At 37.9% G+C, this 121,896-nt stretch overlaps 2 protein-coding genes across 2 annotated transcripts; one reads left to right on the top strand and one right to left on the bottom strand.

Annotated features, from left to right (window-relative positions):
• Window positions 1–3,965: 3,965 nt before the first annotated feature.
• On the bottom strand, window positions 3,966–23,744 carry CISD1 (CDGSH iron sulfur domain 1). The gene is made up of 3 exons (XM_045568783.1): window positions 23,500–23,744; window positions 14,546–14,751; window positions 3,966–4,375 (listed from the first exon to the last, which is right to left on the bottom strand). The coding sequence occupies exons 1-3, from the start codon at window positions 23,528–23,530 to the stop codon at window positions 4,286–4,288; spliced, it is 327 nt and encodes a 108-aa protein (XP_045424739.1). The 5' UTR covers window positions 23,531–23,744; the 3' UTR covers window positions 3,966–4,285.
• Window positions 23,745–24,856: 1,112 nt separating this feature from the next.
• On the top strand, window positions 24,857–66,903 carry IPMK (inositol polyphosphate multikinase). Its single transcript, XM_045568782.1, has 6 exons — window positions 24,857–25,361; window positions 38,919–39,004; window positions 42,417–42,513; window positions 52,863–53,035; window positions 60,079–60,160; window positions 61,697–66,903. Exons 1-6 carry the CDS (start codon window positions 25,172–25,174, stop codon window positions 62,311–62,313), a joined length of 1,245 nt encoding a protein of 414 aa, XP_045424738.1. The 5' UTR covers window positions 24,857–25,171; the 3' UTR covers window positions 62,314–66,903.
• The last annotated feature ends 54,993 nt before the right edge of the window (window positions 66,904–121,896 follow it).

The following is a 121,896-nucleotide window of genomic DNA, read 5'->3' as shown; positions in this document are numbered from 1 at the left end:
ACTGTATACTTCCAAATGAAAACAATCTCACATTTAAAGCATGAAGTCTTGACAGAAATTGGCTTCTGGTTATCTCTAAGGGATAGGCTGGAAGAACTAGAAAGAAATAGACTATACTTAGAGATAAAAGGTAAGTGAAGAACATCTAGTTTACCACACACCTAGCTGACAATATTCCAAGCTTGGCATTCTTGTGTTCCATGCCTGAGGTTGAACTGCCTTTTTTGTTGTTCAGAGACATAACACCATACCAACACCTCCAATTTATAATCTTAATTGTATCTTTTCACTAATTTACTGACTACAAAATCTCCTTTAGGATGAATCCTGGCAACTTCAGTTAATATATGTAATTCCTTTGTTTATGGAACAATTCTTCATTTATTATTTTTTTTTTTTTTTGAGACAGAGTCTCACTCTGTTGCCCAGGCTAGAGTGCCATGGCATCAGCCTAGCTCACAGCAACCTCAAACTCCTGGGCTCAAGTGATTCTCCTGCCTCAGCCTCCCGAGTAGCTGGGACTATAGGCAGGCGCCACCATGCCCGGCTAATTTTTTCTGTATATTTTTAGTTGTCCGGTTACTTTCTTTCTATGTTTTAGTAGAAACGGGGTCTCGCTCTTGCTCAGGCTGGGTCTCGAACTCCTGACTTTGAGCAATCCTCCTGCCTCGACCTCCCAGAGTGCTAGGATTACAGGAGTGAGCCACCGCACCCAGCCATCAATTCTTCATTTAAATTCATAAAAAATAGTTTTCTAAGGAAAAGCAGATACTCCCTAGCTAATCATTCTTTGCCAATCTCCATGTTATATATTTTATCATATTATTATATATTTTATTTAAAGATACAGATTGGGAAGGGATTAAGATGGATTGATATTACCCTTGGTTTGGATCCATGATGGTAAATTGAATGGAAGTAAAACCCGTTTTTTTCACAATTAACTTTCCATGAAGCCTCAACACATTGTGCTAATATTAATCATTTATGAAAAATTCTACATATATATCAAAATAAATAAAACTGTGTTAATACCGTAATAAAACAATTAAGTCTCACAACTCTAGATAGGATCTTGGCTTAGTGGTTCCCAGACTTTTATTTTTTTTAATTAATTTTTTTTCATTTATGAGGCCTGCAACAAGCAGAGGTTCCCAGACTTTTAGATTTGTGGAGCAGTTAAAAAAAAAAAGTCGGAGCATAGGGCTGCCAACTTTTTATTTTGCCAAGTAAAGTTATTTAAAGTGGCTAATACTACTATCAGCATTTCATAAAAGGATACTTCAATATGACAAAAGTTGGATAATCTTATAATAAAAAATTAAATTTGAGTTGACAATCTATTAGCATTTTTCTTTTCCTTGTGGATAGCTGAAAATTCAGTTTTGGCCTAGGATTTGGGAACAATTGCCTAAAATGCCATTTAGTACAATCACTTCAATTTAAAAGGCTTAGAGGTGAGTAGCTTCATCTGAGGTCAGCTACTATTAAAGTCAGGGAGACAAAACATAGCTTCTGACAACTAACAGGATAATGCACCCTCACAGATACCCCAACACTAAATACTGTATGTTGCTAATTAGGAGCCTTAGTCAATGTTTACCTTTAGCAAAACCAAATTTAAAAAACCTCCATAACTAATGTAAAATTAGACAATCTCACCTACTTTTTAACAGAAATACTTGGTATACATGGTTGTAGCTGTTAGAATTTGTGAAGGAAAATAACCCCAAATCATAAATTACCATATTTATGTAAGCTATGCCATAGTGTGAGCTTCTAATTCTCTAAAATGTTTCATTCTCAATGATGTGGTCTATGGATATGGATGACTAATAATGTCTGTTGCATGAACATATGAATGTCACTCTAAATCACTGCAAAACAAGATTCTTCACATTAGAAACTTTTCAACCTAGCACAAGATCTTACTTCAAAAATCAATGGAACATAAATGATATAGAGAAGAACAGATGGGATTCCCACTTGCCTGATATCTCAACCAAAGGAAAGGCAATTAGAAGCTTTAAGGTGCTTAACTAGAACAGTAGTTACACACAATGATTTCTGTGTGAAAACATCTCACATTAACCTAACCCACTTTTTTAGGTTAAATAATATGAAAATGTTTTCATATCATCAAGAATTCTAGTTCAAAAGCAAGTAATAAAATTTTTAACATGACACTGAAAATACATTTATCTAGATATTTTTGACCCTCAAAATGCTCAGAGATCTGTATTTCACGGTAAGGTGATCATCTCCAATTCTGCCACACACATACACACTCATATAATCCTATAGTTTTCAGAACTGGTACTAGGTTCCCTCCCCACACAAAAAGTATGACTAACAATATAATTTCAAAATCAAAATAAAGAATACAGTTTAATCTATTCAAAGGATGTCCCTTTATCAGAAACTTTTGGAGTTTATGAATTTTTTTTCTTTAAAATGACCTCTAAAAAGCATGCTTTCTTTTGCTGGCCCACTCATAGTTATTTAAAGAAAGGGGGATAGGCAAGGAAAAAATTCACCCTAAAAATCTGATAGAATCAGGGTTTGTAGGACTTCATTTATTTACTTTTTGAGACAGAGTCTCAATCTGCTGCCCAGACTAGAGTGCCGTGGCATCAGCCTAGCTCACAGCAACCCCTAACTCCTGGGGTCAGGCAATTCTCCTGCCTCAGCTTCCTGAGTAGCTGGGATTACAGGCGTATGCCACCACACCCGGCTAATTTTTTCTATTTTTAGTAGAGATGGGTTCTCAATCTTGCCCAGATTGGTCTCGAACTCCTGACCTCAAGCGATCCTCCCACCTTGGCCTCCCAGAATGCTAGGATTACATGTGTGAGCCACTGCACCCAGCCTGGATTTTAGATTTTATGCTGAAGATGTCTTAAAGACATGTCAAAGACAGTCACACGGGCTCCTTAAAACTAGCGTATACAATTTTGGTATCCATTTTTATCTACTGTAATATAAAAAATTCTACATTTAAAAAATATAGGAATGTTGCTGCCAGGTTTGATTCCTGTCAAGGTAACTGGATTTTAGCAAGTAGAAACTTGTGATTATTACTGAGAACCAAGCGTACTAAAAGAAATGAGAATGTTTTATCAAATTATGTTTGCCCATATTATGTACATATTTTGTCTCGTCTTTTCCTTCTAACCTATAAAATTCAAAAGTGAAATGTTTCTCTAAAAATATATTATTCCTGTCTTCTTATTGCTAATTATCTTCAGTTTTCATATTTCCTTTTTTTCTGAATCAGTAATGAATGCAATGTTTCTGGTCTGAGTCTTTGAAGAATATTACATAAACAAACACTTGTCTTTAAATTTTTGCTTTTAAGGAAAAGATCATACAATTTAAAAGCCATGCACTTCATTAGCCAGAGTGGAGAAAAAGAAATCTTCCCACGCCTTTGATCTAACCTTGTGACTACTATTTCTGTCATGGATATGTGGCTTTGTGATCAAAAGACTTGACATTATGTGCTCCAGTTCCTTCAAAGCCCTCAGTTCAAGTGCTTGCCACTCCTTGGGCTAGAATTCTGGAACAATATATTTTAAGATATTCTTCATGACTATTTTAAATCTAATATCACTTTGATCTAAATTTCCACATTGGTTCCTTTAATGAATCAATTAAATACTCAAGAAGATGAATACAAAGAAGTTATCACCCCTTTATTACTGACCTGGCTGACTTATGATTATTTATAATTAAGCAGAATAATATTCATAGTTCTTTTTGATTGAAAATTGTGAAAACAGACACCATATTTTCTCAGTGTTGTTACAAACGTCAAGAAGAAAATCAAGGTCATAACAGGGTTTTTTTCTAGATTGTATTAAGAAATTAATGTAGCTTAATCACACCCATTTACTTTCTAGGTTAATGAATATGAAAAGGTGATAATTTTTCTTTGGAACTTACAAGTACAATCTGCAAATACATGATTTTCAGAATAATTTAATACGTTGACTTCAAGATACAACTATATTCTAATGTCGGAATTTTAAGAAACGGATCCTTACAAGACCAAAATAACCCACAGGCCATGAGGTTGATTTTTACATTTTCCTTTTTTTGTTTAAACAAATGTGCACCACAATGTTTCAACAAGTAAGGCAAATGCCATGAATATGAAAGCTCTAGTTTGCAATATACCACATCTAGAACCCGGGGAGGTGAATTAGACAGAAGTGGTAGTCATTCTAATTAAACAATCAGGTAACATCATGACAAGTTGGTTTGCAGCATCAAAACTGTCCACTTAAGTTTCTTTTTTCTTGATGATCAGAGGCCCCACATTGTCTCCAGTCTCCTCGTTGTGTTTTGTGTGAGCCCCATCACAGAATGGGAACTAGGAAGAGAAAGAGAGAATGTAAAATATCTAATCCCCACATCAGTATTATGCTTAGCAGAGTGGAATGTGATGCTTAATTCATATAAAAAAGATTTTTCTTGGCTACATTATATAGGCTTTCTTAAGAGCGTACGTAAAGTATGTAGACTGAATAGGAGGAAGAAATCAACTCACGGATGATACACAGATCGTTAATTGAATTTCACTGCAATATTTGATTATGAATATTGAAAACCTTTTATATACTAGTACATTCTTTTTTTGTTAAGGCAAGCAGGGAAATGAGGCTTCTTGAGGAAAGATAGGATTATAGGGCAAGAGCAAGATAAAGGTTTACAGAGCATGATACATACGTCACAGATGACGACTGGACCCACTGCTGCAGCAAAGGGAGAACCAAAGGAAGGGCCTAATACATTCTTTTTAGTGAACTATGTCCACTGCCTATTTAGTTGTAAGAGTTTAAGTTCATTCATTTAAAATCTTTATATTATTCTGATGTTGATCATCTTTTTGTAGCAATCTTTTCCCCAAGGCTTTTCATTTTGCTTATTTTTTCATACCTTTAATTTCTCCACTTTCGTATGTCAAGTATGCCAATATTTCCCTTTTTAATATCAGTCATGGAGACATCTTTCTTCTAGAGATGTGATAAATATAAATTTCCATTCCTTTTCATGATTTCACATTTTAGATACACATGACATTTTGGTGTCCAGTGGGAGCGAAAGGGCTAAAACCAAATTTCTAACAGTTTCCCAGAGTGTGCTCCAAAGAAGCTGAACCCTGCAAGACATTCTGATTTGGTTTTATTCTGTTTCATAGGTATTTTTTTAAAAAAAGAGGACCGGGTCTTGCTTTGTTGTCTAGGCTGGAGTGCGGTGGCACAATCATAGCTCACTGTAACCTCGAACCCCTGAGCACAGGTGATTCTCCTGCCTCAGCCTCCTGAGCAGCTAGCATGATAGGTGTGTACCACCACACTCGGCTAATTTTTAAATTTTTTGCAGACACAAGGTCTCGCTATGTTGCCCAAGCTGGTCTCAAAGTCCTGGCCTCACAAGATCCTCCTGCCTCAGCCTTCCAAAGCGCTGGGATGACATGCATGAGCCACCATGCACAGAAGCCCTCAAGTCACAACACACATCATCAAGTTAGAGGTCTTGCTGTAAACACACACTATTTTAACCCAGAATTTTCTCAAGCTGATTTAACTATGAACATTTTTTGATATCCATTATCATAGTTTTCTGTAGAGCATACTATGCTGTTCTAAGATCCTGTTGCTTCAGTATTAGAGGTTGTTGCCTCCTATATTATCATACCTTTATTCATAATCTTATCTAAACAAATTATACATATAAAAAGCACCTATTTATAGGTTCTATGTTATCATATTGATCAGCCTACTACACTGGGATGGGTTTAAAATGTTTCAGTATTGGGTAGGGCTAGTTTTCCTTCATTATTCTCTTCTTTGTTAACTTTATTAAACTTTATCACTTTCTTCTTCCAGATAAGCTTGAGAATTTTTTTGGTCACGATTTATTTCTCTGGTAGTTTTCATCCTCAAATCGCATGCATATTCTGATAAGATTATTTCTGCTATATTTTTTTATGGTTATTATAATTAGGTATTTTCATATCTGAATACTCTTGCTATACAAATATCATTGGTTTCTACAAGTATATCCTTTCCTATGGTTAAATGGTTAAAAAAATAAGAATTCAATGTTTTAGATGACTCCTCCGGCTGTTAGAAAGTACATGTCTCAGTAATTTTTTTATTTCTTTCCTTCTACGTTTATACCTTTTATTCCTATTTTATGTTAAAGGACAAGAGGTAGCTAGCAAGCATCTTTGTATTAATCTTGTGTTCTGAATGTACCTGCGCTTGAGAATCTAGAGTTTCACTGTCTAGTATAAGGTACACTGTTGCATTCAAGGAGCCTATTTAGAAGAGTAAAGTAACAGGAGTCTTGGCATTAAGAGTAACAACAATTCCCTTATTACTTACAGTGAAGGCAGATTAACTTTAGATATGTAAAACTTGACAATGATGGTATATAACCTTAAACTTTGCTATCCAGAAGTCTCTATCCTAAGATTAAAATAATATTTGGTTGACATTAAAAGAAATCCAATTTTAATTTTACTATCTGTAAATAATTACAAGAGGCACTAAATTAGCTAAAAGTTATATCAGCATATATTTCCAGATATAAATTCTATCCTAGGGTAGATAGCAATATAAATGTAATATATGTAATGCTTACATTATTTCTTTTTTTAGGCTGATAACATGTACACAGTATATTCATATTAAAAACAAGTCATTGAAGCAATAACATGAACCCAAGTTTTCAGCTTTTTCTTGGCATGAATGAGGAAAGAGGGTATAAAAATCAAACTAAAATGTATCCTACAGCAAAGTACAACATTTCAAAGTGACATATGTTTAATAAACAAACACAGATGCTTTTACAGTTGAGAATAAATGTTTATACGGTAAAAGACTCCATTTTTATAAATAGCACACACAAAATATTTCACTGTATAGTTTTATCCACAGGTTTAATGTACTTCTGAAAAATGAAACACTTCTAAATAAAAAGCCTCAAGTAACTTACTGAAATGGCATATTTAACTTTTATTTCTTTTTTAATCTCATGTTGAAAATATTAGAAAACCAACATTTTCTTATTTTCCTCTATATATAGAATCAAGAACAGGAGAAAAATCCATAGAAAAAACACACAAAGAAAATATTATAAAATACTAAGAAAGTCATACACCTAAAATAAGAATGTATTTTTTCTAATACCCTAGTTCTGACTAAAAGCTGAAATTAGCCTGTTTCTTCATGCTCTCAAAAGCAAACAAAAAATAAACATTTCTTTAAAAAAGTAATGAGTAGTAGATCCTGTTGTTAATAAACTTTCATGTGTTTAGAGTGTATAAAGCTTTCATGACTTTAAACTAGGAAATAATTTTGTTCAGAGACACGTCTTTTAATGGTACTTTTTAATATGTATCATTCAACTCCAGGAATTATTCCCTTAAATCAGAATCCTCTCCCAAACTTTGTGATTATACTTATTCATTAGTGATTTCTTTAAAAAAAAAAATTTTTTTTTCCTAACATTCACTTTTCTGAGAAAATTTCTCATTTTAAGTTAATGAAAAGGCTAAAAACGTTTTTCAACCAATGCCCAAAATGAGTAATTTTGAGAGAGGATTACTAATTTCTTAAGAATACTTTGTATATATTAAATGAAATATATTTATTAATTCACAGTAATCAATAGTAACTACTTGGCATTAAAATTCAAATGATAAATTATGTAACAATATTTATGTTTTTCAGGAAGTGCCTTACTTTATTTTTGACCTTTCTATGAAGGAGGAAGAAAATATGTGGTTGATATCATATATACTTATTTAATAGTATTTGTATTAAATTATAATGTAATGAAACATTAGAATTTTATTAACTCTTTTCTTTAAAAAGAATTTTTTTACATGGGTGAACCTTGATTTTATTTAAAATTTTGAAATTTGTTAAACTGTCAAGCAAAAAGTAAAATTACAAAAAAACAAAAAGGGTACATTTAAATCAGTTGATGTAGTATCAATACTTAATTTGTTCTAAGATGTCAGTGTTTGTTTCTTAACAAATCATGGAGAAAGTTTGTAAATCGAATTGGCTGAATTTCCTATACATACACAAAGTATCTTTTTATGTTTGTTAACCCAATTTGAAAACTACAAATCCCAAATATCTTTATTTTTTTATTTTTATTTATTCTGACACAGGGTATTGCTCTATCACCTGGGTTGGAGTGTTGTGGTGTCATCATAGCTCACTGCAACCTCAAACTCCTGGGCTCAAGCAATCCTTCTGCTTCAGCCTCCTGAGTAGCTGGCACAATAGGTGTGCACCACCATGCCAGGCTAATTCTTTTTATAATTTTGTAGAGACAGGGTCTCCCTATGTTGCTCAGGCTGCCCTCAAACTACTGGAGATTACAGGCATGAGGCACTGCACCTGGCCCCAGACATCTTTAACAGTAGGGAAGAAAGGGTGGGAGAGTGGGAAGAAGAGGCTGGAATAAAGGTTTAGGAGAAAAAAACACTAGAGATTCTGGCTCTCCACCTGGGAAAGCTAGCAATGCTAGCTTTCTTCATCAAAAACACAAGGTTTGTTTCTTTTCTGGCCACACATCTCAAGTTATATCTCTGTCTCGAGGACAATTCAAGATAAAAATAAATAAATGCTCTTCCCAGGCTTATTTCTTCTAACTGAAACAAGTTTTTAAAAGACAATTACCTTCCTTCTCCAAATTTTGTACTTTTAATGAGAGTTTTGATTTTTGTCCCAAGAAAGTTGCCTGGGGCCATTGTGACTCATTACCATAAACTGTCCTTGCTTTGGTTAAGAGGAAAGTAATGAGATCTTTGAGACTTCCCTAGAGAACAACATGACATTTTATATGATTCTTATATACTTACTTTAATAAAATGTAACGTAGTAAAATATGAAAATGTATAAAGCGAAATTAAGATTTTATAAGATTGCCTTTATGTGGATTGGCCAAGGAATAGAACCAACATTCAGAATATTGTTCACATGAAGAAATGGACTCAGTATAATCCACTTCTATTTCTCCCTCAATACCCGCCCCCCTCCCAAAACCAAGAAGCCAGCCACTACCAATAACAAAACAAAAAGTTGCAACTCAAATCCTAAAACTGTATATGGAAGAAAACGATTCTACATTGTATATCAGGTTGCATTTCATTTCCATTTCAATTGAGCTCCTGATGTTAACCGGCAAGGTTTTCCTCTTTCTTATTTCTTAGTCTGCATTGTTTGGCTGTCCCTGCCTCCTAGGTGGCCACCATATGTTTCAGCAGATGATGTAACCTACCTGAGATGGGTGGGAGGGATTGGAATCCAGCAAGACTATGTCCCATACTCTTCCCTCTTACAGCAAAGTTCTTTCATCTTCTTGTTTTGAAAGTAAGACTATCTTCCTTTTTAAGGCTGTGTTTCACATCTGTGCTCCTACTCTCATTTCCTTCCACCCGTCAAGACACCCTTGTCTCAATGATAACCTTTCCCTGCAGTCACTTTAATAACAACTTCTCTACTGACTCCTCTTTCATTCTCACTTCAAATATGGATAGCCCTCTTATGAAATATAGTTGTCCTGCCTTGTATCTGTGGGTTCTGTGTCCATGGATTCAACCAACTGTGGATGGCAAATATTTGAGGGAAGAAAAAATTGTGTCTGTACTGAACATGTACACATTTTTTTCTTTTCTTTCTTTCTTTTTTTTTTTTTTGAGGCAGAGGCCCGCTCTGCCACCCTGGCTAGAGTGCCGTGGTGTCAGCCTAGCTCACAGCAACCTCAAACTCCTGGGCTGGAGCAATCCTTCTGCCTCAGCCTCCCAAGTAGCTAGGACTACAGGGATGCACACCATGCCCAGCTAATTTTTTCTGTATATTTTTAGTTGTCCAGCTAATTTCTTTCTATTTTTTTGTAGAGACAGGGTCTTGCTCTTGCTCAGGCTGGTTTCAAACTCCTGAGCTCAAATGATCCGCCAGCCTCGACCTCCCAGAGTGCTAGGATTACAGGCGTGAACCACTGTGCCCCGCCCACATTTTTCCTTGTCATTATTCTCTAAACAATACAGTATAACAACTATTTATATAGCATTTACACTGTTATTAGGTATTATACTATACCACTTTTTATCAGGGACTTGCGGATCCTCAGATTGTGGTATCTGGGGGAGGTCCTGGAATCAATCCACAGATACGGGGGAAAACTGTACTATGAAATAGGCCAATTTCTAAAACAGCAGAGGACATACCAATCCTGGGAGGAGGAGAAGAGAAATGGGGTTCATTAAAAAAAAAAAAAAAAGTAATTTCTGCATATTACTAAGAGATCTGATTCATTAGGTTTGGGAAACCTGCTCAAAGTGTTAAAGACACACAACAGGCTACTCGTGATTACACTTTATGAGGAAAAAATTATTGAATGTAAACTCAATATAGCCACTCAAAGGTATTAATTACAAGTCTGTGAATTGGCATATAAGTGTGTGACTTGGCACCTGTGTGATAACATTAGGAACCTCAAGAATGTGGGGAGTTTCCAAAGGTGTGTAAAGAATAACAACACTCCTTAACTTGAATAATACTCAAAATGAACTCTAATTGATTCATGCAGGAATAATAAATGCCCCAAATTCAGTGAAAATTCAGAATGGGCCAATCCTAGATGCAAAGATGATCACTAAATGGCATAAAACATAAGGAAAAAAAAGACATTGAAAAAATATTGATAAAATGACTGGTCTGGCATTCCTTCTCTTAAAATCTACCTACAGGAAGTGGCAGTCCCTAGTCTAACCACTTAGAAATGCTAAATTGTTAAAAGGAAGGAATAATCCTAGAATGTTTTGTTGAATTAGAAAGTCTAATAAATATTTAAACCATTAGCCTGTGTCCATTTGTGATTCTTCCTGAAATACTTGAAATCTTAGTTCATTAAAGTCCTTGTTTACTTTATTAGACTCTTTATCCTCTGGGAAGACACGATCAAAGCAAACAACCTTTACTAGATCTCAAAGCTAAACTTTAGTGGTCACTTTATTTAGCAGTTACCTTATTTCTTTCCATCCACTGTTACATTTACTGACAATCTGACATACATTCAGACTTAGGGCATTTCTTTATCAGTTAATTCACACTTCAACCCATTTGGACACCACTTCTAATTACTCTGTTGAAATGACACCAAAAGGACAATTGCATAATCTAACAGTCTTACTATAATAGTCTATTTACCTGGTTGTCTTTGCACAGGCCAGTGTTCAGTACTTAATTTTCGAAACTGCTCCCTTTTCCAGTTGGAAGCCATATTTTTAGTTTTATTCTAATCTCTCTGGACCTCTTAAATGGCTCTTGTTCCTCTTTCCAAATGCAGAACATGCTCCCAGACTTCATACTTAGCCCTTGATTTTTATCTGTATCAAGGATCAGTTGCATTCCTACACTTGACTCATCAGTTTTGCTGATCGCTATCTCCAACCCTGATGTCTCAGCTTTACTACCACATTTCAGCTCATCTGCTGAACATTTCCATTCAACTGTCACCTCAAATCCACTCTTTGAAAACTGAACTCCTTATCACTGTCCTGGAAAATTAGCTTTCACCCTGAATTCCTTATTTCTCTTAATGGCACCATCCTCTTCTAATTCTATATGCTTAGATCCTTCAATGAGCTTTACTTTTTCTCCCTCAGTCTTCTACGTAAAAGTCAATTCATTTTTGGCTGATCCTTCCCTCAAAATGTTTCATACATTTGCTCATTTGTCTCCATTTCCACAGCTAGCACCCTGGTATAAGTAGCACAACTCTTTGTCTCAACTCCTGCCAAGGAGCTCTCTCATGTCTGGAGACACAAACTCCTCACACTGGCCCTTGAGATCCTCCTCAATTTAAGACTTATTCCTAGGGGGAAGGCAGTGCAAGGACCGGACTAGATTCTTCATCCATCTCACCTTTGCTTATGAGTACTTTCTTCCAGATTTTGAGAAAGAGTCCCCAGCTCTTGCAGTTTATTCCAATGCCACCATTTTTTCTCGAAGCAAAGTCTAAGACTATGCTTTCCCCAAAAAATTCTAGCCCACAGTGTTATCCCTTCCATTTATTTAGAGCACTTTTAATACATCTATACACATCTATAACACTGGATGTTTTACAATTCAACTTTTCTCATGTATTCATATGTAACAGACAGTGAATTTAAGATCACTGACTAAAGAACTCTTACAACTCCAACTTAGAAATCCCACAATGTCTAGATGCATTACTTCCTGTGTTTCAATAACCAACAAGAGAATGGAGCCTATTACAGGCATACTTTTAAAAAAACAAACCTGGACCAGTCTATGGCACATTACTGACAGTTTATTTTCTAGCAACCCTGCTAGTACTTACTAACAATCCTATATTCCAAATGAACAGTGCTTTTTAAAGGTACAATTCGTTGTAATGGGCCTATTAATTTTTAGCTCATATTACATATATTCATCAAAGAGTTTCTGGATACAATGGCATAATATAAGCACTAAATCACTGGATTGTACATCAATCATATTAGGAGAAAGAAGTTAGTGAAATATGCTTGTATAGGTTGAGTATGTCTTGTATGAAATGCTTGGGACCAGAAGTATTTCAGATTTTTTCAGATTTTCAAATATTTGCATATACGTAATGAGATATCTGGGAATGGGACCTAAGTCTAAATACAAAATTTATATTTCATATATACCTTATACACATAGCCTGAGGTAATTTTATACAATATTTTTAATAATTTTGTGCATGAAACAAAATTTGTTTACATTGAACCATCACAAAACAAAGGTGTCACCCATTTCAGCCACCCATGTGGACAATCTACGGTTGTTTGGCATCACCATCATTCCTAACTCTGAATTTATATGCTACCAATAAATAATCATTTTCTTACACTTATTCACACATAAGTACTTATGTGTAAAATATATGACATATCATTAATCTAGTGAAAAAACGTGTTCAGAGTAACTAAGCAGCATGGTAGCATCACCAGAATACCTCTATTAGCTGTTAAATAGCAGCAGCTTAAGGGGACTGAGGGCATCTTTTCTCCCTTTGGGATGTTGAATTAACTGTGTGTTATGCACCTGTGCTTTGCCTTTGACTCACGACCTGCCACACAAGGTTAGGTATGAAATTTTCCACTTGTGGCATGTCAGGTCAGTGCTTAAAAAGTTTTGGATTTTGGGCTGGGCATGGTGCCTCACACCTGTAATCCTAGCATGTTGGGAGGCTGAGGTGGGAGGATCGCTTGAGGCCAGGAGTTTGACATCAGCCTGGGCAACATACTGAGACTCTGTCTCTACAAAAAACTAAACAACAACAACAAAAAACTAGCTAGAAGCAGTGGTGTGTATCCTAGTTACCCAGGAGCCTGAGGTGAGAGGATCCCTTGAGCCCAGGAGTTTGAGATTGCAGTGAGCTATGATCACACCACTATACATCAGCCTGGGTGACAGAGTGAGACCCTGCCTCTAAAACATAAAAATAAAAAAAAAAAGAAAAGAAAGAAAGAAAAAAGTTTCAGATTTTGACGCATTTCAGATTTTGAATTTTCAGATTAGGGATGCCCAAAGTGTAGGTAGTATTTGGTTTCTTCCATATTTGTTACACGTGATTCACGAAAATGGCCTTCCACTGTAGGAAGAGGTCCTCAATATAATGTGCTTTCAGAAATAGATACATCACTTTATTTATTTTTGGGGGCCTTTTATTATTTTTTTTGTGAAATCCATTTTGTTTGAATGCTAATAACCACAGTATATATAGTGTTTACACCATATTTCTCACAATACACCAGAAATCTTGAAGTTATTCATTGCACAGATTCTTTTGAGATAAGCTTAGGAGGGGATTTTACCGTCTTTGGGTCACTGGCTGTCATCATGTGTAAAACTTGCAGGTATCATAGATGACACTTCCAGAAGGAACTTGATAAAATGCAATTCTCATCAAAGACAATGATTTTTAAGAATTCTAAGTTGTTAAATATTTAACTATAGGGGTTGCACCTGAAAGGCAGCTTAGAGTGTTTATTTACCAGATAAAAAGTTTCAGGGTAATTTAAGAAAAGATTTCTTTTGAAATTTTTAAAACTTGTCCTAGTATCCAAATTTGAAAACTCAAATAAAAAAAAAATTACTTCTTTTGTTTCTCTTTGCAATTAGGCTACACACTCCATTTTCTGGGATAGTAGAACCTAAGAGCCACCTGGAGAGGAAATCCTAAGAGTAAATTAAAGGGACTTTTCTCCTTTCTTGGGCCAAGAATATGGTTAAATTTACCCAAACTCAAGGAGGATACAATGTAATTTTACTATAAAGTGGTTATATATTTTAGTAAATATATTCCGTAAGGGTACATGGAAAACAAAGAAGAAAAGGATCCATTAAAAAAGAAAGAAGAAAAAGGAGTATCATAATGACATCTGGTGATAAAAGTTTGACAGAATGGTTTAAAAAGAAATGTGAAAAATAGCATTGTATGAAGGAATTCTTTTCCTCACCTTTTTGGATCTCCAACAACGGCAGTACACAGCTTTGTCTCCCAAATCCTCCATGTCAAAAGCATGTACTACCTTGGGGTTGTCTTTCTGGATGTGAAGGTTTACCATTGCTTTATTGCGATGATCTTTAACATAGAATCTTTTGTAAGCTAGATAACCGATTGCAGCTGTTCCAGCAGCAATGGTAACTGCTGCGATCCATTCAACTAGAGCAGGGAAGGAAAACAGGAATAATTATCAAAACCAAAAGATATACTAATACTCTAACATGAATATTCAGAAAATCTAGTTTTTGAGCACTAAGCATTCCAACACTTCAAGGATTTTAATGTTAGTAAAATGACCGGAACACACTGGTATAATAGTCCTTTGTTAAGACTGCCCCAGCCTTTACTGAGGCAATTGTATATTTTCTATTTAGTGATGACAGATAAATTAAGATCTAAGAGGGAAACTAAAAAATTATTCCATAGCTGGAGGAAAAAAAATAAAGCTCACTAATCTTTTTAAAAGTGTTTATAGAGATTTTAAATAGCATGTGAGCCTGCAGGTACCTAGTGCTTAAAAAAAATACACACACCTGAAACATGAAAATTCAGATTATAAACAAGACAAAAAAATTGGCAGGTGATTATGTTAACAAAATGACTCATCACAGTCCTTTTACATACAAGGTCCTTTAGTAATTTTTAAGTGATTTAATTTACTAAAACTTAATTACTGCATAAAGCTACAAGAGAACTGGCATCCAAAGAAAAAAAATAAAAAAGGATACAAGGCTGGGCGCGGTGGCTCACGCCTGTAATCCTAGCTCTGGGAGGCCGAGGCGGGTGGATCGCTCGAGGTCAGGAGTTCGAGACCAGCCTGAGCAAGAGTGAGACCCCATCTCTACTAAAAATAGAAAGAAATTATCTGGCCAACTAAAAAAATATATATATATACAAAAAAATTAGCCGGGCATGGTGGCTCATGCCTGTAGTCCCAGCTACTCGGGAGGCTGAGGCAGTAGGATCGCTTAAGCCCAGGAGTCTGAGGTTGCTGTGAGCTAGGCTGATGCCACGGCACTCACTCTAGCCTGGGCAGCAAAGTGAGACTCTGTCTCAAAAAAAAAAAAAAAAAAAAAAGGATACATAAGAGAAACCACCCTTAATGTTAAACATTCAAAGGGATATATACCTAGCAGGATTCTAGGTTTCAAAGTCATTCAAAAGTCTGTTTTTTAAAATTTCAAAGTGCCTTCTCATTAAAACAAAAACCAGAATGTACTAATTTCATATTTCATAAACATGGTTAATATAATTACAGCTACATTCTCATTTAATAAATTCTAAATTTATTTGAATTCCCTACATATTTCATTTTAAATCTATTAGATCATTAAATATGAAATGTCCGATTTCAAATCAAAAGTGTAGTTTATTATCTCAAACAAGAAGCAGTACAATTAGTCAAAGTATGCGCCTGAACTATTGACACGGTTTTGGCATCTCAACAGTAGCTTATTTACGCCAGGAGTGAAGAAGCCTGGAAAGCCGGCAGTGAAATCTCAAAAGGTGTTTTCTACAGCTTGTTGAGAATTGAATACTTTTCCTTGCAAGAAGTGGTACAAAGCCTGGAAGAAGTGGTGGTCAGTTGTGCAAGGTCTGCTGAATACAGTGGATGACAGAGAGTTTCCAAGTTCAGCCTCTGTAGTTTGAGCAGCATTGTGTGTGCCACATGAGGTCGAGCATTGTCTTGCAAGAAGACTGGCCTGTTTCTATTGACCAATCTCAGCTGCATAATCGCAGGCACCATCATTTCGTCCAGTTGGTTGCAGTAGACATCTGCTGTAATCAAATGACCAGGTTTCATGAAGCTGGTAGTGGATGATACCAGCGCTGGACCACCAGACACCATTAGGTTTTTTTGATTAATATTCAGTTTTGGACTGTGTTTTGGCACTTCATCTTTATCCAAACACTGTGCTGAATGCTTGAGATTGTCAAAAAGAATCCATTTTTCATCACATGTAACAATACAGTGTAGAAATGGTTCCCCTTTATGTCATGACAACAAAGAAAGGCGAGCTTCAAAACGGATTTCTCTTCTGCCATTCATTTAATTCACATGGTACTCATCTATCCAACTTCTGTACCTTGCTGATTTGTTTCCAATGGTCCAATATTGTTGGAATAGTAACGTCAAACCTTGCTAATTCACACATAGGTTGAGATGGATTCGCTTCCACTACAGCTTTCAGCTCATCATTATCCACCTTGGTCTCAGGTGGCCCACATGGCTCATTTTCAAGATTAAGATCTCCAGAACAGAACTTCTCAAACCATCGACGTATTAACTGTGCATTCATTAGCCACATACTTCCCAAACACTTCACTGATATTTCGAGCTGTCCGCACTGTATTGGTTCCACAACAGAACTTATATTTGAAAATAACACAATTTTTTGACTTTTCCATGGTTTCACAAAAATTGCTCTTAAAAAAATGTGAAAGAGTTTCAAAACATGTTTGAAAGACTGAGGATGTACCTTCACAATAGAAATAAAACAAGAAGTGTCAAAGTGAAACGTCAGAGATATCAACTGTCAAACTTAGTAGGAAATTGGACATTATTTCATACTTAATAACCTAATAATGACATTATTCTCCTTTCTAATAATAAAAAAAATTTGACTAACAAGCCATCTATTCCTTTTGTGTAGCTTTTTAAGGAGTCCTTGGAAACCCAAGTGTTTAACTACTACCCCAGCTCCAGGCAATGTTGGAGAGAAGCAAGTTCAGCATAATCTGGTTAGCCTCAGCCTCAGAGGAGAGTTGTGTATTCCCAGCATGGAGTGGGCTGTAGGAAGAAGTTGAACAGGGGTCAGGATAAACACACTGGACTGCTTCCCAGCACTTCCTGAGTCAGATCTTCAGTGTTTGAAATAAGTTCCCAGACTATCAAATAAAGCCCTAGAGATAAGTATGGCAAAAAACCCCCAACAAAAAAACAAAAAAACCCCAAACAAACAAATCCCCCCCACATTCCAAAGCCAAATAAAAACACATAATGAATAATTTACTATATGGCTTATTTACACTACTGAGTCAAATTTCTTATTTTCACTAATGTGATCAATCACCATATCTAATAGTGCCTTACATAAAATTAGAGCTCATTTTCACAAAACTCTAATGGAAAGGAATAACAATTCTCACATTTAGATTCTTTTATCTTGGTCTACTCTTCTAGTTTAACAGTTCAGATTTTGTCAAATGTTTCTAATTAACATGTTCCTTGGATTCTATTTTCAACTACAGTAGTATTTTTCTTTACAAAGTAATTTAGATTGTTTTCCTTCTCACAGCATTTCCATTCCTCCTTGCTATAATCCCCTAAAATAAACATTAACATTTTTGTCCTTTCCAGGTGCTGCATGACTGGGAAAAAAAGTTAATAAGTCATTTGATAGCTTCAAACCTTTGACCTCAACAGAGGATGTTTTTTAAGCAGATACTCATTCTGTGTAGATTTGTCTTGAATTTTAGTGCTGCTTCATGGTACTATCCTGTGCTGATTCCAAGCAGTGCTACAACTTTGCTGTGATTTCTAGCTAGATTCATATCTTCCTTTCTGAGGCATTATTTATCATGGATCTTTCTTGAGAAAATATTCTCTACATCAGGAGCTACAGCAATCCTCTTCTTAGCTAATGGAAAGCCACTCTGAATAGCTAATATACCTATCACAAAACAGGCTAAAAACATTGCTTCTATAGTATATGCTCAATGCTCAATAATGTTTGCTGAATGTAGTCTTTAGTAAAAACTTAAAAGAGGGCAATATCCCAAAAGACTAAAATACCAACTCCCTAAATGTTGTTGATTTTAGTCACACTTTACTTTTTAGGTGAATTATGAAGTACTCTCTAACATATATGCTTGAATGGTGCCTATCTATTGCAAAAAGTTCTGAGATCCAAAGAACAACCACATTGGGTAGTATTAATTTGTTTCAAGATATAAAAAGAGAGCCCTATAGAAATTTCTATCTGAAACTCATGAAAGGTCAAAAGAAATCTCTCCTAGCCATTAAAACATTCTTCTATTCTCTTTTCTCAAATTACCAACTGCATCCATATGGTGACATTTAAAAAAAAAAAAAAAAACTTACGTCCCTTGGGATTTTCTGATGGTGGAAGAAATGACAGAATAACTGACATGGAAAAGAGGCAACACCAAAGGCATCACTGAAAGAAATGGGAACTGACCAAGGGCAGCTGCCCCATGGGGAATCAAAACATGGACTGTTTGACCCTACCCCCTGGCAAGGGTCACTTACAACCCTACATAAATGCCACGGTACCATATGTGTGCTAGAAAAATAGCTTTGTATTTGCTCCAAGGTCTTAAGAATTTCCATTTCTTTTTTTTTCCCTTTCCCAAATTCTAATTCTCTAATCTCATTAGGGACAAATGCAAGAGTTCCCAGAAATAAGAAAAATGTTGCTATTTTATCACTTCATGACTGCAGCCTGAATCAGTCTTTTCTGGCAAAAAGCTGTGAATGCCACTGGCAACTCTAGGGGAAAAAGAGGAACTATACAGAAAGAAAAATGATGACAGATTCAAAAGTCAACAATTAAGATAGACAAAGAACTGAAAACCTAAGAAACGAAACAAGTGAAAATGAAAAAACCCAAGTAACATTCAGTCCTTGATAGGGTATATGCCTATTAAGAATAGTCACAATCTCAGATGCAACAGGAGACTTTACCAAGGCCCAATTTTTAAAGATATTTCAGCTGCCACCTTTCAGATACTGATTCAGAACTGGGGCCCCCAAAAATCCCTCTTATGGTTTATCCTCACTTTCCTTTCCCAGACAGTTATTCCTGCAGTTAGGTCAAATCCCACCCTACCAGACCTTGGTTAACAATGCTTTCTATCTATACAAACACCATTATTTAAAGACCAAAAATACAGAGAAAAGGTGACATTTCTAAATAACCCCCCACTTTGTACTCTTCCCTTGGTCTTCTATTGTATAATCTTTGGTTTTCTCTCTTAAATAATTAATCAGAGATAGAGAAAACATGGACTTGTTCCCAAACCACACAGCCTTGTTCATAACCTAATCCTTGGCCTTTCTTTACCATGGGATTATCTTGCTTTCATTCAGAAACCTCACTCTACTTCTTTTCCCTTAGCACCTTTTCTGCCCCAAACTGCCCTCTCCTGCCCACTATCAACTGCCACAGAATCAGAATGTTCCTCCTCTTCCATCAGGAGAGGGGGAGGGGAGCTGTGTTTAAACCCTTCCCTGCTTTAGCTCTCCCACAGGCTGGTAGGCTGTGCCTAGTAATGTTGTTTTTCCTCAAGGCCAGGCACACAGGTGGTATTCAATGTTATTGTTCATATGTATTCCATGTTACTTGAGTAAAAGGAAATAATGGATGACTAATTTGAATTTGCAATGCCATCTATCCACCTTACCATTGTATGGCTCTTACACCAAATGACTTAAATTAACTTTGCCCTCTTCTTAACCTATTGTACCCAAGAGTGCAAAATTTACTTCCTGAGAAGCTAGAAGACACAAGAAATGGACTCTGAGTTTCCCTTCACCCTACCTCCTACCCCTGTCACACACACACACACACAAGAAAAGAAAAGAAGAAAGAAAAGAAAGAAAGAAAGAGAGGAAGGAAGGAAGGAAGGAAGGAAGGAAGGAAGGAAGGAGGGAGGGAGGGAGGAAGGAAGGAAGGAAGGAAGGAAATGGATTCTCCCCAAAAGCCTCCAGATGAAAATGAAGCATGGCCCTGCTGACACCTTGGTTTTGACCCAGTGATACTAATTTCAGACTTCTGGCCACCAGTAGTATGAGGAAATAAATTTGTTGTTTTATGCCACAAAACAAAACTTTTATTATGGAACATTTCAGGCATATTCGGGGAATACTATAATGAACCCCCATTTAACCTAACCTAGCTCCAAGAAGCATCAACTGATAGCCAATCTTGTTTCATTAGCTCCAAATCCCACACCCCTCATTATTTATTATTGTTTACAACCTATAGGAGTTATTTATTCTCAGCATGATCCACACATTCCTTCTCAGACAAAAATCCTTAGTTACTTTTAATGATTCAATGAATTTAGTGAACCAAAACAATATTTTAACATGTTGAGGTTAAGTGAGCTAGAAATTTATGAATTAGTTTCAATAAAATGCACGAGGATATAAAAGTCAATAAGAAATTTTTGAAATGTCATTTTGGTTACAGGCATTGTAATGATAAGGGTTTGGGATGGATAACAAAGCATAAGGTGGACAGACAAATCCCCATTTTGTAACAAAGTATAAAAAAAGTGATTTGAGGGAAGGCAGGTTAAGGAAGACCTTTTCAAGTATTTGGGTTAGTTGGTTTCTTAAGATGGGGTTATGAGTGACTTTAGGTTGAAGAGAAGAAAACCCTTACGAGAGGCTAAAGATTTAAGAGCATCAGGCATCAGTGAGGTAAAAGTTTAAGGAAGCAGAAGAAAAGGGTATCTGGAGTATCTGGAGGACAGGGAGAGAGAATGGTCTCAGAGTTAATAATCTCTTCCTTTCAAACAGAAGGGAAGGAGGTAAGGATGACAGTAGAGTCAATGAGTTTTGGAGGCAGCAAGGAGCAGGCTATGTTCAGAAAGGTCTACTGGGCAGGAGGAGGAATCATAAAAGACTGTGCAAGGTGGGCAGTGAAGGGCATTTAATGCTGGAAACTGTAATAAACTAATGGTCACATGGACCGTACTGGTATCAAGAGCCATCTCACCAGCCCTAATCTTTGATATGATTTCAATTCCAATCATTCATTCTCAATGTCTCTCCCTGATTCTAGTCCTGGCCTGATCCCCATTAAGTTTCATTTATTTATAATCCACCCATTACTTTTCTTCTGAATATAAATAAGAATTCTGCATGCATATACACATTCTTTTATTTTTCACCTAGTGTCTACCATTGTGACATACCATTCTAAGCCATTTACAATTAGGAATTCATTTAACTGAGAAGAGACATGATCATCTTCCCCCAAATTAAAAGATCTAAATTGATTTTCAACCCGTAACAACGAATAAGATTCGGTTTAAAAATTGAGAGTAGAATCAAATTTTTATGAGATCTAAACATTTATAGGTAGGTTCCCAAGACATTCTCTAAGACATTCCCAGGACACTCCCTACCTCACCTACCACTATGTTTGAGGGGGAAAGTGCAGGTAGAAGAGATTTACAATGGCTTTGGCCCTCTGCCTACAGTCCTCACAACCACCTTTATGTTTTTCAGTCAAATATAGTCACTCCTCATAACAAAGTTGAATACTTCAAGTTGAAGCTAATAATCTGCTTCACTATGCAATTTCCTATCCCTTAGACAATGGTAAACTAATGGGAAAGTTGCCTTTGAAGTTCCCTGTGGTTAGACTTAAAAAGCAAAAAACTTGTCCTGATTGCAAAAAAGATTCATCTGCAGCTTGTGATAAGTTCTAGGCGGTCACCGACTTCACATTTCAATAGTACGCTACCTAAATAGAATTCAGTGCTCATGTATACAAAAAACCCTCACATTTTTGACAAACACACATTTTGGCATCTTTTGGCCCACCTGAAACATGTGCAGTTTTCCTGTAAAATTAAAAACTGTCAGCGGCAAAAGTCACATGAACATCTCATTTCACACAGTTGTCTTAATCCCAACAAAATGTTTTTTTAAACAAAAACACAAAAATCACTATTAATAATTTAAATGCACCAAGAAGCCACTACTTAAAGGAGTCTCAAGATGAGTACCCTTAGAAATAATTTTTGCAAATAATCACATCTTTATCACTAGTAACTCAGAAATGTCATAGATTATCACCCTTATTCTGCCAGGTAAATTTTATTAACAGAAATGGAACTTTCCAATTTATGGAATCTACCTATTAGAAAATTAGGGTTCAAGTTATCAGGGACTTTTTACAGGCCTGGCACTATAGATGCTCAATATTTACTGAATGAATCAACGGGGCTATTTTAACTTCTAGACAATCTCTTTACCTTTACTCAACTACAGTTACAGGTAACCAAACCTTGGGGAGTGGCGTTTTATACCTGGGCAGAGAGATCACGTATATCCTGTTGCTGGTTACACAGTGTTATATTAATGATTATAACATCACCAAGAATTGCTATAAAGGTAAACTCCACGCCAAACGACTTCTATAAATTCTGTTAATTTTTATTGGACTTTCTGCGAAGTACTGTTTGCGAATACCAGGTACTAGCACAAGGGAAGCATGGCTGAGAAAGCCGAAGGCTCAAGAAACTCGGTTCTCAATCCTCTACCCTGGACTACCGCCCCCGAGCACCAGATGCCAGGGGCATAATAAAAAATTGGGAAAACTGAAGACCTCGGATTGGGTTTTTTCCCCTTAAAAAAAATCTGCAAAACTAAGATGTGATTAGTCATGCATCGCTTCAGGATTGCAGGAAACCGACGTTCTGGCTCCACGCCGATTTAAACGTGAGAAGGGAGAGAACCTGTTTTCCACTCTCCCATCCTTTCCTCCCCCTGCCGCGCCGCCCCGCCCCCGGCCTCGTGAATTAAGGATATAGAAGCATCTTAGGAGAGAACAAGAAAAGCAAGCAGCAGGGTCATTAGGTTTTAGGATTTGGCTAGTTAGGGGAAACCGTGGGCCAGAGATGGGTATATGCCTGCACGGCCCCACGCCACTTATGCCTGCTGACACCATCAATCCGTACCCTGACCTCGCTCCCTTTCCCAGTCCCGCCCAGAGCCCGCAGCTGGGCCGAGCGCTTGCCCTTCTGCATCCCAAGGTTACAGGACCGGAGGGCGCGTAGCGCCGCGCCAACAACCCAGAGGAGCTGCGGGGCGCTGCAACCCGTGCGCAGGCCGCTAGGCTCACTCGCCCTCGGGCCCCACTTCACCTCGTATGCTGGAACTGGAGGTCAGACTCATGGCGCCGTCGCTTACAAGGCGTGTGCACAGGACACTGGGCACAAACCGACTCGCGCGGACAGCGGGAGCCAAAGTGCGAGAGGCGTCCTAAAGGCACCGACACCAGGCTACTACCGCGCAGGCGCCGCGGCGGGCCGTAAGCACGTGTGTGTGAGATCGCCCCGAGTTAATTCTGAGCATGCGTGGAGCTGTGTCCTGGGCCTTAAGGAAGTCGAGTCCGGATTTTGACAGCAGCAGCGGGTGGGGGGAGGAAGATTTGGAGAGGAAGCAACTGAGTTTGCGCAACCCTGAGGCTGGGGGGGGGGGGGGGGGGGCCGGGAATGGGGAATCCAGGCCAGATTTTATGTCTCTTCCAGGTGCGTGCGTTTCTGGGGGCAGAGGGCAGGTGCTAGTAATACACTTACCTTAATCAGATATGAAATATTTTAAGCCAAATTTTCTCGCTCAGTTCTTGTTTGATTTCACCTGCAAGGCCAGGTCCAGTTTTCATATAAAATGCCAGTGACAGACAGGCAGCAATCAATGATCGAGTCCTACTCCAGAACCTCCCGTAGCTTCTGGTGTGCATCCATCCCTTTCTTCTGCCTTTCACCTTGCTAGTCGTCCACTCAGGGCCTTGGAACCTGCGCTATCTAAAGGTCGAGTGGGGAGAGAAGAAAACCTGCTCATTATTTTTTTTAAAAAAAAATTGTTCGCTTTAAAAAACAGAATTAGGATTATTCTCTTTCTCAGCCTGAAATTAGCGTGGGTTCCAAAGTTTTTTTTATAAGAGCGGCTTAGGGGCAGCAGTTTGGTAGGGGCGCTTGGATTAACTTGAAGGGTGTTCTGAAGGTTCGTCTTCTAACCAGCTGCCTGTTTTTATTTCTACGGCTTTTGTGCGGGGTGGGAGGTGACTGCAGTCAAGGGTGCACCGCTGCTGCCTGCCGAGCGTCCTAATACCTGTCTGCCGCTCACACTCAGGAGCCCCTGGAGTCTTTGATCCCCGGCGCGCGCAGGAACGCGCGTTGAATGAATGAAGGCACAGCAGCCGGGCAGCATCGTAACGCCAGCCCGGGTCGGGGTGAGGAGGCCTGCGAGTGCGCTCGCCGCGTCCACGTCGCGGTCCGCAGGCCCCAGCCGCGCCGCGCGCCCGCCCCGCCGCGGGGGTCCCGTCGGGCGGTCTCTGGGCATGCTCAGTAGCGGCGGCGGCCACGGGTCGCGCAGTCGGAAGCTAGCGGCGGCGGCGGCTGTGCTGGCGGCGCTGACGCGCGCGCGGCTGCTGAGGGGACTGGAGGACGGCGGGAGGGGGCGGGGGGCGCGGGAGGCGGGGCCGCCGTCGCCGCCGTCAGGGCCCGGGGGAGCGCGGGGCGCTGCTGCCGCCGCTGCACTGCTCTGTTCCGTCTCCTGGGCAGCGCCGGGGCCAGCGGCCGCGGCGGCAAAGGAGCGGCCCCCGAGAGCCGCGCTCCGCCGAGAGTTGGGCAGGGGGGCGCCCGCGCCTCCGCGGCGTCATGGGCCCCCTCCCCGGGCCTCAGCCGGCACCAGTCGCGGGAACCCCCGGGCCTCCTCGCGCCCAAGCCTGAGCGACCCCCGGGTTCTCCGGCGCCCCCTCCTTTGCCGTATTTTTGCCTCGTCTCGCCACCGCTACTGCTTCTGCTCTCCGTTATGGCAACAGAGCCGCCATCCCCACTCCGGCTCGAGGCGCCCGGCCCCCCAGAAATGCGGACCCCACCGGCGAGCGAGGCCACCTCTGAGGGTACCCCGCAGCCGGCGGGCAGCAGGCTCCGCTTCCTCAACGGCTGCGTGCCCCTCTCGCATCAGGTGGCCGGGCACATGTACGGGAAGGACAAAGTGGGTAAGTGCTGGTGGCACGGGGCTCGCCGCTCCCCTTCCGCCTCCGCGACCCCCTGGCCGGCTGAGGCACCCTGGCGCTCCCGGGCCGGCCTGGACGCCCCCCTGGCTCTGCGCGCCAACCCCTGACCGCTTCCGCTCTTCCCCGGAGCCTCGCCCCCCGTGTAGAAGGGGCTGGGAAAGTGGGGCGATTTCTAGGGTGTAGACTTGCAGCCGGGGTGGCGGGGAGAGGCGTGCCTGGTCTCACCCACCCTCTGGGAGGGTGGGTGTTGATTGGAGACAGCGTTGTTAGTAAAAATAAGGAACTTCATTTTTACTGGACGGGGAAGTAAATTCTACCCTGAGCACAAGGTCTGATTATTATAGGCGAGTAGCTATTGCAAAAGAAAAGGAATGAAATGCAGATGATGCTAATCTAGTACTTCTCTGCTGGGTGCAGCTGCATAGCTGGAGGGGAAGAAAAAAACAGGGCCTTTTTTTTTTTTTTTTTGGGTGGGGAGTGGGGGAGCTTGTCTTAGCTTATCCGAGATCCTTCCCTGCTCCTTGAGAAGGTTTTTCTGGTGTCTCCTTGATTTCTCTGGGAGGCATGGTTCTAGTAGTGCAGAAACTCGGATTCAGGGTAGCAAGTACACCCAGCTGTTGTACTAGAATGGTACGCAGATAAAATATTCAGTTATTCTTGTTCATTTTATAAGACTGTATCCTGACCTCTGTAGTATATTTTGTGAGTTACCAACTTTTCAAGCCTATCACAGTTTAGGAACTGTAATTCACCTAGCTTACAGTGATTCCCTGGGCCATGATTATGTGGGGAATGTTTTGGATGAGTATTGTGAGTATTGTGAATCTTTGACCTGGGAGAGCCACTAATTAAAGACACTTTGGTTTATGCTGGTAAAATGATTTGGGTTTAGGCTGATAAGGTAATACTGACATATTTAGATGAGGTAACTGAGGCTTGGCCTGGTGAAGTGACAAGTCTAAGGCCACACAGCTACTGTGTGAGAATCGTGAAACCAAGGGTTCTTCCTTGGAGTACTGTTTTTTCCACCATGTATTGTGCTTGTGGAAACAATTCAAGGCTTTTTGAAAATGGATGAGTACTAGTTGAAATGTTGAAAGTTAGGTATTAATGATGTCATCTAGGCTGTTTGTGTATCTTTCTCCCCACTAAATTGTGAATTCCCTGAGGTTAGAGACCAAATCTATTTATCCCCATAGCCTTGTACAGAGACTGGGACTCAGTTACACTCAGGAAATGTTGAAAGAGTGAAAATTGACAGTTCCTTTAGTACACTGTGGTAAAGAAACAACAGTGTTCTCAAGGTGCTTAGCATAGACATTTTCTCCTGTGTTTCACTGTCTGGTAATGAGAATTTGAGAGTGCTTATGTGGTTACCGTTAACAGAGGAATGCCTTTTGATTTATATTAATAAATTGTGATGATAATGTTCCTAATAATATTCTAGATGCCTGAAAAAGTAATTGTTTCCCTAAGGGTTCCTAGAGTTGACTTACATGCAAAGGAGAATAAAGACAATCTCAGTGATGATTATCACTTAAGAATATAACCACTGCTTATCAAAGTTTGTAATAGTGATCCTATTCAGAGAATTATCTCCAACTAATTACAAGTGTACCCTGAATGTGACTTAAAACTACATTACAAAGTGTCTGAAAGTTAATTTAGCACCCAAATTGCCTAACTAAAGGAGAAGTTTAGGTTCTGGAAGTAGTCTTTAATTTAATTATTGTATTCAATTTAAAATAAACTTTTTTTTTCAGTTTTGTAAGGTTCTTTTGACTAGGGACTGTCTTTGTAACACCTGAGTACAATGTCTAGAACATACTGTGCTAGCAACCTTATAAGTATTTGTTTAATTTAATTCTCAGGTATTTACACAATCCTGCATATATTCTTAGTAAAAGGACAACTGAATGATCATAATCTTTCTTATTCATAAAATGGATAACAAGATGGTCAGTAATTCAAAGTTCAACAATTTATTACGTCTGTCAACTATCACAAATCACATATAGTTTAAAGTTATATCATTTAGATCATACTTTGGTCTATCAATTACAGTCATTATGCTGTTTCCAAAAAAAAGTTCGCAGATAAACTTTGTAAAGGACATTGTGTGGGTACTTGTTTTTATTTTGTTTTTACGTTTTTGTTACTATCATTAGGTAACAAGGATTTTTCAATTTAAGATTAATATCTTACCTATTTCCAGAAAGGAGTTGTTGGCTTTGTTAGTTTAAAAACTAAAAATGTGGAACTCGATAGCACAAAGGTGCGTGAACAGAAAAACCTATCTTGTTATATAGCTAAGTAATGAGAATGTTAGTAGTGCTGATATCAGAGTTATATTTTATGTTCTTCATTGGGGTCATATTTCATCACAGTGTATTTCAATCTTAGTTCTAAGAACACAAAGTGTTTCGTTTTTTAAAATTGTAGAAATAGTACATGATCTTTCAGGGAAAAAATTCCATTTAAATAGTGCCCTTCCCCCGACTCAATCTCCTAGGGGCAATCACTGCTAACTATTTCCTGTCCATCATTTTAGGCCTTAGTTTCTGGAGACATAAAACACATTAACATAATTCTGATTTTTCATATAAATAATCTGTTAACTACTATCTGGCAACTTTTCTTATTCAATTTATATCATGTAGCATACCCACATTTTTGTACTTACAGTATACCTCATTCTTTTTAAAAACTATGTTGTATTCTACAGCATAGATGTATGATAATTTAACTATTTCTCCAGTGGTAGATTTTTTTCACCATTTTTTTGCTCTTATAAAATAGTGTGCATATTAAACATTCATGTACATTACAATATACCTTGCATATTATAACTATTTCTATAGGAAGATTTCGCAAAATTGTACTTGCTATCAATTTAAATTCCCAAAGTTGACCAAAATTAGCATAAAATCCTTTTTCTGTTTTATTTAAAAAATTTTTTGTTTTAAAGAGACAGGCTAGAGTGCAGTGGCGTGATCATAGCTCGTTGTAACCTCAAACTCCTGGGCTCAAGCAATCTTCCCGCCTCCTCTGCTTCCCAAAGTGCTGGGATTACAGGCGTGACTTTTTCTGTTTTCATATTTGATAAGTACCATTAATTTCTTTCAAAAGTTCTTAAGGTTTTAAACAAATGGTTGAAATCTGGTATTTGTACTTTGATCCAATTTAGGGTATAGAAATGAAGTAGTCTATAGGGAAAACAAGAATTTAAACTGATAATTGTGGGGGGGGAAGACCCACAACTATTCTGAATTACTAGTCTGTTCTTATTAGATATCCTTTGAAACTAAATGACTTAAAATAACTTCAAACTTACAGCAAAGTTATAATAACAAGAGAGAGAACTTAACATTTTGCTAAATTCGTTTTATTATCTCTTTCTCGGTACATCTTATGTTTTCTTAACTATTTCCAAATAGTTTACATGGTAATACTTCAGCTTGTATTTCCTAGGAACAAAGGTATCTTCTTCTGTGGCTACAGCACATTTATCAAATAGGAGAAATTTAATAGTGATACAATACTTTAATCTATAGTCCATATTCTGATTTTTTCATCTGTTCTAATACTGTAATGGCTTTTATCATTTGTTTTTCTCAGTCCAGGATCCAGTCCAGGATCATTCACTGTGTTTAGTTGTTATGTCTCTTAGTCTCCTTTCATTTGTAACATATCCTCAGCCTTTCTCTGTGTTTTATGACAGTTGTCATTTATAAAGAGTACAGGCCAGTTACTTTATGAAATATTCTTCAGTTTGAATTTCTGATAGGTCCTTATGGTAAGATTCAGGTGATACATTCCTGGCTGGAACATTTTGTTAATATAAGTGTGTCCTTTTTAAGATATGTCATCTGAAGGCCCACAGTGTCTGTCTGTCCCTTATTAGTGGTATTAATTTTGATAATCTGGTCCAAGCATGGTCTGGCTTCCTCAGTATATAGTTAGTGTTTTTCCTTCTGCAATTAATAAGCTATTTGTGGGGAGACATGTTGAGATCATGCAGATATCTGGATACTCATCAAACTTTACCCCTAGGTACAGGTTCTATCAATTCTTATTTGAAGCAGTCTTCCCCCCTCCTCCCCCCCAAGAAACTGGATCTGGCTCTGTACCCAAGGCTGGAATACAGTGGTGCAGTCATAGCTCACTGTATCCTTGAACTCCTGGGCTCAAGCAATCCTCCTGCCTTAGCCTCCCAAGAAGCTAGGACTATAGCTGTGTGCCACCACATCCGGCCAATTTAAAAATTTTTTATAGTGATGGGGGTCTCACTATGTTGCCTAGGCTGGTCTTGAACCTTTGCCTCCCAAAGTGCTGGGATTATAGGCCTGAGCCACTGCGCCTGGCCTGAAGTAGTCTACTTTGATAGTTGCAAAATTGTGATTTTTCCAATTCTATAACTCCCTCTACTTTAATAGCCAACATTCTGAGAAATAGCCTTCCCTTTCTTTATTCCTATGTATGTATATGCTTATTTATGATCAGTTTGCATCATGGATTCCTATTTTATAACATGTGAATAACCTTTTATAGTACTTATTTATTTTGCTGCTCAAATTGTCCCAAATTTGGCCATTGGAAGCACTTTCTTTCTTTTTCCTTTTTTGAGACAGTCTCTCATTCTGTTGCCTGGGCTGAGGGCCATGGCGTCAGCCTAGCTCACAGCAACCTCAAACTCCTGGGCTCAAGAGATCCTCCTGCCTCCCTAGCAGCTGGGACTACAGGCGTGCCACCACCATACCCAGTTAATTTTTTTTTATTTTAGTTGCACGGCTAATTTCTTTATATTTTTAGTAGAGAACAGGGTCTCACTCTTGCTCAGGTTGGTCTCCAACTCCTGACCTCAAGTGATCCTCCCACCTTGGCCTCCCAGAGTGCTAGGATTACAGGTGTGAGCCAACACACCTGGCCTGGAAGCACTTTATTTCACAACAGATTATTTTAGGCTTATACCTTTCCTTCTCTAGCCCTAGAATCAGCCATTTCTCCAAAGAGCCTTGATACCTTTTTAGTGGAAATTGTATTTAGAAACCAAGATCTGCTAGGTGTGGACATTGCTACTGGGGTGTCATTTCTTCTGGGCCTTTTCAGTAGACATAAATAAAAACTATGTATAAATATTTTAGAAATTATAACATCATACTTCTGATTTCATTCCAACCCCAGGCTTCTCCCTTTCCTTACTTGATTCAAAATTTGTATTTTCCTTCTTCTACAGTGAGAGCATTGGATCCCAGTGATATAAATATGTTTATTCTTGCTCAAACCTAGAATAAAGAATTCAAGATGAGATTTCCTTATACTGAGGGTATGTAGTTGGAAATTGTGTTCAAAAGTTAGTTGGATTTGGTTTTCTTATTATTTCTTTTCCCCCCTCTTTGCAATAATATTATATTTATTTGAAATATAGTTGGGTTCATTTTCTATTTAAATTCACTTCCCTCCCCTCCATTTTTGTTTATTTAGTTGTATATTTGAAAGTGTTTAAAATTAACATCCTTGGCTGCGAATGCTCAAAGAAAAAATAAAAAATAAATAAATAAAATTAACATCCTTTCCAGAACTTTACAGGAGGCCTCACTCCCTTATCACCCCACCCCATTTCTTAGCATCTCTTGTAGGTAATCCGTTTCATTGTTTTCTGATTTATTGTTTCTGAGTTTATTGTTGCCAAAATAAGCAAATCTATGTAAGTTTTATTTCCCCTTCTTTCTGACATAAAAGGTAGTATACTGTATATACTGTTTTGCATGCTGCTTTTTAAAAAAAATTATATTTATTATGGATATATAATAGGTTGTGCATATTTATGGGGTACATGTGATATTTTGATATAAGTATACAATATGTAATGATCAAATCAGAGTAATTGGGATATTTATCACCTCAAGCATTTATCATTTCTTTGTGTTAGGAACATTCCAGTTCCACTTTTTTAGTTATTTTGGAGATAAATTATAATATATATTATGTATTGTAATTTGTAATAAATTATAAAATATAAGTTAACTGTAGTCACCCTATTTTGGTACCAAATACTAGATGTTTTTCCTTCTATCTGACTGTGTGTTTTTCATTTTATTATGTATTTATTTATTTATTTAGAGATAGGGGTCTTGATATGTTACCCAGGCTTGTTTTGAACTCCTAGTCTCAAGCAATCCTCTTGCCTTCCAAAGTATTGAGAAGTGTGAGCTACTGTGCTTGGCCCTAGCTGTATTTTTTAATCCTCTCTCTATCTTCTCCTCCTCACTTCCTTCCCAGCCTCTTATAACCATCATTCTACTCTCTATCTCCATGAGTTCAATTTTTGCTTTTAGCTCCCACATATGAGTGAGAACATGCAGTATTTATCTTTCTGTGCCTGGCTTATTTCATTTAACGTAGTATCCTTCACTTCTGTCTGTGTTGTTGCAAATGACAGGATTTCATTCTTTTTAATGGCTGAATAATATTGTGTTGTGTATATGTACCATATTTTCTTTATTCCTTTATCCATGAATGGGCACTTGGGTTGATTCCGTATCTTGGCTATTGTGAATAGTGCTGCAGTAAACATGGGAATGTAGATATCTTTTCAATATACTGGATTAACTTCTTTCAGATACATACCTAGCAGTGGGATTGCTGGGTCATGTGATAGTTCTATTTTTAGTTTTTTGAGGAGCCTCCATACTGTTCTCCGTAGTGGTTGCACTAATTTACATTCCTTCCAATTAGTATCTCTTTCTCCACATCCTCGTGAGCATTTGTCATTGACTGTCTTTTTGATAAAATTTATTTTAAATGGGGTGAGATGATATCTCATTGTAGTTTTGATTGCATTTCTCTGCTAACTAATGGTATTGAGCATTTTTTCATATACCTGTTGGCCATTTGTATGTCTTTTTTTGAGAAATGTCTATTCAGATCATTTGCCCATTTTTAAGGTTGGATTATTTGATTTTTTTTCCTATTGAGTTGTTGGACCTTCTTATATATTCTGGTTATTAAACCCTTGTCAGAAGAGTAGCTTACAAATATTTTCTCCCATTCTGTGGGTTGTCTCTGCATTTTGTTGATTGTTTCCTTTGCTGTGCAGAAGCTTTTTAGCTTGATATGATCCCATTTTTCTAATTTTACTTTGGTTGCCTGTGCTTTGGGGGAATTACTGAAGAAGTCCTTGCCCAGACCAATGTCCCCCATGTTTTGTTTTTGTAGTTTAATAGTTTCAGGTCTTAGATTTAAGTCTTTAAAACATTTTGATTTGATTTTTGTATATGGCAAGAGATAAAGGTCTAGCTTCATTCTTCTGCATACAGATATCCAGTTTTCCTAGCACCATTTATTGAAGAGACTGTCCTTTCCCCGTTGTATGCTCTTGGCACCTTTTTCAAAAATAAGTTCACTGTAGATGGTGTGGATTTATTTCTGGGTTCTCTATTCATTTCCATTGGTCTATGTGTCTGGTTTTATGCCAGCAACATGCTGTTTTGGTTACTGTAGCTCTGTAGTATAATTTTGAGTCAGGTAATGTGATTCTTCCAGTTCTGTTCTTTTTGCTAAGGATAGCTTTGGATACTCTGGGTCTTTTGTGGTTCTATATAAATTTGGGGATTATTCTTTCTATTTTTGTGAAGAATGTCTTTGGTATTTTGATGGGGATTGAATTCAATCTATAGATTGCTTTGGGTAGTATGGACATTTTTACAATATTGATCCTTCCAATCCATGAGCATGGAGTATCTTTCCCTTTTTTTGTGTACTCTTCAATTTTTTTCATGATAAAAGCCATACATGACAGACCCACAGTGAGTATCCTACTGAATGGGGAAAGCCAGAAGGTCTTTCCTCTAAGATCTGGAACAAAACAAGGAGGCCCACTTTTACTACTGTGTTATTCAACATAGTACTGGAAGTTCTAGCTAGAGCTGTCAGACAAGAGAAAGAAAGAAAAGGCATCCAAATTGGGAAAGAAGTCAGATTATCCTTGTTTGTACACTGTGTGATCTTATATCTAGAGAAACCTAAAGACTCCACAAAAAAACTATTAGAACTGATAAATAAATTCAGTAAAGTTACAGGATACAAAATCAACATACAAAAATTAGAAGCCTTTCTATATGCCAACAGTAAACAATCTGACAAAGAAACCAAGAAAGTAATCTCATTTACAATAGCTACAAATATAATAAAATACCCAGGAATGAACTTAACCAAAGAAGTGAAAGATCTCTGTAATGAAAACTATAAAACAGTGATAAAAAAATTTGTTTGGCATTGCTTTGAATCTGTAGATTGGTCTGGTAAGAATTGATTTCTTTACAATGTTGAGACTTCCAGTACTTAACATGGTATATCTTTCCATTTATTTAGTCTGTTAATTTGTCTTAATGAGTCGTAGTTTTCAGTGCAGAGGTCTTATATACAGTGTTCACTAGATATTTCCTTAATAATTTGATGCTACTGAAAGTTTTGCTGCCTTTTAAGGGAACATTTTGTATTTTGAAAAAAATTCAAACTTAGAAAAAGTTGCCAGAATAGTATAATGAACTAAAGGATGCTGTTCATCTGGATTTAGCAGTTATTATTATTTTCCCACATTTGCTTTATTGCTCTCTCTATATGGTGATGATGATTTTGCCGAACCATTAAGAATAAATTTTAGACATCATGATCCTTTTCCTCTAAATAATTGTGTATCTCCTAAAAATAAGACCATTTTCTTACCTAACCATGGTAAAATTATAAAATTCAGAATATTTAACATTTGGCTTTTGCCACTGTTCCAATAATGTCTTATAGCTTTTTCTCTCAGCAGGAATACATACCGTGTTTAGTTGTCATGACTCTTCAGTTGCCTATCATTTGAAGCAGTTATTTTTTGTCTTTCATAACCATGAAATTTTTAAAGAGTATAAATGTGTGGCATTTTAGAATATCCTTTAAATTAGGTTTGTTTTGTCATGGTTAGATTCAGAATTATGCATTTTTGGTGAGAATGGTATTATGAGTTGTGTCCTCAAAGCATATTGTAAGGCACAGGATATCGAATGCATTGTTGGTGGTATAACTTTGATCACCTGGTTAAGTGTTGTGTGCTAGGGTTTTATACTAGAAAGTTACCATTTTTTGTATTATAATTAAGTAATTTGAGAGGAATGTTTTTAGACTGTTACATATCCTGTTTCTCATCAAACTTTACATTCACTGATGATGTTTGACAGACTCACTACTATGATAATTGCAAAATAGTAATATTCTAACTCTGTCATTCTTGTTACATTTGTGAGTTGGCATTAAGTAATAGATTTTCCTCATTCATTCATTCTTTATTAGGATGGACTAATGGATTTTTTGAACTTTAATGGGTGGATATTATCCATTATTGTTGCTGCTTTCTTTGATGCTGAAGTTGTCTCAGATTTGGGCAGTGAGCTTCTTTAAGCCGGCTTCTGTGTCTTCTTGACATTTCTCATTTTTTTTTCTTTTAAAACATTTTTTCCACTCTGGCATAAAAAGATGTTCCATAATTATTTTGTGCTTTCCGTATCCCAGCCCTGGGTTACTTGAAGAAACCCTGGTTCTTTTAGGGGTGAATGGTGTTTAGAAGCCATGCTCTTGGCACTAGGTGTGCTGATGGCTCCTTGGATGTGGTCGCTGTTTGTCCTTTCACAGACTGGACTAAGAAATATATAATTTCATATTCTTAAAATTTAGAGTTATTTCCCATGCCAATAATTTAAATCCAACACTACAAGGTTCTTTGCCTCCATCCATTCTATACTTGTGTTCCTCTTCTTTCTCATTGAGAACTCTGTCTCCTCAAAGCATCAATATATTTATTCATTTTGGAATATTTAAACCAACCTGCACTCCTGGAATAGAGTCCACATGGTCATGATAAATTATCCTGTATATATTGCTGGATTGAATTTACCAGTATTTTGTTTGAGATTTTTGTGACTATGTTCATTTGGAATCATGGTCCGTAATTTTCTTTTAAGTCTTTGTTGGAGTTTCTTTGAAATCAGGATTATACAGCTTTCATAAAATGAGTTGGAAAATGATACTTTTCTAGTTTCTGAACAAGTCTGTTAAGATTAGTATTTTTTTTTCTGTAAATGTTTGATAAAATTTATTAGTGAAGCCATTTGGGTATGCAGTTGTCTTAGGAGGGTTTTAAGTTTTGAATTCAATGTTCTTAATAGAAATACAGTAATTCAGATTTATTTCTTCTTGTGTCAGTTTTAATAATTTGTGTCTAAAGGAGTTGGTTCATTTCATTGAAGTTGTTGGGTTTACTAGTATGGAGTTTATAATTCTCTTATCCTTTTAATATTTTAGTGTTTATAGTCATAATTCTCTCTTTCATTTATTTCTAATAATGATAATCTTATGTTCTTTTTTCTCCTTGTCTCATGTAGCTAGAGGTTTAACAATTTATTGATCTTAAAGACCCACTTTTTGATTTCATGTATTTTTCTCCATTGTCCATTTCTTTGATTTTTTTCCCCTATTTTTCTACTTATTTGAGGTTAATATATTCTTTGACAAGTTAAATTGAAAACTTCTATTTTCTTTTGTAATGCAAGCATTTAAAACTACACATTTCCGTTTAAGTACTAAGTGATACTTTAGCTATTCCATAAATTTTGATATGTTGAGTTTTCATTATTATTTAATTAACAATATTTTCTAATTTTCCTTGTGAATTTTGATCCATAGATAATTAGAAATGTGTTGTTTAAAGTAAGGACCCAGTATGGTTTCCTGTCTGCCTGTAACTCCCAGAGTAGGAGGATACTATTTTTACCTTTACCCCATCCACAACAGGTCTTCACCTGTGCTTTGGAGACAACATGATTTGATGTCCTTACTTGAACAGCTTAAGACTTTTGTTCCACACAGGAAAGGGTGGTTTTCTTGCAGTAGTGGTGGTTCCTTTTCTCAAAGATTGTACCTCTGAGGATCATTTCTTCTGGTTGCTCTAATCTTTTTCTTGATGGCCTGGAAGAGAGAGGTTCCTGGAGATGATGATACAAATGTTTGCAGTTTCTAGGAGTTCTGTGCTTTCATCCTAACCTACATTTTGCCTTTAGATATTTGTTAAAAATTTTAGCTGTATTATTCTTACCTTCTTGTAAGATGGCCTCATCTTCCCATACTTCTCCAGTGTTCCCATCTACCTTTTCATAGTGGTGTGAGTCTTTCCTTAGATTTCATGTTATTTACTATATCAGCTCTCTGATATTTCAAGAGAGGTTATGATTTTGTAGTTTATCTAGCTGTTTCTTATTAGGTGGGAGCAATGTGCTTTCTAGCTTTCTATGTCTTAGGTGGAAAGTGGAAGCCTCAAATTTTTTCTCTGACCCATTCTCTTTTCTCCTGATGATAACTCCAACTACATGTTTGTTAAAATGCTTGATAGTACCCTACAAGGGTGTATTTCCTTTTTCTTTTTAGGTACTTTTTCTCTTTTTGCTTTAATTTATATATTTTCTATTAGTCTTTTGTAATGTTCATTGCTCCTTTCTTCTGTGATTGTTTATTTGTTGACTTAATTACATTAATTGAATTTTTTATTTCAGATATTGTGCCTTTTTGGTTTTAGAATTTCTTTTAATTCTTTTTGAGAGTCTATTTTTCTCTCGAAACCTCATCTCTTCAGCATTTATATCCATCTTCTTTTATAATTTCTTTAACATAATTTTTGTTTTAACATCCTTGTTTGCTAATTACAGTGATTTGTTCAGTTGTGTGTCAGCTTCTATTTACTATATTTTCTAAGTGTACTATTTTTTGTTTTGTCTCCCCACCCCCCATCCCCTTTCCTCTGTTTAGGGTAAGGGGTTGATAAGTATGTTCCTTCTAGAGTTTAGTTGAGCTGGTGCTAGTCTGCAGTCTTAGATTCAGTTCATCTGTTATTGGCTCAGGTTTCCAAGATGCTTCCTTTTTTAAATCTTGACGGCTTGATGGCATTTGAGTGGTGGATAGGGATGGGGTTAGGGGTGAGACTGGCTGCAGATTCAGATACTGTTGGTTTATTTGGTTGTGGAATTCACTCAGCTGGAGAATGCCTGGGGTTACCATCTTCTGCTTTCTCAAAAACTTGAGGGATTGTGTTGCAAGATGAGTAATATGGAAGACTTGTTGGACCAAGCAATCTGTTTTTGTGTTGGGACTATTGTAATCTCTGTTGTAGTCCATTCTACTACCCCACACTGTTGTCCATAGCCAGACAGATTTCTGCTTGCCTGATAAAATGTATTTGTCTACTACGAAGATTACCTATATCTAGACCAGGCACCTGCCTCAAAGTAGAGAAGCTGCCATGGTTCTTTCCTCATTTATGAATGCCCCATTCTGCGCCCCCCCCTCCACTGAAATTCTGTTCCTCAAGGCTTCTTTGCGTTTACCACTCATCATTAGCCCCATAGAAAATGTCATAACCATGGGAGTAAAGGCCCTTCTTGTTCTCCCTCCTAACCTTCAGGAACAGAATTCCTCTTCAGTAATTTTTAGTTATATTAGACTACTCCTTGAAGTCCCATAATCTTTTGACTGTTTGCCAATCAATCTTATCCATATAGATTAATATTTACCTCCCTTGTATATCTAGGTCTTTAAAAAATTGATTGGTATATCTTTTAAATTGAGACTTTCTGCTTCTGTTGATTGAATTCTGCACTTTTGCCATGATTAAAAATTCCTAACACTTGCCAAAAAGAAATAGAAACTCAAGTGGAATATTTCACCAAAGTTCTAAATAGATTTATTTAAGCCATATTCTGTTCTAATTAGCATGGTTTTGTGAAATCCCAATACCTAAAAATTTAAGATTTTAACTTAAAATTTTGGCAACGGAGTCTTCATGGGATAGGGATAGGGCCAGTGTTGGTACACGTATGATGAGCTTAGAAAAAGTCTCCCTCTTTGAATGGTCAGATTATAAAAATGTGCCACTTCCTGCTCCAGGCTTGGTGCCTGATTCTGATTCTGCCCTCACTTTTCCCATTGGCTAGATATCCTTGAACTATCTGTACAACTGTATACAGTACATCTGAATCAGGAAGATTTTTGGTTGCTTTCTTACAACATATAAGAGAGACTTGTGAAAAATGACCGCAGTAGGAAATTCATATATTGCCACTGTTAACATGTATTTTTTCCTTCTGTTTTTAAAAGTGGGATCGATTTGTGCTGTTGCTTTTCACTTGCTTCTTGTTTAACTATAAATTAATATCTCAGGGAAAGTCTATTACTGAGAAATTTTTGTAAAAATTTACACATATTTTAAGTCTAAGGGGGCCATGAGGAAGTAGTGGTTGGAGACAATAAAACTAAGTTATTTCGAATTTGTATTCTGATGTTTTACATATAACAAGTACTAAAACATGTTGGTTGAGTATTCTGAAATAAGTGAAAGTAAATCCTTAAATTTATGAAATTCATTTACCTGTCACTTTAGGAACAAATCTATTTTGTGAAACAAGATACATTATTATTAGAGCATTAAAAAATTCTAATTTTTTTACATAGGTATCCTGCAGCATCCAGATGGCACAGTTTTGAAACAGTTACAGCCACCTCCAAGGGGCCCAAGAGAGCTGGAATTCTATAATATGGTAAGTCAGGTAAGATTTGTTTTGTCGTATTCAAAGTATTTCTCAGTTTTCTGGTGACTCACAGTAAGAAATATATTTGACAGCATGTCCAAGTTTACTGTGTGTATATATTGGAAACAAAAGAATCATGAAAAACAGTGCTTTACTGCATGTGATGCCATCTAGTATTTTCTATTCTATTTCATTTCTTAGAGATTCTTATTCTGAGTTTGTGGTAGCTGTTTCTTCTCAGGTTAAGGACATTACCCTCTGTGTGAGTCAAGGTTTTGTCTTGAAACAAATGATACGCTGTTGGTTTAATAAAGGGACTGTTTACAAAGGTGTGGCCAGAGTTTATGGCAACCTGCAAAAGATAATATAAAGTTATACTGTCCCTGGCCCAGAAGGGGCAAGGAGGAAGAGTGGTTCCTGGATTCCAGGGAAGCTAACTTTAGGAGGAGCTATGACCTGGTAAGGAGGGAGCTAGAGAAGTAAATAACCTGACCTCTGCTCTACTCCAACCCTCCAGTCTCTTGCTGGCAATGGCGAGAGGCAAGGGACTCCACTGCTACAGTTGATTCAGGTCAGCCTCTTGGGTGGAGAAGGGTGGAGGGGGAAAGGGAAATACACAACATCTTTCCTATTTTTATTTTAAGAAACAATTTAAAACATGAATGAATATTGAATATTTTTCAGCTACCTTTTCGGTAGCTATTGAAATGATTGTGTGAGTTTCCTTCTTTAGTATGTTAATGTAGTAAAATACAATAATATACTTCTATATTGTCATCACCTTTCATTCCTGGAATAAGACTTACTTGAACATATCTTTTCCTTTGTTTTTTTAATAATACACATTGCTAGATTTTGTTTAGTAGTGTTTGATTTTTTTCCAGTTATGTGCATAAATGAGATTGAACTATTATTTTCTTCACATATTGTCCTTATCTGGCTTTGCTATCACGTGTCTTTTAGCTTCATAAAATGAGTTATCTATTTTGTTGAAGAATTTGTATCAGATAAGGCTTTTATTCCTTACAGGCTTGATAGAACTTACCTATAAATTCATCAGAGCAGGCTGTTGTCGGTCTCTCACTCTCTCTTTTTTCTCTTTTTCTTTCCTTTTTTTCATCCTTTCATTCTTTCCTTTTTTCCTGGGAAGGGACAGATTTTTAACCAGTGATTCAGTTTCTTAAAGGTCTTCAAATTTTTTTTGTTAATGTGATAGTAGAATATAGTTCCATTGTATTTTTTTTTGATACAGAATTGCCCACTTGGCAGAGTCCTTCATAGTATTGTTTAAAAATCATGCTGTATCTAGTTATGACTCTCTTTTTATTCTGAATATTGTTTATTTGCTTCTCTCTTTTTCTCAGTCAGCTTGGCTGCCAGCATTCTTGGAATGTAGTGGTTGGGAAGGGAGAGGGAAACCAGGCTTTTCACTGATCAATATTTGGAATTTTATCTACTCTCCATGTTTCAGTGTAGTAACTCTGCCCTCAGCTCTGTCTGGTGCCTGAGTTCAGAGATCCTTTGGTTCAAGTATTCAGTGCGAACTGTGAAGCCCAAACATTGCCACTTAGCTCACCACTTTTTGTTTCCTCTTAGTTTTGGATGCCTGTGAATTTTCCTTTTTTTCCTTGAGAGCTCAGATATGAATCTAAGAAACTATTTGTTATATTTTACTCTACATTTCTAGATAGAAGGTTTTTTTTTTTGGATTATCTTACCTGGCATGTTGCAGTAAACACCAGTCCCACTACTTTTTAAAAATATTTAAAGTAATAATAGAAAGTTTACCTCTCTCATTTTTACCTCAGAATTAAACTATGAAGTTTTAAATGCATATTTGTAATTTTTCCTGTGATTTTTATAGAGGTGATACACTCAGGTGTATCTTACTTAATTTCATGAACCTGCTGTACATATATATATGCAATATGCCTTTTATGTTTTTCTCTTGTAAATATATCATGGACTTGTTTAGGATAGTACATAGAGATCTATTTTATTTCTCCATCTTGTAATTAGATCATTATAAACACTCTGCCTTTGTGGTTTTTGTGCCAGGAATGGAGGGATATTAAGGTACACCTGCTTTTAATTACCTTGGCCTGGAAGTGACTAATATCACTTCTACTCACATTTCAGCAGGGGAGTCTGAGAAATATAATGTATCACATGGATATTTGGTGAGTCTGCCACACTTTTGAGTTTATTCTGTAGAATTGTTGCATACAGTTACTTGACATGAGTATGACTTAACATATAAAATTAGATTCTAATATTAAACTTTCATAAGCATTTTACACCAGTAAACTTTAATGGTCTTACATAATTAGGTAGAGTATATTTAGAGAGAGTTCGTTGGATAAAATGTCTTACAAGTAGTTTTTAAAACAAAAATATTTTGTTTTTCAGGAACAATACTAGAACCTGGTTCTGGGATATTAGAAATTTCTAGTATTTTCTAGAATTATTTAGTGGTTATAAATCAAGGAATTAAATGAGCAGCAATAATTAGACTTACAATGTGTTGAAGGAGACTTTTTTTTTTGAGACAGAATCTCACTGTATTGCTCGGGCTAGAGAGTGAGTGCCGTGGTGTCAGCCTAGCTCACAGCAACCTCAAACTCCCGGGCTTAAGCGATCCTACTGCCTCAGCCTCTCCAGTAGCTGGGACTACAGCCATGTGCCACCATGCCCGGCTTATTTTTTCTATATATATATTTTAGTTGGCCAGATAATTTCTTTCTATTTTTAGTAGAGACACGGGGTCTTGCTCTTGCTCAGGCTGGTCCTGACCTTGAGCAATCCACCCACCTTGGCCTCCCAGAGTGCTAGGATTACAGGCGTGAGCTGCCACGCCCAGCCAGAAAGAGACTTTTTTTTAAAAAAAGGTAAAATCACAATTCCTTACAGATACAAAATAAATACATGTTAAAGATTTTCTTTAATTCATTATTTAATGAGGAAACCAGGCAGATGTTAAAACTGGTTCAAAAGAGAAGTCAAAGAAGTACAAATTTATATGGAATAAAGAGAGAGTGAAATGAGTTTATATATGGATACTAAATTTCCTTCTCCCATGGAGGATATAGGAAAGTCAGTTGAACCTCCTCTGGCCAGAATTTATTTGGATGTCTATGGACAAGAATTATTTTGCATTTGTTATCAGTTATCTATAACTTAGTTGTAAAATAGTTCAAGGACAGTGAAAGGCTGAAATTAGATAACCAAGAAGAGTGTACTCTAAATAATACATAGTTATTCATTGAATACACAGTAATCTTTTTTGCTGTTCCAAACTTACTTACAGTTGAAACTTATACCAGATAAATCATGATTCAACACAATGTTTTATTGAGAAATGTGCAGGACAGTTATAAAGCATTATAAAAAACTAACAGTGTTATGTTTTTCTTTGTTTCAGGTTTATGCTGCTGATTGTGCTGATGGTGTTCTTCTAGAGCTACGAAAATATTTACCAAAATATTATGGCATCTGGTCACCTCCCACTGCACCAAATGGTAATCTTTTCTTAAAAATTGATCTTTTAGTTTTAATTCATGAGAGTGGCTTTTTAAAAGGAATTATGTAAATTAAACCTAGAATATGTATGTTAAAAACATAGAAATATGTATTTTTCTTTTTGATTTTTCCTTCACTAAATAAAACTTGTTAATACTTTTGTTTTCATAACCATTTTTTAAAATGGCATGCAAGTAAATAACTGATCTGTTATACTTGGATAGAAGTGTATACACACACACACACACACACACAAGTACTTAATACTATATTAATTTACAGAAATTCTTCCCTAATTTATTGTGCAATTTCTTTTCCCATTTTCAGTAATAAAAAAAACAAGAAAAGTATTTTCTCTGCATAACTTTTCTATTTCCTATTCCTTTATTCCTCACCTCCAGGCTTTAAATTACAGTCTTTTGATAAACACTGGATAGTTTCATAGATGATAAAATGACCTAGAAAAGGGCACAGAATTTCTCTTTCTTAATGTTAATTAATACTGGAAGCAGTATTTGCCCCTTGAAGGCCTTTGCCAGAGCAGACAGAATTTAATTAAATGAGCAGCTTGACTACCTAACCTTTGACAAAGTTGAATTAAGGGGAAAGGGTTTTAAATTTGAATGGGTTTAAGAATAACCTATGGTCTTGTTAAAATGCAAATGTGTAGGCTCAACTCCCAGACTTTTTGGTTATATAGGTTTATGTTGGGGTTTAATGATACGCTTGTTAAATAAAAGCCACAGGTTTTTCTGATGTAGATAGTTCTTTTAAATATTTATTTATTTAAGAGATAGGTTCTTGCTCTGTTGCCCAGGCTGGAGTACAGTGGCACAGTCATAGCTCACTGCAACCTGGAAGTCCTGAGCTCAAACAGTCCTCTCACATCAGCCTCCTGACTAGCTGGGCTATAGGCCTATGCCATCCTGCCTGGCTAATTTTTGAAATTTTTTTTTAGAGACAGGGTCTAGCTGTGTTGCCCAGGCCGATCTCCAACTCCTGTATTCAAGCAATCCTCCTGCCTCAGCCTCTAGAGTGATTGGGATTACAGGCAGGAGCCACCATACCTTGCTGATGTAGATAGTTCTTGAACCACATTTTAAGAACAGAAAGGGAAGAGGACTCCACTCTCAGCTTGTTCCTTTCCTTGATTCTTGTCTTCTTTTGACCCATTGACTTTGTGTGCCAAGTTTCCTTAGTAGGAAATCATGTTTTTCCCTGTGAGTATCCTCAGCTAGGTAATAGTAAATTGCTGACTCCCTTCAGTATTTAGGATTCTCATGTACTTTAATTGTATGGAAAAAAAGAAAGTGAGCCGATTCTCTGTTAACTATTTCTTTTTCTTTGTTTTTTCCCTCCCTACCTTGCACCTTTCCTTAATTCCTTCCTTCTTTTTGTGGGCTTAAAGGCCTTTTAGTCTCAAATACATACACTTTTATGATTCAGAACAGCATTTTGCTTAAATTACTTTACAAGTCATTGTGATTGCCCTTTGGCCTTTTTTTTTTTTTTTTTTTGTCGAGACAGAGTCTCCCTCTCTCTCCCAGGCTAGAGTGCAGTGGCCTCATCACAGGTCACTGTAACCTGGAACTCCTGGGCTCAAGCCATCCTCCTGCCTCAGCCTCCTGAGCAGCTGGGACTACAGGCTGAATATAGCCTGCTACCATGCCTGGCTAATTTTTGTGTGCAGAGACCAAGTCTCACTCTTGCTCAGGCAGATCTTGAAATCCTGACAGTAAGTGATCCTCCTGCCTTGGCCTCCCAGAGTGCTAGGATTGCAGGTGTGAGCCACTGTGCACGGCTCATCATTCTCTTTATAATCTCTTGCACACATGCTTGTAGAGACCCCTTTGCATTGTAGTGTTTTTCATTATTAATTTCTTCCCCCTTTTTTTTAGTTTGCTCCAAGTGGCACTTTTCAGGAATGCTATATACGAGATAAAGGAAAGGAGAAGTTAAGTATGTAGATTTCATTAAACTTTGCTACTGGTTGCTGTTTAATTTAGAACAAATCACCATTCCTCAGTAAAGTGACATTGAAAGATTAACAAATGTTGCTGAAGATGGTGTTTGATTAGAAATCTAAATAATTAAATGCTCAGTTTAAAAGATTGTTTGGAAACGGTAAAATAACTGAGCAAACACAGCGTCATTACTTGAAAAGGAGAGTGTACAGAAAGATTTTGGATAAGAGAAGAAATATTTTAGTTAAAAATAACATTTTTAGTTTAGGATTACTAGCACATGATTTAAAAATCAAGGACTTGCTAGCAATCAACCTTTTTGGTCTTCGATACTAAATAATCTTGAGATTCATCTGTACTAATGTAGAAAGGGCAGTAACTTTGAAGTCTGAAGACTTGGCTTTCTTCTACCTTGGTTATTTACAAGTTTTATGAACTTGGCTAACTCAGTAACCTTTTTGAGCTCTATGTTTTCTTCTACAAATTTAAAGAAATTTAAATAGAGTTGTGAAGATGCGTGTTATGTGAGGATGTTTTGTAAAATTTAATTCTCTTGTTTGAATATGACTGGAGATATCGGTGCTACTAAGATGAGAAGATGTGAGGAAAATGAGAGAAGAGAGGAGAAAATGTAAACAGAAGGGGAAAGAGGACAGGGAATAAACTAGACATGATATAAAGTGGTCCAGTAATATCAACAGTTGCCTCAAGGGATTTTCTATTCCTTTCCTACTTTATTAGCTCTAAAAGAAGTTGGACAAAACTGTTGGACTGTGCAGATTGTTTAGTTTTGATTTTGCTAGAGAATTCATAGAATCATCTTTGTGTGTATGTTCTTTTGATTGTAAATGAAAGAAATATAAGATGTCCTGAGTTTTAGTAAAATACTATGGTTTGCATTACTGTGCTTTATATAGCCTTAAATTAATAAAATTATTTTCTTTTTGTTTGAGCATCTTTTCTTTCTCTCTCTCTTTTTTTTTTTTTAGAGACAGGGTATTACTCTGTTGTCCACGCTGAGTGCAGTGACATATCATAGCTCACTGTAACCTCCAACTCCTTGGCTCAAGTGGTCCTCCTGCCCTAGCCTCCCAAAGTGCTGGGATTACTGGTGTGAACTTGGGCATCTTTTCTTAGGTGTATAGGGTAGAGTTTTATAAAGCTGATATGGTTTTTTATAATCCAAAGTAGTAAAATGCTAAAAGTCAACTTGCTCAAGTATAACATGCTGACCAATGAGATCTTTTCTTTTAATTTTTTATGACAGTTTTATTGAGATATAATTTTCATACCATAAAACTCATCCATTTAAAGCATGCAATTCAGTGATTTTTAGTATATTCACAGTTACACAATCATTATCATAGTTTAATTTTAGAACATGAGCAGTGGGATTTTTTTTTAATGTAACATTTGTTGGCAGTTATCTTTTCTCAAGCTAGTTATTAATGTATATATTAAATCTCATTTGTACATCTGTGCAAACACATAGATGCCTAGTACATGAACCATCAAAAACCTTTTAGATATTGATAGTTATTTGGAGAGATAGGAAAGTATAACATCAAGTAGGTTTGAGCAAATTGAGAGTTTTCAAATGTAATCTCCAGCCTGATTGATTTGCAGGTTTCAGGATCTAGCTGCTAGTCAAGTTTTAGGAAGCATAAACTGAAAAGCTAGCATATATGTCTGTTCCCTCCCTCTCCTTTTATCCCAGGTTTGGAGACTCAGGTTCTCTACTTATAAATCTATTTTCAGCTTCTATTGTTCTCAGAAATAGCTGATGACTGACATGGAAAAGCAAGGTCTTATCCATTTTTCCATGTGGCTTCATAGTTGGCCAGTGGTTTCCCATCTGTCCTTTTCTCCTTTTTGGGAGGGGGGAGTTCAGAAACAAAGATGGTAACTAATAACTAGTCATTTTCCAGAAACAGTGGGGAAAAGCTTAATAAAGCTTGGAACCCATATTTTCATAATTTATACGATCAATAATATTCACTAAGGGGATCTAAATAAGTCTTCCTTCAATTCCCAAAATCCTTCCCCTTTGTCTTTCCTTTAAAGGAACTGATTATCTCATCTTTATTATTTAATTATCTGTGGGATTTTTGATTTTTCCATAATTTAAATGTTTTCATTTTTCCTCCTTTAATACTGGGAATTTTCACCTCTCTTTCTTAAAGACTATATTCTAGCAGTAGAAAATTTGCTAAAAGAATTTTTTAGGCCAAATATATTATAAAATAATATATCTATTTAATTTATGTTTAAGACAATTATATTTAATTGTATATATCAAGGTAGAAAATTTTCCTTCATTTGTAGTAACCTTGTATAATCTTATACTATCATCAACAGCCTGAAATATTATATTTTGAGTAGTAAAGCCACTGAGAAATCTTACTTAATAGTCTACTTATAACAGCATGAAGTGTTGTATTTTGGAACATTTGGTAGTTATTTTCATGATCTTCACCTCTAAAAGATTAAGGGGCCGGGCGCGGTGGCTCATGCCTGTAATCCTAGCACGCTGGGAGGCTGAGGCGGGCGGATCATTTGAACTCAAGAGTTAGAGACCAGCCTGAGCAAGAGCCTGAAAAAATAGGAAGAAATCAGCTGGACAACTAAAAATATATAGAAAAAATTAGCCAGGCATGGTGGCGCATGCTTGTAGTCCCAGCTACTCGGGAGGCTGAGGCAGTAGGATGGCTTGAGCCTGGGAGTTTGAGGTTGCTGTGAGCAAGGCTGATGCCATGGCACTCTAGCCCAGGCAACAGAGTGAGTCTCTGTCTCCAAAAAAATAAATAAATAAATAAAAGATTAAGGAACTATAGAAATTCTGCATACTTTCTATAAATTAAACAAGTAACAGGTTATTGGCCATTGCTATATTTAACTATATTTCTAGTCACTGTGATCTCTTGAAATGATCTCCACATATTTATAAGAGTAAATGTCCTTTTTATTATACAAATACCAGGACTAAGCTTTATAGAATATTTCTCTCAGATCTCAGGTATGCAAGTGTCAGTCCTTAGACTTCTAAAGGACTAGGTTCTTAAGAATCAGTTGCCCTAAATAGTGTTTATGGAATTTATAAAAGTAAATCTAGTTAATTATGCTATGTGTCTTTATGATTTATACACACATATATGTATATATTGTAAAAATCAGGTCTATTTTTTATAATATTCAAAATTTTGTCTTATAAATTACATCATATGAAATAATCATATAATTTTACAAGATATTTTTCAAACATCAGATTAATATAGTCTAATTTATATATATGTATATATATATATTTTTTGAGACAGGATCTCACTCCATTGTTTGAGATAGAGTGCAGTGACATGATCATAGCTCACTGCAACCTCACACTCCTGGGCGTAAGCAATCCTCCTGCCTCAGCCTCCCAAGTAGCTAGGACTACAGGTGCATGCCACTGCGCCTGGCTACTTTTTCTATTTTTAGTACAAAGGGGGATTTCACTTTTGCTCAGACTGGTTTTGAACTCCTGAGCTCAAACATTCCTCCTACTTCGGCCTCCCAGAGTGTTAGGGTTACAGGCGTGAGCCACTGCACCTGGCCTAATTTATATTCTTGACCTTGGTCAGGGTGAACTTAAACTATTCTGGATAGAATATATCTGTCCTATTAATCTATCAGATTTTTTTGATGAATTTTAGAGCATATTTTCTATTTGCTATCATCATCTTTTTACCATTAATATAGCATAAAAAAATACTCAGCTCTCACATTTACTACAGTAATTGTTACCATAACTCATCTGTAAATTTTTCTTCAGAATTAAAAATAAATAGAGAAGCAAGCTGGGAGTATGAATGAGGAAGGAAGTATGAAATAGTAAACTGAGAGGATGGAAAATGACTAGATTTGGGAAATACAGTGTGATAGTTGAGCAACATTAAAGGCCTGCTTGAGGTTAGTGGTTGGATTGAGTGTGTTTTATAGTCATGACACATGCAACAGAGAGTTATTTTAACTGAGATAAAATCAATGTATAATAAGTAGATGTTCTTGTTAATATTTAACTGCAGGCGAAGGCTTGATATTAACCTAAAGAGTTGGAGAGTATCCATTTTCAAACACCTAATTGAGTTGTGACTACATCTTTTTATTTTGTGGTTACTAAATTATGCTTATCTTATCTGGAAGGGTATGTGTAAACTCCAGAGAATCATCTTATATTTCTATTTATACTGAATATTGAAGTTCTACCTGGACTCATTGGTGACCTGACATGGTTAGCAGGTATTAATATTTATTAACAGTGTGTATGTTTAATATTTATATATACTTACAGGTAAAATTAATGTTTAGTGAGTACAAGATGTATACCAGGAGTTATGCTAAATATAATGCTGTTTCTGCTCTTAAAAAGCAACTCTATAAAGGCAGGAGTTTTATCTTCTTTTGTTCACTTATATATCCTAGACCAGTGCCTTGACAATAATTATATCTTGAATATATGAAATTTTCTTTTTGAGGCAGTGAAGGAATATTGTTACTTTCATTTATGGAACTAAGACTGATACCATACTAAGCACTTTACAATATATTTATCTCATTTAGTCTTTGTGATATCCCTGTGATAGATTCTACAATTATCTCCATTTTACATATAATTGGGGTTTAGAGACGTGCTGTTGAGGTCACAAGCTAGCAAATGGTGGAGTTGAGATTTTGAGCCTGCTTTCTCTGCTTTCAGGGAAATTGCTTTAAACTCTGCCATTTCAGTTAAGATTCTTTGGATGCGAGTTACAGAAATAAACTTGAACTTGATTAAACAAAAAGGAAGAATTTATTATAAGGATACAGGGGCGTCTTGTGAAAGTCAAGGGCTATGCATCTAAGCCCAAGATGGGACTGGAATCAGAAACTGAACTCTATCAGAACTCAGAGAGATCTCTTTCTGTATATTTTCTTCGTTTTCTCAACCCTTCCTCTTCTTTCCTCTGCCTTCCTGTGCTTCTGTAGCACCAGTCACCCACAGAAGTCACCAATAGGTTATCTGAGCCCCAGTTCCAAGTTGGCAAGACTGGCCAGGCTTGTGTCAGGATGTTCACTCCTGCTTCAGTGGCTCTATGGCTGTGGGCTGGATTCCCAAAGTGTGACAGTGATTGCAAAGGGGCCACCTCTGTGGGTCTGAGGATAGCTCTTGAGCTGGGGTAGGCATCATAATGCACAGTGACGTTCTGTGGAGTCAATTGTTTTTTAAAACTAGTCTATGACATTTAATAAATACATTTTTACATCACAACTCAATGTTTTTTGAGATGAGACCAAACCACACAATACTTAGTCTTGCTGTATGTGAGACAGTCTCATATTTTCTCTTTTTCTTTCATTCAAGAACTTTTCATTCAAGAAACTTTTGGTTATAACCCATTAAGTTAAATTTACAGTCCAGTGATGGACTGTGGGTTGTGACCTACAAATGGAAAAATACTGTTTCACCGTACACCCTGAGGAGCCTAGTTGAAAAGATGTCCTTTGTTATCTAGTCTGTGGCATTGCCTTATAAGTGAGCCTCCCTTGTAGTAAAATAACTTAGATCATTTGAGTAACTGAATCTCAACATTGACCTACTACTTCTATTTTAGGGGAAGAATTTGCTAATAGCATTTTTCAGAGTGAATTAATATTCAAATTTATTTCTATTGGTGATGACCTGTAAAAAAAAAAATCAGTAAAAATCTCAGTGCTCAGATCATGTCCTATTTACCTTCTTCAAAAGCACTTGTGGTAAGCTGCTAGATACTTAACATCACATTCTTTCTTAATAACTGCATCTCCAAAGCAGGTTTTGATGTTTATTTTTATAACTTCGAGGGAAAGAGAAATGAGAATCTCAAATTCTGATTTTCACTTAAAAAAAAAAAATTGAGGCCAGAGAACTGAAAGTACCAAACTAATCCTTAGTACACCTTAACTTAAGGTTTTATTTCTGAAGGCTAATAATAAATAATTTCATGGTTATTTTGTGATTTTAATCATATAAAACATATCAAGAACTTGAAAATAAGATAAAGAAAAACACATTTGGCCAGTCTAAATCACATCAAATAAATCCCATGATACTTAGCCCTATTTACTGAAGGAATGACTCAATTTATTGTAGCGCGAGGAAGGCTGAGTCCAAAGTTCCACCAGGCAGTAGGAGTGGGAAGGGCAAACACTCATTCATTCAGCAAACATTTATTGTGTTCCTTTTATACAGGGAGTTTGCATTTGTATTTTCCTCCTAAGGAGAAGGTAGAAATAGGGATTTCATTTTCAGACCTACAAAGTCTCTACTCTGGCTTCTGGTTCTCGTTCTTTTTTTTTTTTTTTTTTTACTCTGGCTTCTGTCATCTCTACTTATCATAAAGAAACAGTTTATTGTTTATTTTTAATAACTACCAAATTGGCAAATATTAATAGAAATAATAACCCGTCACTGAGATACAGATGCTGTGATAGTTAGCAGGGTTCACTCACTATCTTTATATTTCCATATAACTTCACCACAGTGAGAGTTTTGGAGTCTCTTGATTCTAAAGTAATGGTAAATTGGTAAATGCCAAGGATCTACTGTATTAGAATCTAATTAGACTTTTCTGATGTTTGAAATGGAAGCCTTGTTACTGAAATTCTTATGCAGCTATAGAGAGAGAATGAATCTTTTTCCTTCCCTTTTGCTCCAGGTGCTTGGAGATGGGAGGAGAGAATCTGAAAGGAATGGTCCTTTGCTGCCTCCTTCCCCATGTTCTCATACCATCCTGTAGTTGTCTTTTAAACACAGAACTTCGCCTACTTCTACATAGTCATAACCCTCCTCCTATCTTCCTTTGTCTAAGGGATAAAATTTCTCTTACCCTTTGAAGTAGAAGATTTATGCCTCTTAAATCTGAGGGGCTTAAAATTTTTTCAAGCCCTTGCTGGGTCGTTCTCATTTTTGATTCAGCACAATTTTTTTTTTAATTTAAAAATTTTTATTTAAAAAAATATTTTTTGGGCTGGGTGCGGTGGGTCACGCCTGTAATCCTAACACTCTGGGAGGCCCAGGTGGTAGGATCCTTGAGGTCAGGAGTTTGAGACCAGCCTGAGCAAGAGTGAGACCCCGTCTCTACTAAAATAGAAAAAAAAAATTAGTCCAGCATGATGGCGCATGCCTGTAGTCCCAGCTACTTGGGAGGCTGAGGCAGGAGGATTGTGTGAGCCCAGGAGTTTGAGGTTGCTGTGAGCGAGGCTGACACCACAACACTGTAGCCCGGGCAATATAGCCAAGACTGTGTCTCCCAAAAAAAAATTTTTTTTTCTTTTAGCATTTAGGTCTTAAGCACAGACTTCTTTGTTGTAATTTAGTAATTGTGCTAGTCTTGGTGGGACAGGGACAAAGAAAGGACATTAGAGATTAAGGCTTCTCTTACCCTTAGTGCCCTTTTATTTAGTTCAGAATAAATGTACACCTTCTCTAACATTATTTGTCATGGTGACAGATAGCAGGATGTGATCTATTCTGTCTTTGAGGAGAAGTTTTTAAGAGAAATGCTTCTTAATATATTCATAACTTAAAAATCATGATCTCATTCAAAACTTGGAGAAGATTCTTTTACCCAGGAGAAGGGGAAAGAATTTCTTTCCTTCTTTTCTCAGTGGCCCTGGACCCTTGCTTTTCAAGCTAAAACTGCAAGAAGGTCAGCTGTATATGATAGCTGGGGCTTTTATAATATTATACTTGAATCTCTATTTAAAATTTTCTGTGGGAAGGTGTATGCAGGATGCCAAAGTGATTTATAGGCCAACTTTTGGGGTTTGCCTGTGTTCTAAAAAGCAAGCTATTTGTTTTTTTCTTTGATACTAGAAAGACTAGAATATGTGTTTGGCAGTGATCATCATTTGGATTGGTTTTCCCTTTCCTAACCTCTACTTCTGTTATATTTTGTGGGAAGAATTTAGTCCTATTTCTAATTTTAAATGAAGAATAAATTTTAAAGAATTATTAAAATACTAAAAAGATCTGCTGAGGCATAGATAGCATAAATTATATTCAAAAGAGGAATTAATTCTGGAACAGCTTTGAAATAATCTCATTGCTTTTTTGATGTCCTCAGAAACGTTATATCTACTTCATACCTTTTGCTTATGGTTGAATATTATTTAATTCATCTCCCTCAAGTGTTTCTCTGTGATATTTATACTTGGTATAAATTTGTTGGTCAGTCTTTTTTTCATGTGGAATAATAATAATTGTCGACTAGACTTATTTTAACTTTTTTCTCTGTTTTAGGATTTCCTAACATTTTGTTTTGCCTTGGCAGTTACTTGAGTAGTAATATATTTGCCTGTTACTAATTAAGGTTTTTCTTTAATAACAGATTTATACCTAAAACTGGAAGATGTGACCCATAAGTTTAATAAGCCCTGTATAATGGATGTAAAGATAGGGCGAAAAAGCTATGATCCTTTTGCCTCATCTGAGAAGATTCAGCAACAGGTCAGCAAGTACCCATTAATGGAAGAGATTGGGTTCTTGGTGCTTGGCATGAGGGTAAGAATGATTATCAGTATAATATAAAAATTTCTCTTTGCATGTTTTTCCTTGAAAATTATGGATGTCATTATAATACTAATGTATCAGAAGATAATGTATTTTCGAATTGGGTTGTCTATGACTGCCCCAATGTGTAAACTCTATGAGGGCAGGAATTTTTATCTTTTTTGTTCACTGATACATCATCAGTTTCTCAGTAGTCCTGGCACGGAAGTAGGTGATTAATAAATAAATGAACGGGTAGCTGAACCTCAAGACTGACTGTGGCAATTTTGTTTTAAAGAAGCCTTAAGTTTAGGTGCAAACTAAATGTTAAAAGCAAATGTGATATTATTTATGATTTTCCCATGAGAAATGTGCTAAGTTTATATATTTAATACTTTTTGTATATTTTTAAAATAGAAAAGAAATTAAAAATTAAGTCATTGTTTCACATTTTGTGATTTAAAATATTTATTTGCACATGGTTCAGTGGATGTGCAATTTGAGTTGGGCTAAGGTGGACGGTTCTTTAGCTGATCTCAGCTAGAGTCCCTCATGTGGCTGCAGTCACCTGCAGGCTCAGCTGGGGCTAGATGGTCTACTGTGACCTCATTTTCATGTTGGGAAGTTGGTACTAAGTGTTGACTGGGCCTTTTTCTGTGTGGTTTTAACCGTCAGGAGGGTAGCTTGGGCTTTTTCATGTCACGGTACCACAGTCCAAGAAGGTTAAGAGCAGGAGCTACAAGGGTTCTTGAACTCTAGGTCAGGAAGCTGTTTGCGGTCCCTTCTGTGTAATTCTGCAGGTCAAAGTCTAGCATGTGGCCAGCCCAGATTGGTAGGGAGGGGGAATAGACTCCACTTCTGATGGTGGGAGATGAAGTGACAACTCCAGTAGCAGTGTGCCCAAGAGTGGGAAGAATTGTGGCCGTTTTGTAAACAATATACCACAGTCAAGAAGTAATGGGGAGAGAATAAAATCCCCTAAACAAATACTGTATCTTCTAGATGTGTGGAGGTAAAATTTGTGGATATTACCAAGTTCTTGTGTACCTATATAAGCATAATGGGTAGTTTTGAAATTCATGTAAGATGATATATGGATTTTCCTTTTTGAGTTTTAAATAGGAGAGCTAATAGGAAGCAATTACAGATGAATTGTTAGTGTGATGGTAATAATAGCACAATTGAATTTGATACTCTGATTTTAAATAAAATCAGATAAATTGCTCGGGTAATTATTTCGTTTTGGAAAATTATAATTAAATGTGTGTGTATAGAAAAGGAAAAAAGGTAATGGAATAATGTTAAAACAAACAAGAAATAAACATCCCACAGGAATCTGGGCAACTGTTAATATTTAAACATCCACTGTTTTCAGTTCTCTCACCCTCCCACTTTCTGTCTCTTAGCAGATGACTTTGCCTTCTGCTTCAGAAAAAATAAAAGCCTGAGAATTTCCCTTAATTTCCTGATAACAGATATATATACCTTATCTGCAGTTGCTTTTATTCCTTCTTTATTCCTTCCTGTCACACTGAAGAATTTTCCATCCTCCTAAGGACAGCCCTTCCCTATGCCGCTGAATCACTTTTCCTCTTACCCCTTCAAGAACCTTGTATTAGTGATTCTCTCTTGTCTTTATTGTATCTTTAACTTCTCTCTCTCTTTACTGGCTCCTTTCCCTTTGTTTCAAATATGTTCAATTCACTCTCAATTTTTTAAAAAACAAAACATCAAAACCCCACCTTTGCCCTGCTGTTCCCTCTAGCTGCACATTTAACTTGTCTTCCTTTTACAAACAAACTGGTTCTTTCTGTTTCCTTATTTCCCACTCAGGAGTCAGCCCATTCCATTCTGGCTTCTGCCCCGTGTGCTTGACTCCTCACTAAGTTCCCTAAAGACACTTTCATGTCACTAATTGCAAATGGCATTGTTATTTCTGGACTCTAAATTCTATTCCTTTGATCAATATTGTCTGTCCTGTCTTGCCAGTACCACACTGTCTTGATAAGTGTAGCTTTGGGGTAAGTTTTCAATTGTGAGTCCTCCAACTTTTTCCTTCTTTTTCAAGGTTTTTGGGTTTTGTTTTGTTTTGTTTGGGGGGTTTTTTTTTGTTTGTTTGTTTGTTTGACTATTTTGGGTCCCGTATATTTCCACATGAATTTTAGGATCAGCTTATCAAGTTTCTGCAAAGAAATGCCAGGTAGGATTTTGGTGGAGATTATGTTGGATGTGTAGATGAATTTGGGTTTCCCTGTTTTTGTTCTCATAGCTTCTTAAGATAGCACTTAATGTTTATAATTAGGTATTATGTACTTAACTGAGAAATGATATGATTGAAATGTGAAATAATAAATGAGAATGATAACGTGAGTACAGGTTTAATTATACAATTCTAGAATATTAAAACTGAGAGATAAACCATGAGATTTAATTAGAGTAGTTTTAGGATTAATTTTTTAAAATAGTTTATTTCTTTGGTAGGTGGTAAATTCATTTCCTTAATCCCAAAATAGTGTAAATTGCAAGACTCACCATTGATTTAATAAAAAGATTTGCTGAGATATGTATTATAAAAGAGGTAGAAACAAAATAGAGCCTGTAAGAGCAAGGGAGTCAAAAGGGGAGACTGCTGAGTGATTTTGGAAAGGGTGGGTTTTTAAACTGGCAACAGAGGACAATAATATATGAAAAACTACAAAGCAGAGCATATCGTGAAACAGGCGTTCGTATAAGGTGGCTGGACTATACTGTATACTTTAGGGGGTGTATGTTATCTTGAAGTATCAGACTTAAGAGCAGTTAGTACTGTATCGGCAACTTGCTTTGGGATTTAGTAGTTTTTCAAAGTATCTTTGTGAATTAACTATTCTGTAAATTAAACATTTTCCCCACTTTGTATCGACTGTGAAACATATGCTATTTAATTGTAGGGCTTTATTATATTTATTTACCAAAAGTAATTGAAATATAATTTGTAGAAATTGGCCTGAAATTTTTTAAAACATGTAATTCAACATTTTAGATGATTTAATTTTATCTGTTTCAGAATATTTTTGGCAACAACTTAAATTTTTGACAAAGAAATACTCTTTTAAGAGAAGTAACATTTCTAATTACTGTTTCCTAATTACTTGGAAAAAAAATACTTCTGTGTACATGTTTTCAGGGTGGGAGTATAACTTTTGATTTACAGATATCTTTGCTGCTGGCCAAGGGTGGGCAGTGGGTAGAGATTGGAGAAACTCTCAGATCTCTTTCCATTCCAGCTTTAGTAAAGTGGGAATATCCAAACTCCTATTATGTTAATGTTTTGACCTCCTCCAATGAATCACAAATGTTTTTAATGGTATCTAGGATGGTAAATCCTTCTCAGAAGATTTTCAGTTTACTTTGTCCAGATCCATCAGAGGAATTACTATCTGTGGCAGCTATAGCCTCACAGAATGTATTTCTTAAATAATAAGACTTGAAAGTTAAAATTGCTCCTTGATCCATGAACTGTAGAATGGATATTGTGTTAACCGGCATGAAAACAATATTAATCTTTTTATACATCTCTATCAGAGCTTTTGGGTGGCCAGGTGTATTGTCAATGAACAGTAGTATTTTGAAAGGAATCTTTTTTCCCTAAGCAGTAGGTCTCAACAATAGGCTTAAAATATTCAATAAACCATGCAATAAACAGAGGTAGTATCATTTAGGCTTTGTTGTTTCATTTATAGAGCACAGTCAGAGTAGATTCAGCATAATTCTTAAAAGCCCTAGGATTTTTGAAATGGTAAATGGGTATTGGCTTCAACTTGAAGTCACCAGCTGCATTTGCCCCTAACAAGAGAATCAGCCTGTCCTTTGAAGCTAGGCATTGACTCTCTAGCAATGAGTCTTAGATGGCATTTTCTTCCAGTAGAGGGCTGTTTCGTCTACATTGAAAATCTGTTGTTTGATATAGCTTCATCAGTCATCTTAGCTAGATCTTCCGGATAACTTGTATATTCTACATCAGCACTTGCTGCTTCACCTTGCACTTTATGTGATGGAGATGGCTTCTTTCCTTAAACCTCATGAACCAACCTCTGCTAGCTTCCAACTTCTCTTCTGAAGCTTCCTTACCTCTTTTAGCCTTCATAGAATTGAAGAGAGTTAGATCCTTGCTGTGGATTAGGTTTTGGCTTAAGGGAATGTTGTGGCTGGTTTGACCTTCTATCCTGACCACTAAAGCTTTCTCCATATCAGCAATAAGGCTGTTTTGCTTTCTTATCATTTTGTGTGTTCACTGAAGTAGCACTTTTAATTCCTCTAAGAACTCTTCTTTTGCATTCACAGCTTAGCTGTTTGGTGCAAGAGGCCTAGCTTTCAGCCTGTCTCAGCTTTTGACATGCCTTCCTCACTAAGCTTAATCATTTCCAAATTTTGATTTAAAGTGAGAAATGTTGCAGCTCTTCATTTCACTTGAATGCTGAGAGACCATTATAGGGTTATTTATTGGCCTAATTTCAATAATGTTGTGTCTTGGGAAATAGGGGGGCCCAAGGAAAGGGGTGGAGGAAGTGGGGGGAGAGAGAGATGGGGGAACGGCTGGTCAATGCAGCAGTTAGAACACACAATAGTAACAACAAAGATCACTGATCACAGATCACCATAGCAGATAAAATAATAATGAAAAAGTTTGAAATATTACAAGAACTACCAAAATATGACATAAAGTCACAAAGTAAGCACATGCTGTTGGAAAAATGGTGCCAATAGACTTGCTTGACACAGATTGCCACAAACTTTCAAATTGTAAAAAATGTAATATCTGCAAAATACAATAAAACAAGATATGCCTGTACAGTGAATAGTCTGCCTCTACACAGGATACCATATTGTAGTTATTTTTTCCCCAATATATTCTTCCAGAGATGTTTGAAACACACAAATGCTACATATACATGTTCTTTTATTACAAAACCTACCTTGAACACTGTTCTGTATCTTGCTTTTTTCTCCTTTATCGTGGAGATGTCTTCATAGTGGCACAGTATTATTATACTGTAATTTAGCCAGTTCCCTTTGATGGATCCTTTGATTGTTTGCTGTCTTTTGCAGTCACAAATAATGTTACATATGGGATGAGTTTTTAAAGGGGAATTGCTGGGCTTATGTGCATTTATAATTTTGATAGATAATGGCAGTTTGCCTGATACAGAGCAGTGGTTTTCAACCACAGGCAATTTTTTCCCCCAGGGAGACATTTGGCAATGTCTAGAGATGTTATTTGGTTGTCACAATGAGGGAGGAAGGGCTGTGCTCCTGGTATGTTTGAGAGCTGTTTGGTTTCTGTGAACGCTTCAGATCCTTAGTTCATTTGTGTATAAGTATAAACATGGCTTTTGTTCGTCATACAAATTTCAAATGTTCTTCTCTGTCTTTTGCTTTCTATGTGGCAAAAACCCTGTAAACATAGAAATGATAAATACTAAATACCCTGGCTTGATCATTACACTTTCTATGCATGTAAGAAAATATCACATGCACCTCATAAATGTGTATGAATATTATATATCAAAAAAACCCATTGTGAACATTTTAAAAACATATTGGATGTGTTGGAAATTTCTGAGTTTTGGTTGGAAATGCCTACCCTGGCTATCAGTTATTCAAGGATTCTTCCATGTTTGGGGAGTTCCTTTTATTGTATACATTTTGATCTTTGACACATTTGGAATTTTTCATGGCATAAGGTATGAGGTATGAATACAACTTATTTTTTTCCAAATTGCTACTTACTCAGACTAACACAAATTTAATAAATAATGCATCTTTTCCCACTGAGTTCAAATCCCATTATCACATACTAAATTCTCACATGTATTTGATTCTAAAGTATGTTTTAATGTCTGGGAGGTTGGTAAGATCAGTCCCACCTTATTAATCTTATTTCAGTTTTTCCTGGCTCTTGTTTTTGTATGTGAACTTTAGGATTAATTTATATAGTTAAGAAAATTGTTGGTGTTTTTATTATAATCTCATTTTAGTTGTAGATTAATTTACATAGACTGGATAATTTTTATGATGTTGAATCTTCTCTGAGAACATGAGTGTGTGTCTTAGGAATGTTTTAAAAGATGTCATTTTATAGCTCTTATACTTGGTTTATGGTTTTATTATTGTTGCATTTTGTAAATGGGGTCTTTCAGTACATTTCTAACTGGTTATTTGTATATATAAAAGCTTATTTTCTATTTACTAATTTGTACTCAACCATCGTTTCAAATTTTTATTATTTGTTTTCATTTCTCAGTTGATTTTCCAGTGTACAACCATTATCTACAAAGAGCAATAATTTTATTTCCACCTTTCCAAATTATTATACCCCTAATTTCTTTCTCTTGTTTATTTACATTTGCTAGTAATTCTGGAACAAGGTTAGATAATAATTTGATAAAAAGACATTGTGGTAGAATACTTTTTTTAGAAGCTTCTTATATTTAAAAAAAATGCTTCCTTATTTCCCCTTTATCACATTAACTGCTGTGGGACTTGTATTTAACTCACACTAGTTTTGAGCACGGGGCTCGTGAAGCATATGTAACTCACATCTCTTCACCTTGGGAGCTGTGAGAACTATTTTCAAGTTGCTTGTAACTCACGCACAGAAAACAATAAAAACTAACAAATTTTTCATTAAATTAGGATCATTTTGTTTTTGAAGTTTTTATTCTGTTTTCGTAATGATTACCCCATGGCCCCAAGGAAAAACATTACTTTCTAGTGTGGCAAACAATGTGTTAAACTTGAGGCTAACTTCTGGTGGATTGAGATAGATAATTTTATCATATTGGAAATATTCATCTATCCTTATATCACAGTTTTCTTTCCATCATTAGTGGGCGTTAGATTTGTTAAATCCCTTTTCAGCATCCATTGATAGGACTATATGATTATTTTCTTCTCAAGTCTGTTAGAATGAATTATATGGGTAGATCTCATCTTTTACCCTTCAATTGCTAGGATAAACCCCACATGGTCAAGGAATATTCGTGTTTTAATATTCACTGCTTTTTTTTTGACAGGTTTATCATGTTCATACTGATAGCTATGAGACACAAAACCAGCACTATGGAAGAAGCTTAACAAAGGAAACTATAAAGGATGGTAAGGATTAAAAAACGAGTGCTTTTATTATTGGACAGTTAATTCTAAAGTTATTTCAGTTTTAATTCTCCTTTGGAATACTGATTCAATTGATAATAAACTTGTTTTTAAAATGAAACTTAGATTCTCAGAATTGGATTAATCATATTCACTGGTTCATGATGCACCAAAACCATGGGACCATGAATGGTTCTCTTTTATATTTTCACTTATTTCTTATTAATATACTTTTTAAAAAATAATGAGCATCCATGAACCAACCATCTAGCTCAATACTAGAACCAGAGTTGTCTTTAAATCATTTTTAAAATAAAATAAATGTTATAGATCATAGTATATTAAAATTGCCTGTTACATAAGAGAATTAAAAATGTGTATTGTAGCATATAATGTATTTTTACTGAAATTTCTCATGTATAGTTGTGCCATATATTACAAGCTTCTAGAGCTACATAATGAATAATCAAATGGCATTACACTAGTCTGTTAACATACATGCTTCTAAAATACTTATGGTCAAGGTATTACAAAAGCAACAATATCCTAGATTCCTAGAAATAATATTATATTAGAAGTTTATTATTGAGAACAAATAAAAATTAGAAGAGTTATGGTTTGGTATTTGGTAATGGGTTGTTGATCCCATTAAAAATGATTTTAGCTGGGTGTGGTGGCTCATGTTATAATCGCAGCTACTGGGGAGGCTGAGGCAGGAGGATTGCTTGAGCCCAGGAGTTCAAGGCTGTAGTGAGCTATGATCACACCACTGTACTCCAGCCTGGGCAGAAGTGTGAGACTCCTTCACTTAAAAAAAAAAAAAAATGGTTGTTGGCCTGGCGCAGTGGCTCATGCCTATAATCCTAGCACTTTGGGAGGCCAAGGCTAGAGGATTGTTTGAGGCCAAGAGTTCAAGATCAGCCTGAGCAAATACAGAAAATATAAAAATTAGCTGGGCTTGGTGGCATGTGCCTGTAGTCTCACTACTTGGGAGGGTGAGGGGGAGGATCTCTTGAGCCCCCACAGTTAGATGTTGGAGTGAGCTATGATGACGCCACTGCACTCTAGCCTGGGTGACAGAGTGAGACCCTGTCTCAAAAAAAAAAAAAAAAAAAAGATTATAATTTGACTCAAGGTTTTAGATTTGCCCTTAAGTGTGATTCTAACAAACAAGTAACTTTACTATGAAGTCCCTCACAATAGCAAATGGAGGATATGTTGGAATCATTTTTCTCAAGAGAATATATAGAGAGAACTAAACTACTAGTCTACCTGTAATAAATTTCCTTTTTGTCTAAATAGGATATTTCACATTACATTACTGTCATTTAAATACTTTCTAATAAGAGCATCTTCACTAAAAATTGTGGTTTAAGTTCCTAATCTGACTAGAATTCTTAAAATTCTATAATTAACTGTTCACTTAATTTTAAAGGATGATGGGGAAAAAATTCAAGAATTTGATCTACAGTGAGTCTATTTCCCAGGTGATAGCTGTTTCATAATTTGATCATAATCCTAATATTATTCTTTTTATAGGTGTCTCCAGGTTTTTTCATAATGGATTCTCCCTAAGAAAAGATGCTATTGCTGCCAGTATTCAGAAAATTAAGAAAATTCTGCAGTGGTTTGAAAGCCAGGAGCAGCTTAACTTCTACGCAAGTTCATTACTGTTTGTTTATGAAGGTTCATCTCAGCAAACCACTACAAAATTGAATGACAGAACTTTGGCAGAAAAGTTTTTGTCCAAAGGACAACTGTCAGACACAGAAGTACTGGAATACAATAATAACTTTCATTTGTTAAGTTCCACAGCAAATGGAAAAATAGAAGCTTCAGTAGGCAAAAGCTTGTCCAAGATGTATGCTCGTCACAGAAAAATGTATTCAAAAAAGCATCACAGTCAGACTTCATTGAAAGTTGAAAATATGGAGCAAGACAATGGTTGGAAAAGCATGTCACAGGAACATTTAAACGGAAATGTACTTTCCCAACTGGAAAAAGTTTTCTACCATCTTCCCACTGAAGAGATTGCAGAAGTAGAAGTGCGAATGATAGATTTTGCTCATGTGTTCCCTAGCAACACAGTAGATGAGGGATATGTGTATGGGCTAAAGCATTTAATTACTGTACTTCAAAGTATTTTAGACAATTGAATCCTTTGCAGTCTTTTTAAGGGGTGGGCCAATCATAATGAAGAGCAGCAGTCAATATCTCTGTACCTGTAATGCTATGTACAAAATTTGTATTGTGAGTCAACATTTTATTTGTCTTTATACTTTTGGAAGAAAGTTTAACTTTTTTATAATCTTACTCAGGAAAACTAATTATTTGTTCAGTAGAAGACTATGAAGAATAAAGAAACTTAAGAATGTTAAGCAGGGATGTGGTGGTACTTGGCTTACACATCTAATTTGACTCAACAAAATGCAAACCATTATTCAGTCATAAAGAGTTTAGTTAGCTTTCTGTAGCCAATTTATCATGAAATCTCTGTCCACCCAACCTTGAGAATGAGCCATATCTAAATTATTGCTAAACTATTAGAACACCAACAGAAATCTAGAAAGCACAGGTTGATGTTGTCTGTATTGCTATGTATGAAATTATTAAAACTGGAGAAAATTCTACTTCAGAAATAAGTACTGTTTAGGTTTTGCATTAAAAGTTCAGACCAGCATATCAAAAGGTGCTTCTTAGTGAAATTATTTAAAATTGTTGCATTCTAAAAGCAGGTTTTCCCTTTAATTTTCCTTTTTATATATATTTCAAAATATTATACTTCATGAAAAAGATAATTGAGATGGACAAAAACAACAGCAAAAATCTTGAAATTAAGGGCACTAATTGTTCTCACCAGGATTAGGAGAAGAAAAGTTATTTGTAAGGAACAAAATATTTTTCTTTTAAAATCTTTCATTTATGAGAAAATTGGAATATATGTTTACTACATTGTGAAAAGTGGCATAAACTGTATAATACCTTTTTCTCTAACTGCATCTTCAAAAAAGTGAATGATCGAAGCTTTGTTTATTTTTCTTTGAACTTTTGAGATTTTTTTCCTTTCAAATTAATGTATTTTTATGTCCCCTTTCAATTATGCAGTAGTATAAATGTACATTGCTATAAATAGTGTTTCTCAAAATTCTCTAAAATCAGTGAAAGACAGCATCCAATCATGTGTTATCAAAAGTACTATGTGTAAATTAGTGCATCATACAGGGTTTGGTACATATCTAAACCCACCCTTCTATTTCACTCTTGTTCAAAACAGGTTTATATCATATTCAACAGAGAAATTATAATTTATTTCATGGGGGCAAGGGAAATGTTACTTTTCCTGGAACAATTAGATTTGTAAGTTTTATCTTTGTTTCATACCCACCACCTTTTAGAAAATAACTAGTTATTTGTCATTGAAAACATTTAAAACTTTGAAAGTGAATTTTCAAATACATTTGATGTTAGTGCCGTCACTACTTGCACTTCGATTCACTCATATGTCTAAGTAGTTTAACAGTTTTGCCATATTCCTGGAAAATGTTTTAGAATTGTGAATTATCAGACTTTTTTCTCCTCGTTTTCTTCTAGAGTTACAAATTAAACTTCTAAATCCAAGCGCCTTTGTTGTGGTGTGGAGAAAAATATTGCAATTTTATGTTTATCTTACTTTCCCAACTCTTTCTGGGGGTACTTTGCAACTACCTGAGTCCAAACAGAAGTACCAGATGCTTTGTGAATTCTATGCTTAGTAAATCAGTTAAACCAGAATAACTTTAAAAATCATATGCATTTTGTTATAGCAAAATTTGATTGCTTTTAATTTTTCATTTAGAATCAGTGTAAGAATTTTTCATAAAGACTTAATATTTTTCTCCACTCTCTAAATGGGTATTGGCTATAGTTTTTTTGTGGGGGTGGCAATGAATTTCAAGTCATAAGTGACAGAAAATTTTTGGATTTACTTTTTTTCTCTTACAATTTGGACTTTTGTTGTTATTTGGGTAGTGGTTCAATAAATCTTCAGTTCAGATAATTTAACACTATTTTGAATCTTAAGACAGGAGGATTTCTTGTATGAGATGGTATCAGCCTATGTACAATGACTTTAATAAACAAGTATTATCAGATTTTTTTGCACATTTTAGCTCAATAAAGTCTGAATTAACTGTTCCAGATTTTCTTTATCTGTATTTGGAAATAATAGTTTTGTAAAATCAGTGTCTTTTTGATACAATAGATCATATTTTGTTTTGTTTAATAAAACAAGAAGCGCTTTTATCTTTTGTTTTTCAGGGAAGGGATTAACATTTAATTCTATGTTTACATTTTTTATCACTGTTATTCAATGCTCATTTTATGTTACTTTATAAGTAAGCATACATGTAACAGAATAAGTATCTGTTTATGTAATCTACATGTGACTTTTACTATATAGTCCAGTCATTTAAGATTATGTTGAAATCTACCACTGTGGGAATGAATGATCACTATTCATGAAGCAAAGTTTAACAGGTAAATGTTTAAGAAATAAGCATAATATGGGTATAGTTGGGTTAATAGAATTATCTTAGTAATGATTTTAGTGTATTTCTTAGGAAATACGCTCATCTAAAAAGGACTTTAGGAAATTGTGGATGTGAATAATATTTCTCTAATAAAAATTTAAATTGTATAATAGTTTTATAATAAAGTATTTACATTAATTGATATTTTAATATGGATGGAAGCTGCATAGATTCAAATAAATTAAAATCAGTGATAAATGCTAAATATTTTATCTAAATAGTTTTTCAAGAAACAGTTATGAAAATGTGTATATTAAATGGCTCTAACATGGAGCTTGTGGTATTTCAACTCAGTATTCTTTGTTTTATGTGTCTGGAAAGATTGTATTTACTTTGCCTCTTTACACTACAATTTGCTATTGTGGGGCTCCAGACTGTGTTCAACTGAATAAGAACTTTTCTGAATTCTGATTGAGTGTAATTTAGTATTTTATGATTTCCAAGATATTCTTCATATCATGTCTATAAAGTCTCTATCAAATTTGTAACATCATTTAAGAAAAAGGAATTAATTTCCATAAATGTTTCAGTTGCAATTTTTTTTTTTGTTTCATGCAACTGAAAACATTTGTTTCTAGGATTTGGAATATTGTAGAAGATGTAGGGTGAAAGAAAATGGTAGAACAATGAAAGAATTTTATTGGTGAAATTAGAGAAATCATGTCCACCATTATAAAGCATTGTCATCATTTTTAGTACATTTTCTCTTAGCAGTTTGGCATTTTATACTCTAAAACTTGATTTACTTTAAAAGTTGTTTACAATGCTTTGTAATTATCTTTCTTATCCAGTGCCTTTAACCTTGATTTGATACATTTGTAGCCTCAGTTATTTTATTACATCCTGTAATGTTTTCATAGCCTAGGAGATAACAATTTTTTTGAAAAATTGTATCAATCTGGTTATCTAAAGAGGTAGCAGTCTGCTTTGGGAAAACAAGTAGGGTTGCCTTTGGAGGTCAGCTTCTTAGTGAATTCAAAAATATTGGATGTATACCACGTGCCAAGCATTTTTAGCCCCCCAGTATACAGTGTGAACCAATCAGACAAGGCTCTAACCATTTGTCACATTCTGTCTAGATGGGGTGGGGTTGGGGGCTTAATTAAAAGAGAGATATAGAGAAATATGCATTTGAAGATAATAAAGATAACTAACATTTGAGTTTGTGTAAAGATAAAGTAATAAATATTGAGATGAAGCAAATAATAGGTTAGAAATAATTTCGCAGCATTGTAACCTCTATTTGACTTCTGAGTTTGAGTAATAGTTATAAATAGCATTAAAAAAGCCTTAATTTTTCACTTTTCTTTTTGGTAAAGGTACGTTTACTTAGATCGTCCATTTAGAGTAGTGTTTAACATAACATCACTGTGAAAACATTATATATTCACAAGCAAATTAACTGCACATTTTTTATTTTACAATTTAGTACAAATCTTTTAGGCCTCCATCTTATCTTCAAATCACTGGTATTTTAAATTTGACAATGAATATGAAATTACTTTTTGACTTAGAGTGATTATGTGGTTACTAAAATACTTAATATTTTAGGAAGGTTGGGCCTCTATCTTTTTTTGAGTTAATATTTAAATTCTCATTACTTAATAGCCTCTGGTAAGTGCAAATAGTACTCATGCAATTAAACAAATCACTATATGCTTTCAAGAATTTTTTAAAATTTTTAAATTTTGTCATCGTTGGGGTTAAACTTTGGCCTGGTGTTCACTTACAGTATATATTAACAGTTTATGAAGTGAAATAGTCTTAAGTATGATGTATGATGCACCTGCATATAAATAAAAATGGTGTGCACAAAGACACTTTACTATGGGAACTGTACTGGAAGATTTATGAAAGCATGTGAAATTGCACCTAAAATTGTGTTATTAGTGACTATAAGCAGCAATGCTTAATTTATTGTACTTGATGAATGAATGTACTTAGTCTAGTCAGTTATTTTGGTTTAAATGTCTAAATAATGTCTTTAGTTTTTTTTTAAATGTGTTTGTAATTTGTACTATTGGGGGGGTATTCTTGGACTGCAGGGGTTATTGTCAATGTGTGATTTGTGTTTTTATTTTATAGAATCATCTAATGTGATACTGATTTTTATAATTGATATTTAGATAATTCTAATAACTGTATATTTGACAACCTATTAAAATGTTTTACATTGGAGCTTTTTTTCATTAATTGTAACATGCTATCAAACTCATAGTGGTTTAAATATAACACATTCAATAAGTACTTGAGTACATGTTATGTACCAGAAACTATAGGAATTATCAGGGTCTCAAAGATGATTAAGACAAGGTGTTAGAAAGAAACACACACATTGGAAATGATAAAGTAGGAAAATTATTTAGAATGAATATTTTTTTTCTGTCATATGATCTAAAATCTTTGGAATTATCCTAGTAGAAGTGGACAATAGGAGAAACAAATGGACATGGCTGTGAAAATACATACTATAATTTTAAAACTTAAGAAGTAGGTAAGATTTTTTTTTTTCATGAGTGAGTTGTTACCTGATCAGTGACCAAATTATTCTTTTCATGATTAATTTTAAAAAGGGCACTGCTGAATACTTTCTCCTTTACCAGGCACTATGTTTGACTTTGGAGATTTTTAAAAGTTGAGTAAGATTCAGTACCTGTTCTTAAGATGCACTACCTGGTTAAGAGAGAAAACCATGTACATGTGAGATAAAATGTTACTGGAGTTAATAAATTGATACTCCTCAATATCCAGCAGGGTTGTGAAGTGAGGGGACTCCATTCTAAAAGCGAGAGGTGGAAGAGGGTGATTCCTAAGATCATAGTGCTCAAGAAGCTTGTGTTGAATTCCCTCTTGATGGCTGCTTCTGTGTGTGTGCTATGGGGAGGAGCAAGACTATGTGAAGTAGTTTCTTCCTGTTCTAGTTAAGACTGGCTGCCTAACTGCTGAAAGTATCAGAGAATCCCGCTGCCATAGTCCCCAAGTTATAGCTAAATTTAAAAACTAAATAAAAGCTGAAGGGAAATAAAAGTGAACATAATCACTCAAAATTTTGTTCACATGCAGATTGTGATTAAGTAGGCCTGGATGGGTCTGTGATGCTGATGGTCCCTGGACCACACTTTGGCAAGATTTGCAAAAAGGTGGTGGTGGTATGGTGTGCGGTAGAACTTGGACCACTTTGAGCACAGACCCAACCAGAGCTGTTGGAAGGCCAGGAGAACTCTGGCAACTGAGAAAGAAATGGGCTTAGAATGTGAGAGGATGCAGCTAGCAGTGGCTCAAAATACCAAGGCCATTCTCGATTGGAAGAAAAGTTCATCAGCTATGTCAGGATGTTAAAGCCTACTTCCTGCAACAAGTTTTGGAAGTCTTGTAATAATAGACTTGTCATTAATTTGTGCCACTGTCCTTTTTTTTCTGTGTGAATGGTAACTATTTTGCCAACCTAAAAAAACATTCTGCATATGCTTAATTATGTTGTATTTGCCATCTAACAACATTCAACAGATGCTTTGGGCATAAATGATATGGTACAATTGGTTCAGATGCCCTGAAATGTTGGAAATCAAATCTATATGTTTCTAAGAGAAGTTAGGAAGGCCTTTAAAATTGTTATTTAATACAAGTTAATATAATTTCCCAAAGTTCCTTGGGTTGGACACAAGGAAAATGAGTGTGGAAGCATCATGTGGACATTTGTTAGTCTATGGAGAAATAAACAATATCACCTGATACATTTTGAAGATCATAAACTTATGCAGTGGGTCACGCCTATAATCCTAGCACTCTGGGAGGCTGAGGTGGGAGGATTACTTGAGGTCAGGAGTTCGAGACCAGCCTGAGCCAGAGCGAGACCCCGTCTCTACTTAAAATAGAAAGAAGTTAGCTGGACAACTAAAAATATATAGAAAAAAATTAGCTGGGCATGGTGGCACATGCCTGTAGTCCCAGCTACTCGGGAGGCTGAGGCAGTAGGATTGCTTGAGCCCAGGAGTTTGAGGTTGCTGTGAGCTAGGCTGATGCCACGACACTCTAGTTGGAGCAACAGAGTGAGACTCTGTCTCAAAAAAAAAAAAAAAAAAAAAAGATCATAAATTTATAGTGAATAGGCTTAATCCGTAGCTTACGGGGGGCTTGGATCCAGTTCAAAAAGCATTCTCATATTTGTAAAGAAACTGTAATACCACAGCTTTTCGTTCACATCAGTCTTAACTTCCATTTTCCACTCCCTGTAGTCATTGGCCCTAACCCACTCAGGTCATGTCAGAGGCAGAGAGGACAATCTAACTAAAAGACTAGCCTGACCACTATTTCTGTGTAAAACCTCAAAATGTAAGTGGCTTAACAACCCCCTTTATTATTTGTGTGGATCTACAAGTCTGCTGGGTGGTTCTGCTGATGCCGGCGGTTGGTGACTTACTCCTGTGTCTACACTTAGCTGGCAGGTCACGGGGCAGGGGTGGGGGTGGGGGACTGGGCCTGGGATAATGTGTCTCTCCCATCCTTTCAGCAGGCTAGCCCAGGCATTTCTCTTAGGTGTAATAGGGGTCCAAGAGAAGAAGCTAAACATGCAAAGAGGTTTCAAGCTTCCATTTGAGTTAAGTTTGCTACTGTTGCCAGGTCCGGAGTCAGCATGGGCGAGCACTGCAGAAGTGCACGGACACAGGAAGCACAGTGGAATCCACCGCAGGCTCCCTCATCAGGTTAGCTCGCAGAGCACCAGTGAGTCTTGTCCTGGTTCATGGCTTCATCAGGCAGCAATGTCAGAACAAGTCAGACAATGTGGGTATTTAATTCTGCAGATCAGAACAGAGGCAGCAGCAGGACAAGCAGCATATGCAAATTTAAAAATCCCTTTTCTTGTTTTTTTTTTCCTTCTTTCTTTCATCTGGGTTTCCATCCATTATGTCCTCTAGGTAGAACCCACTAAGCAGTCTCACAATGTTGCCGTCTTCTGTTTTAAACTACAGTTTGGAGAGTGGTTTGGTATCCTAAGCAATCTTGTCTTATTCATGAACCTTTTTCCATAGTGATTTTGCCAGTTTGTATTTCACCATGCTAGTTGCCCCACATCTTCACCAACACTAGGATGGTCAGTTTTTAAAAAACTGGGACATTCAAATAGATATGTGTAGTAGTAGCTCATTGTGGTTTTAATTTGAATGTCACTAATGACTAATGATGTTAATTTTTTTTTTTTTTTTTTTTTTTGAGACTGGTGTCTTGCTATGTTGCCTAGGCTGGTCTCAAACTCCTGGACTCAAGCAATCCTTTCTCAGCCTCCCAAGCAGTTGGCATTACAAATGTTCACCACTGTGCCCTGTTTAATGATGTCATTTTATGTGCTTATTTACCATCTGTATATCCTCTTTGGGGAAGTGTCTGTTCAACTCTTTCACTATTTCATTGTTATAGGCTATTATTTTTTCTTATTACCATTGAGTGTTAAGAGTTCATTAGACATTCTGGATACAAGTTCTATATCAGATATGATTTGCAAATATATTCTCCCAAAATATATTCTCCCAGTCTGTGGATTGTCTTTCATTCTCATTATAGAGAAGACATTTGGTCTTCTTTTTGAAGACTAGAAATTCTTAAATTTGCAGAGGTCTAATTAATGAATATATATATTTTTTAAGACAGAGTCTCGCTCTGTTGTCTGGGCTAGAGTGCCATGGTGTCAGTCTAGCTCACAGCAACCACAAACTCTTGGGTTCAAGCGATCCTCCTGCCTCAGCCTCCTGAGTATCTGGGACTACAGGCATGTGCCACCATGCTAATTCTTTCTATTTTTAGTAGAGATGGGGTCTCTCTCTTGCTCAGGCTGGTCTTGAACTCCTGACCTCAAGCAATCCTCCTGCCTCAGCCTTCCAGAATGCTAGGATTACAGATGTGATCCACGACGGCTGGCCAAATGTTTTCTTTTATGTAAGGTATATCTGATACTAGATCTAAGAAATCTTTGCCTATTTTAAGGTCACAGACATTTTCACATCATGATTAAATCATCTTTTATGATTCACAGCTTCTTAATACATATATATTGAATGAATAATTGGAATTACATTCCTTACATTTTTAAAGCACACAGCTCCATATTGCAATGCCTTTTTTTCCTATGTAAAACATTTTTATGCTAAAATTTATTTTTCTTCCACTTCTTACTGGGTAGATGGGAGAGATTGTGATCAAATAGTTTAGCAGCTTTGCCGAAGGTATGAGGAACTTGGGTACAAACCCAGATACACCATAATTCAAAGAGAGTCAGGGTCTAGCCACAAGTTGGGTCTATTACATTATTAGGGATACGCTAAGGCATGGTAGATATTTTTTCTAAACTAGGAGAGGGTATTAATTACATTGTGAGAAAAGTTTTAATGGAGTTTCTGTAGTTTAGTGGCCTCTCTTCTACTGAAAATATTTTGACCTTGTATAATGAATGGTCCAGAGTGTTCTCATAAAATGGTAGCATCATAAAAAAAAAAGGCCTTAAATAGTAATTGAACAAAAATAGGAAAAAAAATTAGGCTATATTCCCACATCTATAAAAGTTCTATCTTATAATGAATAAATGAGCTTCTGCATAAAAATTTGCAATTTGAGTGTTACTATAGCCATTTTCAGCCTTTTCCCCTCTTTTGGATCCTTTTCCTCTCTTCATTGTTATGGTTCTGTGAATATAGGCCACAAAGGAGTCTCAAAGGGCAAAGAGAGTGGCAGAAGGAAAAAAGCGTCTTTAGGAAGAATCTTTCTGAGGGAACCAAATCTGAGGTGAGACCAAGAGATTTATGAGACACTCAGAGCCACACTGTGGGTTCCACAGCCTGGATTGGCTCCCTCCTGTGGGCCAGGCAGCAGGTGGTGGTGGCGTGTGCGGCACAAGCATCCAATGCCCTGACTTCAAGGGCACATGGGCTACCAGGTAGGCAGACACACAAACAGGTCAAGTCAGTACATGAGGCCACTATGTATTTTACAGATGAGGAAACTGAGGCTCATTCTTAGGAATTAACCTCATCTGATTTATGCAGTTAGTATTAGGTTGGTGCAAAAGGAATTGTGGGTTTTAGCATTGTTGAAATTTGCCATTTGATATTAGAATACGTTCTTAAATAAATGTGGTTATGTTATACATCATTTTAATGCACATTTCTCACTTTACGTTTTTCCGCTAATGACTTATTACTTGCTGTTTATTTTAGACTATGGAAATTATGTTAAACAAAAAGCAAATTCAGGCGATTTTCTTATTTGAGTTCAAAATGGGTCTTAAAGCAGCGGAGACAACTTGCAACATCAACAATGCATTTGGCCCAGGAACTGCTAACAAACATACAGTGCTCGATGGTTCAAGAAGTTTTGCAAAGGAGATGAGGGCCTCGAAGATGAGAAGCACAGTGTCCGGCCATCGGAAGTTGAAAACGACCAATCGAGAGCAATATTGAAGCTGGTCCTCTTACAACTACATGAGAAGTTGCCAAAGAACTCAACGTCAACCATTCTACGGTCGCTGGCCATTTGAAGCAAATTGGAAAGGTGAAAAAGCTTGATAAATGGGTGCCTCATGAGCTGACCAAAAACAAAAAAAAATTGTCATTTTGAAGTGTCCTCTTCTCTTATCGTACGCAACAATGAACCATTTCTCAATTGGATTGTGAACGTGGAACACAAAGTGGATTGTATACCACAACTGGCAATGACCAGCTCAGTGTTGGATCGAGAAGCTCCAAAGCACTTCCCAAAGCCAAACTGACACCAAAACAGGTCATGGTCACTGTTTGGTGGTCTGCTGCCAGCCTGATCCACTACAGCCTTCTGAATCCCAGCAAACCGTTGCATCTGAGAAGTACGCTCAGCAAATCGATGAGATGCACTGAAAACTGCAACACCTGCAGCCGGCTTGGTCAACAGAAAGGTCCCAATTCTTCTCCACGACAACATCATTTGTTCATCTTTCATTAATATAAAGTTAGAAAAGTCCCACCCGAAGACAAACAGACATAATTTTATCTAGGAGCAATTGAGGAAAAGAATACAGTCAGCTCTCTGTGTCCCTGGGGTCCTCAGCCAACCAAGCATGGACTGAAAATATTTGGGGGAAAAAAGGGTAGCTAAAAATAACAATACATTAATGAAAAATAATACGAATTCAAAAATACAATATAACAATTAGTTACGTAGCATTTACACTGTATTAGGTATGGTAAGTTATCTAGAGATGATTTAAAGTATACAGGAGGATATGTGTTGGTTATATGCAAATACTATACCATCTTATTTAAGGGACTTGAGCATCCGTGAAATTTGGTATCCATGGGCGTTCTGGAACCCACCCCCACAGATACTGAAGGATGATTGTATTAGATAAAACTTTGAAAAACTTCATTAATATACTCATCCCCCAAATATACTAGGTAATGTCACCTTGAAGTAGAAGTCCCCCCTTCTCCCAAAAGGAGAAAAACCATTAGACTCATAGGCTTGATTTCCTCTGGGTGGACAGAGACTGGTGACTGGGCGTTAATCATCTTCAACAATAAATAGAAGAGTGGCGGGGCGTGGTGGCTCACACCTGTAATCCTAGCACTCTGGGAGGCCGAGGCAGGCGGATTGTTTGAGCTCAGAAGTTCGAAACCAGCCTGAGCAAGAGCGAGACCCTGTCTCTACTAAAAAATACAAAGAAATTAGCTGGACAACTAAAAAAATATATATAGAAAAATTAGCCAGGCATGCTGGCAAATGCCTGTAGTCCCAGCTACTTGGGAAGCTGAGGCAGTTGGATTGCTTTAGCCCAGGAGTCTGAGGTTGCTGTGAGCTAGGCTGATGCCGTGGCACTCTAGCCTGGGCAACAGAGTGAGACTCTGTCTCAAAAAAAAAAACAAAACAAAAAACAATAAGTAGAAGAGGTGGTCACCAGAAGAGGTGATAGAGGATTTACTGGGAAAGCAATGATGCCATATCATTTATCTAGATGGTGACAGTGAGTACACAAATGTATCTATTTGTCAAAACTTGTGAAACTTATTGAATGATTGCTTTTTTACCGTAGGTAAATTATAATTCAATAAAGTTGATTAAAATAAGCAATGGGCAAAATGGGACCTGCATATGCTCTGCTAGTTGTCCTTGTTTTAAGAGGTACATTCAGTTTGTTTTTGTGGAAACTAAACAGCAGAGCACAGGGCAGAAAACAATAGGATTGAAAGAAATATTAGTTTTCTGGTTTATAAAAGTTAAATGTCATTCCCCCAGCAACATTTCTTAGGAGCTCACTAACTATTTTAGTCTCCATCTCTTAAACTTGTGATTGTCATTCCAATTATTCCAAGAGAACAAACCAGGCTGGATGTGGCTCACACCTGTCATCCTAGCACTCTGGGAGGCCAAGGCAGGAGGACTGCTTGAGGTCAGGAGTTCAAGAGCAGCCTGAGCAAGAGCGAGACCTCATCTCTGCTAAAATTAGAAAAATTAGCCAGGCGTGGTGGCACATGCCTGTGGTCCCAGCTACTTGGAGGCTGAGGCAGGAGGATCGCTTGAGCCCAGGAGTTTTAGGTTGCTGTGACCATGGTACTCTAGCCCTGGCAACAAGCAAGACTCTGTCTCAAAACAAAAAAAAAACCCAAGAGAACAAATCAGAGAGCCATACATTCAAATTTAGTTTCTTTTGAGTATTCACACACTTAAACACCCTTCCATTATCTAGATGGATGATAAGTAGTCACTAAGTCAGAAAAATACAGGGTTATTTTCTCATAGACTATTTTTGGTCTGGTTGTTCTGGATATTTTACAAAATACTTTACCTAAAAGTCAAACTGTGACCTAAAGTGTAGTAATAGTAGCTAATATTTATTGAATCCTTACTCAAGCCCAAGTGTTGTACTTTACATGTTTAAGCCGTTAGTCATTTAGCAGCCAAAGTAACTAGAAATAGTATTGTCACAACGTAATTTAGCCACACCAGAGCACTAAGTATTTCAAAAAGACTTAGAAAAATATATGGATTTCTTTTTGCCTTTCCCCAGTTCAATTAATGTCAACACTATCTTTCTCTTGTCCCTGCAACAGAACTCCAGTCATCCTTGGCTTCTCTTTTTCATACCTTCCAAATCCATTTCACAGCAAATCTTGTTGGTTCTACCTACAAAATACACCCAGAATCTGACTTCCTTCCCCACCTTCACTGCTAATCCCCTAGTCCAAGTCACTGGGACCTCTTTCCAGGATTGCTCAGTGGTCTCCTGTGAGCTCTGAGCCTCTCCCTCTGTCATCTTATCCTCTTTCTGCACTTAGCAGTGAGAACGATGATGTTAAAAATCTAAGTCAAATTGTTTCACCCTCCCGCTCAAAATCCTCCAATGGTTTCCCATCCCACCTGAATAAAATCCAAAATACTTATGATGGTTTCCAGAGACTTAAGTTCATGAATCTGTGACGGCCTCTCTGCTCTCATTCCCTACCATTCTTATTATATACTTATTCCCTCCTTATATATTATATACTTAGCCCTCAGGCTGAGCTAGTACTGCCTTCCTTGCAGTTCTTTCATCCTATGTCTGAAATTTGCACTTGCCTTTACCTGGAACTTCCAACTGTCACATATTCACAGAGTTCTCCCCCACACATGCTAGTTCTCTGTGCATGTATCACTGCCATAGAAGGTTTTCTCTGAGTAAGAACAGCCAGTGCCTCGTTACTCAGGCATTTTACACCGTTCGATTTGTCTTCATAACACTTACTACGATCTGACGTATGTTTTCTTCTTACTTATTTATTGTCTGTCTCCTGTGCTCCCATCTTACCCCCCTCTAGAAAGAAAGCTCCACAAAAGCAAAAGCTTTGTCATTTTGTTCATGGTCACTTCCATAGCACCTAGAACGCTGCTTGGCACAGAATAGGTGCTCATTATGTGTCCACTGAAAGGAAGAAAGAATGAATGAAAGAGTAATGTCTTTTTGGTCTTTTTGGTGACTCTAAAATTTAGAAAACAGATATTCATGATCCCATTACCCAATAGCTTCAGGGGCTTCTGAGGATTACAAGGCTGTCTAAACACAAATGGCCCTAGTCTGTAGTGCTCTGGGTTAGTTCTGCTTTATCTCTTTTTCAGCAGCTTTTCCCTTCCTTTTTAACAGGCACAAAAGCTCTGCATTTGGGGCCCTCCTAGACCTTCCTCTGTGCCTCTTTACTTAATTATTCCTGATTTGTATCCTTTACGATAAACTGTAACCATAAGTGTAGTACCTCCCTGAGTTCTGTGGGGCACTCTAGTGAATTATTGAACCTGAGGGGGTCCTTGAAACCTCCAGATTGGTAACCAGTTGGTCAGAAGTGTGGGTGGCCTGGACACTTCCAAATTGGCATCTGAAGCAAGGGCAGTCTTTTGGGGGACTCTGCCCTCCAACCTGGGGAGTCTGAATGTTAACTCTGGGTGGTTAGCATCATGATTGTATTGCAGTACCTCAATGTGTGATCTTGTTTAAAGACACTTTAGTTACTACATATTGTTCATTCATCCCCATGGAATCCCAGCCGACAGCACCATCTCTCCTGCCTGAATGAAGCTCACCTACACATGTATGGTCTTCCTCAGTTCATCACGGCTTTCCCACACTTAGGAACTCTAGACAGCACTTCAGTGCTATACTTGGGAGGAACATTTTAAACAGCAATATCACTGGGAAAAAAAGTACCAAAATGTGAAAAACGTGCCACTAAAATAGATCACAAAAAGAACACTTGTTTATGAGAGTAGAAACAAGAAGGCAGAGCATTCATTACCTTGTTTGATTTCAGCTGGGAACGTGCGCATTGGATGAATCAAATTTTTTGCTGCTCTGTCCATGTCTGGAAATGACTGAGAAAATTCCACGAATGTTGACTTGGGGGCTACAAATAAATTTTAGCAAGTAAGTGAATTCACAGATATGGCATCCGTGAATAATGAGGCTCAACTCTACAAACACACACATACACACACACACACACACACACACACACACACACTCTCACACGGTTAGAACTGTCTTTCTCACACCCTGAAAGAAGTATGATGTACTTTCCAAGTGAAAGTACACAAGACCCTGTGAAATCCTGGGGTCTTGTGTTCAACAGAAACTACCCAGATTTGTATTGCTCTGAGGCCTATAACAGAGGGATGGCCTGGAAAAAATGGCAAATTTTTTTTTTCTGTCTCTTTAAAACATCCTCCACTCCTTTTTAAGAACTAAAGCCTGCATGACTGCCTCAGGCCAGTGGTTGGGAGGGGCAGGGTAAGTCTTTTGTTTATCTGTGCAACAGGAGATGGCCCAGCCCACCTGGTAAAGGGTAACCCTGGGTGGGGAGGTCACAAGGTTGTCTTCAGTGGAGATGGGATGATCAGAATTATCAACCGTAGTTGAACAGTAATTGCCTGAAGGTGAGAACTCGTCCTTTAAAAGCTCTGCATTTCTGCAAATGTTCAGGAAAAGTTTGGATTTTGAGATGAAGAGTCTGCCATTTTTCCAACTTCACCAGCAAAGTAAACTCTCTTTCCTTTCTCCTCAAACCTCTTGTCCTTGTGCTTCTTCGGCCTTGTGGACAAGTGCTGAGTTTTTTTAAGAGGCCCTGATCTTGTTTGTTTCTGCAGCTGCTCTTTCTGCTCCATACGAAGCAAGGGTTGGACTCAGCTCCTTGTCCTTGATTTCCTCCCAAACTACTCACACAGGGCCTTTGAGTAGCTTAAGGGAAGGCTTGGGAATGAAAAACTTGGTTATATTGCAATAACAGAAACAAATTAAAATAGAATGTTAAACATCATCTCTTAAACTACCCTTCAGTCCCTACATCTCCCCCTCCTGGATTTTTTAATAGTGTATCTGAGTCTTTAATGTCTTTATTAAAAGCAACAGGTTATCTACCTACTTCAGATCTTAAGCTTAATACACTGGCCAAGGCTTTCGGTCTTTATTTTCATCTCCTCTTTCTTAACAATGTCTGTAAATAGAAGAACAGGAACAGACAGAGTCTCACTCTTGCTCAGGCTGGTCTCAAACTCCTGGCCTTAAGCAATTATCCCACCTCTGGCCTTCCAGAGTGCTGGGATTACAGGTGTGAGCCGTAGTGCCTGGCCTGATAGCCACTTTTTGACAAGGACAGTTAGCTGTGGTAGATTTAGTAACAATTTCCCCCCTCTCTGTTACTGATGTCTAACCTGTTTAATCCTCGAAAAATCTCTATGAGAAAGTTTTATTCCAAATTTACAGATGAGGAAAAGGCCTAGAGAAGTTAAGCAACTTCTGACTTCTGAACTCTGTCCAAGTTCACAGAGCTTAGTATAAGGAGTTCAACCTGGATCTAAGAGGCCACGTGGTTTTGTCAGGGTGGCAGTCTGCCCTCGGTTCTTGGTGTGCTCTTGGCAAGAACGACCAGACACGCCAAAGCGTTAAGTCCAGAGTGTTATATCCCGGTCCTCTGCCTCCCTGCTTGGAAAAATCACCAGCAGGGCCAATTCGATGAGAAACCTCAGGCAGGAAGCAGTTTCACAGGAGCAGCTCTGTAATGTAGAACAAAACGCGTCTATCTCCAAGAATGGCCAACTCACTCACTGACGGACTGACCCACTCTCTCTCACTCTGTCTCTGACTAAGTCACTCTCTGATTTCTTGGATTGTTTCCTTTTATTAGCCCAGTCTGGGGGCAGACTCTCAAAAAGGTGTGGGATAGTAGCAAATGCTCAACAGGTGTGCTCAAAATCCAATCTGCATAGATGAGCTCCCTCTCTCAAAGCCCACGTGGGGGGTTAACCACAATGCAGATTCAAGCTAATGGCATAATAATTACCCACAGGTTACTTCTAGGTCACTTTCTAAATCTTATACCTCAGCTGTGGAATTCCTACTTTGATAAAACGTTCCCTCCTTCAGCAGGTGTAGCAGTTACTTGGGATAGGATTAAGGGTGGGACAACACAAAAATGGAGTGCCCACCCTGATCCTTCTTCCCAGGTGGAACAATTACTCCAGACAGCACCAAAGCAGGGAATCCTTGTTTCAAGAAGAGCTGGAGATCCTAACTATCTATCTAACGGTTTAACTATCACACTGCGTTTGCTTACTTCCCAATACTCTGATTTCCCTAACAAGGGATGCCTGGATTAGTGAAAATATGCTGCACTATATATATTATATCATTGTTGAAAAAAATCTATAATCAAATTAAATGATGAAAATATCCAAATTAAAGATGTGGTTTTTTTGGCTCTTGCTCTTCATGAAGATACTCTATACAATTAAGAAGATGTTGAAAGGCTAGTACTAAAAATCCGATTGTTTCTATTTGAAAGTACCGTATAACTCAGGAAAAGACATTTTAAAGATGCACTTACTTGGTTAATTAGTTACTTGCAGTATTATGGTGATTTTCTGATGTTGTGAGGCAGTTTTGAAAGTATATGTGGATTAAAGGAGTAAAAGTACAATGGCACAAGCATGTCCAGATCATATAAATAAATTTAAAATGTCACCATGTAGCTAAGCAGAGAGCTTTCTTATGAATATACGAAGTATATAAATTCCCAAGATAAACCAAGTATTAAATATGAACATTTGTTTTAGTTTTTTTTCTTTTTTACAGCTTTACTACGATGTAATTCGACTTTTAAATTTATGAGCCATCACCACAATTCAGTTTTAAAACTTTTCTATCACCCAAAACTTTCCCTCAAGGTCATTTTCACCTTTTAATAATAAGCACAAGGGGGTAAAATGTGAGCACTCACATGCACGCACACATGAATCAGTTTACTTAAAGAGAAAAGGAAAATCACTTAGTACCACCTAGTGGTGGGCAAGCAGATAGCAAGTTGATTTTGGAGTTCATGAAATCCTCAGATTCAAGATTTTTATTCATGGGATCATTAGATCAGCTACTAATATTTATGGTTTATAACTGGAACTCGACTTCAAAATATATGCAGGCTTATCCAAAATCTGTACTAGATAAATTTTAAGTACTTTATTTTAAAAAAGAATGATATTCTTCCTTCAAATGAGTGTTTACTTGGAGTTCCAGTACGTTCAGTTGATAAATGCTCAGCCACTTTGTGTGACCCAGGGATGATCCACTTGCTTCCCCACCTGGGGAAATTAACTTTACTTAAAAAGCTGTGGAGAAGTGCACAGAAATAGAAAGAGTGGTTATCTTTGTGTATTAAAAAATGAGTGAGTTTTTCCTTTTGGTTTTATTTTTCTTGAGTATATTATATTTAATATATATGTACACATATTTGAAAAAACTGTAATGAACTTTATTTTAAAAAGTGAACATAAAATTTCAAAATATTGCAAAAGTGCCTCGTAAAGTTCTCCCCAAACAGCAATTTTCCTTGAATGTTATTTGCCTTTCCCATTTCCTCCCTATTGGTGGCAGTGGTTAATTGAGAACATTTTTGTCTCAGCCTCCCAGCTTCATGATATAACTCCTTGCAGGAAACCCTGCATGTTATTTGGCTTCATGGAAGCACAATGTCCCACGATTAATTAAATTATGTCAGTGTAAGGTTCACATGGTGAAATGCACACAATTCTAACAGTGTTCCTGAAAAACAGTGTTTTATTACAGAAAAATTATTCAGAGAAACAATAATTCTAGCAAACAGTTATGTAAGTGGAGAGGTCAAATAAAATAATAATAATAAATGCCTAACTTAGATTCCAATTCCGGTTCTAATTCTTACTATCCATGTGACCTTGAGCAAATCACTTGATCTCCTTCTGAATTTTTTTCTCAACCATAAAATGGAGATAATAAAAATACCTACCTTACAGGGTTCCTGTGGGAATGAAATAATACATGTATGGCATATATTAAATGCTCAATAAGTTAAACATTACTACTATTATTTTACTATTGATATTATTTTCTTAGAGTAGTATGTAAAAGATCTGTCTTAACTGCGACTTTAGGGGAAATCTGATCGTACCACTCCCACAGGTGTAGATACAAAATTCTAAGTATGGGAGGGATGGATAAAGTGCTGTCCTTGGTTCTGAAGCCACCACACTCAGCAGGGCGTGCTTGCTTTGCAACTTCAGGATACTGGTGATTTCCTGATCCAGCCTCTTCCAAGAATTTTGAAACAGGTGAGGGCAAAAATGAAAGGAAATGCAAATGCACACTCATGTTTGTGCACGCACACAGACACACTCAGAGGAAGAGAGGAGGGAAGGGAAAGGAAGGAGAGGGAGAGAGGGAGAGAGAGGGAGGAAGGGAGAGAGAGTGTGAGAGAGAAAAAGATGAAGAAGAAGAAGGAGGAGGAGAAGCAGGAGAAGGAAAAAAAAGGAAGGAGGAGAAGGAGGGAAAGCAGGAGGAAGAGAGAAGCATAGTTCTTGAGAAGCTACCAGGCAGAGTGGGAAGAAATACATATTTGACATAGTTTTCAAATTACATTGCTTGCTGTCATCAAGAAAGAACCAAACAAATGGCTGGCATTTGGCACAGAGTTGTGGGTATGAGTTGAGTGGGTAGTTTATGTATTCCTTCCTTCAAGCTATCCTTGTACCTATCGCTGTACCTAATGACCTGGTGTTAGCAGGGCAGGGACTGGGTCTTGTGCACTCTTGTGAGGACAAAAGATTATGCCTGTGTCTTGGTTAGCTGGGGCTGCCATACCAAAGTATTATAGACTAGGTGGCCTAAACAACTGTGTTTATTTTCTCACAATTATGGAGGCTGGAAGTCTGAGATCAGGGTGCCAGCATGCTCAGGCTCTGGTGAGGGCTCTCTTGCTGGCTGTGAATGGCCATCACTTTCTCCCAGTGTCCTCACTCGGGGGTTGGTGGTGAAGGGTGGTGGGGCCATCTCTATGGAGCAAGCTCTCTGGTCTCTTCTTATAAGGACACTAATCTTTATCATGAGGGCTCCTAATTACCTCCTAAAGGCCACATCTCTAAATACCATCACATTGGGGGTTCGAATTCACCTTGTGGATTTTGGGAGGACATAAACATTCAGTCCACGATAGCTTGTAAAGTGGGAAATGGTAATTTTATAAAAAGGGGAAGATATAATCTAGGCCTCACTGTTTTGATCTTAGCGTACAATTCGGCTTCTTTTTCATGTTGCAGATTAAGTAAGATGAATCTGGTATTGGCACATACAGCTTTGTCATTGTGAAACTGTATATATTAAAATAATGTAAGGCCATAAGGCAGGAATTGTGATGAAAGACTGATTTCTACAGAAGAAAGACATAACTAAAAGTTAACTCATGATTGTTCCCTAACTTGCCTACTGCTATAATTGCTTAGTACTTAAGTGTCACGTATCCTTGACAGGGGCAAGACTTGTGACTTCTCCAATTGCTTTCTAGATAACATTGCTATTGTAAAACCTAAGAGTGGTTCTTGAGATATCTTCTAGACTCTGTATTCATGGGTACCAACTGACTGGACCCGGGGCCACGTATGGGAACTGATCCAACAGGTCCTGTGACCTTCTACCCAGAAACTGTCTCAGCCAAAAAGACAATTTCTGCTTCCCAACCCTATGAATTCAAACCCAGCCAATCACCAGACCCAATTCCCTAGCCATTTGTTCACCAAACCGCCTTTAAAAATCTTAGCCCCCAAATTCTCAGGGAGATGAATTTGAGAAATTTCCCCCATCTCCTTGCTCGGTGCCTTGTGCTATTAAACTGCTGCAACTCCTGCTGTCTCAGTATATTGACCTCTATCTGGGCAGCGGACAAGTGACCCAGTTGGGTGGTGACAGTGCAGATTGACTGTTCTGAGAGTGGCAGTGATCTGGAAGTGTGGGACATGTCAGTATGGAACCTGGGTGGCAGAAAAGGCCAGAGTCTAACTACACTAAGAGATGACTGCCGGGTGGAGCCCAAGTGGACTGTAACGTACCATGCAATGACAGCTACCACGTACAGAACACTTACTATGTGCCTGCTGTTCCAAGCACATTATAGATTGCCTCATTTTAATTAGTACAAAAATCCCAAGTGGAAAACTTATTATTCCAATTTTACAGACAAGGAAACTGATGCAAAAGTATGTAAAGGGCCTTGATGAAGGTCACATAGTCAGTATCACAGGGAAAGCTAGAGTTCAGGCAGCCGGGTGCCAGGGCCTGTGGTCTTAACCACCGTGGTGTAGTATCTTTCTTGAAATTTAAGCGACAGGCTACAATGAATTTTCCTCTTGAGTTTAGTCTCCTAGCATTCATTGCAGTTAATATCTGAAGACTGTGAGAAGTGGGGGGAGGGAAAGATTGAGGATGAGAGTTGGGAAGTGGCTTCCCTTTGCAAAGTGATTCACTCAGGCAAGGGAGTGACAGTGTCTTTTAGAAAGTGGGCGCAGCCTGGTCAGGGCAGGGCCGAGAGGCCGACTCATTTGTCTGAGGAGGGTCACGGGGAGTTGGAGGCGTGTGGTAGTGCAAATCTTCTAAATCCTGTCAAATAGTCTTAGTAAAATTCTTGGTGTCCCCCTCCTTAGTGACTGATGCTGTAATTGTCACGTAGGAAATCATGAGGCTGAACCACCTGAAGGAGTTCGGTCCCCAGTTATCTCAGCCTTGGTTCTAAATGATACTAAAAAGACGTTAGTGCCTCCTAGTTCAGAGAATTTAGGGATTTGAACTTTTCTTGTCTCTGTTTAAACTTGCTGGTTTTGTTAAAAGTGACCATCCCACAGTGTTGAATTCCTCATGCTCTTCATACTATTCTAAGGCCAGAGAGCAGCTCAGTTTCCCTAAATCACTTATAAAGGTCAATTTCTTCCAGGTGATCCCAGGAATTAGTTTAATTGGATAATTCAGCACAGGAGAGCCCCTGCCTTGTGAGATACTGCCGCAGTGCCTTATACAAAAAAACCTTAACACCAGGCTTTCTGTGAAAGAGAAATGCAGGAAGAACTTCATCCACGATTGCAGAGCATGTACTGAAAGGTGAATTTGAAGCTGAGCAATGGATTGATAACTGGCACGCAAGATTCCTTGTCTCTGCTCAGAGTAAGTGCTCAGTAAATGTTGGATAGGTCCCTTGTCCCAAGCTAGCTGGCTGAGCTAGTTAGATATTTGACTTAGAAAAAGCAGTGGGTTAAAAACCAGGGGACAAGGAAGTCTAGTCCTTCCTGTAGCATTCATTTTCTAATCTACCTTCCCTGGGCCTTAGTGTCCTCATTAGTAAAATAAAAAGAGTGGGCTAAAACGATAGCCTTCAACATCCATCTTTAAGATATAAAAAATTAAAATACATTGTAATTTAAATAACACAGTTCTTTTAGTGTTGCTGTGATATGATGCTATATCAATTGTCTAATTGAAGTTCCTCTTGCAATAGGATCTATTGCAAGGATGTTGATTTATTTCCCTCCACACATAACAATACTAGGGTAGTTGTAGTCTTGTTTCTTGTGATTATAGGATAAGAATTTTCCTCTTTTTTTCCCTCCTTTTTCATATGAGTCATGCAGAAAAAGCATAAAGATAGGATATGTTTTTCTTGTCACTGTCACTCAATTACTGGCTTTCTCTATAGGGAAAGAGATTTTAGCAAACAGCACAAGTTATTTGGAAGAGTTTCTTTCTCAACACTTTCATAAGAAAATTAGCAAGTTAGTTAAATTTCCCTTCCTCCAGATGTGACTAAATGTTCCCTATGGATTCCAGTCCGTTTTCTGATTAAAAAGATATTAAAGAGATAAGCATATTTCCTTCTGTCTTATAAAGGCATCTAGCAGTAAATTATTTTTGCTAAAGTAGAAAAAAATCATACAGAGGGACACATTTTTGATGCAAGAGAAAAATAAATTTACAACTTGGTGGAAGAATTTAACATTCAAATATTTGAAATTATAGTGCAAAATAAACCCTAAGGGTCCAAATTAGATATTTCCGCTGGTAAAGTAAACTACTGATCTTCCATTTGTATGAACAAATCAATATTCTTATAGGTTAAAATGCATTTTCTTTGTCAGTTAATGTGTTTTCTTTCCCTTACTGTTATGTGATATTGAATGATTTCCAAATATCTGATTAATTCATATCTTGCTTGGGGTGTCATCTTGCCAGATAAGAATATCAATGCCTTTGATGTAAAGTATATTTAAAAAATAGCAGAACCATACCTTGGTGACCCTTGATAAATATTATATGTGTACATATAATGCATTGAGGTAGCTTATTTTTAAATATTTGCTGCAAGGTGGAGAATATGTAATTGCTCTTAGTTAAAGAAAGTGCAGTTATAATCTATCTCAGTATTTAAAAAGCATACATTTATAGTGTGAATTCTTCAGAACTCAACATGATAGGGCCATGTCGCTAATTTAAATTATAAATTAATGGTAATGTGGGTGGTAATGTCTATGAAAACTGAATAAATTTGAAAAAAATTATAAATAAATTCAGTTGAAATTGTTAAGTGTCTACTTGTACTCAAAGCCTCCCAGAATGCTTACTGTAATGAAACCATGAATAGGATAGGTCATGAAACCACTGGGCTAAGTGCATTATAGTTGCATTGTTTGCATATAAATAGACATCCTATGAGTGGCTAACAGGGAGGGCTCCTGGAATTATGCTTTAGTTTTTTTTTTGAGACAGAGTCTCACTCTGTTGCCCGGGCTAGAGTGCTGTGGCATTAGCCTAGCTCACAACAACCTCAAACACCTGGGCTTAAGCAATCCTCCTGCCTCAGCCTCCCAAGTAGCTGGGACTACAGGCATGCGCCACCATGCCCGGCTAATTTTTTATATATATATTTTTAGTTGTCCAGCTAATTTCTTTCTATTTTTAGTAGAGACGGGGTCTTGCTCTTGCTCAGGCTGGTCTCACCCCTCAACTCCTGAACTCAAACGATCCACCCGCCTCGGCCTCCCAGAGTGCTAGGATTACAGGCGTGAGCCACTGTGCCCGGCCTTATGCTTTAGTTTTGATTAGGATTGTGTGATAACCCAATCTGGGGTTCAGGGTTCAGTTCTTACCAGCCCAGGACCATCTCCATATTGGTCAATTAATTTTAGTCTGTGCTAGGGTCGTTTGTCCTTATAGAAGAGCATTGCTGGTCAGCAGGCAGCTCAGAGAAGAACATGAGAATGGATCAAAGAACATTCACTGTGGTTGGAGAAACTCTCTTGGTGGCACATCAGTACTTTCCTTAACTGTTATCACTAAAGAACAGCCTATGAATGTACATGCAATGAGACAATGGCTTTTGCTTCTTGAGTCATTGATTTTTGCAAAAGAATTCTAAAAAGAGTTTGAACACTTGTTATTTTTTAAGTTAAGAAGCACTCTCCCATATATGCTATCAATACTATTGATTTTCTTCATAAGCTCTTTTTTTCCATCATAGACAAGAAAATAAATGACTCCTGCTAGAATCATAATCAATTTCAAGTTGGCAAAGTCAAACTTGATGCATGTTGATTGCATGCATATATGTTAAGCTCTGATGGTAGATGATCTGTAACATCATGAGGCTGTTATTAATAGTTCTCTCAGCATCAGAATTGCTTCTTGGTATAATGGTTTGTTTTATCTTTTTTCCTCATTGCTATTCCACAGTACACTCTGAAACTCTTCATAAAAACATCAACAAGATTTGGTTTGAAGAGTTTTGAAAAGTGCATTTACTTGTCTATGAAAACTCTACCTGGTTCCATAAAGAGTATTTACCTTTAAACTGAAAACCCCTGGGCACTTTTTCTGTTTTTTTTTTTTTTTTTTTTTTTTTTTTTTGAGACAGAGTCTCACTCTGTCGCCCTGGCTAGAGTGCAGTGGTGTCTTCATAGCTCACAGCAACCTCAAACTCCTGGGCTCAAGCGATCCTCCTGCCTCAGTCTCTCAGGTGCTGGGACTACAAGCACGTGCCACCATACCTCTCTAATTTTTCTATTTTGGGTAGAGATGGGGGTCTCACATTTGCTCAGGCTGGTCTCCAACTCCTAAGCTCAAGCAATCCTCCTGCCTCTGCCTCCCAGAGTGCTGGGATTACAGGTGTGAGCCACTGCACCTGGTCTACACCTGGACACTTTTTAAAAAGTGACATCAAAATCACCTGTGTATTTCTACCTGCAGTGTAATGGAGTTTGCATAAAGAAAGCTGATAATGAAATTGGAGCTTGGAGTATTTTTTATAGCATTTATTTTGGAAAAGCTGTTATTTCTCTTTTGTACAATAATTATATATAAAATTCACACTGAAACATGTTCAGCAAAATTAACATGCCTGATATACATGCTTTTGCTGGGTAAGGTGACCCAGCCGTAGATATAGCCTTAAGAAGAAGGTTGTGCATGTGCATGCATGCGTGTGCGTGTGCGTGTGCGTGTGCGTGCGTGTGTGTGTGTGTGTGTGTGTGTGTGTGTTAGGAAGAAAGGAAAGATGACATTTAGGAGGATCAAACTTCTACCGCTAGAAGCTGGTGAATCTGGCTCTACCAAGGAGAGATAACTGAGGGAAAGCCTTTTTCCTTTTGTCCCCTGCAACCTCTTTATTTTAATATTTCTAATCAATGCATCCTCTTTTACTCCATCTTTTAATCTGGACCTGCTGATGCCATAGGTGAGGTTTGTCAGAGGCAGTGCAAGGGGCTCCTTTCACCAACCTCCCGCCTGCTTTCCCGCTCCATCTTTTTGTTTGCTCTGGGGCTTGCTGTGCATCACTTCCTAATCAATGGTGAAACAGCATGGACTACAAAGATGTGTTTTGGCTCGATGCCAGGGCGTCTGAATCAGGAGTTCTCAGGGAGCTAGTTGAGAAGTAGATACAGAAACCAGGTGGGAATTAAAATGCAGGATTGTCTTATGCTGTTTGGGCTGCAGTAACAACATACCATACACTGGGTGGCTTATAAACAACAGAAATTTATTTCATAGATTGCTTCTTTTAATTTTTTTTTATCATAGAATATATTGCTTCTTTTTGGTGTGTCCTCATATGGTGGAGGCAGTGAGGGAACTCTCTGGGACTTTTTTTTTTTTTTTTAATAAAGGCACTAATCCCATTCATGAGGGTTCTGCCCTCATGAACTAATCACCTCCCAAAGGCTCAACCTCCAACTATTCTCACATTGGGGGGTTTCAACATATGAATTTGTATGTGTTGGGGAGAAGATGCACAAATTCAGATCATAGCAAGGGTCCCTTTTGTTGTCTACATAGGAAACTCCTTTTATGTGCACACAAGTCTAGACCTTGGGAATTGCATGTAGCGGGTATTAGGTTTGTAAAGTGGATACTTCTCATCCAGACAATTGTAGGATCACAGCCTGCTTATAGCCCTTCAAGTTCAGATAGAGAAAAGTCAGAGGGCTAAGAGAGAAGCCTAGAACACAGAGCTATTCTAGGGATAGTTACAGTATGGAAGCAGGAGCAGACAGATTGGAGAAGATTCTCCACTTCTGAGCAGACCTCCTTGGGAGAGAGCAAAAACCAGAGCCCAGAGGAAGGGCTGTGCATCTTCAGGAACCTTCCCTCAAAGTCCCCAATCAGGGCAAGTCATTCCTCTTTTCTTGGGTGAGAGCACATGAGGGGAAGAGGAACAAATGTCTGGGAGAAACTTCTCTAAAATTTGGAGTAAAATTCATGGTGGGAAGTTCCTATCCCATGAGCCAATGCAGGAACAAAGAGAAAGAAAGAGAAGGACTCTTCCTGCTTACTGCAGCCGAGCATCTCAAACCTGGCTGACTGTCAAAATCATTGGGAGTTTTAAAAAATTAAAAATTTGTGAGCCTCACAGAATCAGACTCAGGTGCTCTAAGGTGGAGCCTAGGAGCTTGTGTTTTTGCAAATCTGATCTGGAAGTTGTGATGATTAGTTAGGTATGGGAACCAGTGATTTGAATCCTGGGAACTTTGTCTTCCTAAAGATTTTTCAAGGGCTTCATATGGTAGAAATACATTTTGTCTGTTGGGAGGAAACAGTTTAACCCACATGAGTAAAAATACACAGTACAAGGATTAAAACTATAGAAAATGGTTAGTCACCATTTTAGATTGACTTTAAAATTAGATCATCTTAAATTGCTTGACAACCTTTGGTTTTGACAAAATGTTTGCAGATGTTGAAATCAACATCCGGATGTATTATTACCAATCTCATTCAACTGAGTAGAAAGGAGGTTCAGTTGTTATACAATGGTCATGTTGAATAAGCAGGAGAAAGACTGTGACTGTGGACAAGAGTGTACATACATTGTTAGAGTCATGGCAACCATCCCAGGCTTGCTGATGTCATTGGTGGTGGCTGGGGATGGCTTTGTGGCTTCATTTTTCATCACGGCACTGAGCCATGTTGTCAGGAAATGTTTATACCACTGGGAAAGAATAAGGCATTTAAAATGGCCTTTTTTTTTTGGAGGAAAAGTGAAGTTGTTCAGTTTCTGATTTAAGTTTGAAGGGTATCATGTTGTGAGATTATATTTTTATATAATATATATATTTCTATTGGGCTGAGAATAATCTAACAGTCAAGGGAGAAATATGACATTATATACAGTGTAGTGATTAAGAGCCCAGATTCTAGCACCAACTGAAGACTGCCTGGGTTCAGTTCTAGCTTAGCTGCTGACTGATGGGCCATTGATCTACTGCCCAAATTGTGTCATTTGTTCAATAAAATGCTCCAGATTCTGAATTTGGCTTATTGATTCTTCATGGCATTGCTTGGCTTGCCCCTAGAACCTTGAATTTTCTGTAATCTGGTATTTAGATCCAGAGGCTTAATTTTTAGAAAAAAAATCTTCATACTACCAACATCCTTAAAAATTCAAACAGTATTTGCACTTAAATTCAAACTACTCTATTATGACAAATTTGTATTGTCTAATTTATAACTTGGACTCAATTTAGGGGACAGTTTGGTGAGAAAAGGAGGATTTCTCCTTGCAAGATGGTGTATATTTGAGAGTCAGTTGTCTCCCAAAGAATATTTTTCTTTTGTGGGATCTCTTACCAATTTATTTAAATGCTTATATTAGGCATGGGAATAAGTAGGTGTGTGGGAAAGTGAATTTAGAGCATAATGAGGGGAAGCACAAGTGATTCAAAAGGTATCAGTTAGGAGGAGACTGTTAAAATCCTGACGTGAGGTGAAAGGATGTCGGGTGACTTCTTGTTCATATGGTTTATTTATTTATTTTTTTGAGACAGAGTCTCACTCTGTCGCCTGGGCTGGAGTGTGGTGGCGTCAGCCTAGCTCACAGCAACCTCAAACTCCTGGGCTCAAGCAATCCTGCCTCAGCCTCCCGAGTAGCTGCGACTACAGCCGCTCGCCACCACACCCAGTTTACTTTTCCATTTTTAGTAGAGTTAGGCATCTCTCTTTTGCTTAGGCTGGTCTTGAACTCCTGAGCTCAAGCGATCCTCTCACCTCGGCCTCCCAGAGTGCTGGGATTGTAGGCATGAACCACCGCACCCAGCCATATGGGTTAGATCATGAAAGTGTTGGTACCAGACTGTATAAACACAATAAACAAATCTAATGTTGGAAGCACACTGGTTTGGAGTTCTTAAATACTTTCTTTTTCTAGTGCTTATGGCTAAGGTGGCTTACAGTATCAAGGATAAATGGAATGCTGGAATTTCCCAGATGTCTGGAAGACCCTGAGATCCTTCCAGCCTGGTTGGTGCAGGGTATTGGTACGAGCACAGACTTTGGCATCAGACAGCTAGTGCTATCTCACTTGTAAAATGACAGTAACAATGTAGGTAAAGCACAGTTGCTGGTACTTACTAAGTGCCAATTAGTTCCCTCTTTGGCCAAATATGCGACTAGAAGAAAGGTCAGGTTTAGACTACTTTCACAGTGGTGGCTGGATAAATTCCCATTGTGGCCATTAGTCCTTTGTTCCCAGAAGATCATAGCTAATTCTATCTTTAACCTTGGCTACTGCAAAGAGGGTAGACTGCATTGTAGAGGTGGAACCATGAGGAAGAACGTGCTGGTTATCCCTGCAGGATCCTCTGTCTGAATCTCTTACCTGGTGATCTGTCCCTAGTCACGTTAGCTATAGAGCAGCTCTTACTCCGGCTGGGGAAAGGGGCCTTATACCACTAAAGCACATCTGCATCTGCTTCCACAAGACCTTTCACTCTTGCATGTAATAGCTATCCTTCACCACCTCCTTGCAAGTAAATTCAGGTTTATTTTGCAGCTGAGGAAAGCTAGGTGAGGGATTAAGAGTCTTTATTGTTATCACCTGGGGGGATAGAGCTATTTAGTCCAGTGACCCGTGAGCGTGAGGCATTTTGTAGGCATAAAACATTTTAATGTAAATTGTATTTTGTGAAATGTGAATTTCAGCACCAAAAATACAATCCTCACTGCTATCCTCTTTGAAATTTAAATTACTGTCAGCTAATGAGGAGCAAAATTTCTCAAGTTTATAAACGTGCATGTAGAAACTACATATCCCTGCTTACTGCAAGGGTGTGCCTCCTCAAACGTGCAGTTCTGGTTTTCAATTTTGGGGGGCCAATTGGCACACATAATGAGAATGAACATCAGACACATGGGTCATGACTTTTCCGATTGATGTTTATAGTCCTCAGTAAGTGAGTGAGTAATGAGTATAAATGTTTGTGTTTTTACAGGTTTTACCCAGAAATAATACCGCTCCCTATTACTGCCAAGCATACCCCCAATCTCCTGAATTGACTTTAGCTATGGAAAGTAAAACCGAAATAGACCCCAGAGAGAGGAGCAGCTTGTTTTTGAATGCTGGCACAATTTTATGCTGGCTTTGAACACTAGGTGGCAGACGTGCTCTTGTTAAGATTTGATGAGAGAGTTTGGAGAGTAACTTTGCCCTGACAGGGCTGATGAGCTCTCTTAATTAAATAGTCACCTCTCCCTAATGCCTCCCACCCCCCAAAGGCCACACAGGATGTTCCCATCAAAAAAGACATCTACTTTGCACTCCGCAGGGAACATATTTTTATATATTGATGGCTTGGCTGGGGATGCTTTTTTGAAGCCCTTCAATTCATTTCAGTAATGGAGTGGAGTCACCAGGACCTCAACCTCTCATTCATCAGTGGTGCATATTAGGAGACAAATGAAATCTATATTTAAAACCCTGATGTCATGTTTGGTACTAAAAATCTTTGCCTAAGATTCTTGGAATCCTAGAAGAGGTCAACAGAACAGATTGTGGGATGTAATCTTCACTCATGATCGTGGAGAGATAAGTGCTTAATTGCACATCATAGAACTTAAGATTTAGGTTGGTTCTCAGTAATCATCTAATGACTAGAATTTTTTTGAAAGGAGGTCAACCCTGGCTGTGGCTAAAACTCACCTGGGTGCTTTCCAAGACCACAGGTGCCTGGATGCTAGAGACGGCATCGCTGGAGGCAGGTCACAGCCATGGCCATTTTCCATTTGAAAGGCTGCATAGGTGATTCTGGAGTGAAAACTCTGCCCCTAGACTAACATTTTTAACTTCTTAAGCATAAAATAAACACATTCTCAAGATCTGCCTTATCAGGGCAACAGCCCACAAATGTGGTTACAGGAGCACAGAAGGGACTGAGGTGCCCCAAACCCATTCTCCCCTTCAGATTAGCAAGGGGTTTGAGGGTCTTCTCACTGGGTCCCCCTTTGTGTCTCTGAGGCTAAAGCACAATAATAATGTGAGGTGTCATTAGTTAACAGCCTTTAGCTTTATAGTTCTGAGTTGTTCATTATACTCTCAACAGCAATCAATAAAGCACTGGGCATAAAGCATGAGATTGATCAGAGCTGAGAAAGGTTTAGGAGGCTGCATCCACGCCTGAGTACGCAGAGGCACAGAAATTCCCTGGTCACCCAGAGTGTAACAAGGTAGAGGAAGGACTCTGATTAGTGAATTTGGAAGTTCTACAAAGCAGACTTTGTATGTCTTCTAAATTTGCTGTTTGCTGCCCAGGCTTACTGCTTAGTATGGAAGAGTCAAGTATCATGGTATAATTCTTCCCCGGGAAGGATCAGAGAAGCTGAATCCATTGTTGTCAAAGGCATTTTTAAACTCTGAGCAGTGATGGAGATGAGGTCAGGTCTCCTAATCTGTGCACAGGGCTTCTCTTAGTGGAGGTCTTAGGGTTCAGTGAAGTTACTGCTGAGTTTTGTCTCTAAGATATTGCAAAGATAGATTAAAAAGTAAAAATTTTGCCTATTAGCTAAATGCCTGAGAACACAATCTCCTTGATTATTATTTTTCTTCTGGTTGATCTATTATTTTAGTGTTATATAAGCATATTCTGAATAATCAGTCGATTTGAGTCAGCTGTGTCTAATAAAGTCGGTTCAATGGGAAAAACCAGTTGAACCTTGAACCTTTCATTTGGCATAAACATGACATAAAAATAAAGTACAAAACAGTCTGATTAATTGTAGCTTTCATTTTTAGCATTGGTATGGCATGGTTAGCCAGTCTAGGCTTTAAAATACCTAGAAACATAGCACTGTTTTGTTCACTTTAAAATGATTAATTTTGTGTTATGGGATTTTCACTTCAATAAAAAAACACAAAAAATAACTAGAAAGAGCAAAATTTTCACTTGGGGGAAAACTTTTCTATCTACTATCTATCAATTCTAGATTAGCCACCTACCTCATTTGTTTTTATTATAAATCACTAGGTCCTTTTTCTGTTATGTTCTTTAGTAACACATACTTTATTTTACCCTAGGCAAGTGGATACAGAATTCAGGAGAGATAATGAACTGTGTGCTAGTGACATTTGGTATCTCTGTTTGCCCATGTGGCTAATCAATCTCAAAAATATATGCTTTGGAAACCAATTTGCTTAGCCTTCCAGTATTTACAGTGATTTTGTTCCAGTTCCTAATTAATGGCAGGGTTTAGTCACAATACAAAGAAGCAGGACCTACCAGAGAGGCTTTTAGCCAAAGCAACTAAGCAACCCCTTAGAACAGCTGAAGGCTCTAAGTTTTGTAGGTGGCACCCAGGCAGGGGTCAGGGTTAAAGAGATAAGCCCCAGGGTCTCTTGTACCACAGATTCCAAAGTTTTGTGAAACCAGAAAGAAGCATACATTTTCCAACTAGATTTTTTTTTTTAACCACAGACATTTTTAGAGATTGCAATTGTTTCTCAAGGGAAAAATCTCATAAATATTTGTTTGGAATTTAGTCAAGTATCTATAAGTTTAGCTCAGAGATGGAATTGTTGGCAACTGTAATTATTTCTGACACTATGCTTTAGTGGTTTTTCTTTTCAAAGTCGCAGGAAACATGGTCCAGTGTGCTCACCATTCTCCCATCCAAGTACTAACCAGGCAGGACTCTGCTTGGCTTCGGAGATCAGACGAGATTGGGAGCTTTCAGGGTGCTATGGCCACAGACTCACCTTCCTCTTTGACACAAAGCTCATTGGATGGTGCAGAGTGGCAATGGGTGGTTTGAAAAACTGGCTTCTGACTCTAGCAGTCTAAACTCTAAACTAAAGTTAGAAGTTTAAAATCATCAGGAAGACCACAACCATCTATAAGATGACCCAGATGTCTGAAAGGACCTAGTCTTTTGAAAAATAATATGAAAATGATTTACTTTATTGATGGAGAAAACAAACATCTCTCTTGTTTTTGATTTCCAGTGACTAATTAGTTATAAATAAATACGATAATGTAGGCATTTTCTATTTCCCTATGATCAGTTGGATAAAAAGAGTTTTGTTGAGCTTTAGGCCTTCACAGTCAGACTGCTTTGTTTAACGAAACGTGCTTTCAATGATTAACTGACTGAAATACCGTGTTTGATAGAAAAGGTTGGGGTATTTGCATAGTGCTTCTGTGGTTTTGTCTGATAAATGTGAACTGCTTTATCTGGTTTTCCAATAAATAATTTGCCTATATTGTAGTGAAAATGACAATGAAGTGTCCTGAATGCTATGGTAATTCCCTGCTCATCATGAATTAGCCAGGTAATTGCAATAGTTCTTTGCATTGTATGACCTATAGTGATCAGGTCAACAGGTGCTTTGCAAAATGGAAATTTGCTAATATAATTTGATGGGAAGTAGGAAGGCTGATGATAAATAGTGAAAGGATCTTGCTCCCTTAAGTACCTCATAAATCATAGCACATTATGGCCTGAGAATTAATTGAACTTAGTTTGAGGTCAGACAAAAAGTTTCTTATTTTTTATTTTTTGGTTAAATTCATCAGTTGCAGGTTGATGTTACATATGCCAAAGTTGTCCTACAAATGTGTTTTGTTTAGCCTTTATGTTCTTATCTGTCCCATAAAGTTTCCATTTATTATAATCTTTCTTTTCTTATAAAAGAATAAAAAGGAAAATGCCACTACGTCTTATAAATATTATTCTAGCAAAAGTGGAAGAGTAAAATCCAGTAAAAAGTAATCATTTGAAAACAGTGTCTCTATCTGGGTCAGGTGGTGTGCTCCTGTAATCCCAGCTACTCAGGAGGCTGAGGCAGGAGGATCGCTTGAGCCCAGGGGTTTGAGGTTGCTGTGAGCTGTGATGATACCACTGCACTCTAGCCCAGGCAACAGAGAGAGACTCTGTCTCAAATACAAACAGTGTCTCAATTTATTATTCTTTTCTTCCTGCTGCCAAATCAGCATATGGCTGTCCAAGGTCCTGAAATACCATTTCTTAGAGCAAGGATTCTCAATCTTGGCTGAACATTGGAATCACCTAGGGAGCATAAGAGAAACAAAACAAAACAAAACAAATGATGCATGGGTCTCACTTCTAAAGATTTTGGTTCAACTGGTCTTTAAAAAGCTCACAAGGAGATTGTAATGTGTGAACTAAATTAAGAGCCACGGTCTGTGGCCATGGTTGTTTCATTCTGATACCGCTGTTTTAATCTCTTTCTCTGTGCATAGTTTTATTATTTATCATTATTGCTTTAAAATTTTCTTCCTTGGTGAAGATAACATGTAATTTTTCATAGTTATAGGGCAAATAGAACCATGATTTTTGTTTCACGATACATGTAAATACAAGTTTTGGCTGACCTGTTGTATTTCTGTCAGATACATTTTCCATCCTTTTGTAAGTGTTTTTGTGATACTTTAAAAATCATTTCTGGTATTTCAGGAACCATATTATAATTACATAGGTCCTAATTTTCATTTAAAGTGTTGCTGAAGACGAGAGAAATGGGAAGGGAAAAGAGCACTATTGTAATTAAAGAGATAGTGGGCTCTGCAGTTTGTTAGAAATATTATGCGGTAAGAAAGTATGAATCATATTTGAACCAAAGAGGGTTTGATCCCAAACCCTTGAATACTATTCCAGTTTAATCATGCAAAGTCTCCAAAGTGAACATATATTAATGGAATAAAATGATGGAAGCAAAGAACATTATTTTGCTCTAACTCTGGTCCCTAAATCTACTGTAGAATTTCAATGGTTTACACTGAGACATATGGAGAATTTATTTTTGCCCTTCCTAAGCACTCTAAGGTCTAGAACCAAAATAGGTTATGTGGTTTATTTCACTAGTTGCCATTGGAATGATCTGAGGTTGAAAAAAGATTGTTGCTTGGGTTCTCCTCTCCCCTGTCATTAAAGATCCTGGCTAAATTGGTATAGGATGTGGCTTGGCCAACAGAACTTCAAAAACCTAACACATTAGATTCTAATGTATAGTCAAGGATAATAATCACTGATCTCTTATATTTCCCTCCCATTAAATGCATTCCAAAGTCTCAGATCTTTCTGCTCCAATGGCAAGGGAAAGAAGCAACCCTGCAATGATGAATAAAGAAACAGACAGTGCTAGAAACTCTCAGGAAGGAAGAAGGAGTCATTTCCAGGCTCATCTTTCCCTCTCAGTTGAGATAAAATAGGTCTATAAAGAGAGAAGGTGACCAAAATGAAACAGTGATGAACAGATTTTTCCCTATAAAAGAGCAGGCTGTGTTCCTGTCTTCCTTCTTCAGCTTCAATGAATCAAGGGAAGGCAAAGAAATAATGTACATTTATGCCCACGATCTTTAAATCCCTTAAAAAATGCACATTCGAGGACAGGAGTCAAATAATACACAAACTCCTTGTCTTTAGGAATAGAATGAGATGTGAAAGTCAGGAAAATATCAGTATATCAGTCCTGATTCCATTTTTATAGGTCCACTGGGTCAATGCCTGCCTTTTCACCTGTGCTCATGAGATGAGCAGTTCAGTTTCCCAAGGCTTTTATGAATCCCTCTGATGTCAAAGACTTTTTGAGGTTACTTCAAGACCACTCTTTACATTACCCAACAAGTCATCTCTTTTCTATTTTTGACTTGAATGTTGTTGAAATTTGTTTTATTTGATCCTCATCAAGCTCATAGACCCTGGAGTCAAATCATTTGGGTTTTGTATCCTAGAGTCGCTAATTACTAACCATGTTGACTTGGTAAAACACTTATTCCTTCTGAACTTTTTTCAATTGCTTTTATCATCTATAAAGTAATTGTACCTATTCCATAAAGTTATGGTTAATAAGAAATAAATGAAATAAATAATTACATAAATAAAAATAGAATAGTATATGTAATAGTACTCAATACAGTGTCTAGCACGCAGTAAGAGGTCTAACAGTGCTAGATGTTCCTTCTCCTCCTGCTCCTACTCTACCCCTCCCACACAGAGTACCACATAGTGCTACCAAATTGTGTTTTACTGTTTGCACCAGAGGAAAATCCAGATAAAAATAATAGCAATAATATTATCTAACATTTATTGAGCAATTATTATGTGCAAAGCCCATTTCAGGCATTATTTAACTTGATTCTCACATTAACACTCTGCAATAATTAGTAACATAAATCTGATTTTATAGATAAGAGACCAGAGTCTCAGAGACACTAAATTTGTAAAAACAATATGTTCCTAAGAGATGATCTACGATTTCAATCTGGGTTCATCTACTTTATAATGATATAACATAATAAACCTTAAGTTGAGCAATATGAATTCCCTTAGTAAGTCAATCCTTCATTTCATCAGAGAAATTAAAGTCGCAATAAAACAAATCTCCTTTCTTTGTGTTGCAAGTAGGTATAAATCAGGTTATTTTCCCCAATTTCTTTCATCTCCTTCTTGGTTGGCTCATTCTCTGTCAGTGGTGGCTTATTTGGAATCTGAGTTTCTTCTACCACAGCTGCCTTTCCCTAGAACTGAAGTTGTCCCCTTAGCACCATTAAATATCTCAAAGTTTGGATTATTTTGATTCTGACTCCCACATGAGCTTTATGGCTCTAAAGTTACAACGATAGGCAGAGCACATGAAATTGCAGCACCAAAGGTTTCTGCTTCAGAAACTCTGAATCAGAGCAGATCATGTTTCCTTAGGACAAAGTATTAGTTGGAACTTAACACATATTGTATTCTAGATCTACATTGCTGATATGGACCACCTGACTATGACAGAGATTTATCTGGGGGGAAGTTGATGGATAAAGAGAAGAGAGTGAAAGACAAAGACTTCTTGATTCCAGCTTTGCCAGGTGGTAATCAATCTATGCCAGTTCTCCAGAGTGAAGGACCGGTGAACTTATAACTCAGTAGGGAGGACTCACCCATCGGGAGGTTAGTTGTTACACAGTAGCTCTTGCAGTCAGGGGGAAATCCACCGCTGTTCAAATTGTCTTTTCGCCAAGGGTGGCATCTAAAACTCCTATCTTTCTGCAAAATTTAGCAACCTGCTGTAGTGGCATTGCCCATCCTCAGGTTTTTCCAGAGTTCTTCTTTTCTTGATGTCCATTTTGTTTATTTAAAACCTCTATTTTTTTTCTATTTTTCTTTTGAGTTTCTACTTCTTTGGGCTCCATTTCTAAGCTAGTGTATGTATTAGTCAGTTCAGATTGTTATAACAAGATACCACAGACTGAATGGCTTAAACAACAGAATTTATTTGTTCTTAGTTATAGAGGCTAGAAGTCCCAGATCAAGGAGCCGGCAGATTCAGTTTCTGGTGTGGGGCCTCTTCCTGGCTTGCAGACAGCAAACTTCTTGCTATGTCTTCATCTGGCCTTTTCTCTGTGCATGCAGAGAGGGAGAGACAGAGATAGAGATAGAGGCAGAGAAAGAGAGAGAGAGAAAGAGAGAGATTGAGAGAGAGAAAGAGAAAGAGAGGGAGAGAGAGAAACTATGGTGTCTCTTCCTCTTCTAATAAATTCGCCAGTCCTATCAGATTAGGGCCCTCTGCTTATGGCTTTATTTAACCTTAATAACTTTCTTAAGGGTCCTATCTCCAGATATAGTCACATTGGGGGTCAAGGCTTTGATTTATTTTGGGGGAACATAATTCAGTCCATAACATGTGGGTTGTCTCTAGGGATGTAGTGCTCATTCTTTGTTGTAGCAGAGTACTCTGCATTTATAACAGGCACTTTCCTAAGAATAATTCATGACCTCTGCATATTTTTTTTTTTTTTTGCCCTAGCACAATTGTAAGGCTTTCTTGGCTCTTCTCTATTCTTAAGCCACCATACCTTTTCATCTGGAATTCCTTAGGTCTGTGAGAATTTTATCATGGAGGAGGATCATCTCTCCCTTCCTTAACATGTTTCTACCAATTTACTTTCTTTTTCTATTTTTTCCAGTTTAAGCACTATTCATGTTTTTCCTTGGGGTTTCCTTTTGTGTACAACACTGTTCATTGTTCAGATCCAGGTGCTTAAGGCCACCCTTGCTTTCTCTCAGTCCAAAATAAAGTGGGGGTTTAATCAGACCTTCTTTGAGTAAATCTTACCTCTACTTTCTTTAGCCTCTAGGAAGAAAATACCTGTAAAGAAAGACCACGATCCCTAGCACTCTGGGAGGCCGAGGCGGGAGGATCACTTGAGGTCAGGAGTTCGAGACCAGCCTGAGCAAGAGCGAGACCCTCGTCTCTACTAAAAATAGATATAAATTAGCTGGACAACTAAAAATTAGCTGGGCATGGTGGCACATGCCTGTAGTCCCAGCTACTCGGGAGGCTGAGGCAGGAAGATCACTTGAGCCCACGAGTTTGAGGTTGCTGTGAGCTAGGCTGACGCCACGGCACTCTAGCCCGGGCAACAGAGTGAGACTCTGTCTCAGAAAAAAAAAAAAAAGATGTGTTTAGATTCATTCTTTTTTTTTTTTTTTTTTGAGACAGAGTCTCACTCTGTTGCCTGGGCTAGAGTGCCGTGGCGTCAGCCTATCTCACAGCAACCTCAAACTCCTGGGTTCAAGCGATCCTTCTGCCTCAGCCTCCCGAGTAGCTGGGACTACAGGCATGCGCCACCAGGCCCGGCTAATTTTTTTTTTCTATATATATTTTTAGCTGTCCAAATCATTTCTTTCTATTTTTTTTTAGTAGAGATGGGGTCTCACTCTTGCTCAGGCTGGTCTCGAACTCCTGACCTCAAGCGATCCACCCGCCTCGGCCTTCCAGAGTGCTAGGATTACAGGTGTGAGCCACTGCGCCCGGATAGATTCATTCTTAATTCAAAGAGTATTAATGAAAAATGAAAAAAAATTTTGTAATATTTTTCACAAAACAAAGATCAAGATGACTGGATAGGACAATTAATGATATTTCTGCTTTAAAGATTTGCTTTAAGAATATCTTTTAAAATATTAAATATTTATGGTATTCAATTTTTACATATTTTATTTGACATTTATTTTGTTATGTTATTGAAAGATACAATCTTATCACAGTATATAAGTTGATAGAATGGTAAAGCATGCATTTATTACTACGTCCTTTATAGAAAACCTCTGAACTTTTTGAGGTTTACTATTATAACAATAAATAATTCTCTGTTTATTATTATGGTCACTCATTATTCAAAAATGTAAAGAAAATATTAAGAAAAATATAAAATAACTTATAGTTTTGGCAATCCTGATTTCTCCTTATTGAATCCCAAAGGCTAATATTTGTTGGAAACTTGAAATGTTAGTACTCAGCCTCACTGTGTCTGTGTTCTGTTTGGCAACAATTTGTTCAATCTGATCTCAGCTGCCCCTTTTGGACAGGGAACAGGTGCTCTTACTTGCCACAGTCCAAAGGTGAACTGTTTAATTTTTTCTATATTTCTTCCTTGGCCCCTCTGGGTATCTCAACTGGCAGGTTCTCCCCAGGTCCAGCCCTCTTTATCTTACAACCTGAGCTCCAGAGATTAAGACACCTTATCTCACCAGGGTCTTATTTAGAGGCTAACAGAGTCTGTACCTCCTCAATGTTCCCTGCATCTTTTCATGACCCTGGGCTCATCAAGTCTCTCCATTCTTGCACCAGCTCCAGGGGTTTGTACTCAGTGTGCTCCTCGTGCTTCCTTCCTGGTGAAATGGGCCCTCTTCTTGCAGACAGGCTCTGTTATCTAAGGGACAAACCAACTCACACCAGCACATTAATGCAGCTGTTCCTAACTTTGGCTGCAGCATTGGGAACACCTGGGTAGCTTTCTGAACTTATCCACACTTAGCTCTACACCATCCCATCAAATCAAAATCTCTGGGGATGGGGCCCAACTACCAATAATTGTAAAAGGCTCTCAGGTGATCTTCATGTGCAGTTAGTGCTAAGAACCACTGTGTGGACGGCTCAAGTGGCAACATTTGGATATAAACTGGGCTCCCAACATCTAGCTCCAAAGGACTTTGGGTGGGACTTTTAGGAGAGACATTTATAGGCTGAGGGAATGGATTGGGCAGGGCATGGAGGTTTCCTTAATCCATACCAATCAGGGGGTTGATCAGGGAAGGGTGGTGGGGAAGTTGGCACTTGCTTCTGCCTCCTCTTTCCTTTTTAAGGAGATAAAGTGGGAGCATAAGAGAGTAGCAGCTGGCCAAGTAAGTTTGCTGTGTTAGGGAGACATTTTCAGCCATGTCCTATATGCAGACAGCAGGGTTATGTTGCATATATTGTACTTCCTTGTCTTCTCTGAATATGTCTACATATATATGGCCTTATAAAAATAGATTCTGTTTGGTTCTGACCCTTAGACATAGCTAGGAAGACTTCTGGAGAAGCTCAATTTTCCCTAAGTGCTTGGCACACACAATTATTCTTTCATTTTGCTTTTACATCCATAACCAGCATCATCAATAAAATGTGACTCTGTGGACATGTGTCATAAAAGAACCACCTTTTATCAAGTGAAGACATATGCATGATAATTAGTGATTAGAGAGTGAGCATTCACGTTTCCTAGGGGGTATTGTTCTTGTTTCTGCAAACATTGCTGTGATTATTTATGTGCTTCTGCCAAACTTGGGTTGTGAGCCCTATTTTAAAAATATGTCTACTTATCTATCATCTGCCTCTTCTACCAGGATGCACGTTACACGAAGATGAGAATATATTTGTCCTGTTCCCTCTCCTATCCCTAGCACCTAGCGTAGTGCCAGCACATGATTTGCACCCTCGTGTTAATGAGTGATTAACACGTTGGCTCCAGAGCTGGCTTGCTTATTCCTTCTACAAATCAAGAAAATCAGTTGCAGACATAAAATTGTTCGACCATCCATTTTATCTTATTCCTATTTAGCTAAGATAATTACATGTGAGGCATCTTTGTTTATTCCTCTGCAAAGCTGCTTCTTTTGTCTCTGAGAAGGATCTTCTGTCCTATTTTAATTGTACATTTAAGAAGCCAAACCTCATCAACCTCCCCTTGTTTCATTCAGGGTTTTGTGACCCTTCCATGTTTAATTCATGCTGATGCTTTTGTAGGCTGGTACCAGACAGGAGTTGAAATCTAAAGTCCTGGGATAAAACATCCTTTAAGGAATACTATGACAGACTAGCAGTGACCATGATGTTCATACACCATGAAAGTAATTTCATACTTTATTCCTTATGCAGGTTTTCCAGTGTTATCTTCATATTTAGTTGAGATGTAAAAATATGATCACTTCTTCTTTCCTCTCCTCCTCAATTCTATGAATTTTTGTCAATCAGAGACAAATCTCATTTTCATGCAGACCTATGCATCACAATAATTAATGGCCTGCCCTGCATAGACTGAGTTTCTCACATTTTCTAAGATGGTGAGTTGTGATGCCATAAACCAAACCAATCTCACGTGGAATGTTCTATGCAGGGTTCAGGATGTCTGATTTCTTATCCTCTTGCTTTCTCTGAATAAAGGCTTAGTTAAAAAAAAATACATGTATTTTAATTCAAAATCTTGACAACAGAACTAGAGGAACTATCTGTATCGTTGACATTCTCTTCAGTTTACCGATTGTTTTAATAAAGTTACAGTTTTGCTAATTGCTTTCGTCCCACTATGTTTTCAATGAAGAATGCCAGCAGCTTGCTAGTTATCCTCCTAAGAGTTGATTGTATCACTTCTAATTAATAATAATAGCAAGGAGAATGGCTAAGTGAGACTGTGACTGCTGATGGGGTACAAACGTTTCGGAGAGTAAACCAGTCCCTATAAATTGAGATGCCATTCCTCAGTGAGTTAATCTTTATAAACAGCATTATAATTCAATGAGCCTTGGATGAAACCAGCAATTTCATTTACTATATGATGCTGTTTGATGGGCTGTTGACATTTATTTGGATGAGGATTTAATGCATCCTTCTTGTAAATGACATTTATTAAATACCAGTTAAGGCTACCTAAGTGTGAAACAGGTCAGAGCTTTAAAAACTGGCGTGATATTGAAAACTTCCAATGAATTTGTAAATATTGATTCTGAAATCTCCAATTATCCTATTTTTCAGGAGAAAAGTTGTCTTGAAGAACTAAAGTCACTTTCTTGGGTCTTCTTATAAAATTGTTTATTTCTAAGTTTTATAAATAGATACTGGTGATGGTTGCACAACATTATGAATATACTTAACGACATTGAATTGTACACTTAAAATGGTAAATTTTATGTTATGTATATTTTACCACAATAAAAAATAAATCAGAACAATAGCCACAGAAAATAATAAATAATATTAATGAAACCAAAGCTGGTAGACCTTTGGCAAGACTAATCAAGATAAAGAAGAAAAGTTACAAAAACAAAAAAAAATATGGAATGAAAAAGGACCAAGAACTACAGATATAATAGAGATTTAAAAATAACAGTAACCTTGTTTGGATTCTGATTTGAACACACCATTTATGAAAGGGCATTTTTGAAATAAGTGGAAGTAACTGAAGACCAAGTAGTATTAAAAGCTGTTAAAGAATTACTGTTAATTGTGCCAAATGTGTTATTGATGCAACATTATATATCAATTAAAATATTTCTTAAAGGGCCTCATTTTCACAATAAAAGCTAACATTTAAGGATAAATTTTTATGATGTCTTGGATTTGCTTTACAATGACCCAGAAAAAAAAAAGGGGTGGGAGGTATATAGAACCACAGTGTCTGAGTGTTGGTAACTGTGGAAGCTGGTGATGGGTCCATGGAGTTATTACATTATTCTCTCTGCTTTTATTTTTTTATTTTTTTGAGACAGAGTCTTACTCTGTCACTCAGGCTGGAGTACAGTGGCACTATCATAGCTCCCTGCAGCCTTAAACCCCTAGGCTCAAGCAATCCCCCTTGTCTCAGCCTCCCCAATAGCTAGGATTACAGGCCTGGCTAATTTGTAGATTTTTTGTAGAATAGGGTCCCATTATTTGCTCAGGCTGGTCTCAGGCCTCCTGGCCTCAAGTGATCCTCTTGCCTCAGTCTTTCAAAGTGCTAGGATTACAGGAGTAAGCCACCGCACTGGCCTGCTTTTGTATTTCTTTGACACTTTTCAAAATAAAATGTAAATAAAATAAAACAAAATAATAAAAAGCACTAGAAACAACTAAAATAGCATATTTCTGTGATTTGGGGGCACTACTCTCCCCCCAAAAACCAAAGACCAACGAAGACAGAAGACTCATTCATATTCAGAGTGTTAATATTCAATTTCATGCTTAAAATAATTGTTTCTTTGAACAAAACTCTGTGGCCAAACCTTCAAAATAAATTTTAAAAGAAAATATATTTAACTTTCACCAAATAGTTCCATTTCTATGATAATTTGCATTACTTTATGCATGAATTGGAAATGAAAAAGCTACTTGATTGAAAAGGGTTGTTGAAAATTAGTTGATAAATTTCAACATGCAATTCTTTTGTAGAAAACAGAATGAGCAGGACAATACACTTGACTCACTAAAATGTTGTTTGAAATGACTTAGCTGGTGGCACCATTTTAACCATGATTACAAAAATAATTCTACTTTATTCCAACTTTTCCTGCACAAATCCTAAGAAGGAATGTGGCCTTGTTTCTATTGGTCCCTGTGGTCAGCTAAATAATGGTCCCAAAAGATATCTGGGTCCTAAACCCTGGAACATGTGAATGTTACCTCATATGGCGAAAAAAAAAATTTCTTTTTGTAGATGTGTTCAAATTAAGAATCTTGAGGTGGGGAGATCATCCTGGATGATCCAGGTGGACTCTAAATGTAATCACATGTTTCCTTGTAAGAGGAAGGCAGAGGGAGATTTTATGATACAAAAGAAGATAATCTGATGATGGAAGAGAGAAATTCAAAGATGCCACTCCACCGGCTGTGAAGGTGGAGGAAGGGACCATGAGCCAAGGAACACAGCTCTAGCAGCTGGAAAGGAAAGGAAATGGATTCTCTGGGAGAGCCTCTGGAGGGAATGAGGCCTTGCCGAAATCTCGAAACTATTTTAAGACTTCTGGTCTTCAGAACTGTTGAGAATAATTGTAGTGTTTTAAGCCACCAAATTTGTGGTAATATGTTATAGCAGCCAAAGGAATCTAATACATCCTCCAACTCTTCCTCTTTTATGAAAGACTGGGGAAGCGGACTCAAGAGTCTGGCGCTTGGGGTGTGCATCAGAAGCACAGGAAAGTGAGTATCATGCTTTGGTCATTTCTTTGCAGCCACAGATGACACAGGTGAATGAGAGGTGAGTTACTCACTGAGGCTGTTTACAGGTCCCACTTTATTAGTCTACCTGATTCTCTGTTTCCCAAATCCCCTGGTTTTAAACGTGGGATTTAGAGATAGAGGTAGGGATGAGGATTTTAGGGTAAGGTGCTAGAGACAACACTAGCCTAGGGATCTGATATCTTGGATGGTTACTGCCTATCTACCTATAAGTAGTTTTGGAAAAGATATTTAACTTTTCTGAGTCTTATTTTCCTAACCTGTAAAATGGGTTTAAATTACACACCCTGCCTACCTGGTAGTGTCATTAAAGGCTCAAATAAAACAGAAGTTGTTTTTTTTTTTTTGGTGAGACAGAGTCTCCCTCTGTTGTTCATGCTAGAGTGTGGTGACATGATCACAGCTCATTGTAACCTCCAACTTCGGGCTCAACAGAGCCTCCTGCCTCAGCCTCCCAAGTAACTGGGCCTACAGACACAGTAGAGGAGTCTTTTAAAATGTAAAAAAGAGTCGTTCCCCCTCAAGGCATTCGATGGTGCTGAGAGGGGTAAGCATCTGTTGGTGAGCCACGGTGGCAGAGAGCAGGGTGTTGGGGACAGTCAAGGGAGAAGGCTGCCCATGTGGGTGGACTGTGGTGGTGGTTCAACATGGGGCGTTTGAACATGAATGGGGAGAGCAGTGGGACTGCACAGGGGTGGGACTGATGAAAGTGGTGCTGGGAGATTGTTTATAGTCAAAGAAGTTGATCTATATGTTAAGGATAATGTAACCTAATTCCCTATTAAGGTATAAATATTTCAATTATCCCAGCAAGTTTCCTCATGCCCATTTCTAGTCCATTCCAGTCTCCACCATGCAGAGGCAACCAGTGCTCTAATTTTTTCTATTGTATATTAGTTTTACTTATTTTAGAGTTTTATAAGAAAATTTACATAAATCTATAAAACATAAATTATGAACTCTGGTCAGTCTTCTTCCACTCAGCATATTTTTGAAATTCATCCATTTGTTGTGTGTATCATTACTTTTTATTGGTGAGTCATATTCTATTGCATGGATAAACAAAAATTTGTTTATCTATTCTCCTGTTGATGGACATTTAGTTTGTTTCCATTTTTTTCTTTCAAATAAAGTGGCTACAAATAAAGTTTAAATAAACTTCTCTTTCTTCGAGTATATGCCAAGGAATGAATTTGCTGGATCATAAAGCAAATGTATATTTAATTTCACAAGAAGCTGCCAGAACTTTTTCCAAGTAGTAATATTTTACATTCCTCCCCAAAACATATAAGAGTTCTCAATGCTCAACATTCTTGCCAACACTTGATATTGCCAGTCATTTTTGTTTTATTCTTTCTGGTGGGAATGGAGTGGTATTTCATTTTGGCTTCAGTTTGAGTTGATTGGTGACTAATGACATTGGACATTTGTTCATTGGGTAATTTGTCCTTTATTTATTATTTATTTATTTTTATTTATTTATTTTTTGAGACAGAGTCTCACTCTGTGGCCTGGGCTAGAGTGCTGTGGTGTCAGCCTAGCTCACAGCAACCTCAAACTCCTGGGCTCAAGCAATCCTCCTGCCTCAGCCTCCCAAGTAGCTGGGACTACAGGCATGCACCACCATGCTCAGCTAATTTTTTCTATATATTTTTAGTTGTCGAGCTAATTTCTTTCTATTTTTAGTAGAGATGGGGTCTCGCTCTTGCTCAGGCTGGTCTCAAACTCCTGAGTTCAAACCATCCTCCCGCCTCGGCCTCCCAGAGTGCTAGTATTACAGGCGTGAGCCACCGCACCTGGCCTGTCCTTTATTTTTGATTGTAAGAATTTTTTTATACACCCAGTGTGAGGTTTTATATTTATCTGGCTAGGAATCAGGCTGTGCTTAATGTTTCCTACAGCTCTAAGTGTCAGAGCCTCAATTTCCTCTAGAGTCCTTGTTTTTGTCTTCCCTGTTGTCTTTGAGTTTCCCTAGAAATTCCTTAAATAGAGTCTGTACCTTACAGCTTTCTCACTTGTAATCCATTGTTATACTTGTTAGGTCCAGAGCCTAGAGAGAGACAAACGAAGCGTCATGTGTAGCAAAATGCTGCTTATTTTGAGCATCTGGGTGCAGATGGGTGGAGGCTAAAAAGCATCCACGAGAGAAAAGGGGAGAACCTTAGGTTTTAGAGAGGGGTTTTTCAGGGGGAGTAACTAAGTAGGCCAGAACAGCCGTTTGTAATTAATTCTTTTGCAGACAACCAACTGCTGAGACCCCTGCCCCAGTTACATCCATCCTTCAGTTCTGGCGTCGCTCCTATCAGGAGAGCTAGGGAGGGATAAACTGCGTCTCTGTCAGGGAGGGAGGGGGAAGGAATGCTGGCTGCAGCTGTCTGTTAGATTTACAAAGTCCGGGACTCTCCAGACTCCTGGGGCTATTGTTTTACAAGCCTAAGTTTTGAATTAACCACATTCTGTTCTGTACATACTTTTTGGGTTCCCACCTGGAACAAACCTAACAATACTATTATAGTGGAGTCCTATAATAATGTGATTGGTAGTGTCAAAGGAAAAGAAGCCAAACTCTAAAATAATTTAAAGAGGTTTATTCTGAGTCAAATTTGAGGACCATGACCCGAAGCCACGCCCAAGAAGCCTTGAGCAAGTGGACTTGCTGTGATTGGGTTATAGTTTGGTTTTATACAATTCAGGGAGACAAGGGTTACAGGTGAAGTCATAAATCAATACGGCCCCAAAAGGTGGGGCATCTTGAGGGGGGCGCAGCTTACAGGTTATATAAGTGAATTTAAAAACTCTTTGACTTGTAATTGGTTAAAGACCTGAAGCTTTTGTGTAAAGGCTTGGAATGTTAAGTAAGTCTATAAATCAGAGACAAGCCACCAGAAATATATCTGTTGTGTAAATTAAGGAACTGCAGGTTTGTCCTGTATAGCCTTATGCCTGTTAATGAGTTACAAAGGCTGTCTCCAAGAAGAGACAGGGCATGATGAGGTATGTCTGACCTCCCTCCTCCTGGCAGGCAATTTAGTTTTAGGACATCCCCTGGGCCAGGAGGGGGTCCATTTAGCCAGCCGGTGGAGGGGGAAGCCTTAAGATTTTATTTTAGTTCACAGTAAGTGGTATTGGGGAGGGAAACCATTCTATAATCTTATGATTAAACCTCGGTTTTTTTATTGGGCCTGAGTTGTTGGTCTGTGGCCATCAGAAAAGTTTCTTAACCCTTTTTAAAAAATACCCTTATGTAAGATAGGAAGGCTAGAGGGGGGCTGGAGTTATACAACTGTCCTTTCCCTAGGTCAGATAAAACTCTAGTAAAGTAATTTTCCTTAATGGCAGCCCTTTGTTATTGAGAATAGACTGCTTTGGGCTTATTTCAGTGCTTTTGGTCACTTTTCCCCTGGGCATATTTCAGAAATGGTTAATGGCCCCCCACCACACCCACCTACAAACAGGAAACTATTTTTTCTCTGATCTTCACTGGGTGAAGATCTGGATGGGGCTCCTGGAGGTAAAACTTCCAAGTGTGAGGGCCCCGAGACTGGGTCACCAGGAGTTTTTACCTCTCCTGTTAGCCCACACTCTGCCTCCAGCAATCTGTCAGTTACTATTTAACTGTTCCTACCAGTTTATAGCTTCAGTGGATTCCATTATGGGTAATCAGTGATCCTCTGAATTTTTATGTCTCTCTAGTTTTCAGAGGTTTGCCCTGTGACATCAATTCTCTAGTGGAACTAAGAAGAGTTGTTGATTTTCGATTTGTTAACCTTTTTCTTGTTGGGAAAACTGGAGTGATGAAGCCCAAGCTCTTTACATGCTGAAGTTAAAACTAGAAGTCCAGTACATTGATGTTTGAATGTTAAGTCAACTTTCTTGGGATAAATATCTCTTGGTCATGATTTATTATTATTTTTTTTTAGTCTTTCTGGATTAAATTTGTTAGTATTTTGCTAAGGACTTCTGTGTTCATGATGGATATTGGTCTCTAGCTTTCTTGTCATGGGCTTTTAAGGTTTTGATAATCAAGTTCAGATGCATTCCTCCCTTCTCCTTTTCTGAAAGGGTTTATGTAAGTTTGGTTTTCCTTCTTTTTTTTTTTTTTTTTTTGAGACAGGGTCTCACTCTGTTGCCGGGCTAGAGTGCAGTGGTGTCATCATAGCTCACAGCAACCTCAAACTCAAACTCAAGCAAGCCTCCTGTCTCTGCCCCCTGAGTAGCTACAGGCATGTGCCATCATGCCTGGATAATTTTTCTATTTTGTGTAGAGACAGGGTCTCGCTCTTGCTCAGGCTGGTCTCAAATTCCTGGCCTCAAGCAATCCTTCCACCTTCACTTCCCAGATTGCTGGGAATACAGGTGTCAACCACCACATCTGGCTCTTTTAGAGATTTTTGTCTAATACACTTATACTCTTTCATCTCTGCCATCTCCACGAGAAGGTCATGTCCAGATTACCCACTGGTCCCAGGAAGGATGAAGTTGCACGGTGTACCACCAACCTAAAGATGCATGAGTGAGCTAGTCAAACCACAGTTGAGCGAGAAGTCTAGCCAAGGTTATCCACATGTAGCCTAGAATAGCAGAATCCCTTAAAGTTTGAAAAATACATGTTTTTTTATTGTATTAATATGTAATTAAGACTTTGTGGTTGATTATTATACAGTAATTTTGCGACAATAGCCAACTGATGAGTGTCCTGGGAATTTAGAAAAGGCTTTTCGTAAATTCTGAGAAAACTAACCAATTATAATTCTTAAGGCATGTGCTGTGCACAACTATCAAGTTTGTGCAGCTGAAAGGCAATGCCCCAACCCCCCTTTTTTTTTCTGTTGATTTACAGCTGGGCTTGAAATTCTACCATTTGGACTAAGGCACTGCATTTCCTACAGTCTTCTACTAAAACACAAATGCCCCATGAAAAGAGTAACATATAGAGCCATTATTAGCAGGTGTTACACATCTGTTTATCAGATAATGCAACTGGAAGAAGGATTATACAGAGTTGGGTCATGGGCAGATGAGTATGCCAGGAAATGTTGGGCACAATTGGAGAGGTGGGCAGAAGCTAAAATGAATATTGCTTCTTCTTAGCTTGTCTTGAGATTTACCCTGCTTTAGGGGGTAATTTAATGAATCAAATGATATTACATATAATTATATAGGTTTTATATTATATAGTATATAATATGTAGTATATAATTTTATGTTATATAATTTTATACAGATATATATCTTCTAGTATAGCTCTGTCATTTATTGACAAGTAAACTGAGTTCCAATGATCTGTAAAGGTTGGTATTAATAAAAGACAACCAAACCAACCACTGATGCACTTGGAAGTATGTTTGAGTGGCACTTTAAATTTGAACACATTGGCTTTGCCACAAGACTTCTGGGATATGGCTGCAACATAGATTTGGAATATTTATTTATTTTTTGCTCACTGAATTTTACTCTTCTGTTACTTTCTTGGACACTGCCAGTGTTTTCTTCCTCAACTATTCAAGAACCTGTATGTGGGATGGTGTTTATTTCCTAGTTCAGATCAGAAATGATATTGCACTCAGTACGCTCACGGCATGGGAGATGAGGTGCTCTGACTGGTCCTACCTTACCTGATCAGTCAGATGTCATGAGAACTGCTGTCTTCCTGGCATGGGTCCACTGTCCTGGACTTCTGACATCTTTGGTCTAAGATCAGGTTAAGGATGGTCATTGTGTTTTTCTAGGCCCTTTTATGAGAGCATCTTACAACCTCTCTGAGTAGAAGTAAATGACTGAGTATAAAACAGGAATCATAAATCTTGACAAAATAGGTAGTTTTTCTCTCTCCAGTAAATTCTGCTTTATTTTCTGTCTAGGGTAATCTTGAGGGATAATTGGAATTGGTTTTTCAACCCTCAGCTAATGAGGTCCCTTCCCTTGACTAATTCATACATCAGAGCAGTGGGGACCACATCCGTGGTTCACTAATGGTTAAGCTCCATGAGCATGACCTTGAGACTCCCCTGGTGGACAGTTGACCTCCTTTTGAAGCCAAGACGATGTAAAATGATGACATTACATGAAAACATTTACTTTCTCATTTGAGTAGAGAGATGGACTTAGTTTTTTCATGTATACACTAATTATAGGGCAGTGAGCCTGTAAAAATTCACGTGATATTAGATAGAATAATATGTAAGACTGAAGGACTTCTTGTGTTTTTGTTCCTTCTATTTTTGTAACTTGTTTTGTTACATTATTAACATAATTTAATGGTCAAGAGTAATGTTCAGTAGTGTTACATAGGAAATATCTTTTTTTTTGCACAACTGGGGAATTTGTTTTCAGGTGGACTCCAATTGGAATGGGACTGTCCGCTAAAGTACTGACATGCCAAAGAACACAAAACTGGTGTTAAGTTTAAAGAACTGCTGCTTCAGACAGACAAACACATGTCACTCCTATACTAGCAAGTAAAGTAAGCAGGTCAGGTCACATTTACAGGGCATAATAGGGGATGAAAATGTATTTTTAGGCACTCTATTTAAAGAGAATTTTATGTATTCATAGGTTCAAAGACTAAGAATTACATACAAAGAATTATAGGGGATCTGAAACCATTGCACTCAAAATTCTGGTAACCAGAGTTGATATTAATATAAACGGCCTCTTTCACAGAACGATCTGTTTATAAGACTTAATTCTTTCTGGACATGCTGCTATTATGGTTTTATTACAGCAATTCAAAGCCCTTTTCCATCCAAAAAAGAAGCTACTAAGGCAAGCATGTAAAACCAACCACAAGGGCATCTCTTCTGTTGAAACAATAGAAATGTTTTTTTAAGGTGAGAATATATTGAAAACCTTGGCTGGGCGTGGTGGCTCACGCCTGTAATCCTAGCATTCTGGGAGGCCGAGGTGCGTGGATCATTCGAGCTCAGGAGTTCGAGACCAGCCTGAGCAAGAGCGAGACCCTGTCTGTACCACAAAAATAGAAAGAGATTAGCCAGGCAACTAAAAATATATATAGAAAAAATTAGCCAGGCATGGTGGCGCATGCCTGTAGTCCCAGCTACTCGGGAGGCTGAGGCAGGAGGATTGCTTTAGCCCAGGAGTTTGAGGTTGCTGTGAGCTAGGCTGACGCCATGGCACTCTAGCCTGGGGAACAGAGCCAGACTCTGTCTCAAAAAAAAAAAAAGAAAAAGAAAATCTTCAACACTTTCTCTTTACCGTTTATTTCTTTAAAAAAAAAAGCTGGTTTGAATCATCATTACAGTGATCCAGATTCTCTGGAAAGAGCTGCCTTGAATGAAGTCATCTTGATAGCAGGGTCCATGCTGCATAAGCAGCCGCAGCCTGCCGGACGGCTCCCTTCTGGTAGGATGTTGTTACTGCCTTTTTTTAAATCTCCATTTTCTTCTACAGATTTCTCCTCCTCTGAATAAAAACAAAAACGAAAACAAATTCTTACCGTTTATTTTGTTGGCATGATTGTATTTTAAGTATGGTTTTGAATATGTTATTTGCATATAATTTTATTAGGATAATTACCTTTGGGTCTTCATGCCTGATAATCTAGATCACTGGTTATCTAAGGTTATGTCTCTCTCTCTCTCTCTTTCTTTTCTTTTTTGGTAATCCTGCAAGTTGTAGCCAAAAATCATCAAAAAATGTTCTTTTCACAGTATATTTTCCCTTTTTGAATCCTGCTTTCCACTGAAGGTTCAGGGACAAAAATGATTCACTTGTCTTTGTGTTTTGTAAAAATGATAAAATGGTCTGTCTTTACTTTGCCTGCTCAAATTTTCTCATATAAAATTTATCTTGTAGAGAGAGATATTACTGCTATTTAACCTTAGGTAAAATTCAGAATATTCTTCATTATTTTGAGAGATAAGGGAAAAGAATAAAAAGAGTTATGTACATCGGTGGAATTCGAGATCATTATGAGCAATTGTTATCTGTATGTGAAACCAACTGTCGCCTTCCCAAAGGCAACAGTTAAGCTTGTCCCATTTAACACCAATGAATCTATATTTTATACTATTTTATATGCAGATGTGTATCTGCACATGCATTTTAGTTTAGAGTACAATTTTGATAATTTGTTCTTAGCATGCCGTCTTTTCCCAGAGCCATTTTTCTCTCCAGGAGACAGTTTTGCCCAAGTAGGGGTCTTCTGAAAACACGAGGAATAACTTAAGGGAATAACTAATTGTGCTGCCTTAGCCAAAATTTGACAAAAGGATATCTGACAAAAGGTTACAGAAACCTCACTGAAACAAAGTACCTACAGGTATTTCATTCAAATTGTGACTGAGGATTGCTATGCCATCGGTTACCTAAGGCAGCTCTCTCCTTATGTCTCTCTCACCCGTTCTTGTACCATAGGGTCTCAAGTATCTGTCTCTTTCTTTATTTTGCTCTATTCTTTTCCTGCAGATTAGTATCCTCTATTTACACATTTGTCTGCACCAAAATGGCAGGCTCAGTCAAAGTCCACTTGGCCCTTTAGTTTGGTTATGTTCTACCCACTGAGTAGAGTTAGGATACTTCTTAATTTAAAGTCTTGAGGAAGTATTTTGATTGGGTTCTGGCTAGACAACAGATTGCCTGGTCTTGGATCAAGTGTCCACTATTAATCCAATCAATCATGGCAATACTGTGGACAGCGTGTGCACTTGAGACTGTTTCTCACAAGGCTGTGGGCAGGGCAGGCACAATTACAGGCTAAAAGAAATAATAGGAACTACTCATAAGGCAGTAAGTGGTTTTGAGAAGACTGAATTTTTGACAGACCTCAAATCATCCTTCTAGTTTAATCTATAAATAAAGTTGGCGGCATGCATTAAGAAACATACCTCATCATATCTTTAATCCGGTTTGGCTCTCTGACATTTTGTTTCATTAAAAGTAGTTGTCTACCAGCCTGAGCAAGAGCGAGATCCCGTCTCTACTAAAAATAGAAAGAAATTATCTGGCCAACTAAAAAATATATATAGAAAAAAATTAGCCGGGCATGGTGGTGCATGCATGTAGTCCCAGCTACTCAGGAGGCTGAGGCAGTAGGATCACTTAAGCCCAGGAGTTTGAGGTTGCTGTGAGCTAGGCTGACACCATGACACTCACTCTAGCCCGGGCAACAGAGCGAGACTCTGTCTCAAAAAATAAAATAAAATAAAATAAAATAAAAAATAAATAAATAAAAGCAGTTGTCTAGTACATTTCTTGCCTTCGTCAGTGCTTTTTTTTTTTTTGAGACAGAGTCTTGCTCTGTTGCCCGGGCTAGAGTGAGTGTCATGGTGTCAGCCTAGCTCACAGCAACCTCAAACTCCTGGGCTTAAGCGATCCTACTGCCTCAGCCTCCCGAGTAGCTGGGACCACAGGAGTGAGCCACCATGCCTGGCTAATTTTTTGTTTCTATTTTTAGTTGACTGGCTTAATTTTTTCTATTTTTAGTAGAGACGGGGTCTTGCTCTTGCTCAGGCTGGTCTCGAACTCCTGACCTTGGCAATCCTCCTACCTTGGCCTCCCGGAGTGCTAGGATTACAGGCATGAGCCACTGCGCCCAGCGCCTTCCTCAAGTTCTCTTCCCAGTTTATTTTCTGCCAGGCTTTTGGCCCTCACCTTTTTCTCTCATATGTAATAGATACTACTGTAGCTCCTTAGGCTGGAATCTGATCTGTTGACTTTGCTGGACCCTTGGCATCTCCCAGCTCTGCTTCCTGTTTCCTCTTCTAGTGTCTCAGGGGGGTTATTCAGCAGTAACTCAGATTTTTAGACCCAAACATTAGTACTAGATTACTTGTTGCTCATTTGGGCCCCCTTTGAGGCATTGTGTGAAAGTTTATCCTGCTTATGTGAATCTCCAATTTCTTTCTAAGAAGAGTAGATGGGAACTTTTTACTGGCAGAGAAATTACTTTCTTCTAACTTTGTTGGTTATATCTAAAAAGCAGGAGATTTATTATTTTCAGGAACAAGAATGAAAACTAAATTAGCACTCAGACAGGTAGGAAGCAAATGGGACCATTATGTTGAGAAATCTAGGTCAGAAAAGTCATCTTGTTGGAAGGGCGTCTTAACCTAGAGCACATCTTTTCAGGCTAAATATATTAGTTAATTGCACTTATAAATTCCTCATGTTCCAACTTTTGACATTCGATCTTGGCTACCTTTGAGGACTGTACGAGACTCTTGTTTGAGGTACAGAGAAACCACTCACTTCAAAATTATATTGCAGGCTTCTTGACGGATTCACCATTAGTCTTTCTATCCAATGAGGGATTAATAATGAATCTGAGTCTCTTAATGGCAATATCAAGGCGCTGGTGCTCTGTCTCTCTCGCCCAAGATCTATGCCCTGACAGGGATATAGTGTCACATCCTAATCCCAGCACACTGAACAGTTATTCAGTTTGTGCAGCAGGCTGCATGAATCACTTTATCAGCCTTCAAAGTCAGTTACAAGCAGAATTGCTTATGGAAGCTTCAGCCTTCAGCCATTCTGCATAAAATGGTTTAAATGGGAGCCCGAGGGCAAAGTTTGGGGACTGACATAAGGAATGATGAGGTGTCCTCTACATTCTTCAGGTTGTCTTTTTCTCCCTGTGCTCAAAAACTTGGCTAGAGCAAAGTGAGCCGGGCATGAGGATAAATACACGGTCAAGTTGCTGTGTCGCATTCCAGCCCAGTGGCCTCTTTGGGTCTCTGTTTCCTCAGGAACATGCAAGCGCTGGGTAGGATTAACAATTTCAGCTCTGGCGGTGGTGGGTTGCTTGGGTGTGTTGTGATTGGTTGGGGAGTGTGTTGCAAGTAATTTGTTACAAATTACATTTAAAATAGCAAGCTTTAGGAAATGATTTTGTTAAGAGTGAATTCAAGGTTGTTCCTATAATGTTGTCCCTCTCATTTGCTTGCATAAAAGTATGCTTTCATGAGTAAAAGATTAGAGAGAGATTTTTGCTTCCTGGGGCTGCTATAACATAGTGCCACAGACTGGGTGGCTTAAAACAACAGAAATTCATTCTCTCACAGTTCTGGAAGCTAGAAGTCCAAAATCAAGATGTTAGCAGGGTTGTGCCCACTCTGAAGCCTTTAGGCTGTGCCTTGGTGAATCATGAATCCTAAATAATAACAGTAACATCAGCAGCCAGCGAGGGACTGCCCAGGCACTTGAAAGCGATGAGTCAATGTGTTTGCTTTTATGGAGACATGGATGTCTCTTGAGAAATCAGTAAAACCTTCCAGGTAGTTGAGGACATTATCTCCCCTGACTTCCAGATTGTCTTTGAGAGTCCTCCATTCGGCTTTGGAGGGCTGAATCCCACAGAGCTGTTAAGTACTGTCTCAAATGACCCCAGGTAACGGGATGTACCCCATCGTAAAGTTTTTCCGGAGATGGCATTTCCTGTAAGATGCAATTCAATGCTAGAAACTCCCACTTTCAATAGTTTTTGTTCTGAATTTAATACGTAATACTGCAGACTGAATGGATTTTCCTTCTGCTTGGGCTTAGAGGAGACAGTGAACCGCATTTGAACCTTCTTAAGAAAGAAGGAGGAGATTAGCAAATGTTATTTAAAATGCTCAACACAATTCAGTGCAGACTTCTGGCCGAGGGCTGCGGTGGGGCCGCCGATTGCGGGTGGGTCAACCCGGTGGGCGCAGGAGCCCAAGCCCGGGCTTCTCCCAAGGCCAGGCGTGCCGAGTGCTGCCTGCCACGGAAACCAGAGCACCTGCCACTGGGAACTGCGGCTCCGCCTCTGGGGTCCTGACCCGCTTTCTCCCCGCCCCCCTTTCTCTGCCCCAGACTTGGCGGCCCAGCCACTTCTGGACGCCCCGCCCCCCCCCCCAGTTGAGCGTTTCGGTGGCCGCAGCCCCAGGACGACGCCCCGCCCCTCGCCGGCGCTGACCCTGCGCCTGGGTGGCCGGAGCCCTTCGGACAACGGCCTCACGGATCACCAGCGACCTGGACGCCAGCGAGGGGTGGGCGCCGGCCAGGAGCGCACGCTGTTCGGCACCCAGATCGCCGGGGCTCGCCTTGCAGCAGGACCTCCAGGGCGTGCGGGCCTGCGGCAGGCCGCTCATCGCGCCTCCGAGACTTGTTTGACTCCATTGCTGAACACATCGCTGGCGCGGAGACGAGGCGGGGCTGCACGCCGTCTTCCCACCTCGTGGAGGACCAGCCACCGCCCTGCCGGACGCCCAAGGTCCCTGTCGTCCAACAACCGCGGTTGGGAGCCCATACACTGCGAGTTCCAGGTGCTTGACAAACGCTGTGCTCACGGCTGGTTGGCCCTGCCAGGGGTGCGATCCCCGACGTCCAGGAGGAGGGGGTCCGTTTGATGGGAGCCAAACCGTGAGGCCCCCCTGCCAGCCCCTGCCCTCGGGGTCAGAGGCGCGGGACTGCCGTTGAGCCTACACCGGGATCTCAGCTTGAACATTCTACTTCTGCTGATACAGAAAATCAGATGATGTCTTCAATGAGGGCAAGAAAAAAGGGAGAGTTACTGTAGGTTTTGACCTTAAAATCCGTATATCTTTGACGAAAAATACTCATTAAATATAAGATGATGAAAATAAGTTTCCCACCCTGAGAGTGCCAGGTTGTGACTGCCTGTGCCTGGCCAGAGAGGTGGCACAAGTGGTGTCCCCAAACGTCCTTGGCAGCAGCACTCAAGGCGTGTGGCGGGCCTGAAATTCCTACCACCTTCCCCCAGGCTGTCTACTCAGGAGCCAGTGAGCCATATCCCACCTTACTCTGTGGAACCCAAAGCCAGCGCCTTGGGCATCATGGTACCTCCTGTATCCCTCACAGTATGGGCCAATGTCCTGGGTAAGTGGCCTTTAAATGGTGCTCCGGGAGCCCTTGAAGCCTCAGGGCACCTCATGCCACCCTTGCTTTCAGCTCCAACCAGAGTTGCCCCACTTTGGTTTTCTAGAATAGGTTTAAGCATAAGATAGCTTGCTTTTTGGGGGGTGGGTGGGGGGACAAGACTAGAGTGCCATGGCATCAGTCTGGCTCACAGCAACCTCAAACTCCTGGGCTCAAGCGATTCTCCTGCTTCAGCCTCCCAAGTAGCTGGGACTACAGGTGCACACCACCACACCCTGCTATTTTTTTCTATTTTTAGTAGAGATGGGATCTCACTCTTGCTCAGGCTGGTCTGGAACACCTGAGCTCAAGCGATCCTCCCACCTCAGTCTTCCCGAGTGTTAGGATTACAAGTGTTAGCCACCGCGCCTGGCCGTAAGATAGTTTTTGAAGAAAGCACTCCACTACATAAAATTAAAAAATGATTTTTGTGTGTGTGCTGTTCCAGGTGGTAAAGTCTCAAGGTGTCTGTGGCTACCTCCCACCAGCCTTTGAGGAGGGGAGGCATTAGTCTCTTTCTCTGTGACACGTGCTAAGAGAGCAGGCCTGAAGTTAGTCCTTAGGGGGCCTCACAAAGGCCTTAGCTTAGTTTCTTTTACATTCACCTGATGAAGGATCTTTAGGTTGTTTTCATTTTTTGGTGATTGTGAATAAAGCTGTTATAAATATAAAAGTCATATTAAAACAAAGGCAATATATACACTCAAAACTCATCACTTCCTTATTATTTTACTACATTTTACTAGCATCTGTGCTCTGGAGGTTACTTACACCTATTGCATGTGTATGGTAGAAATGATATATAGTAATATAACGGTATGTTACTGAGCATTTCTTCCTCAACCCCCAGTGCAGTCCCATTGATGGTTTTGAAACTGCCTTTTTCACAAATCAATAACAGGGTGCAAGGAAAGAACTGTGGTAAGGGCCTAGCTAAAAAGTATACACAGGCCTGGTTAAAAATAATGATAATAATTAGTAACTGTCCCCCCCTGCTTGCTTATCTATAATTGTTACTCCGGAGCCACACAGCTGGTTGTCATAAAGATTCTTAACTTCTCCCCATAGCTGGTCTCCATAAAGATTCTTACCTTTCTCTACAGATGACATCACCTTTTTGAAACCTAAACACAGTTGCTAAGATATCTTCTAGGGCCCGAATTCCAGTGGATGGATTGACCCGCCCAATGGACCAGCGGCCCACACCAAGAAACCTACTCAACTGGAATTGTGACTCCAGGGACTGAAACAACACAAGATGATTTCTACACCCCTATAATTTTGCCCCAATTAACAAACCCAATTGCCTAATCCCTTGCCTGTCAAACTACCCTTAAAAACCCTGTCTCCCAAGTTCTTGGGAAGGTGGATTTGAGAAATTTCTCCCATCTCCCTGCTTAGCACTATGTGGATAAAGACTGTTTCTCTGCCTTGTCAAACCTGCTGAATCAGCGTATTGGCTTCCTCTTGGGCAGCGGGCATATGAACCTGGTTGGGTGGCAACAGTTTGCAATCAGCCATGATGGGAGTATTTACACCATGGAAATTGGCAGGTGCTATACATCAGGGGCTACCCCCTTCCCCTAGAGCCGGTTGTTAAACATTTCTTAGTACACTACTGCTCTTGCTAACAATGACAGTATGTACTAGAAACTTCAGAACAAGAAGCCAGTAAATGTACCTTATGACTACGGATGCTATGTATCCTGGATGTTTAATGTTAGCTGTGATTTCAGTGAGAAGTTTATTAAATGTGCATAATTAAATGTGATTTACAATTTATAACTTACATATAACTTTACCTATTACTAAATTCACAAGCCAAAAAAACTTTTGCCCGTCCACATATCCTCACTTTTGTTTTTGAAAATAATGTCATCGAACCTTAGAGGATCACATAAATATTTGCAAGAGTGCAAAATTGATAGTCTGTAAACACTCGTAAACCTTTTAATTGGGCCAGTTCAGGATAAAATGGCAAAGACACTCTGAAGCTTGGAAGTGGCCAGGCTTTTAACTTGCTGTGATCTGATGAAATATTTTAGTTTTATCTGCTTTCTTTTTTTTTCTTTATTATGTACTGGCACCCCAGGCATTAGCTGGAAATGAATTAAAAGGCCGCAGAAGCAGTGATTCTGCAGCCACCAAACTGTTAGAATAGAAGTTATTATCTGGAGGTGTTTGCATATGGAGGCAGCCCTCCTACCTATTCATTTCCATTTTAACCTAAGAGGTATGTGGGAAGCTTGTTAATACCCTTAAAGGGTTTGATCCCTCTGCCTAGGTGGCTTCTGATTCAGGGATAAATACTTAAAATCCATAAAAGGGAAATCATAAATAAAAGCAAATATGACACAAGAGAAATATACTTCTAAAAAGTATTAGAAACTGTATCTTTAGGCAGTGTCAAAATACAAATTCAGACTTTGTAAGGAGAGATGATTATAATTGGGGAAGAAGGACTACTGCATTAGGGGAATGCTATCACCATAATATCTACACGTGTCTTAAAGGCTGGGCAGAAAGAGCTTTTCTTTCATAGAGAGGAGTAAGCAAGGCTAGAAAGAACCAGGTGTGGGGAGTGGGATCAGCAGGTCATGTGATTGGACAATTGAGCAGAAAACGTCTTTCTTTTTTGATCAGCTGATTCTCAGGAGGGGCTATTTGGGGGATTTTGTTTGTCCTCCTGATGCCTATTTAAGCTTCCAATGCTGGATTAAGCTCAAAGGTGGGCCAAAGTTCAGGGGATGGTGAAAGCAGAGACTTCTCTAAAGTTTGGTCAATTTAGTGGGTATTTTGTCCAGACTGGTCATTTGGGACAAACTGTTCAAACAATCATTTATAATACAAAGAATGGGAATTTGGAAGGCCTGTGTCTGGCTTTGTCATAGGTAGACAAGGAGGTCATTGTCAGCCTGAAATAATTGAAAAAATCAGAATCCAATTTTAGGAGTTTATTCAAGCAAAAATCTGGGAATGGCCATTTGGGGGACACAGACTCCAGAGAAATGAAGTCAGTGTTCTGAAGTTAAAAGTAGAGCTGTTGCTTATAAAGGCAGAAACAAATTTACCAGGATTACTACATTTTCTATACATGGCTGGTTTATGAGTTACAACAATTTAATTACTGTTTTTTTTTCTATGTAGGGTGTTTTCATTTCCTTTGCAATGTAAAAGAGTATATATAACATTCCATCTTAACATTTTTTTATTTTTTTGAGACAGAGTCTCGCTTTGTTGCCTAGGCTAGAGTGCCATGGCATCAGCCTAGCTCACAGCAACCTCTAACTCCTGGGCTCAAGAGATTCTCCTGCCTCAGCCTCCCAAGTAGCTGGGACTACAGGTGCACTCCACCACACCCTGCTAATGTTTTCTATTTTTAGTAGAGATGGAGTCTCATCCTTGCTCAGGCTGGTCTCAAACTCCTGAGCTCAAGCGATTCTCCTGCCTCGATCCTCCAGCCTCG

This window comes from Lemur catta, chromosome 14 (genome assembly GCF_020740605.2).
Source record: "Lemur catta isolate mLemCat1 chromosome 14, mLemCat1.pri, whole genome shotgun sequence".
Lineage (NCBI taxonomy): Eukaryota > Metazoa > Chordata > Mammalia > Primates > Lemuridae > Lemur > Lemur catta.
Note: the sequence above shows the minus strand (reverse complement) of the source record. Positions and strands in the feature narration are given on the sequence as shown.

Coding starts and splice junctions, on each gene's coding strand:
- IPMK (XM_045568782.1), top strand. CDS start 25,172: ATGGCAACAGAGCCGCCATCCCCACTCCGGCTCGAGGCGCCCGGCCCC. Junction 25,362..38,918: donor GTACGGGAAGGACAAAGTGG/GTAAGTGCTGGT, acceptor TTTTTTACATAG/GTATCCTGCAGCATCCAGAT. Junction 60,161..61,696: donor AAAGGAAACTATAAAGGATG/GTAAGGATTAAA, acceptor TTCTTTTTATAG/GTGTCTCCAGGTTTTTTCAT.
- CISD1 (XM_045568783.1), bottom strand. CDS start 23,530: ATGAGTCTGACCTCCAGTTCCAGCATACGAG. Junction 14,752..23,499: donor CTCCAGTTCCAGCATACGAG/GTGAAGTGGGGC, acceptor TCCCTGCTCTAG/TTGAATGGATCGCAGCAGTT. Junction 4,376..14,545: donor GTTGTTGGAGATCCAAAAAG/GTGAGGAAAAGA, acceptor TTCTCTTCCTAG/TTCCCATTCTGTGATGGGGC.